The sequence below is a fragment of the Lissotriton helveticus genome, chromosome 6, assembly GCF_964261635.1.
Source record: "Lissotriton helveticus chromosome 6, aLisHel1.1, whole genome shotgun sequence".
NCBI lineage: Eukaryota > Metazoa > Chordata > Amphibia > Caudata > Salamandridae > Lissotriton > Lissotriton helveticus.
Genome location: NC_136067.1, coordinates 190,383,374 through 190,527,552, shown reverse-complemented (window position 1 = coordinate 190,527,552; position 144,179 = coordinate 190,383,374).

Here is a 144,179-nt window from a genome sequence, read left to right as displayed (position 1 = left end):
GATTTAGGCCCAGATCCTTGTACTGGGGTGAATGTATGACATTGTTCTACATTCTGTCCATCAACTGTGTTTTTTGCAATGGAGTGGAGTGTCATAGAGTGCTTTAGACCGGAGAGCTGAGTGTAGAGTGGAGTGTAGTGGCATAGAGTGGAGAGTAATGGCGTAGACTGACGTAGAGTGGAGTGGAGAGTCGTGGAGTAGAGTACAATGTCATTGACTGGAGTTTCATAGAGTGGAATGGCGTGTCATAGAGTTCAGTGTCATAGCGTTGAGTATTGTAGAGTTGAGTATCATAAAGTGGAATGCTGTAGAGTAGAACAGAGTGTCGTGAGTGGCATAGAGTGGAGTGGTGTAGAGTGGAATGTCGTAGAGCGGTGTGTCATAAAATTGTGTGGCACAGAGTGGAGTAAAGCAGCGTGGTGTGTTGTAGAGTGGAGTGGTGTAGAGTGGAGTAAAGTGGAGTGGTATAGAGTGAAGTGGCATACAGTGGCATAGAGCGGAGTGGCACAGAGTAGAGTAGGCATTGTGGAGTCGAGTAGGGTGGAGTAGAGTGTCATAAAGTGAATTGGCAAAATGTGTCGTAGGGCAGAGTGGTGTGGAGAGGAGTAGCGTAGAGTGAAGTGTCATAGAGTAGAGGGTCATAGAGTGGAGTAGGATGGCGTGATATGGAGTGGAATAGAGTGGAGTGGAGCAAAGTGGACTGGTGTAGAGCAAAGTGGAGGGGCTTAGGGTACAGTGGCGTAGAGTGGAGTAGATTGTCAAAGAGTGGAGTGGGATTGGGTATCGTAGTTTGGAGTGCCCCAGAGTGGAGTATAGTGGGGTGGCGTAGAGTGGAGTATGAATGGTGTGCTAGCGCTCTGCCATTAGAGACACCACATTTTTAATTGAAATTACCATTACATTTGCAGACGTACTGTTTTACTAATAAAACTATACAGTGCACAAACGATAATATGTAGAAATTGGCATCATATAGTGTATTGATGTGGTTTGAGCCCTTTAAAATATTTGTTTTCACTACACTTCAGAGTTACAAAAAATGTGCTTCATTTGTGCTTTACTAATTCTGATATATTCAGAAATATTTTTAAAGTTCATTTACTGGCATTTAAATTTTGTTGTGGGCTATACAAAAAATATAACATCCTAATGCTTTTCCTTACACAAACCCCACTACCCAGCAAGAATGCCACATAGATCCTCTCACAGAGAAAGAAAATAAACACCAAGCTCCCTGAGAGACAGAGCCTAACATTCGCCCTCTGTCTTTGCACAGCAAATGTGACAAGATAAAACAAAATCTATAGGCCTGTTTATTGCTCCTTCACTTCAGAACGTCAGCATGGTTATTTTGGGGGTGCTTCAACACTCCCCAATTCCCTACTTCCTGTGCCTATAGCATGGGCGTGAAATTGAGGAAGAGGATTCTTTAACTCTTGCTACTAGTAAAGCACACTGATCAAAATAAACAAGCTTATAGCTAGAACATTGGGCCATATGATCAAGAACGTCGTTAAAATTATCGCCGTTTTAGCGGCAGGAAACTGCAGCTAAAACGGCGATAATGGGCTTGCTAATATGCTTTATAGAATTCCAATAGAAGCCCAGGATAGATGTCCTGCACATCTAACATGGGCTTCTATTGGAATTCTATAACGCATATTAGCAAGCCCATTATCGCTGTTTTAGCGGCAGTTTCCTGCCGCTAAAACAGCGATAATTTTAACAAGGTTCTTGCTAATATTCCCCATTGTTCCTCACAGGCATGCAAGATTTATTTACTGGAAGAGATAAGTAGAATCAATCAAACAGAAAGATAGGAGTCAGGAAACCTTTATTTAAAAAACATACAGCACATTAACTACTATGAAATAACATACATGAGACAACTGAAAACATGTACTCTCCTGGAGTTCCTCATAAAAAAAGAAAAAAATAATTCCCAGTAAGCAAGCACTCATGAAAGAATACAGTGAGAGAGTCAGAGAGATGGTAACCAGGCTGTGCTCCACGGGAGGGGCACCAATATGGTGGACAGCCTAAAAAAATTAAGTCAGCAAATAGAAACCATGCAAAAGTGTGTTACAAAACACAAAGCCAATGATAACCAATGGGTGGAATGCATTCCTAGGGAAGCTTTCAAAAATTCCCCAATATGTCCGCTGTCTGGCAGACTTCGACCTAAAAAAGGAATTTGCAATGTGGCTGGCTAATAGATTAAATGTGAGAATACATTAGGATAGGAATCTTTGAAGACTAATCTTTAAAAACAACTAGGTCTTGCATGGGATTATCACCATTGCTGAGCATCAGATAAAACAAGGAACCACAACTTTGGTTGCTGCATTATGTTTCATCAAAGTTTGAGATAAGACCAGCACTATATGTACATAGGCCACACTATCTACTAAGATATGATGCTGTTTTTCTCTCCCCGCGGGGTCATATTATAGGCTGTCATGTACAATGCATACACCCTTGCACCATAGTGCAAGTGAATGGGTGTTCTGGCAAGCATAGGTTCTGTACTTGAAAGAGACCCATTTAGTGAAAAAACTATGCTTTAATACTTTCCCCAATTTGTATATGTGCTGTACAGTACACCATGAAGAAAAGTTTGAAAAATTTTAAACTTGTAAAAGATCCTCCTTTATTATGCCACCCCTAAAGAGGTGTCATTGTTTAGGTCAAATCCCTGTTTACCAATGTTAGAAGATAGAGATTTGAATCAAAAACAATGGTTGATTGCATAGGGATGTCAATGTACGACCCATGATACGACCTCTTGATGCAAAGTATTGCAAAGCAGTTCATAACACTGCTTTAAGCAACTTTCAATGCAAATCATGATTTGCATTGGAAAGCAAATCCCGCCACAACACTTTGCAAAGGGTTTGCATCATTTTTGCAATACGTTACTTAATCTGGGACCAGATGCTCAATGACAAACAAGCGGGATCAGAAATATGATGATGCTTAGTATACATCCAATCAACAATACTATGATAAACAGCCGCTAACAAGATTATAAAGGACAAGGACAAGGAGAGAAAGAAAAACAGTGGATTGACAGTGGTTGAGCCACAGTCATCTCTAGAATTGTTGTATCTAACTCAGACAGCATTACATTGCATTGTTGGTTGGCATTCTCTTGCATTTCTCTTCTGTCATCATGTCACATGAATAGTTAGATTAAAAAATGGTTCCAAGTTGTCTTTTAAAGGATGAGGGAGGCTCACCATGCTTTGTGAAATCTGGTTAAGTTAGGCTTTGACAAGCTACATTCAGGCTAACATAATCAGTAGCAGCTGGCAACTACGGGGGCGGGTGCACAGGCAAAACATTAAATAAATTAAAAAAATTAAAACTTACTGGGCGAACGAGACGTCCTTTGCTCTGGGCCTCCACAGGAACTGGAGGCTGGAGCCTGGAACTCCCTTGACCAATCAGGGCACTGCTCTCATGCATTGAGAGCAGCGCCCTGACTAGAGGCATCAGCCTTACTCTGCGCTCCACAGCACCCTGGAGGCCTGCACTGACTCTAACCCAGCTGTCTCAAGCCAGCTGGGTTAGAGATGTGTAAAGTGTACATGTGGCTGTTTCAAGTCTGCCGGGCAAAAAGACATGCGCACTTTACACATAAGTGCATAGACAGTCCAGCCTTCTCCTTGCTGCTATCACTCAGCAGCAACCCCATCTCCATCCTGACGCTTGGCTTTTCATTGGGTTTTGGGGGGATTTTAAGTGAGGCGATGCTCCTCCGCTCCAACGGAAGGGCCACCCCTGAACATAATAGAGTCAGCCTATGCATATAATTTTATGGCCTCCGGTATTTAGTTGTCCACCATCTTATCTTGGCAGGTTTACTATTCCTGTTCCTATACAACTGTTTGTATGTTTAGTTACATAGGAGTGGGGGGTGGAGGGCATTAAGATATTAAATACCAAGGAAATGCATGCAGAAACAGAAGTGAACCATCTAGATCACGGAATGTAACGACTCACTCTTATTTAGGAAGACTCTGGGTTGAGCCTATCCTTCTGCAATTCAAACTCGTCCAGTGTTCCCCATCCAATAAAGAGCCATGGAAAATATTAATGGGATGGAATAAAAGAAAAGTGATGGAGTGGCGAGAAGGGATCAAAAAGTTGAGGATGAGGAGCGGTAGTAACCTATTCTCTTCATTGATTCCTTTGACAGTATCGGAGAATTTGCCTGACGAGCCAAGGCACGCAACTAGTACTCACTGCTCACCCCTCTCTCACTCTGTCTCTCTATGTCTCTCTTTTCCCCCTCTCTCTCACACATAAAAATATAGATATCGCCATGCCCAACCAAACCACCTGGCACTCTACATGTGGTCTTTAAATGTATGGGCCCCTGTCCCTGTATGATGTCTCCCATTCCTGGAATCTTGCACTGGAGACTAGTAATAGCCATATGTGGAGAGAGAGAACAAGCCCTCACAGCCTCACTGCAATTGATTGCCACACTTCACTGTGGTCTTTACCCAAAAAGAGGTCTGCGCTGATGCAGACCTGCACAAAGGGTTTGGCACAAGCTACACGGTGTACGTAAATGCCTCTGTATTCTTACATGTCTAGCTTAACAATGTCTGGTTTCAAACTTAATCTCATAGTTATTTCTCATTCCGGACGAACATATTCAGAGCTTTGGAATTCATTGCTTATTGTTCAGATTTATATAGCTCACATTATTCTATTCTTTATTTATTTGAACGGTTTTAAATAGTGCGAACAAGACCAATCAGGGTATCAGAGTGCTGTACATCGAGGTTGAGAAGTTGTGCTGATAACAATGGAGGGTACATCCCATTCACCAATTGTTAGATTTGGGGGTCTCTAGTTGGCAGAGGTAGGTACCTTTGACCAAATAGGGACCCTTGCATCTAGGCAGTGTAAGGGGGTACACTCCTAAAATAACCCCTGCTCACCCCCTTGGTAGCTTGGCACGAGCAGGCAGGCTTATCTCAGAGGCAGTTTGTAAAGCATTTGTGAACCCATACAGTAACCCAGTGACAACACTACAGATGGACACCACATGAGTTGTATATTAAAAATAAGTATTCTTTATATAGATTTAATGCAAGATCACAAACGACAAAAATCCATAATACTGTACTTTAAAAAGGTAGATTTCACTTAGTTCTCTTTAGATGTTAAAATGCGACACTTTGAGTCAATGTACCTTAAGATGCATAACGCTATATAATGAAAGTGTTGCGGGGAAGGTGATGCGTCGGTTCCTTACACGCAAGAACAGTGATGTGTCAGGTCCCTACTGATGCATAGGCATCTGATGCGACGTCGATCCCCTTCTCTGGCAATGCGAGGCGCTTCAGCAACGATGCGACAGCTGCAGCAGCGACACCCTCCTTCAGTGATGCGAAGACAGCGGCTGTGGTGAAGACACGCTTCTCCCATGATGCAGTGGCGTCTGGTGCAATGTCGATCCTCTCCCCCGGCGATGGGAGGCGCTTTCGCATTGTGAAGCAACTGCAGTAGTTCGGCGGCACGCTTCTCCTTTGTGAGTCGTGCTTCCAGCTCATTGCGACACGCAGTCCCTCAGAAAGCCCAACACAACTGCAGGCACTTCCAAAGAACTCTTGGGGAGCTGGTGGTTGAAGTCAGTTGTCCCTGAGACTTCAGCAGGAGGCAAGCTCTTTCTCAAGCCCTTGGAGATCATTCACAATTTGATGAAAGTACACACAATGTTCCTCTCTCCTTTCTTTGGAAGTCAGGCAACCACTGCAGGCCAATCCCCTGAGCAGCACTTCAGCTTAGGGATAGTCTCTCCTCAGTCTCTCTGGTTCCTCTCCTCAGCAAAGGTTTCTTCTTGTTTCCCAAAAGTTCTGGGGTTTGGGTTCCCTCTTTTATACACAGTTTCTCTTTGTTCACTGAAGGTAGAGAGGCCTTTGCCTAGTCCAAACCAGTCTGGTCAGTCCTAGAGCACTTTGTTTACATGACTCCTTCTTTCCTTTCACGGTGCAGGGCAGAGACATCAGACACACCACAGGAGGTATAGCCAGCATTGTGGAGGGAAGGCAGAGCCCTATTCATGTCACAGGTGCAACTGCTCCCACCCATCTACATGCAGATCTCTCTATTCAGCCCTGTGCTGACTCACCCTGTCTCCTAGAATCCCCCAGCCCCTGTCACTCAAACTCCAGACAAGGAATACACAACCTAGCAGAGACAGACTTGGATAGTTAGGCAAGAAAATACCTACTTTCTAAAAGTGGTATTTTCAAACACAGAATGTTTAAACCAACTTCACTAAAAGGTGTTTTATCATTCTGAGTTCAGGTATACTAGACTCGTATTTCTACCTAGTTCCCTGAGTCAGTTAGGATTATAAGATGTAATAATCAAACTGCCCATTCTGGCCTATGGGGAACAGGTAGCCTTGCAATAGTGAAAAACGAAAATGGCTGTACTTTACTATTAGGACATGCCACACACACACACCAGGGCATGTCCTACCTTATACTTACAATGCACCCTACCCTTGGGCCTACCATAGGGATGTCTGATATGAAGAAAAGGAAGGGTTTAGGGACTGGCAAGTGGGTGCATTTGCGCAGTCAGCATGGCAGTAACAGACTGCACACAGGCTCTGCAATGGCAGACCTGAGACACACTTTTACAGGCTGCTTCTGTGAGTGGCACAACCAGTGCTGCAAGCCCACCAGCAGCATTTGGTTTACAAGTCCTGGGCACACTCAGTGCACTGTACTAGGGTCTGACAAGTAAATCAAATAACCCAATTATGGAGTCACTAATCAATACACCAATTTACAATTGGGAGAGCATATGCACTTTAGCACTGATCGGCAGTGGTAAAGTGCCCAGAGTCATAAAACCAACATAAACAGGCCAGAGAAAATACAGGAGAAAGGCAAAAAGTTCAGGGTTGACCCTGCAAAAAGGGCCAAGTCCAATACCAATGCATAAACAGCAGAGACAAACATAGTTACAACGGATGCACACTGCATGGTAGATAAGTAGGACAATGATGTGAAGCGAATACAGATGGCTTGCAAGGTTACACGTCTATTGTCACCGGAGGCTATTCAGGAGTAATGCTTTGACTGCACTTATAAAAGCAGCAGTCAAAGGGTTCATTTTGACATGGGGAGGGAGAGTGTTCCATTTTGACATGGAGAGCAAGACCGGAACATGTGCGGTTGTAGGTTCTCTTCTTTTTGAACTTTTGTGGTTTTAATAGTAGAATTTGAACTTCTTAGGGCTTGATTCCCACCAGAGTTGGATTAGATCTGGAGTGATGTGATCTCGTTTTCTAGATCCCATGATGAGCCTGGCCACCGAGTACAGAGTGGCCCTTAAAGGGGCCAGTTTAGCTTTGGGTAGACCAGCCATGGTCACAATTCCGCAGTCTAAACAGGAGATAACTAGGGATTGGACTGCTAGTTGCATGTCTGCAGGCGAAAGGAACAATTTCATTTTTTTTAAGGTGTACAGATGGTGATTAGCTACTCTTGCTGTTGCACTGATGTGGTCCTGCATATTAAGGAATTTGTCTAAAGTTATTCCTAATGATCTAGTTGAGTCAACAATGTGTGGGGTTAAATTGAGGGCCCTTAGTTGTTTGAGTCAGACTTGAATGGGGGCAGGATTATTGTGGGCGGCTAGCAGGAGGAATTCTGTCTTGAGGGTATTTAGCATAAGGTGGTTATGAGATAGCCACTAATGAGTTTTCAGGAGGGCAGAGTTGAGAGTATTGATATCATCTGGTGAATACATTATCAAATACAATTGAGTATCATCGGCGTACGTGATAGAGTATGTTTGTGAGTTTCAAAATTTCAGTGAGAGGTTCCATGTACCGGTTGAATAGTGTGGATGAGAGTGTGGAACCTTGCAGAACTCCAATTGAGACCAGCCTGTGGGAAGGTCATGGTTGCCTTTGATTTTGTGTGTTCTATTTTGAAGTAAAGAAGCAAACCAATGTAGGACTGGACCCGATAACCCCATCCTTTTCTCAAGAAGGTCAACCAAGTTGTCATGTTTGACCATGTCAAAGGCCAATAAAAGATCAAGTAGTATAAGTTGGCAAGGTTCGTTCTAGCCAAGTAATCTAAGGGCATCATCCACAATGTGTGTTTGTGCAGATTTGGTACTATGTCCAGATCTGAAGCCCGATCGGTATTGATCTAGTAGCTGAAGCAGCTCAATGTGGTTGCAGAGTTGTGTGTTTACACACTTTTCAAGTAGTTTGACTAAGGTCATAATATTGGAAATAGGACAGAAGTTGTTGGGGTAAGATAAATCTGCATTTGGCTTTTTTAGGATGAGGGTGACTTGTACGATCTTGAAGCTATCTGGGCTCAGGCCTTGCACGAGTGATTCATGTACAATCTTAGACCAGCGAGGAGCGATGCAAGAGGAGAGTTCTTTGAACCAACTGAAGTAAATTTAACAGACACCTGGATTGTACATTTGCTTGCCTGCACAGTGGATTTCAGAGGCATCTTAAATGTCAATGCAAAATTACCAAAAGCATCACATTTGATGATTTCCATGGATAGAGCAATCTGTTCATACAGTGTTTGATGTGACGTAGGTGCAATTTCTACACTGTGGGACTCATTAATCAAGGTATAGTTCAAAGGTTTTAGTGATATGCATGCCAGTATCACACACAGCAGTAATTAAAACACCCTTTACTATCCTCCCTAAAACTTGTCTTAGTCCAAAAAATCATAAACCGTTTCAACATTATTTTTAAGGTTATGGAGCAACTCAGAGCTGTCATGTAATAACTTTACATTATTTCATATTTTAATCACACGACTAAGAAACAATGTTGTTTGGCATCCAGTCTATAGTGTCCTCCTGTCATACAAAAACATGGCGAGTGTGCATGTTATACGTGGAAAAACTATATTTTTATTTTTAATTGATATTTTTATATTGAGGTTTGCTTTATGTTTTCGTGTGTTCTACTGAACTAATCACTAGCTCGCCACTTCTCCCATGGATTGCCCCAGCTCATTTTTTGCTGCCTCCCCAATGTGCATTGTTCAGCTCCAACAGGTCGGGAATGTAATTGCTTATGTCTTCAGTGGCAACAAAATTGCACTTATATCTTTAGCCAGAGGCAGTTGCTTTGGCTTCTAATGAAAGAAAATCTGAACAGATAGGTGCTGCTTGGAATTAAAGACCGATAGTGTGCGTTCCTGTCTAGAAAAGATTGGACCAGAACCAATGTTGCTTGTGCTCAATCACACAGAATGCTTCTAGTTTGTAAAAAGAGCCATTTCCGTGCTGTTATTGAATAGTTCATTTTTTTATTGCTAATATTGCCATGTCGGGATTATGGTACACATTTGCCATGTGTTTAAGTGAATACATTTTAATATTCTGCTATTAGCATTGGTCAATGTTGTTTTTCGTGTGCATTTTGCAGTCTAGTATGCTAAAGAGACTGATCTTGAAGAACACAACCTAAAGAGACATTCATTACCTTGATTTTCATTGTGTGTTACCTTGTTTTTCATTGTATGCACATCTACCATGTGGTATCCCGAAATCTCGCTTATTTAAAGAGATTGTTCTAAAAATGACAATCACTAAAATGTCCATTGTAAAACGACATACATGAATGTCTCCAATCTCAAACGCCATGCCCGCTTAGCCATAATTGATTCCTGATTCTAAGAAGTGAGTACCACCTCTTGCTTTGTGTTGTGGGAATGTTTATTTACCTGGGTGCTTGTATCACAAAGCTTCACCATTAATCCTTTCAAAGTGTCCCCATACAAGACTTTGGGCTGGCTCTGAGCCAATGCTTGCTATTTATTCATCTAGTGTGGATGCTCTTGATCACCCCTCAGCTACCGCATTAAGAATCTGGTTTATTGCACATGCTGTGGTGATTTGTCATCCGAGGTCTCAAGTTAATTTCTTGGGGCATCCACCCTGAAGCCTCAAAGCACAGGAGCATTTCCAATTCAGACACGCTCTAAAATTAAAATGTGGCCCGACCCAATACTGGCTCCTTACGTAGTCACTCACATGCCACTTAAAGCATCCAACGAGCTTCCCGCAGTGCACTGTTGCTGTGGAACAAATGCTCCCATGCATCCCACAGCTTTCATTTTGACTGCTGGGAGTGGTCTTACAGGGAGTGCACACAGCAGAAGGTACACCTTGGGAACTGTAAACAAACACTGTGGGAGATTGCAGGACAGGTCCCCCCATATTATAATAGGGGTCTGTAGGCACTTCCTACCTCACTGAGTCCAGACATACCTTGCTGTCCATCCATTCCCAAAGTTCTCCAGTGCTGAAGTCTGGATCATGTTATGAAAGTGCTGAATAGGGTTTGGTGGCTTAGTGGACTAATGCGTCCACTGCAGAGGCCTATGTTTGACCTCATAGTCACAGGTTCACTCAGCCTTTCACCCTTCAGAGGTTGATACAATGAATACAATTGAGTTGAATAAAAATAAACATCTGTTATTCAGCACCAAGATACCCTTGGGTAAACGTGCGCTTTAAAAATACACGTTATGTTATGAATAGCAAGGTAACCAAGTGGAGCCAGAATACCCGACCTTTCATTTCATCTATAAATTAAGGAGAGTGCTTGGGTTTATGATCTCTTTCTTTATCTGATTCAACAGTCTCACAGCGGTCTTCTCAATCTGGATCCTACCTTCTAACTTACTACAGTGGAATCTAGGTACGTCCAAGAGACGTGTCTTTTCACCACAGGTGCCTGGGTGCCAAAATAAGTAGATATGTCCTTCATTACTATGGGAACTTGCTCTGAAGACACCTCCCCCCATTGTGGCAAAAATATCATTGTAATAGAAATGAGCACTGTGGGCAGCAGCCACCATAGACCCTCCACCATGAAGTCCCCCTTTGTTCTTTACTATTTCTGCTTCTTGGTCCTGCATAACCTGTAGACTATAAAGGAGATGCATAAAGGACATTACTGTAGTCCACTTGGGGCAAATGATGATGATGGTTTGGGTCACCAAGGCATAATGGTCTTCACTCAAAAAGTTGCTGTAACCAATTAATTTATTATCTAATTCAACTGGCTTTCCCTTCCAAAACCTGAATCCAATAGGACTTATTAACTATCGTGTCTTTATGATTTATTTGATAAAACATTCAGGCCCGGATTTATTAATGCATTGGAATGCCCTTGCACCATGTAAAATCTAGAATGAGTTTAACAAAGCCACGCAAGGCACCTTGCATGGCCCTGTATGTATTGGCAAATCTGGAGTAACGCAAGGCAGCAAAAGTTGCTGCCTTGCGTTACTCTTCATGGTGATGCTATTACATGTGCGGATCATGGATGTTTCCACACATCTTTTTTTTTTTTTTGTTGCAGAGTTTTATATAGCGCGAACTTGACCCGAACTGAATCAGGTATCAGAGCGCTTTACATAGCACTAGTTACGTTACATGAGGACACACATTCATTTTTGTTAGGCACGGGGAGATTAAGGCCTAGAAGTATCGAGATTCTATTTTGCGATTCCTAAATACCGATTTGTAAGGAATCGCTATTTAGAATTCGCAAAATGGAATGTATGTAACAAATCGCTAATTTTTAGCGATTCCTTAATCTTCCTTATTTGCGAATTCGCATTTTGAAACTTCGCAAATAAGGAATAAGTTCCCATGCATTCCTATGGGCCAGGAGGCCCATAGGAATGATTGCGTAATAATTCTCAAATTGCGAATTCGCAATTTGCTAATCGCAAATTGAGAATTATTTCAAGGGTGCAGTGGTGTCTCAAAGACACCCTGCTGCACCCCTGAAATGTACATGCGTGTGCATATGGTGTAAAAATTGCGATTCCTTAAATGCTATGGCAAAATAAGGAATGGCAAATTTTTGCGATTCCTTATTTTGTGAAATTTTGATGCATGCCAAAACATGCAAAAAGACTGTTTGCAACTCGCAAAGGCCGAAATTCTGCGAATTTCGACCTTTGCGATTCGCAAAAGGCTTGATATATCTAGGCCCAAGTGATTTGCCCAGAATCACAGGATGTTTGGCGTCGTTACCAAGACTCGAACCCAGATCCCCTGGTCCGAGGTCGAACGCCTTAGCCGTGTATTCTGACTCATTCCCACACTTACTATCAGTGGTAGACATGGAGATGTCACAGAATCGTACGCCTTCCCACCAGAGGCACAATGAGGAGAAATATATTTATTTCTCCTCGTTCTTTCCTCTTTCTCAGTGTGTGGCAGAGGAGGAAAATGCCTCTGATTGTTTTTGTGTAGGAAGGTGTCCCTTCCTTCACAAAGGCAATCCTCTCTGCAATGCAATGCAGGCACCCTTGCTTCAGGAGTACAGTTTCAGGGTGGATATATGCCCTAAATATCTCACAAGGGGAAACATTTTCAGCTCGGGAAAAAAAACAAGCCATGTTTGATGACACAATTTTAAACTAAGAATTACAAATGCAGAAATCAGTTTCTCAAAACTCACCCACATTTGTCATCATCCCAGCCACTTACCCACAAACTTGTGCTTTTCACTACCCCCACCGAAGAAAGCAGATTGAGCTATGCTCTGGCCTGGGATTTTCTCATCCATTTCAGTTTCTTGTATTTGTATTCGTCCGGAGCTGGAGTAAAGCAGTAGTGTGTCTGGCTTAATGAGCTATTGACCATTTCCACTGTGTGAGAAGTGATTGGATATTCCTCATTTTCATTATTTCCTGGAAAAAGAGTTTTGTGGTTAGTCCAGCTACTGGGGTTATTCCCCATCGCTGCTGAGAGAGCACAAATCTGAAAAATTTATAAGTACACCATATTTACAAGCACGTAGTGTTAGTTTAAATTGTATTGCACAAGAGTGTCAACTTATATAGTGAAAATATATGAGTGTTTGTTTTAATTAGAATAGATGCATATATAAGTGTGGAAAACTAATGTAGAGGTTGTAGAAATGTTAAAATGATGTTGGAGTCACACGTTAGATGACTAAGTGAAAACGAAATGTAATTCTGCAAACCATGAAAATGTGTAGGCCACATGGCATTTCACAGGAAACGAAAGATGCTGCTACACTTTAGTGACGTGGATTCTAATGTCATTTGAGTGCAAATGTATTATTAGGCATAGTATTGAAATATATGTTTTACATAGATGTGTTATATTTTAGTATATGGGTGTTAGTTAAATATCGTTTAAACAAAGAAAGTAAATGTGCATATTGCAGAGGCCCGTTTCATGTAATTTTAGTAGGCCTGAATAGAGAAAGTTGCTTCTTTGATCTGCAAGAGCTCGTTAAGGAGAAGTCGCACAGAGCACGAACGATAGGTCTGTTCAAGATGTTTTATGACTCTTAGATATGGTAGAGACTGGAATTTGGGGCCTACCGAGAGAGTGTCTGTTTGCAGGTGCAAGGGGAACTTAAATCAGAAATAATGAATAGGCCCTTGTTCAGAAGTGCCAGGCACAGGCCTGTAGGGGTCTTCAGGAATTTTAGGGGGTACCGCTTGGACGGAGAGAAGCCTGGGAAGCAAGGTCAACTTTAATGAAGAGTCCAGAGGAGCACCAGGACGGAATTTGCCGCTCAAAACTGCACCACGTGAGAGGTGTCGACATGGGCGTTCCTATTGGAAATGTGATTTGGTATTAGGGATAGCACCCCGGGGTGGAGTTAGAGCAGATGATCTGAGGAGCCTAAGAGAGCGGATGGGTAGGCAGATAGAGAACTAACAGACTTCAATTTGGAGACAAAGACTAAGGGAAGTGTGTGATCTTCTTTGGAAGTCACCACTGCTGACACCTTTTTAGGTAAAGATCTTGTTAAGTAGGGATGTCACTTAGTCTAGTGTAGGGACAGATTTAACTTGTACTTTTCCTTTTTGTAAATGACTCTCAGGTTGCAACTCACAGCGATTCTTGCAACACTTATGCTTTTTGAGATAGTTTTGATAATTTCCTTTTGCCGATTGAGAATATTCAGAGAGTACCTTTTTGTATTAATACCTGTATACCTTTTAAATCTTATTCTGAGATGTTTGTATCTCCAGATACTTTTGACTTTGAATTAAAACTTTTTAACCTTTCCCAGTGGTAAGTGGTTCTTTAGAGTGGTTTAAGTTCCTAATTGACTAGCCTAGTAGTAGATTGTCTTTTACTCAATGACAGGTACCAAGGATTCAGTCGACATGATTAGGTAACTAGAGACCAGAGACCGCGCGTTAACAGTTGGTAGCAGTGTAGGATGGTTATCTAGACTAGGTTAGCTTACCCCAAGGCCCCTAGAGCTAGACATCGCGAGATGAGCAGCGGAAGAATCGCGTGCCGAAGAAGGTGCTGAGGGTGCGAGAAAAGCAGCAGTATCGGAGGAGAGTGAGTATAACAAGGGTCATGCGTGAACAGATTGCGGTGTTTTGTGTTGTATTTGTATTGTAATGTCTTGCGGAGTTGAATGCCTGTAGCGTGATTGTGAGAAGGTTGTGAGCGCGCGCAACCTGGTAAAATCTTAAGTTCAGGGTAGAGCTTAAGTGGTTCGGGTGTATCGAACATCCAGAGTAATTGTCGACCAGAGTAAGGAGGTCATGAGGTACCATTGACCGCCGCAGAACCGAGATAGGGGGAGTGCAAGAGTGAGTGTGTGAGTAACGGACGCTGGTCGAAAGTTACTGTGTGTAAGTAACCTATCAGAGAAGGCGATTGTCTGGACGTAAACGGAAAGACATTTCGCCAGTTAAGGTGACAATTACAGATTGACTGTGGGCGTACAGTCAAAGAAAAGTGATCGCTTGGACGGAAGTAATCATTTTTTCGAAGTATGAATGGGACGCATGCATAAACGCGGAGACGAGCTGAAAAAGGAGGGGAACTGCTGCGAAGGGGGACGAGTGAAGTCGGCAAGAGCCGCGCTGAGATAGGGTGGATAGTGAAGAGCCGCGACGCGATAGGACGGTTGGTGTGACGTCGGCAAGAGCCGCGACGGGATTGGGCGGCTGGTGCGACGTCAGTGAGAAGTCGCGTTCTGATAGGCCAGTTGGCGAGAACCGAGCTGAGATTGGTGGATTGTCATCAGGAAGTAAACAAACCGGAGAAAACAGAAACTAGTAGATTGAAAATGAAGTGTTTTAAATGCTTGAAGGATATTTTTAAAAGAAAAAGGAGAGAGTCTTTTTACGGGCAAGAGGCACCGCCAGAGGGTACACCAGCTCATTATATGGCAGCGATTGTTGGGCTACACACTATATTATGGATTGGGGATTGGAACAAGCTTACAGAAGGGAATGAGGAAATGTCGTTCCCAAAGTATGGGACGTTTAAGTTAGAGGTGTTACATCGGCTAAAAGCAACCATGTCTGCATTGAAACCTCCGCCTAGACCGACCCAGTTTGAAGCCCTTAACGCATGGATTAGGGCGGCGCACGATAGGAATCTGAATAGGCGTCAAGAAAGGCTGACGCGATCAGTAAGAGCAGTGAGAGATTCCAAATGGGATGAGGACGCCAAGAGGTGGAGGGTACAGGCTATTGAGGTGGATAAGTTGTACACAGTGAGAGAGGTGGCAGGTGAAAAGACACTCATGGAAGAAAATGAGGAGAGCGACTCGGAGGACAACTTGATAAATAGATTACTGATAGATAGACCGCCTCCGAGAGTTGGGGAGATAGAAAGTAGAGGACTCGCAAGGGAAGATGGGGCTGCCATAGAGGGGTATGTACCACTTCCTATATCGGAATGGACACCTATCAAAGGTGGGGAGACACCTCAACATAGTACAGCACAGAGTGTAGTCGGAAGGTTTGTGGTACAGAAAACGTCAACCGCAGAGAGGGCGGAACCTTGTAGATTGCCAGATGCTCTCCAAGTACCCGTTACCATAGGACCCATAGTATCGATTTACAACCCAGAGAATGGGAGAGAGGAAGAACAGATACGGTTAGACAGAGAAAGGGTTGAGATGGAAAGGAGGAATAACACGACAAATGCCTGGAAGCAATTGCCAGGACCGGTAACGTGGAACACCCCATTCGAACCAACAGTGAGCCCCGCAACAGAGCAGGGGGGTCAAAGAGGACCGATGGACCTAAGGGGACCACGTCCGAAATCCTTTAAAGAGTTAAGAGTCGACTTGAGAGAATGGGATGGGTCCGCAGAAACGCAGAGCAGTAGGTCAAGAGCAGAAGCTGAGTGGGGAAATCGAGCAATGGGACAGTATCTCACTGCGGGGCTAGCGAAAGCAGTCAGGGACGTGAGGGTCAAAGCCAGGAGAACAGAGGAGTAATACGTCCTAATGATGGGAGGGACCAGCAGGAGCGAGATGGTAGAAGCATGGAGTGTGAAGAGATGTCTCGGCTCTTTGAAAAGGGTGGAGACCAAATGGTACTGGCATACAGAGATAGGTTTAGGTGCACTCATCACGCGCCAGGGGAGAATGTGCAACACTGGAATAGGGGGAACAATGAAAGATCTTGCCATACATCGGGTGATCAGAGGTCACAGACCAATTGTGAAGAAAGGGGGAGTAATGGAATGTCTTACCATGAACCCAGAGAATCCAGGCATGAAGGGGAAGGTGGGACTATGAGGCACAATGGAGTGTTTCATCATCCACCCAGAGAGGACGGAACAGCATGGGACCTGGAGGGGTGGGAGCATGGGAGGACTCCACGTAACTCACCTGAGCCCAGACGTAGGACTCGGAGCTGGGATGGGAAAGATGTGAATGGACCCCCTAGAGCTAGCGTACTGAAAGCTACAATAAAGGCGAAAAGACTTGATGTCACCAGTTTAAAATCTGATTTGGATGAGATTATAGATGGTACGTTGGCCTTAGAAAGGATCGACTTGTATGAACAAGATGAGTTGCTGTTCATAGCCAAAGATGTTACTCGAAAGGCGAGAGCGACTCATGAGAAACTGTCTGAACTGGCAGACAGGTACATGGTAGATTTGTCCAGAACAAAGACCCTACAGAGTAACCATAGGTTACAATACTCAGATCAAGACTTAGATGAGAAAAGAACTACAGGGTTAAAGACACACATAAGGGAACTGATAGCAGGAATAAGAGCGTGGAGGGATCTGGACAAATGGGAAGAGAGGTGGTCCAAAAGGGGCACTGTCAGACGGAGCATGAGTGTGGTGTCTCCGGAAGGAAGGGTAATGCAGATGGAGGCATTCCCTTTGAGAGAAATATCAAATGGGAATTATGTACATGTGCCCTGGAGTAGAGGAGATTTAGCTGCATTTACCAACTCATTTCCGAAGTTAAGGGACAATCCAGTAGAGTGGTATAAGCAGGTAGAAAGGTTTGTAAAGATCTCGAAAGTATTGTGGATTGATTTGAACACTTTGTTTGACATTGTGGTCCCATCTGACTTGTGGACATCGTGCAAGACTAGTGTTGAATGGCCAACTACTGAACCAGTGAGGGATGCTCAGACAAATGGACCGTCTGAAATTGTCATGCAAAAGTATGAAAGGGTAATAGCTTGGCTGAAAGATAAGGTACCACCACAAGACATAGATTGGGTAAAAATAGACCGAACAAGACAAGAACCAAAGGAGACAGTTCATGAGTTCTATGAAAGGTTGTTGAAAACATTCAAACAATACAGTGGACTCGATGTAATGGATCCCAAAGATATAGGACAGTTTGTGTCAAAGTTTGTTTTGGGGTTGAGACCTGATATTTGTTTGATGAATCAGCAACATTTAATTTGTTGGCAAAACAAACCACTAGATGAAATATTAAGGTATGCCAGATACTGTAGCGATGAGATAGATTCCAAGACAAAGAAAATGAAGGAGAAGCTGATGGTGGTGCAGATGCAGTCAACCGGAAAGGGCGGACAGCAGAAACAGGGAACGGGGACAATGGGACGGAAGTCGAATGGTCAGAACAAGGATAGTGAAGAAAGTCAGAGACCTAGAATAGATTTTGCCACTTTAAAGAAAACGACAAAGTGCCACCAGTGTCACCAGGTGGGACATTGGAGACGCGAGTGTCCCTTTAACCCTGAAAGTGGAGAACTAGAATTAGAACAGGAAGTTCAGGAGGTTCCAGTTCAAAGGGCGACAGTCCCAGGAAGCAAGGTGGTCAAAGGGGGGACTTCGGCTCCACGAGCTCAGTTTCCACAGCCACCAAAGATTGCGACAGGGGGAAAAGTCTATAAACAAATGTCTCTTTTTATTGAAGAAGAAAAATGTTATTACATTGACCCAATGACCGGTCAACGTGTGAACAGAGAAGAGGACTGTACCCTCGGGGCAGTTCTAGAAGTAGATCAGAGAGGGCCATTTGTTGAGGCAGAGGTAGCAGGGTGCCCGATGACATTCTTGGTGGATACTGGAGCTACTCGATCAACTCTGAGATCAGCAGTGGTTCCTGACCTACCAATGTCGGGGGAAACAATTCAGGTGGTTGGAGTCGCAAATAGAAGAATGACTAGTCCTTTGACAGAACCAGTGTCAGTGAAAATAGGGAATTACACAAATGAACATCAGTTTGTGGTATGTGATTCTAGTCCTGTATGTCTATTAGGGAGGGATTTGTTGTGCAAATTGAATTGCACCATATACTGCACCCCTCAGGGTGTGGAGGTACAGACCGCAGATGATGATGCTACCTTTAAGATTGCCAATGAGAGAACATGTATAGAACTGTATCCTACTCTGACTGTGGAAGACCTTCCTTGTGACCTAAGAGATGCTGTCTCAGCTGAAGTATGGGATTTTACTGGGGAAGAGATAGGACTGATCAAAGGGGTGGAACCAGTGAAGATCATGATAAAACCAAACGCTGAATTTCCAAGAACGCCTCAGTATAAACTGTCCCAGGAAACGATTGCAGGAATAAAACCTGTGATTGACTCAATGATTCAACAGGGAATACTGAAAGAAATCGTGGGTAGTCCATGTAACTCCCCGATTATGGGTTTGCAGAAACCTAGTGGGAAGTTCAGAATAGTTCAGGACCTTCGAAAGATTAACAACATTGTGGTTTCATGTTGTCCAGTGGTACCGAATCCATCAGTGATACTGTTTCAAATACCATTCCAAGCTGAGTGGTTTACAGTGATAGACCTTTGTCAAGCCTTCTTTTCCATCCCATTAGATGAGGACAGTCAGTATCTTTTCGCATTTAAAATGGAAGATCGCGCCTTAACATGGTGTCGAATCCCACAAGGGTTCACAGATAGCCCTTCGATCTTCAGTCAGCTGTTGAAGAAGAACCTTGAAAGTCTGGTATTGCCACAGAACTCGGTTCTGGTCCAGTACATAGACGACCTACTTGTTGCGTCAGAAACAGAGGAAGCTTGTAAGGAAGACACCATTGCTTTACTGAATCATTTAGCTGAGAATGGACAAAAGGTATCTCCGAACAAATTACAGTAATGTCTGACAGAAGTACAGTATCTGGGTCACCGAATAGAGAAGGGGAAGCGCAAGGTGTCTCCAGACAGGATAGAGGCCATCATGAAAATGAATGCGCCAACGACACAGAGAGAAGTTAGGATGTTCTTAGGAATGGTTGGTTACTGCCGACAGTGGATAGCTAACTTTTCACTGAAAGCAAAACCTTTACAGAAACTGACGCACAAGGAGGTGAGTGATCCGGTACCATGGGACAACGAGTGCCTAATGGCGTTCCTACAGCTGAGGGAGGATTTGTGTCGTGCTCCGGCTTTGGGAATGCCAGATTATGAGAGGACTTTCTCATTATACTGCTGTGAAAGAGAAGGATGTGCGTTATCAGTGTTGGTGCAAGTACACGGAAATGCCCGTAGACCAGTTGCATATTTTTCGGCTACATTAGATCCGGTAGCCCCAGCGTTGCCCGGATGTCTCAAATCCGTTGCTGCAACAGGTGTCAGCATTCAGAGGTGTGAGAACATAGTAATGGGACATCAATTAGTGGTGTATGTACCGCATTCGGTAGAATTGTTAATGACAAGGACCAAGACGCAGCACTTGACCAATAGTAGGCTCACGCGCTATGAGCAAGTTATTCTTGCTGCAGAGAACGTGACCCTTAAGAGGTGCTCGGTCTTGAATCCTGCTACATTGATGCCACTAACTAATGATATAGAAGGCGAAGAATGTGAAGATCACGATTGCCTAGATGTGACTGAACTATGCACGAAGCCCAGACCAGATATTGTGGATGAGCCATTGATCGACCCTGATGAAATTTACTTTGTTGATGGCTCATGCTTAAGAGACGATACTGGTCGGTTGAGAGCAGCTTATGCTGTTTGCACCATTACTGGAGTTGTGGAAGCCGCTTGCCTGGAAGGAGTACACTCCGCTCAGGTAGCAGAAATCATTGCATTGACACGTGCCTGTATAGCAGGTAGCAAAAAGAGAGTCACCATCTATACCGATAGCCAATATGGTTTCGGTGTAGTTCATGATTTCGGGCAATTGTGGTCTCAGAGGGGTTACATGACCTCCTCTGGTTCGCCAATCAGAAATGGGGAATTTGTACGACTGCTGTTAGAAGCATTGCAAGGTCCAGCTGAAATTGCAGTGGTCAAGTGTACAGCTCACACTAAAAATACAGATTTTGTGTCACAAGGAAACAGATATGCAGATGAAGTTGCCCGCTATTGTGCGGAGCAAGGGTATACTTTCACGGAGGTGGAAGTAGGCGGGGCAAAGGAAAAAACAGAAGTCAATATGATATTAGAGACCGTAGATACATGGGAAGATCTGAAACAAATGCAAGAAAATGCACCTGAGTCAGAGAAAAGGTCCTGGGAAGCAGCAGGTTGTGTGAGAAGTGAAATGGATTTTTGGGTTTCAGCAGATGGAAGAGCAGTGTTACCAGAGGAATTAGTGAGTCCAATGGCACGACAAATACATGGTCCGACACACTTAGGAAGGGATGCCATGCTGAGAGTATTTAGGCAAACTTGGTATTGCCCAAAATTCAGGATTGCAGCAGAAGCAGTTTGTAGGAGGTGTGTCACATGTCAGCAACTGAATGTAGGGAAAAGAACACCAGTTACCATGAGTCACATTGGGAGGTCTGGGGGGCCTTTCAACAGAATGCAATTAGATTTCATTGAAATGCCTAGAGTCAACCGCCTTAGGTATGTGTTGGTGGTCGTATGCATATTTTCCAGGTGGGTCGAGGCATAACCTACACGTAGGTGCGATACACTCACCGTAGCAAAACTGTTACTTAGAGAATTGATCCCGCGCTACGGGGTGCCAGGCTCTCTGGAATCGGATCGAGGAACGCATTTTAACAGTGAAATTGTGAAGATGCTTTGTGCCGCATTGAACATTGATCAGAAGTTGCACTGTAGCTATCGACCAGAGGCTTCAGGAATTGTGGAGCAGATAAATGGGACACTAAAGTGTCGAATTGCCAAAGTGTGTTCTTCAACTTCCTTGAGTTGGCCAGATGCTTTGCCTTTAGTGTTGATGAGCATGCGTAGCACACCCGACCGGAGGACAGGTCTCTCTCCACACGAGGTGCTGATGGGGAGGGCAATGAGGCTTCCTTCTGTACCAACTGCGACACTATTAAACATTACAGATGACCTGATCCTGGATTACTGCAAAGGACTGTCTGACGCCATTCATTCTGTGTCCTTCCAGGTGCAGGCTGCTGAGGTCCCATCTTCAAGAGAGTTGTGTCATGACCTGTGCCCAGGAGAGTGGGTGCTAGTGAAGAAACACGTCCGGAAAAACTGCCTAGACGTGCGCTGGAGAGGACGTTTAGAGGTCATACTGACCACGAATACGGCTATCAAGTGTGGAGGCCTGCCGAATTGGATACACGCTTCCCACACCCGAAGAGTTCCAGCACCCCTGGAAGAAACAGCTCCTCTCACAGATGAGAATCCAGCTGAAGACGGTGAACCATTAGAGGGGATCAGTCAAGCTGTGGGGGTGTCTGAAGAAGTTGGGAGCGTTGCAGATCCAGAAGAAGAAGGGCAAGGCGGTAGCGAAACTGAATCTGCAACAGAAGGAGAGAGCAGTTGTGAATGTGATTTGGAAACAGATCAGGAACAGAGTGATCAGGAACCGAGCAGGAGGGAAAGCAATAGGAGAACAAGAAGTGGGGCAGCTACTTGGCCTGAAAGAAGAAGGAGGCCGAGCCTGAAGCTAGCTCGAGAAGAAACTCTTGCTCCTATATCCGAAGATTCGGATCTGGAAGAAGGTGTATCGGACCAAGAGCAGGAGGGTCTAAGGAGATCAAGGAAAGTACGAGTGCCTAGCAGAAGATACTCTACACCTGAGTGGACCTACCTCGCTGCAGATGTCCGAGGGACGCAGAGCTGGGAGGGTGAGGGAAGTGACCCTGACCAGAACTGACCCAATCATCACAGTGGAAATAAGATTCCTGTTGCCAGGATTGGAGGTCAAAAGACTGCTGACACTCAACATCGTCTATCCTCCTCTCCTGAGTGGAATAAGAAAATTGATATTTGAGACTGTTGAGTTTCCGTGTTGCTGTTCAAGGAGTCCAATACTGGAGGGAGTCCTTCTCCGTATGGAAATATTTGAGCTAGTGGTGGAACTTCTGGGAACACGCATAGTTTCAGATTGCTAAAAAGACTTTGATAAAGAACATTTGTTAATACAGATCAAAAGGATAACCTAGTGCCAAATGGAAGAAGACAGAAACTATGGACTTCCATTTTAGTGGATGGAGAAGGGCTAGAGTTGTCTATTGCTACAGAACTTAATGACTGTTCTTGCGGGAGAGAATTGTCAGCTTCCAAGTGTGGTTCAAAGAAAAACATTGTGGTTCAAATGAAGAGAGTCTTTGTGCAAAGCAAAAAGGACATTGAGAAGAAGTAAGGGACTTTGCTGAGAACGACAAACAGAGCTACACTGTTTGAGATCGTGGAGACTGGCAACCCGAACCGCAGGGCAAAATGCATAGTAGGCACACTTTTAGTGGTAGTGATTTCTCTTATAGTTTTAGTAGTTACTGTATCATATATAGTGGGACATGAGAACGAAACAAAGACAAGATCAGAAACAAAGAAAGCATCAACACAAAAGCCTACCACTGTTGCTGAGATAAAAGGAGAAAACACTGAGAAAGAAAAGGCTTTGCTAGATGCTGAGATCAAAAGATTACATGTTGACGAATCACAGGGGAACTTTAGGTCAAATGCTTATGCCAAGTTGCTCTACGAATACATTGATGTCATGGAGGCGAAGAATTGCTACGTTTCTATGCAATTACCAGCTTCTGTGGAGGAGGGTATCAGATACCATCATCTTCGATTGACGTATGGAATCACATGTAGTTTGTTGTTGAGCATATTCTATGGACGAGATGGGTTCGAGTATTATTTCTCGAATTTTGACTCGACATTGCCAGAGGTCCCAAATTATAAGCATCTGAATAAGTGGGACTACTACAAGTGCGAAGACAGGTTACAGAAATTTTTCATTCCATGGAAAACGTTAGATACTTCACATGCCCGAAGAAATAATCTGACTTGTCAAGTGTCAGAAATTGAGAAAAAGTTTATAGGGCAGATGGATACTAGATACAGGAGGCAAAAGATTCTAAAAGCTTCAGGACAATGGGAAACAGATTGGACCAAGGAAGAAAGGATACATCAAAGAAAGGGTAGCCTTGGTCCAATTGCTTTAGACAAGGAGAAACGGGGGAAACTGTGCATTCACAGGAGTTACTCCTATTATGAGAATATGTATGTAGGTCAAGTCAGTTGTGAACATGCTTTCCAATTGGAGTACTACTCCAAAGATTTTTTGAAGGAGATGCAAGCAATTCCAAATGTATATTTTGTATGTGAAAGAAATGCATATGTGAAGCTACCAGATAATTGGTACGGATCATGCTATTTAGCAATTGTCTTCCCCAAAATATACCATGTTGAGAATTTGGAAACGACAAAGAGAGGAATACCAACAAGAGGGAGAAGAGATCTAGGTGCTGAAGAGGTAGTTGGGGATGTATTCGGTGCTGCATTCCCTCTCTTGGGATTGATATTGAATGACATAAAAATTAGAAGATTGGCTACAGTCGTAGATAGGTTATCTGCCAATACTGCTAGATCCTTAATGCTGGTGGAGGGAGAGATGCAATCGATAAGAGCAATGGTTCTTCAGAACCAACTTGCTTTAGATGTTCTGTTAGCCAAAGAGGGCGGAGTCTGTAAGGCCTTGAAGGTCCAGGAATGTTGTACTTACATTCCAGACAATTCAAAACCTTTAGAGAAGTACATACGAAATATTACTGCGATTCATCATGAAATTGAGGATCTGACAAAGATAAATGTGTGGGAAAAAGTAGGCCAAGGAATGGGTAATGTTGGAGGTTGGTTTGCCAACCTAGGAAAGGGTATCATTTGGTACATATTGAAACCCATCATCATAATTGTGATTTGTGTAATCACTTTGTGGGGATTGGTGCGACTGTACCAATGGTATAGAGCAAACAGGTTGCAGAGATCCATGAGGGTACAGGAGAAAAGACTGACTGCGATGCAGGATACACAATATAAGAGTCTGAAGGCTCTAGAGACAATGAAACGTGGGGGTATTGCAACAACTTCAGTCTGAAAGATCCTACATTTTAGAGATGGTGTTTTGATGGTGATGACTCCTGAAAGTCATCAAAGGGGGGACTGAGAGAGCACAAATCTGAAAAATGTATAAGTACACCATATTTACAAGCACGTAGTGTTAGTTTAAATTGTATTGCACAAGAGTGTCAACTTATATAGTGAAAATATATGAGTGTTTGTTTTAATTAGAATAGATGCATATATAAGTGTGGAAAACTAATGTAGAGGTTGTAGAAATGTTAAAATGATGTTGGAGTCACACGTTAGATGACTAAGTGAAAACGAAATGTAATTCTGCAAACCATGAAAATGTGTAGGCCACATGGCATTTCACAGGAAACGAAAGATGCTGCTACACTTTAGTGACGTGGATTCTAATGTCATTTGAGTGCAAATGTATTATTAGGCATAGTATTGAAATATATGTTTTACATAGATGTGTTATATTTTAGTATATGGGTGTTAGTTAAATATCGTTTAAACAAAGAAATTAAATGTGCATATTGCAGAGGCCCGTTTCATGTAATTTTAGTAGGCCTGAATAGAGAAAGTTGCTTCTTTGATCTGCAAGAGCTCGTTAAGGAGAAGTCGCACAGAGCACGAACGATAGGTCTGTTCAAGATGTTTTATGACTCTTAGATATGGTAGAGACTGGAATTTGGGGCCTACCGAGAGAGTGTCTGTTTGCAGGTGCAAGGGGAACTTAAATCAGAAATAATGAATAGGCCCTTGTTCAGAAGTGCCAGGCACAGGCCTGTAGGAGTCTTCAGGAATTTTAGGGGGTACCGCTTGGACGGAGAGAAGCCTGGGAAGCAAGGTCAACTTTAATGAAGAGTCCAGAGGAGCACCAGGACGGAATTTGCCGCTGAAAACTGCACCACGTGAGAGGCGTCGACATGGGCGTTCCTATTGGAAATGTGATTTGGTATTAGGGATAGCACCCCGGGGTGGAGTTAGAGCAGATGATCTGAGGAGCCTAAGAGAGCGGATGGGTAGGCAGATAGAGAACTAACAGACTTCAATTTGGAGACAAAGACTAAGGGAAGTGTGTGATCTTCTGTCATGTATTCCTATCGGTCCTGAATCGATCCCCCTATTCCTGACCCTATTCTAGTTAAACAAACCAACAAGTTAACTAGCAGTCAGCCCATGAGGCAGAAATTCCCCATGATGCAGATACCGTTATCTGACGCAGTCACACTACGGCACAGGAACGTGTTATCTGATTAGGTCATAACGCTTGCGATCTAATTAGACAAGCGATATTCCTCCAGCCCCTGATAAGGCATACGGAGTTCTCATAACAAATCAAACCTATGACAACCTGGGCAAAACCCTGCGGCCATTGTTTTGATTTCACCGAGAACTTTAGTAAAAGAATGTGCTAACGAGCAAATCGTATGACATCTTTATTGACGTATCTATGTCCATCCTTACGTCAATCTCGGCACCTTAAAGGTATAAATATTACCGATCTTGCCATATGCAAAGACACGCGTGGTGACGAGACGGAGCAGCCATACTTGCCGAAGCCGAGAGCAGAGCAGACCCCGCTGGCAGCAGCCCCGCCTTCCTGACGCGCTGAGAGACGCGCTGCTTTCTCCTGCCGAGAATCCAGCACCGGCGTTTCTGGGCAGCCCTCGCAGGCAGCCTGGAATATCGAGACCAGAGAGAGAGATACCATTCCTCATTCATCCTAACTTCCAGGTACAGAACTGAATAACCCCTCACAGAGAATTCTTTAGTTATTCACTTGGCAAAAACAAACTTAACTTAAACTGTAACTTTCTTTTCCCGCCCACGTATTAGGCTTAGGTCAGGTACACGGGGTAGGCGTATTTAGAAACACCAGTTGAGTACGTTTAGTCAAATGTATATGTGTATGTAAATATATTTTATTCATTTTAAACATCATATGGCTTAGAAACCATATCAATGTTTTTACAGTATTACTTTATACTATTGCTTTTAATGTATGCACTTTACTTAACTATAAGTATTGCAATAATATCGATCCATTTCTCTTGTATGAGAAAAGAGACTGATCAATAAATAACACCTTTTTATTGAACACGCCCGTCTCTTCCTTTTCTCTACATTCTGATGAGACTAAGAATGCACGTACTGACTGAGTAAAATAATTTGCCTTTTGTTCACACGACTCTCGAGATTGACTCTTGATTAGGGGAGAGCAAAGTTGTCATGTTCTATGGTTGTCAGAAACTAAATCCCTTCTTGTCTAATCAGGGAAGTTAATTCCTCCTTGAACATTCGAGAAAGTTTCTAGCGAACTCTGAGCTACGCTGGCAAACCCAAAACTTAAGTCTAGTATCGACAGTAGTAGACCTAGTTAACGTCTGGCCTAGGCCTTTACTGCTGTAGGTATTATTCCAATGCGCAGAGCCTATTGGGAAGATAGGAACTACACTACATGGCGCCCAACGCGTTTGGAAAGGGCGATAAAACTAACGTAAGACATTTAGAGTAACTCAGTCGTGCTTTCTCACTCAGACCCCTTTTCCCATAATACTCCAAAGACGTCTGGAGTGGGTGAAAGGTAATATCCTCCAAAACCTCGCAGGAGGGAACTCCTATGTATGGTTCTTGGTATAGTCAACGTTGAAGGATAAACGGTTCCAAAATATTGTGCATCTAATCTCTGTTTCCATAAGAAACCTGATCTGCAAACAAACAAAATAAGCTTCCTGTCGGTAAAATGGCAGAGAGTGATGATGAAAGAGAGGCAGTTAGATTAGCAACTGAACTCGCAGATGCTGATGCTACCATGCAAGCAGCAGACGCGGATATAATACTCATTCCGGTCATCAAAAGGAGATCTATAACTCTAAAACTTATAGAAAATGGACTGACACCTAGAGGTGGCACAGTCATATTCGTAATTGAGGCACACGAATATCGGCAGACAGAGGTATATTATTCATGGATACATTTTCCAGCAGCTAATGCTGTAACAAAGTACTTCCACTATTACAAAATAGAGGAACCTCCTAATGAGTACACTCCTTTCGAGGAGGTGGAAGTACCACTCAAATTCCAAGAGCATTTGCTCTTATTTGATGGCGCCCTAAAACATAATAATCACATCACCAGGCTCGGTCCTTTAGGTAGACCAGGAGCAACGTGGCCGGTACTAGCCGGTACTAGCCGGATACACACCACATCCAGACTTCGAAAGAATGCCTGCAGCAGATCTTTTAGTACAACTAAAACAATTAATAAAAATTCATAGACAATTAGTTCAGTATGTGATGCGGACATCAACAATTCAGCCAGCGATTAAACTTCCACAGCTGACCCCTCACCAGGGGAACACAAATAAAATTACACCACAGAACATCCAGTCTTGCCTAGGTAAAGTACCGGCTAAACGGGAACAAATACCATTCTGGTTGGCACAGAAAATTACCCAAATAGAGGCGGTGTTTCCTGACACCACCCCATTAGAAAAACACAGGATTCTGACTATCTGTCTCCCAATGGGAATCGCACCACACATTGAGGACTGTGACACTTGGGGTACAGTCTTTGCTTCCATCTACACAAAAACGCACGGTGTTCCATCCATTTCGGTGATACCAGATGTGCTAAAACAAATTCAAGACGAATATGGTCCAGAACCTGCTTTAACTCTTGGTATGAAATTACTAAAAGACTTCAAGCAGGTCTCGCCTATACTATTAGCCAACATAAAAGGTGAAGCAGCAAACGTGGCGATCCGCCAGAGGTTAAAAGAGACAGATATAGCAGACCAACCAGCTGAAATTGCCAGAATCATAGAAAAATCCTATGAGGAACTAGGTAGAGATAGTTTAGGTGGAATACCAGTAAAACCACAACTGACTGAAAGTCCAGAAAAAATATTTTTTAATAATAATTCACCGAAAAAGAACTGGGATGGAAACAAACAATCCAATCCAAAAGAAAAGAAAGTCCAGTCCCGAGGAAGGTCTTCTAGGCGAAGGGAGAAATCTCCGAACCAGAGACACAGGTCACCCCAGAGTGACCCCTCTGGGAAAAGATATAACCTTAGAAATAGGGATAATATAAAAAAGCCTGATAGATATCAAGACATTGATACACGTCCCTCTCAATCTTTTCAGACTTCCTCGCAGAAATCGGAAAGAAGAGGACGATCAGAACAAAGAGAAGAGCACGCCAAGTCCAAAGACAAGGAACCTGCTCAGCTAAAAAAGAAATTACAATTTCCAAAAAAGAAGGTAGCCAGTATCAAGGTAGTTAACAATGCCGAGAATACTGAGGACACAACTGAAAAACGGAGAATGGGCTCAGACAATGCTAGACAGCGCAGCAGAAGTGAGCATAGCTCGCAAAGTCCTTATGAATCATCTGGAGACAGTGGACACGAATGAATATCTTCAAGTGGAAACTGCAGACACCAGGGTTAGCAAACCTCACAAGATATACGAGATAACATTACGTATAGAGGGAGATAAGACTAGGAAAATAAGGGGACTATTTTGGGATAATCTCTCCAAGGGCTATGATATCCTTCTAGCTGAAAAAGACTGGCCACCAGAGTTTGTCAGGGAGTGCCCTCATGGCGAAGAAGTAATTATGCCTGCCTTCTCGAATCATATACCAATTCATAAAAAATACACACTTGCTAGAAAGTGGGCAGTGGCTCTAGCACCTGCTTTATATAAAAATCATGTAGGATGGGATGAGGACTCTCCTCCTCACAAAATCCAGTTAAAATCACAACCTACTGCACAAAGGCAGTACCCAATTAAGCAAGAAGCTAAAAAACAGGTAAATGAAATACTAGATCAGCTAGAATACCAGGGGGTGATTGAAACTTGCACCTCACCAATGAACAATCCTTTGTTTCCGGTCTCCAAACCAGACAATTCATATCGTCTAGTTTTGGATTACCGACACCTTAACACATGTTGCAAAACTTTTGCAGTGCAAAACTCACACAGTGCTGCACTAATGAATAACATAGTGCGCAAAAAATACAAAACAACATTAGACATCTCTAATGGATTCTTTTGTCAAAACATAGCACCAGAGAGCAGATATTTAACTGCATTCTCAGTAAATGGCACTCAAAAACAATTCTGTCGGTTAGCCCAGGGGTACAAGAACAGCCCGGGAGTATTCTCAGCGAGAGTAACAGAATTACTACAACTATATGATGATGAAGCATTATCTTATGCCGATGACATTTACTTAACAGATGATGATTTGGAGACTCACTTGAAAAGAGTGAACACCATAATACTTGGGTTCGCAGCAGAGGGTTACAAATTCAACTTTAAAAAGTCCAGAATTGCCCATCTGACAGTCCTGTACGTAGGATATGAATTATCAAGTATAGCCTGGTTGACAATTTTTTAACAACTAGAAGAATTGAAAAATCTAGCATATGAAGAAACATATCCTCTGCCAATCGACATTCTGCCTTTACGACATTACGCCTGTGTAATCTATACAGACGGACATGCTCAACCGTCCGTTTGGGGAGAACAAGCATACAACCCCACATGTGAGATTACAAAAGAAGTGTGGCGCGGAGGTAAACTAAAACCTCTATTAACAAAGACACACTCAGTAGAAAGTAATTCAGAACAACAAACTGAAATATTAGCTTTAAAAATGGCGCTAGATAATGCGGATCGCGAATTCCCGACACTTATAGTGTCAGATTCATATTACTGCGTCAAATCATATAACAGCGATTTGCAGACATGGATTCAAAACGGTTACAAAGATGACACAGATGCACCAATAAAGCAGAAACTGCTCTGGGAACAAATAGCTCTTTTACAAAAAGAACTACCAAAGACTCACGTGACTCACTCACTGAGTCATCAGCGTGATGGCGTTCACGTTGCAGGGAATTCATTGGCTGAGACAGCCACAGCGGCAGCCACTAAATCGGCTCCCGTAGATCGAAAAAAGCGTACATTAAAATACATTGACGGTGAAACAGTGCTGGCAGTGAAAACGTCATCAAAAGGCGACTGCTCAGCGTTACCGATCAACTATCCACTCAATTACACATATATAATCGATGCAAACTCCGTCCCTTTTGCTCGAATCCCTGGAGTGGGGGATAGGGTGATTCCAAACATGGACAGGAGAAACTTGTTAATCGCAGACGCACACATGGGTGAGGGTCTCAGACACCTTAAATTAAAAGATTCTCTGGAAGAATTACAATCACGGTACTGGTGGCCAGGCATGAGCCTGCGTCATACCATGTTTGTAAAAAACTGCCCAAACTGTAACAGAGATCGCAGTGGGGAGAGAAACAGTTTAATACCTCGTCGTTCTACTCCAAGAAAAATCAGGAGTAATAAGGAAGGGTTGCGATTAACATATACAGGCTAGTTCCACTTATAATGTAGATCACCAGCACTCGGCTGACGTCCGGACTGTTATACAAAGATTTGCGAGTCTAAATGGCATATACGCTAAGAGCATGCTACGTTCGACCATTGTTTTCACTCAGGCCCAGCAGCCTGGGCGGAAACATGGCCGAATGAGCACAGTCCAGCGGGAATCTTCTCACTTCCTTCCTGAGGGTACGGGACGGTGTAAAGAAAAAACCAAGGCATAAAGCAATCTATAGCGGAAAGGATATTAGGTTCGGGAGCTGGGTGGGTCAAACATCTAATAAGTGTCCAACGTAGTCTCAATAACTTGCCAAGAAATTCTCTGAGGGGATTCAGTGCGTACGAATTATTATTTGGAACTAGGATGATGATCTCTGACATTGATAGTCAGACTTCAGTGGTGAAAGAAAAAAGCTTTGATATCAAAGACCGTTTGGCTATTTTGCAGGACTTAAACAAAACAAGAAAAGACCTGAGCAACATAAAGTTGAAACAACAGCCAACAACCACTGAAGAACCACCACCTGTCCCAGCAAGACCTGTCTGGATTCCAAAAGTCGGGGATCTAGTCAGGGAGAAGATCGCGGTAAAGAAGGAATTTGGGCCTTCTTACAGAAAAGCAGTTCCTGTCTTGTCTGTCAACGGGACAAGATCAGTTGTACTACCGCCACTTGCTGGTAAAAAGGAGAACCGAGTTGTATCCATCGACCTGGTAAAACCACAACATGTGGCCGATAACAAACAGTAGGCCAAGTGGACTCCCAATAAGTAGCAGAACACCAAGGTTTGCTACCAGTACAGAGGTCCTAACGAAGAGGCTCATCACATTCGAAACGCCTACAGAAGAACAACAAGGACTATGCAACAATGCAATAGAACTGAGACCTCTGAAAACCCAAATAAAAACATTTAGCAGAGACACACCAATCTATAATGAAGTACCATGTGACAATGCAAGAAACAAAAATCCTGAACCAATTGGAACAATTGACAGAACTGCATCCGGCTACTTCATAAACTTCGATGATTCCTCTGAAGGCTTCAGTGAATCAAAGACACAGCCATCATCAAAATCCTTTAAAGACAAAGCTAAGGAACTTTTGAAACAACTGAAAGAAACATATCTGATTTCTCCATGGATTGAATTTTGGGTGGGTTTTGGTGCATTTATCCTCATACTTTGGCTCATCATGGTACTTACTTTGGGACGCTTCATTGAGGGAAAATATGCTAAAATGGACACAGCAAGTCAGAACATCAACTTGATCCTCAAACCACACACATCTTCACACGTCGAGAAAAGAGAACTTTCTTCAGCCAACTTCACAGCCAATCCGATACCTGGTGGGGTAGCCTGGGACAACAATGACTATGAAATTTATGGTCCGGTCGAGATCCTGAAATATCCACACCAAATTAAGATCTCATTGAGTGACTTTGCAAAACCAAACTCATTTGCTGATGATTGGGACTTCGAAAGCATTAATAACATGATGTCTGACTTAGTAATGTCTGCTAAATTTACCAAACATGATTATTTGCAGGGTTCTACAAATTATGACAGTATGTATTGCTATAACCACTATGGCAACCACTTTTTACATAGATCTGCACAACCTAGAAATGTTTTAAATTATAATCAATGGGAACATTGTGCAACACCTCCAAAAGGGAGCTCAAGAACCGTTTACGACAAATATTCATATTTTTCAGGTTTTAACACAAGTAATGCTGAAGCATTTTATTTTAAATTATCAAACAAGACAGGAACCAAGACCATGATAACCAACACAAAATTGTTATATTCAGACTCATTCTTTGAAAAAATGAATACTTTTGGATTTGATTATTGGGACAAAAATGTTGAATTGAAAAGTGTTTGGGGTACAAAAGAATGGCAAGTACAGGGTATAGAAGCTTTGTTGAGAGCCTGCATGATCCCAGAACAAATGATATTTTTAAATGACACTGTTCAACAAACCACCTGTCTTGGCTTAGCCAAAATCAAAGATTTAATTAAACCGTCTATTCCAAAGCCAACAATGTTTAGCAATAACTCTGATACAGATGAAGAGATAGACGTAAACCATATATTAAACCAAAACAGAACACATCCAAATTGGAAACAGTGGTTGATCTGGCCCACAGATACTAATAACTGTCAAGACAGATTCCTGAACAAAACACAGGGTTTCAAAATGAACAGGCCAGACCCTAGATATCCTCAAAGACATCACCCAGGGATAATAACCACCTACAGTGTGGGCAAATTATGCCTTCAGTGGCTACAAACTTCCACACTGGCAGAAATTAAGCAACACCTAACTTTACTTACTGATGGTGCTGCCTTGCGTGACTTCACTTTGGGACCACGCAAACAGCGTCAAAAGCGTTTCATAGCAGCCTCTGTATATGCAGCATACAATGAGGCCTGGAAGGTTACTCAAAGTGAAACAGCAGAGAGAATACGGGAAATTGACCGTATTAATTTGGAAAAATCACTTTCTGTAGTGGACAATGGGTTAATGACTCTGTCCTCCAGAATTTTTTCTTTGGACAGCATTGTGTCGTCAGCAATCGATATATTATCGCAAGACTTACTGTTATTACAACATGGTCAGTCACAATTGCGTTCTATTGTACAGCTTGGCTGGACGTTACAAAATCTGCGTTCAGGCAATGTGCCTTGGCGTTTAATCAACACAACGTCACTATTCCAAATCTTTAACCTTACTGATAGACAAATCGGTATGGCGCAAAAGGGTGCTGATTATACAATCTTGAGCATTGAAAAACTTGAAAGATTACCAATGACAATGTCAGAACGACCTGTCAGTGAATGGATAATACACGGAATCATAAATATTCCAATCTCAACCTTCAGGTTTCAATACTGCCAAAAATATATACAGGCTGGCATGTACGAGAAATTAGGAAAGGGGTACCTTAAAACAACTTGGAACCTGCCCTATTCACATGTATTTGTGTCAGTAATAAAGGACAGAAAGTGTTTCTTAGTGGCAACAATTGTGCGATGTCACTAAGCGGCACGCTTCTGTGTAACGGAATTAGTTTGCATGGAGCCTGTGAAGGGAATTCATACAACCTTTCATGTCACCAGCAAGGCGCACCTGCAACAGAAATAGAACCATTCTTTCAAAGACTCTATAATGGGAGTTACATTCTTATTGTTGACCGCAGATGTTGTAGTCTTATGCCCGGGACTCCTTATCTAGTAACTACTACTGCGAAGGTCAAGTGCTGTGGACGCTCATTGTTCCCCAGCTCCTTCCCAGACAGGGAGGCAAGGGCATGGCCCGATTTGAAAATTACTTCTATTCGAATAGATACTTTAAGCAGAATGAAAACAGTCCTTCTTCAGACGCCTACCAGGCTCTCGTCATCAAAAGAAACGTATGATCTACAAGTCGCAAGGACGACTGCAGAGATACATACATTATTATCAACTAATTCCCCCGTACATTTCGCGGAAATCCTGAATGAAATCTTAAATATTTCTGATACCAATGGGGTCTCAAAGGTATTTAAGACAGTATTTTCGATGGCATTAACACCATTCAAAGCCATACTGGGTATTTTTCCAGATTTCGTCCATTCGATTTTTGGCGGACTTCCCCTGATCCTGGGACTTATTGCAGGAATCCTATTCTTAGTCCTTATTTTTCGTTATGGCAACCCATGTCACAGACAAAACTCTTGCGACAAGGGAAGAAACAATCCTAGCCATTGGATACCGGGACCGGATATCAAAAATCCTGGGACTCTCCCGGCTTAGAGACCTGAACATGACTTGGTTTCTATCATTTCGACCAATGTGGCAAAGATGTGTTTTACCTGTATTGAGGTGTCTGCTATGCGGAGAAGAATGCGTGTTAGACACCTGTCTGACGCTACAATCGGATGCGCCGATGGATGCAGAAACATTGTTGAGCCCGATCAAGGTTCATGCTTTGTGCTGCCCTCAAAGGCTACCAATCCTGATGACGGCATTCGTGGAAGCTTCACCACTACGATTGATGGGTAGTGAAGTTCAAGATGAAAGCAGCATCGAACAGGTACGACCTTCTGTCAGTAATGCAAATCAGAATGTCAATGGAGACAATCATGCGCAAGAATGCATGATTACACCTATTTCCGAGTTAGTGGAACTTTCCCAGGAAGCTGTTGACAGTTTTTTCGAAAGCCTAAATGATATGATGTTCTCACCCGAACAGAAATAGAGACTTTTTGAGCAAGCTCGCACACGGCGTTCCCTGAATTCGGCCTTCAACTTTAAAAATAAAGTCACATGAACATTTTCGCTCCAGTTCACCGACAGCAGTTTTTTCAGCAGCCCCAAATATTTTTGCATATTTTTCGGGACACTATCTTCTGCTTAAAGTAAGAACTATTCTTAGAGAACTAAGGTTTCTAAATTTTAGATAGCTTATAGACATTAGCTGCCCGCTGGCATGTTCATAAAGATATTTTATTCTGTGATGGAATGGTCTCAAAACTTTTTTCTGTCAGAAATCATTTCATGTGTAATTCTCATATACCAAATAAGCAATAATGTATACAAATGCAATTACTTTGGCATTTTTCTACAGCTTGAGTGCATACCATATATATATGTCTGCAATTTTTCCGTATATTTGAAAATTTCAAAATGCATTTATGTATTTTGGGGTGGTAAGGTATACACACTACTCTATAGTATGTTGTACTATGTTATACTATGCCTAGATTAGTAAATATGTCCATAGTTAGCGTGGAGTGGGTGTCATGTATTCCTATCGGTCCTGAATCGATCCCCCTATTCCTGACCCTATTCTAGTTAAACAAACCAACAAGTTAACTAGCAGTCAGCCCATGAGGCAGAAATTCCCCATGATGCAGATACCGTTATCTGACGCAGTCACACTACGGCACAGGAACGTGTTATCTGATTAGGTCATAACGCTTGCGATCTAATTAGACAAGCGATATTCCTCCAGCCCCTGATAAGGCATACGGAGTTCTCATAACAAATCAAACCTATGACAACCTGGGCAAAACCCTGCGGCCATTGTTTTGATTTCACCGAGAACTTTAGTAAAAGAATGTGCTAACGAGCAAATCGTATGACATCTTTATTGACGTATCTATGTCCATCCTTACGTCAATCTCGGCACCTTAAAGGTATAAATATTACCGATCTTGCCATATGCAAAGACACGCGTGGTGACGAGACGGAGCAGCCATACTTGCCGAAGCCGAGAGCAGAGCAGACCCCGCTGGCAGCAGCCCCGCCTTCCTGACGCGCTGAGAGACGCGCTGCTTTCTCCTGCCGAGAATCCAGCACCGGCGTTTCTGGGCAGCCCTCGCAGGCAGCCTGGAATATCGAGACCAGAGAGAGAGATACCATTCCTCATTCATCCTAACTTCCAGGTACAGAACTGAATAACCCCTCACAGAGAATTCTTTAGTTATTCACTTGGCAAAAACAAACTTAACTTAACCACATCGATGCTCAGCATATTCCCCTCCTGTGCTGAGATTTGTTGATTCCCATTGTTTCATGACGAGCTGGGCTCGTCATGAGCGTGCGAGGAGGCTACCTCATGACGAGCCCAGCTCGTCATGAGTGTGGAAGGGGTTAAACTGTAACTTTCTATTCCCGCCCACGTATTAGGCTTAGGTCAGGTACACGGGGTAGGCGTATTTAGAAACACCAGTTGAGTACGTTTAGTCAAATGTATATGTGTATGTAAATATATTTTATTCATTTTAAACATCATATGGCTTAGAAACCATATCAATGTTTTTACAGTATTACTTTATACTATTGCTTTTAATGTACGCACTTTACTTACCTATAAGTATTGCAATAATATCGATCCATTTCTCTTGTATGAGAAAAGAGACTGATCAATAAATAACACCTTTTTATTGAACACGCCCGTCTCTTCCTTTTCTCTACATTCTGATGAGACTAAGAATGCACGTACTGACTGAGTAAAATAATTTGCCTTTTGTTCACACGACTCTCGAGATTGACTCTTGATTAGGGGAGAGCAAAGTTGTCATGTTCTATGGTTGTCAGAAACTAAATCCCTTCTTGTCTAATCAGGGAAGTTAATTCCTCCTTGAACATTCGAGAAAGTTTCTAGCGAACTCTGAGCTACGCTGGCAAACCCAAAACTTAAGTCTAGTATCGACAGTAGTAGACCTAGTTAACGTCTGGCCTAGGCCTTTACTGCTGTAGGTATTATTCCAATGCGCAGAGCCTATTGGGAAGATAGGAACTACACTACACTTCTTTGGAAGTCACCACTGCTGACACCTTTTTAGGTAAAGATCTTGTTAAGTAGGGATGTCACTTAGTCTAGTGTAGGGACAGATTTAACTTGTACTTTTCCTTTTTGTAAATGACTCTCAGGTTGCAACTCACAGCGATTCTTGCAACACTTATGCTTTTTGAGATAGTTTTGACAATTTCCTTTTGCCGATTGAGAATATTCAGAGAGTCAGCAAATCAAAAGGGAGAGAGAGGACTAGGTAAGCCAGTCCGGGTCCCCTGGTTATATGTAGAGATATCAATATAGGACTAGCTATGTTGTGTTAGAGGAAACTCAGAAGGTATATCTGTAGGCAAACCCTTAGGTTTGGTCATGAAGCCCTCACACACCAACCTAGTTGGTGTCATGCTTCATCATCGGGCCCACCACAGTGACACCGAATGTGTCCCGGGTGTGCTGCGACTCCAGATTACTGAGGAGCTGGTATTCTTACTGAGTGTGCAGTGTTGGTGAGAATGAAGATGAAAGGTTTTAAAAGCTATACAGGTGGTCCCAGTTCCCGAGGGTAAGAGGTAAATTTAATACCTGGGCCCCTGTTAGCAAGATAAAAAGGCTGTGGACGATGTGGAGTATATTAGGGGCTCCTACGTCCTTGTGGTCTACATGTTTCAGCCAGGCCTTTTGATTAAAACTGGCTTTCCTCAGGACCAAATGAGTATGTGTGGGTGAAAATAAACTATATTAAGTGAAAGTGTGTGGTAAAAAAGTGTTGCACTCGCTAAGGTGCCGTACGTGTAAGAGGGGGATTCCCTCTGCTTTACTGTACATAAAACACAAAGACAGTACAGACATACAAAAAGAGTCATTGAGAATGGTATTAACCAAAACACAACAAATAGCCGGCTTCTGGTGTGCGTGAGCGACCTAGAGCGGCAAGTAACAAAGCCATGAGTGTGCCATGGCTAAGGTGAACTATGGCGGTTAAATATTAAACGCAGTGGCAGTGGTGGGCTACACAGCGAAACAGGCATAGCGTGAGGTACAGGTAAGTATGGTACATAATTCCTCACACTTGCTACTTGCTGTTAAAGCCTCATGGGTCACTTGGCAGGGAGGGAAAGAAGATCCTAAATGTTTGTAGAGGATTACAGTTAGGATAGTACCTGTGGAGAGAAATTGTTGCTTACCCAGAGCGTGTGCAGAGATCAAGCTTACTCACGGTATTTCCGATCAGCGGTTCCTGCGACCTATCGTCCTGCTCCAGTGTCCCGAATGAGCTTTGTGTGTGACCCATGAGGCTTTAACAGCAAGTAGCAAGTGTGAGGAATTATGTACCATACTTACCTGTACCTCACGCTATGCCTGTTTCGCTGTGTAGCCCACCACTGCCACTGCGTTTAATATTTAACCGCCATAGTTCACCTTAGCCATGGCACACTCATGGCTTTGTTACTTGCCGCTCTAGGTCGCTCACGCACACCAGAAGCCGGCTATTTGTTGTGTTTTGGTTAATACCATTCTCAATGACTCTTTTTGTATGTCTGTACTGTCTTTGTGTTTTATGTACAGTAAAGCAGAGGGAATCCCCCTCTTACACGTACGGCACCTTAGCGAGTGCAACACTTTTTTACCACACACTTTCACTTAATATAGTTTATTTTCACCCACACATACTCATTTGGTCCTGAGGAAAGCCAGTTTTAATCAAAAGGCCTGGCTGAAACATGTAGACCACAAGGACGTAGGAGCCCCTAATATACTCCACATCGTCCACAGCCTTTTTATCTTGCTAACAGGGGCCCAGGTATTAAATTTACCTCTTACCCTCGGGAACTGGGACCACCTGTATAGCTTTTAAAACCTTTCATCTTCATTCTCACCAACACTGCACACTCAGTAAGAATACCAGCTCCTCAGTAATCTGGAGTCGCAGCACACCCGGGACACATTCGGTGTCACTGTGGTGGGCCCGATGATGAAGCATGACACCAACTAGGTTGGTGTGTGAGGGCTTCATGACCAAACCTAAGGGTTTGCCTACAGATATACCTTCTGAGTTTCCTCTAACACAACATAGCTAATATTCAGAGAGTACCTTTTTGTATTAATACCTGTATACCTTTTGAATCTTATTCTGAGATGTTTGTATCTCCAGATACTTTTGACTTTGAATTAAAACTTTTTAACCTTTCCCAGTGGTAAGTGGTTCTTTAGAGTGGTTTAAGTTCCTAATTGACTAACCTAGTAGTAGATTGTCTTTTACTCAATGACAGGTACCAAAGATTCAGTCGACATGATTAGGGATCTGGTAAGGTAACTAGAGACCAGAGACCCCGCGTTAACACTGCCACAATCCGATATGCACCAACCATTTGCACGCTCTGCTGGATAGAAACACAAGTGCAAAACATGTGTGAGAAGGAAGAGCTCAGCTATGTGAATTCAGACCCTTCACCGGGCTGTTTTTCACAGGGAGGAGGCTGATTGGGGGCGTAAGCAGGAAGAGGCAAAGGGGGGCTTGGCATTTGCTAACCTAGACGCCCCGGGATTTGATGTCCTCACGAGGTAGGGGAAGAAGTCCTTGGGTCATGGGTTATTACAGATGTTGTTAGATTTTAGTGATAATTCTGTATTTTAACCGATTGTAATTTTGCAGAATGTTGGCATTTGCTAAAGAGATGTCAGCATCAAATGCATGCCGCTTACTGAGATGCTATTGGGATCAATAGCCCTGTAAAGGCAATCCACGTGCCATGATCAGGGCAAGGGTCATGGAGCCTGGCAATCACCCTAAAAGCTGATGGGATAGTTCGAGAGCATCGGAATGGCTGTGCAGAACATGCAGGGTAGTTCCAAAAGGTTTTCTAGGACTACTGGAAAGATGTGACTGTCTCATCTTCCCAGGAGTAATCTTGATATTCTTAGTGAATCCAAGAACATCTGAAATGTATAATAAAACGCAGTTATAAACAAGCCCTGATTGGAGTGGTGTTTCCAGGAGAGTACTCAAAGAAGTGACTTGCTAGCACAGAAAATGTAAAATTCTCCAACCCCAGATCTTTTCCGACACCCTGTCCTCGAATGGAATTTGTCTAAATATAATCTATACAACATCTCACACGTGTGTGTTCATGCAGTTTGGGTAAAAATGACAAAGAAGCTTCGGAGACAAGCTGAGCCGGCTTGCATGCAGCCAGGTCCTGCACACATGGGAGGGGGCGCGTGCTGCCCCCTCTGGTAAAAAGTAGGTCAGGATGACAGCTAGATGATAAAAGAGCTTCTGCTGGCTGGCCTGAGGGGTCCTCGCTTTGAAAGATCATTAAAGCTGCTGTCTTTTGATCAGATCCTCGTTGGCCGCAGTCTCCCCTGCAACATGTTTACTCGTTGCGGAAAAGCGCTTACAACCCTACACTGTTTTGCTTTTATTTTGTACTAAAAAATCCCCGAGCATGGCTCTCTGTCGTCTGCTGTTTACACACAGTAAGGGAAACTTCAGCGAATTTTTCGGCTGGACCTCTGCCAGTTATCTCCCGCCGCCATTTGTTAAAACTGGAAATACTAGCACCGGTAATTGGTGAAAATCTGGAATCAATTCCTGTGTCAAAGGCCCATGGATGCCAGATCTGGCATGCAGATTCACAACACCGGGCATGTTTTGCCAGTTTGTTTCACTTAAATGGGTTCCTGCTGGGATGCTCTACGCTCACACTTGTTTCCTGGCACGTCACCAGTTTTGGGGCAGCATCTTTAACATGGCGCATCTGTTGTCAGCCACATACATTTCTGGCTGGTTCAAGCTTTCAGTGATAAGTGGTGTGAGGGGTTGGCAAGGGCCCAGGATGCGGGCACCCTTGGGTACGAGGCTCAGCTTTTCTGCTATAAAGAGAGCAGCCTTGGTTACATTTCACCAGCCATGCCCAGATTAGCAAGTCTGCCTCGTTTCCCCTGCTCCCCGAGAGTAATCAATGTTTCCTTCTTTTTCTGCACCCACTATTTCAGCCACGAAGGCTAAGTAAGTCATATACAGTAGTTGGCACATCTGCAATATATTGCTTCTGCTGGGCATGTTGTTGGCAGTACTGATGCAAGCTCTCGAAAGGAATGGCTTACTGTACAAAACACGGACGTGCAATTGTCATGGGGAACTTGGAGATTGTGGGCAGGGGGAAATAGGGGTGAAAACTCTTTTTTTTATACACATCAGGATGATTGATTCATTTGGCAGTAACATCTCATGTTGGTCAGGGTAGACCAAGAACAGCCGAGGTGTGTGTTTGGAGGGAAAGCGAGGGCGTGTGATCTTGTAAACGTTTGAGCAGCGAAAAATGATATATATATATAATCTGTTGTGTGCCTTGAAAAGGTCACACTAAGGCACATTGCATGTCGACGTAGGGCAATTGCTGCAGAATATTTTCCATGAGGGAAAGGACCCTTTGATGTTATGAACTCTGGAGAAACATCACAGTTAACATTGCTTTAAGCTAGTGTTTCTTATGTCACAAATATATTCAAATTCCTCAATAACACGTTACTTTATTTTACTATGGCATTATAGGTTGGTAGGAATTCACTCAATATATTTCCAAAAATCACATTCTCAGTTATAGTCTCGATATATTTTAATAGGTCATGAGAGTCAGAGTGTCAAATTGTGCTACAACAAAATCTGCCTAATAATGAGTGAAAACCTAGGATAATATCAAAACACTCGATGGACCCAATTTACATACTTGTTTGTGTTGCCTAAATTTAAATGAGGAGCACTAAAGTATTGAGTTTTGAGTGCAAAGAGAAATACCTTAACCCCCACCGGTACTTTTAAATCTTTTTTGATGTATAGGTCCTATGACATAGATAGCGCATAGTCGCTGATTGGACCTTTTTGTTAAGGATGACAGTGCTTGAAGTTATCTCGGAACCAATTACCAGCATTTTCCGTGTATTCCTTGTATATTCATTTTATGCTCCTAAGGTAACATAGTTACCCTCTTCATCCTACGTCCCAATTTAATGTTGTGGAGAGTGTATTTAAACCTTTTTATATATACAGTAATGTGATTGTTTGTTCATATAATTTCATTTGAGCGAATCTCATTCTGCCAGCTGCAGACTTTGGTACTGATTGTGGGCATGTCTGAAGGCCCAGTACCCCTGTGACGTCATATTTGTACACACTGGGCGTGACGTGTGAAGCAGGAGCATTGTACACATTTAATAAAAAAATCCATCTATTAAGGGGGATGTGGACGATCTAGTTTGAAGGCAATGATCGTGAAAGAAATGTCTGACTATTTCCGGATGTGGAAATGTGCAGTTTTAAGCAAAATATATGCAAAACTCTGATACATCACTACACATTTTGTGAAATACTCTGTAAGACTTCATTCATTTAGAATATTATACAGTGGTTCTTTTTTGTTAAACTTTGGTAGGGAAACTGACTGCAAAATTAGAATTTGCTGGTGAAAAAAGTCCAAAACGAAGTTTGATTTTTTTTTATTCCGTCCGTAAAAAAGTTTTAAGAGTATTTTAACTTAAGTGATGCCAAAAACACGAATTTTCCTTTTTTTCTTGCAGTCTTCATTCACAGACATGAACATTTTTCTAGAAGCACAAGCGCATATTATGGAATTTCGGCCAACGCAGAGAGAGAATAACACTTTCTCGTTTCTGTAGTGTTTATTTTTATATGTATTTCTTCCTACCGACATGACAGCTTTCAATTACTATAGTATGATTCTATATGCATAAACATAGTATATAAAGAGAAGAGTGATTACATGTAAAGGAACCAATTATGTAATTCAGTTAATAAAAATTAGTACGTTCTGAAAAAAATGACACATCTGAAATGAATTTAGATGTAACATGCGTCGGCAACTTCAGAGTAAACAGAACGTAAAAGCTTACAAACACTACTCTCCTTTACTAGAAATTATGTTCCCAGTTTATCTGTTCTACAGTGGGAGAACTCGTCACCAAATTTCACTAGAAAACAAACTGGATATTGAAAAAATGGAGGGTTGATAATTGGAAGGAAAACAGATTCATGTCCTCCAAACTAGCCAAAATCTCTGTGGTTAATACTTTTATCATTTTCAGACTGGATTCGATAGTTTTGATGTGTTAGGTTCTACTTGCTGTTGGACAGTCACATTTTATTTTTTTCTGATGTATTATAGGTGGGCCGGTGGTGCTGGAATCCAATAATAAAGAACTGTTTGAAACATGTACAGTGCATTATTTAGTGGTTACATATTAGGTCGCATCTACAGATATCTTTAGCTGTCTGTAGGCAAACCTATTGTTCTAAATACATAACATTCTTTTGGCATGATCTGCCTCCCACACTCCAGAGATGCAGGGGTCAGATTTCTAACCCTTCGGTGCAAGAACTCAGTTTAATGCACCAGATCGAATTAAAGATTTAGTTGCACCCATAAACAATTCACTGATTAATACTGTGTAGCAAATGTTTTCTAGCAACGATCAGTCCCATTCAATGAGTTCAGGGACACTGTACAACTCCAAACCCTCTGTTGGACCTAGCCCTCTCTGCAGGGTCACCCCCAAATGTTGTGCCTTCCCCTCTCGTTTTTTCTGAACCCGTTTTTGTTGGCCCAAAGACTCTGCACACTTTACTACTGCTAACCAGTGCTAAAGTGCTTGCGCTCTCTCATTTAAACATGATACAATTGGCTTACACCCAATTGGCCCGTTTAATTTACTTGTAATTCTTTAGTAAAGTGGCACTACATGAACCCAGGGCCTGTAAATTAAATGTTACTAGTGGGCCTGCAGCACTTTGTGTATCACCCACTTTAGTAGGCTTTTTAAATATATCTCAGGCCTGCCATTGCAGCCTGTGTGTGCAGTTTTAAAATGGCATTTCGGCAAGGCAAAATAAACATTACAGTACAGTGACCTCCAACGACGACCAGCAACCCAAGATCTGCACTTCCCGCTATAGCGCTGACAGCCCGCTGCGACCGCCAACGTGAATCTCCAACAATGACCATCCGGTCGCCTGATATGATCTTCGTGCTACAGTGATGGCCATTTGCGACGTCAACCTGATCTTTGTGCTATAAAATGACCATCAGCGACGCCCTCACAGCTCTTCGCGGCCTACTGCAACGCTAAAGGAACTCTGTACGGTACACTGTAAAAGGTAAAGTTTTCAGGAGAACTAACCTGGTCCCTGTATCCAGGCCTTGCTCCATCATGGCTGGCCTGTACTTGTGACTTTCACCCGGTCTTGCACAACCAGATAACTGCATGTGGCGCTTTGTGCTTTATGCATCATTTTTGTACATGGAACCTCTTTTCGTCCCGGGTGGTATGAAAAAATTATAAAGAGTGATAATAAAATCCCTTGTGACAACAACGATTAGCCGCACTCAATATAATTGAATGAACCATATACAAACTACAGTGTACGGCCCATTCACAGTTGCAAACTTATATTACCCCATGCAGAAATTCAAAAGGCCAAATAAATGCAACACTATTCTTAGCCCCAATGCATTCTGTTTCCAAATGTTGTCCAATGCAGCTGGTAGCGTACAAAGCGCGAACCATATTGGTGCCGGTTTATATGCACTAGCTACGAAAACACTATAGTGATTTCGCAAGATGAGAGTAATGGAAATGGATATAGGACTCCAACTTCACGTATCTATGGTGTAATGTGCAGACGCCATATTTACTTCTCAATATATGTGAGATAACTATATAAATCAACTAGCCAGAGTACCGCACAAACGTCACATTTGAACACTGTTATGCACTATCAACTAAACATTTTTTTTATCCCCTAAGTATATAAATAATAATGGAACTCCCCCCCCCAATCTCATCGCAGTCATAGCTTATAATAGAAATCGAGACACAGCCCTAATCTTGAAGTATTTTTGATATATAATACAGATGTGATATTCATCTCACGTTATATGATGAGTGACTGTAAAAATGCACTTACATGCTGAAATGGAAACAAAGAGCAAACATTATACAAGGCTCAACCTCTTGTCTCATAAGAGCATGTTTTGAAATAAAATGGTAGACAAAAATATAAATAATCACTTTTGTGTCATATTATCACAAGAATCCATGTTTCCATAAGGAACACTACGACACAGAATAATCAATGCTCGACGTTCATCCTATTTGAGCTACCTCTCTAGGAATTAGCATGGACTCAATGTATGCACTATCATGATGGAGGTAACATGAGCATAAAGCCTTCACAAATATAACCAAACACAATCAATTTCATATTTAAAGCAACTTGGGCAACTCATGGAGACCTTGTGCAGAGAATCATCAGAACACACCATGTTCAATCATTATCTTGTCATTTTCAAATATCTGATGGCATTCCACAGCCCCATACCCCAGATACCTCATGATACTCAAATAAACGACTTCCTAAAATATTAGTCTAGATCATGTCTTCCACAACTGATCAAAAACTAATTACTGGAACACGCCTGGTACAGGATAAGAGGGAGCATCCTGGATGTGCCTGCCCCCTACCTACCAGCTTGGAGACAGAGCAGTGAGAGTCAATGTTGCTGAGCATTAGAGAGCAGCATGCTGTATTTTATCAGTAGTGCTAATATAAGCTATGGGTGGGAGGTGTAGCATCCTGCTACTAATAACCACAGACACACTTCAATATGATGTTGGAGCTTTATTCTCAACAACCTGCTTTCACCATGTCCCTACTCTAACTGTAACCTCCTTCGTCTGTCCCCTCCTCTTCCTGTCCACCCCCTGGCTCCACCCACAACCACTAGACTGCTAACATTACAACATCTCCCCCTTTTGTAATAAAACAAATAAACGCACTGACTTCTTAGTCCATTTCTTCGATAAGTCTTTTGGGTGGACGTGTGACACGATGGGGTCGTGGCGACTTGGCTCTCGGACTCGTATTGTTCCGTGTCTCATCGATTGAACCAGTGTTTTCGCAACCAACTGACCGTGGTTCTTCAGAACCAGGAGTGTCCATTTCACTCAATAGGGTTTCAGTGGTGTCTTGTGGCAATTTCTTGAAGTGCGAGATATTTCTCGTGATTCGCCGCTGCTCTGATTCTGCAGTCAACATAGTTCCTTTCCTTTTCGTAATCACTAACGGTTCATCCTTGAATGGGCAGTCGGTTTTTCTCTGCTGCTCTTGCCGGACGAGCACATGGTCTCCTTCCTGTAGCGAGAGTGACCTGGCTCTTCTCCGTCGATCTGCATATGACTTCATTTTGTCTTTCCGGCGCGTGTTGGTTTCCCTCATTTCTTGAAGGTCTCGAGTGGATGACAAGGATGGTCGCAAAGCTCCTTCCCACGTTGGAATACGGTTCCTCATGGGACGTCCCAGCATGAGTGTCACCGGGCATTGCCCTGTGGTCGCATGAGGAGTTGTCCTGTAAGCACGGAGGACTTCATTGAGTGCCACTTGTAAGTCCTTTCCCTCCGCGGTCGCATGTTGAAAGGTCTTCTTAAGCGTGGCCATGAATCTTTCAATTGTTCCATTGGCCTGTGGCCAGAGAGGTGTGATCTTGCGATGATGGAAGTCCAGATGTTTAGCAAATGCTGCAAAGTCTTGTCCATTAAATGGGGGTCCGTTGTCTGTCTTCACTGTTGAGGGAACACCCCAGGCCGCAAAAACTTCATCAAGTACTTTGAGAGTACTCGCGGCGTTTGTAGATGATACAAAGTACGCAATAGGGTATCGAGAATGCTCATCAATGATGGCCAGCACATATTTGCCCGATGACAGGGGTCCATAGAAATCAATAGCAATTTCTTGCCACACCCCCGGTGGTAGAGGGGTCATGTGTAGTGGTGCTGGATGATCACTTTTGCTTGTGAGTTGACAAAGGTGACAGTCCTTTAAAGTGGTTTCCACCATTTGGTCGAGATATGGAAACCACACTCGCTCTCTTAATGCACGTTTGGTTGACACAATGCCCCGATGCCCTTCATGGGCAAGGGCAACTACTCCTTGTCGTAGTTGAGTGGGAATTACAATTCGCTGGTCTCGTAGCAGTATGCCATCGGTGGTGGCTGACAATTCGCTGCACACGTGTTGGAAAGCTTGCATTTCTTGTTTGATGATAGGATCAGTCTCTTCATCCTTAGAATCATGTCTCCACTTATTGTGCCGAATCCTGCGCAGGACCTTCTGCAGGACAACATCTTTGGCAGTACTCTCTCGGATGGTGTCCATTGGGATAGCGGGAGGTAGAGCTTGGTCAGTCACAAAATGTATGTACTCTTCCGCAAAGGAGGAATTAGAGACTGACGATGCAAGTGGGTGCCTGGACATGTAGTCAGCCGGGTTTTCCGACTTCCCCGGCTTGTGGATGATAGTAAATGTGTATTCCTGTAGCCTTAGGCCCCACCTCTCGATTCTAGGGGGCATCTTGGATCGTGGGTTTCCATAAATGGTGACGAGAGCTTGGTGGTCTGTGATTAAAGTAAAGTGTTTACCATATATGAAAACATGAAAATGTTCACATGCCCACACTACGGCAAGACTTTCTTTCTCGGGCTGCGAGTATGCCCGCTCCGGGTCAGTCAAACTACGACTCGCATATGCAATGATTCGACGTGGATCTGAGTCGTTGTCATACTGCGCCAGGATGGCTCCAAGCCCGACGGGGCTAGCGTCCACAGTTATCTCAGTCTTTCTTTGTGGGTTAAAATATGACAGGTGATCCGCAGATGCCACTGCCTTCTTGATCTCCTTGAATGATTTCTCGCATTGGGGAGTCCATTCAAATGGTTGGCCTTGTTTGGTCAGAAGGCGGAGGGGATGGCTGATTGTTGCGTAGTCCCTGATATACCGAGCACAATAACTGGCCATCCCAAGAAATGACCTGAGCTCACTGACGTCCTGGGGACTCTTGGTGTTGTTCAGAGTCCCAATTTTGTCAGGATCAGGTTTCATGCCAGCGCCTGAGAAGATATGACCAAAGAATTTCAATGTGTCTTGGTGAAATTCACATTTCTCTCTGTTTAGAGTCAGGTTTGCCTCCAGTAGTGCGTGACAAACACGATTGAGTGCAATATCATGTTCTCGTAGATCAGAACCATATACAAGGATGTCATCACTATAGTTGAGCGTGTTGGGAATGTTCTGGATAACTTGTCGAATAGCTTCTTGAAATATTTCAGCTGCTGAGGAGACTCCAAAACTGAGTCTCTTATATCTGAACAACCCCAAATGGGTTGCAAACGTGGTGATGTATCTTGACTTGGCCTCTAGTTCCAGCTGGTGGTATCCTTTATTTAAGTCCAACTTGGAAAACACCTTCGCCCCGTTGAGAGCTGAGATCATATCGCTCAAATGTGGTCCCGGATGTCGTTCTCTTTCGATTGCAGTGTTGGGCAGGCGCATGTCCACACAAAGTCTGACTTTGTTGGCTGTGCCCTTTTTGGGGACGATAACTACTGGGGACACCCATGGTGTTGGGCCTAATCATGGGCGTAAAATCCGCTCCGCTCGCAGATTTTTCGGATTTTCGGCAAATTCGCAATCCGCGAACGCTCGCGAATTTGTCGAAAATCCGTGAATCCGCTCGCGGCGGATTTTTTGCTTGGTTGCGGCGCGCGGCGTGGTGCACGGCGTTCACTTTCCGTCATTTTAGCGTTTGCCGAGTTGTTTTTCTTTGCGAGTGACGCGCCATTTTAGATCTTGCTGCGTGTTCCCGCGGGAGTTTGTCGCCCGCGAATACGTACTCGCGGCTTGCCACCTTGCACAGCACACCTCGCGAGAGTTCGCAATTGCGAACACGTAGTTGCGGCGGAAAGGAACAATCTCGCACTTGCGAAATAGAGATTTTGCAATTTCGCACAAGAAAATCACCAGCAAACAGGATAAACCTTCAGAAAATTATGATTTTTATCAGAATCACTCCTCAGGTTGACATTTGCATGGCCTTTTTTTTTGCAAGGAGTCCATTTTGGGGGGGGGGGGGAGTAAGGAAGTGCCCCACAGTCTCCAACTTCCTGTTCCTGTCCAGCAGGCTCCTCCCAGTGCTTTGTCCATCTCCTGGTCACTTTCATTTGGATCTGGAGCTGGAAGGATTACTTTTTGTGGGTGCTGCTGGATATTTGGATTTGAGGCCTTTTTGACTGTCTTTGGATCACTTTTGGATTAGAAATCAACTTTCACAAGTAAGTTTGTTTGGGGCATTACAGTTGCTGCAAGTACAATTTTTGAACTTTTTCAGAAAATTAAATAAATTATATTGTGGGTAGCCACAGTATCCAGTAGGACCAGGGTTGGTTATGGGTGCATGATACAACTGTTTTGTTGAATTTAAACACCATTGAGGCCATGGATGGGCTGGGATTGTGCAGATTTTATTGTTTTTTGTCGTTTTTTTGGGCCTGCTGGTGTGGCCCTTTGCCCAGGGGTGGTGAGTGTTGCATGGGCCTAGTCTTTCTGTGGGGTGTCTTCTTGAATTTAAACATAATTGAGGCCATGGATGGGCTGGGATTGTGCTTATTTTATTGTTTTTTGTCGTTTTTGGGGGGCTGCTGGTGTGGCCTTTTGCTTGCCCAGGGGTGGTGGTGGTGCATGGACTGAGTGTGCCTGTGGTGTGGTCTCACTCTCTTTGATGTAAACATCATGGATGGCATTGGATTGTGGTGATTTCTGGCTGTTTTTCTGTTTTTTGGGGGTGTACTGTTGATGTGGACTGGCCATGTGGGTGGTGGTGGTGGCCATCTTGAGTGCTAGCTGGTACAGGCAACATGTGCTTGGGGTGTAAGGGGGCCATTTTGAGGAGAGGCAGTGTCTGAGGCCTGCACTTATTTTGCCTACTTTTCATCCCTTATGCCCAGGGGTAGTGAGTGTTGCATGGGCCTAGTGTTTCTGAGGGGTGTCTTCTTGAATTTAAACACCATTGAGGCCATGGATGGGCTGGGATTGTGCAGATTTTATTGTTTTTTGTCGTTTTTTTGGGCCTGCTGGTGTGGCCCTTTGCCCAGGGGTGGTGAGTGTTGCATGGGCCTAGTCTTTCTCTGGGGTGTCTTCTTGAATTTAAACATAATTGAGGCCATGGATGGGCTGGGATTGTGCTTATTTTATTGTTTTTTGTCGTTTTTGGGGGGCTGCTGGTGTGGCCTTTTGCTTGCCCAGGGGTGGTGGTGGTGCATGGACTGAGTGTGCCTGTGGTGTGGTCTCACTCTCTTTGATGTAAACATCATGGATGGCATTGGATTGTGGTGATTTCTGGCTGTTTTTCTGTTTTTTGGGGGTGTACTGTTGATGTGGACTGGCCATGTGGGTGGTGGTGGTGGCCATCTTGAGTGCTGGCTGGTACAGGCAACATGTGCTTGGGGTGTAAGGGGGCCATTTTGAGGAGAGGCAGTGTCTGAGGCCTGCACTTATTTTGCCTACTTTTCATCCCTTATGCCCAGGGGTAGTGAGTGTTGCATGGGCCTAGTGTTTCTGAGGGGTGTCTTCTTGAATTTAAACTCTATTGAGGCCATGGATGGGCTGGGATTGTGCAGATTTTATTGTTTTTTGTCGTTTTTTTGGGCCTGCTGGTGTGGCCCTTTGCCCAGGGGTGGTGAGTGTTGCATGGGCCTAGTCTTTCTGTGGGGTGTCTTCTTGAATTTAAACATAATTGAGGCCATGGATGGGCTGGGATTGTGCTTATTTTATTGTTTTTTGTCGTTTTTGGGGGGCTGCTGGTGTGGCCTTTTGCTTGCCCAGGGGTGGTGGTGGTGCATGGACTGAGTGTGCCTGTGGTGTGGTCTCACTCTCTTTGATGTAAACATCATGGATGGCATTGGATTGTGGTGATTTCTGGCTGTTTTTCTGTTTTTTGGGGGTGTACTGTTGATGTGGACTGGCCATGTGGGTGGTGGTGGTGGCCATCTTGAGTGCTGGCTGGTACAGGCAACATGTGCTTGGGGTGTAAGGGGGCCATTTTGAGGAGAGGCAGTGTCTGAGGCCTGCACTTATTTTGCCTATTTTTCATCCCTTATGCCCAGGGGTAGTGAGTGTTGCATGGGCCTAGTGTTTCTGAGGGGTGTCTTCTTGAATTTAAACTCTATTGAGGCCATGGATGGGCTGGGATTGTGCAGATTTTATTGTTTTTTGTCGTTTTTTTGGGCCTGCTGGTGTGGCCCTTTGCCCAGGGGTGGTGGTGAGTGTTGCATGGGCCTAGTCTTTCTGTGTGGTGTCTTCTTGAATTTAAACATAATTGAGGCCATGGATGGGCTGGGATTGTGCTTATTTTATTGTTTTTTGTCGTTTTTGGGGGGCTGCTGGTGTGGCCTTTTGCTTGCCCAGGGGTGGTGGTGGTGCATGGACTGAGTGTGCCTGTGGTGTGGTCTCACTCTCTTTGATGTAAACATCATGGATGGCATTGGATTGTGGTGATTTCTGGCTGTTTTTCTGTTTTTTGGGGGTGTACTGTTGATGTGGACTGGCCATGTGGGTGGTGGTGGTGGCCATCTTGAGTGCTGGCTGGTACAGGCAACATGTGCTTGGGGTGTAAGGGGGCCATTTTGAGGAGAGGCAGTGTCTGAGGCCTGCACTTATTTTGCCTACTTTTCATCCATTATGCCCAGGGGTAGTGAGTGTTGCATACTTGCATGTCCGTAGTCTTTCTGTGGGGTGTCTTCAATGTAAACATCAAGGATGGCATGGGATTGTGCTCATTTTTCTGTGTTTTGTCGATTTTTTGGGGTGTATAACTGAACTGATGTTCCTCTGTCTTCCATTGCTTTTAGGTGCACAAGAAGACTCAAGAGAACCACCAGTGCCAGGAAGAAGTCCTGCAGCGGTGTGTGCAGCATAACGTCACGCGACGTCACGTCTGGACACAGAACCCTCTGCAACTCGTGCAACTGCTGCCTGCTGACCTGCTCTGAAGAGGATGGCCCCAAAAAAAGTAACCCGTAGCTCCTCTAGCAAGAAAGGTGCCAGTAAGGAGCAGAAGAAGCAAGTTACCAAAGAGACTGGTGTGCCGCCCGCCCCTTTTTTTGGGAGTAAAAAAAAAAGTATGCCTGCAGCAGCAGCAGCGGGATCTGCTGGGGACCAAGCTGGCAGCAGCACCCCCGCTCCATTGGGCTCAGTGCCACCACCACCACCACGCCAACTTAAGTCCAAGCCCTTGAGTGCTGCAGAGGCAGCCAGTATAGTTCTTCAATCACCATCGACCAGTGATGTTGGCTCATCGCAAGAAAGCAGCAGCAATGTCCCTCAATCAACACAGGTTGTTGTAGCTCATCTGACGAGTGTTGAACAACCACAGCCGCAACGACAATCACATGTGCAAGTACAAGCCCAAGTACATGTGGAAGGAGAGGCAGCGCAAGGAGATGCGCAAGCAGAGGTGCATGGAGGGTCACAAGTGCCCACAATAGTTGTTCCTCCCGAAGTAGGGGCACATCAGGAAATCGACAATCAAGGCGAGGTATCATTTGAGGAAGCCACTCCTCCTGATGATCCTTCATTGTCTTCCACACCCCTAGCAAGGAAGAGATCAAGGGTGGTGTCTACATCCTCTTCAAGCACACCTCCTTCTGATGATACGGATCAAACTTGGGAACCAGCACCACAGCCGTCTGAGAGTGAGGCACACCATGATCCAACAAAGGTAGTTAAGCGTAAAAGGAAGCTCGTCCAAAGTCTCAGAGTTATGGAGTGTGATGAGGCTCAACAAGAAGTGGCGGATACTGCTGCTGATGAAGACTCTGCCAACGACGACCCAGTCATCATAAAGGTCACTGCAGCCCCAGCGGGCATGCAGCAAACAGACATTTTGACCCTAGCCCGAAGAGCTGCTGCGCGTGATGATGATGATGATGATGTTGTCGATGAGGAGGCAGTGGAAACACCACAATCATTGGAGTTAAGTAGTACACCAACTCGTCCCGCTTCCATATTTCTTTCTGGCAAGAAGAGACCTCCGTCAACCTCGACCTTAATTAGTGGCGGTGAAAGTGCAAAACGTACAAAAGTTGGGCAATCCAGATCCTCCACTTCATCTGGCATTAGCTTCATGACCACCACCACCAGTATCGCCGCCTCCTCCAGGTCCCACAGACACTTCAAGTCCCCAGTTTGGGACTTCTTTACTGTTTGTCCCAAAAATCCAAAGTTTGCCATTTGTACCCTTTGTAAGCTTGCAGTTAGTCGTGGTAAGTCAGGTACCAACTATGGTACCGGCGGCCAGAGTGGTCATCTTGAGAGAAAGCACGCTGTCAAATGGTTTGCGCACCTAGATGCGATCAAGAAAGGCCAAAATCAAGGAAACGTTGATGTTTCATCTGATGATGACGAGCAGGAAGAAGACGTGTCAAACACGTCCCTTACACCCAGTACCCCTGTCAGCAGCACACCCAATGTGAGGCACACTAAGAGTGTTGGAGCGAGTGAGACACCAACGCACAAAAGTTCACCAGCGAGCAAAATTGGGTCAACGAAGTCATTATCAGCCCGTAAATGCTTGGTCCAGGGCAACATTAGAACAATGCTTACTTCAGACGTGCCATATGAACGCAACCACCCACTGACGCGTCTGTATAACACTAAGCTGGCTAAAATGCTAGCTGTGGACCTTCTACCTTTTTCTTTTGTAGAAGCGGTAGGTTTTCTTGAATTAGTGGCAACGCTCTGCCCTAAATGGAAAGTTCCGAGCCGGTTCTATTTTGCCAGAGTTGCGGTTCCAGCACTACATGAAGATGTGCTGCAGGCGATTGGGGCAGCTTTGCAGAAGAGTGCTGTTCACACAATACATCTGACAACAGACATGTGGACCAGTGGCCCAGGCCATGATTACATGTGCATCACTGCACACTGGGTCTCTTTTTCAGGTGTTAAAGCAAAGCTAAACGCAGGTGTTGACCCGGACAAAGTTTTCAAAGCTGCTCGGAAACATGCAACACTAGCCATGTTTGGCTTGGAGAAAAGTCACACAGCAGAAAACCTTTTGCAAGAGTTTAACAAAAAGGTCTTGACAATGCTATCCCCCCTAAAACGCAAGATTGGTTATGTTTCCACGGATAATGGCTCCAATGTAGTTAAGGCCATGTCGGAGGGTGGCTATTTCAGAGTGCCATGTTTGGCGCACTGTATCAACCTGGTAGTTCAAAAATTCTTGAGTGATAGAGACAGTGCAGCGTTCGCGGTAATGGCCACCTGCCGCAAAATGTGCAACCATTTCAGCCATTCTTTTAAGGCCCGGAAGCATCTGCGGAGACTGCTACTTCAACGTAGAATGCCAGTGAAAGCACTCATCCAGGAGGTGGCAACACGTTGGAACTCAACCTTCTACATGCTTGAGCGTCTGTATGAGCAGTATACGGTACTCGATCACTATTTCTTCACAGAGGGTACATCTCAGAAGGAGGACCTGCGGATGAGTGCGGCGCAATGGGACATAGTTAAAAGCCTGACAGACATGCTTCGTCCTTTTGAGTTCTTCACGCGTGCAGTCAGCCAGGAGGACTGTAATTTGGGAAAAGCTATCCCATTGTTGTGCATGCTGGAGCACCAACTGATGGCGGTGTCTTCTGAGTTTGAAAAAGAAGATGAAGAAAAAAAAAACCATTTCATTTTGTCAGAGAAATTATTAGAGCGCCTACGTGGTGATGAACGTCTTCAAAAGATCAAGTCAGATCAGCATTACATTTGTGCTACTATTCTGGATCCACGCTACAAAAAGGCGCTGGCAGGCGAAGCATTCTTTCCTTTTGATGATGCAGATGTTCAAAAGTACAAACATTGGTTAGCCTTGTCAGCCAAGAGGTTTGAAAAAGAACGGCAGGTTATTGAAGGAGAAGCCAGTACATCAGCATCAGCATCAGCAGGCCATCCCCAGTCACAAGAATCCACTTCTGCACCTGTGGCTGGGGCACAAGTGACCTCTCAGCCGTTAAAGACACCGGCAACTGGATCATCTGCACCACACACAACAAAAACAGTGGCTGTTGTAGAGGATTGGCTAAGTTTGCTTGGGTATGGTTCTCGAAAAAATGTCACAGCCACAGCAAAAAGTAAGCAAAGTGGAGGAACCGTTGATGACCTTGAGTCGATGGTGCAGGACTATATGAATGACTCAACAGTGGTCTTTCTTAATGAGGAGCCATTGCAGTATTGGCATGGCAAAAAACAATTGTGGCCACAGCTCTACAACCTGGCTATAAACTATTTGTCTTGCCCACTCGCAAGTGTGTCTTCTGAACGTGTTTTCAGTGCTGCTGGTGGCATTGTAACTCCCAAACGGAGCCGCCTCTCGCCCAAAAATGTGGAGCGGCTGACAATGATCAAGATGAATCAGCACCTCATACCACCAGATTACAAAGTACGAGAAAGCACGCCGCATGAAGACGAGGAGGACGGCAACGTAGATGAGGGGATTTTTTCTCTGTTCGGTGGCACTGACCTCATCCAGCCTGAATTCGCAGAGTATGATGACGAAATCTTGTTCTTATTCCCTGACACCGAGCCCTGAAAATGAGACAATCAATCAAGAACTTTCTTTTTCGTCCTTATTCACTTTTATTCCTGTGTGCTTTGTGTCTCTCTTTCTTTGTTTTGCACAGTTAATTAAATTCAAACTTTAATCACCTAATCCCAAAAACAAGACCATCATCAGAACTGTCTTCACTTGTTTGCTTATTGCTTTGAAGGTGCCGCAGTCTACATTCCTCAGGTTCACAAGTTCCGAAGAACATGCTCCTCTATCCTCCTCCTCCAGACTGCGATTTCCCTCCAAGCAGAGTGCTGGATTACGCCCAATGAAGAAAGATTCAGCACTTGTGGGGGTGTTGTACTTCTTTGCGGGTGAGTTGACGGATTTGGGCCCATTGCTGTGAAGCTCTAATAATGGACAAAAGTGTTTTGGACCAAATATGAGGTGGAAATTTCTTGCCGTTTTTGCTGACTTGCTTGCCTTTGAGGTGCTCTTTGGCGGGGTTCCGGGGGTTTGTGGGTAATTTTTGGTGTCTGTCGAAGCACTGCTGCGACAGTCTAATCTTGATTGCATTTGCTTTTCAGGAAATCCGTGGTGGAAAACAGGAGTTATGATGATTGCTGATGATGACCTAGCTGAACAGCGCCGCATTTGGACCGAAGGCCGAGAGATATTGTAAGTATGAGATTTAGCTTTTTCGCTGTTTGGGGGTGTTGTCGGGTGGTTTTTTGCGGGTGGGTTGGCGCCGGCGGGTCTTGCCTGGGGCATTCCTGGGAAGGTCTAATACCGGATAGAAGTGTTTTGGACAAAATCCATAAGGAACAGCCTTTTTTTTGCTATTTCTTCTGACATCTTGCTCAATGTAGCGTTTTGGGGGGCTTCCTGCTGTTCGTGGGTGGGTTGCGGCCGGGGTCTCTGTCGAAGCACTGCTGCGACAGTCTAATCTTGATTGCATTTGCTTTTCAGGAAATCCGTGGTGGAAAACAGGAGTTATGATGATTGATGATGATGACCTAGCTGAACAGCGCCGCATTTGGACCGAAGGCCGAGAGATATTGTAAGTATGAGATTTAGCTTTTTCGCTGTTTGGGGGTGTTGTCGGGTGGTTTTTTGCGGGTGGGTTGGCGCCGGCGTGTCTTGCCTGGGGCATTCCTGGGAAGGTCTAATACCGGATAGAAGTGTTTTGGACAAAATCCATAAGGAACAGCCTTTTTTTTGCTATTTCTTCTGACATCTTGCTCAATGTAGCGTTTTGGGGGGCTTCCTGCTGTTCGTGGGTGGGTTGCGGCCGGGGTCTCTGTCGAAGCACTGCTGCGACAGTCTAATCTTGATTGCATTTGCTTTTCAGGAAATCCGTGGTGGAAAACAGGAGTTATGATGATTGATGATGATGACCTAGCTGAACAGCGCCGCATTTGGACCGAAGGCCGAGAGATATTGTAAGTATGAGATTTAGCTTTTTCGCTGTTTGGGGGTGTTGTCGGGTGGTTTTTTGCGGGTGGGTTGGCGGGTCTTGCCTGGGGCATTCCTGGGAAGGTCTAATACCGGATAGAAGTGTTTTGGACAAAATCCATAAGGAACAGCCTTTTTTTCAAGGTCAAATTTTGTTCTAAAACACAGTAGTACACCTACCTTGAGGGGAAAGATCCGCTATAATATTTTGGCCATACTTATTGATCCTTAAAAAGGTGACTCAGACAGAGCACGCAATTTCAAAAATATTGTACTGTCTATTAGGGAAATCAAAGTGTGACTTTTTGCACCACACAGCGTACATACCTTTTATTTATTTATCAGTGGTATTGTAATAGCACTTCCTGTTTTCCGTTCAATAATTACAGGCCGGGTTTCAGTCAACATCCGCCAGGCAGGCAGTGGACAGGGTGTCTTCTGTCAGTGGTCACCACATTGATGGACGAAGCGTCAGCTGGAATGGAGGAGTGCCGCCAATAAGAGGAATTGTTTGCTGCATGCTTATTACTTACCAAATTCAACAGGACAACTCCAACAACATACGCAATACAGATACAGTATCCATTGTTGTCTTTTATTCTATGAGTGTGACTGCATGTGCTTACCTTTAGTTTGTAACCAAAGATTGTCTGTATCTTCAATTATTGTTTGTCCATGCTCTGCTTTTTTTTTCTTCTCTCAACAAAACCTACCCAAAAAGAAACCCCCATTCCCATCCATTTTACAAACCCTAACCCTCTTCCCCCGGGCTGTGTTGTTTTGCTTGATGTCTGACTAAAATGACATCAATAATTCCACACACTTGCTGGGGAGGATAAGGTCATAGCAGCAACAGGCTGGCGAAGGAATACGAGGATATCTTCTAGACTTACTCAGCTTCAGTACTATATCTTCTAGTAGTAGTAGCCAATGTCAAATGAATTCAACGCAAGTACTAGTTATACTTGCAAGCAAATACTTTACCATTTGTTAGGCTACATTATGGCACTGTTCTAGTGTACTGTCACCTGCTATTTTCTCGATCGTACCGTAACCGTTGTAATGCTACAGTAAGGAGGACAAACAAGGTTTCGTTTTCTTTTTTTCCATAGGCATGCAACTGCCACTGTGTCACACCACTAGTACCACCGCAATGAGGAAATGTCACCCGCCCAGGATTGACAACGTTAATCCCCATTTCACCTGGAGCCAGCCCTGGGCCTAGCCCTAATTTCTAACACAAATTACAGGTAAGATAAGCGTTTGGTGGGAGGTAGTATAATGGAGTATTATTTCGGAGTAGACAAGAGATTGACGGTTGTACTACTAAAGTCCTACGACTGTTCAGGAAAACAAAGTTACTGTTACACCCCCGCCCCCCACCCACCAGACTGAAAAGCAGTAAAAAACAGGTATGGTCAGATAAAGTTGAAAAATATATTTATTTAGCCCTAACAAAATAATCTCCCTCACCCACCCTAACCCCAACGATTGTCTCTGAAACGTCCCAAAACGATCCCAACTCCCAAATCCCACCCCCCAAAAGTCTATAAAAAAAGGGCAAGGGACACTCCACTACTGGAAGGTGCTGGTGCTGGTGCATGATGCGGCATGGGCATCATACTCCTTGCGGAGGGTGGCAAGCTCGGAGCGGAGGCCCTTAACCAAGTTCTTATACCTCAGGACCTCCTGCTCCAGGTTGGACATGCGGACTCGTAGGCGGCGTTGGCGGTCCTTGCAGCTCCTGTGGGGGGCAGCTGGTATTTCGTTTGCTTGGCGGTGGCGGTCGTCTTTCTTAGCCCGGCTCGGTCCCGCTGGCTTAGTCACGGAGGAGGATGCAGTGGTCACAGTCGAGGATGTCGTTGTTGCCCCGCTCGACTGCGTTTCCTCCTCCTCCTCCAGGGCCACCAGCCGCCGATATTCGGCGACTGTGGCCTCCAGCCTCCGTTGCCGGGCCAATCTAGCCTGCTCCCTCCTTGTTGTTGATTTGGAAGGAGCAACTATATGAAGAAAGAAAGACATAGTCTGTAACCAATGCTCCTTATTAATAACACAAAGTGATTGAGCCGAAAGTTGGGTCACAGAGTACAAGTAGCAAATTGAAAGCACAGTACATAACTATTGAGGACAGTATCTATGTAACCTCCCACTTCTGCATCCTTGCTCTAACAGTAGTGGTAGTTTAATGAACTAATTCTACGACCACTATGGACTTCCATTACAGTCGACTATGACAGTACACCAGTCTTATTCTTCTTCTTCTCTCTTGTTTAGGGAAATGGGTACGTTATCTTATGCAAGCCGGCAGAATGACATGGACAGCACAGTGAACTTGCACCCGAGAAAAAAAGTTGCACACCATGATGAGTGAGACAGACTTGCGTTACTGTACCGGTCCAGTACATGCAGGTGGTGAAGCTATTACTTTTCTATTACGGGTGGCACTGAGAATACTCTGTTACAAGGGCTACTGCTTAATTAATTTACCTTTCACCCTACAGTGCAAATGAGTACTAGAAAAGGAAAATGAAGAAGCTAACTAATTTGATTATCTATCACTTCACATGGGACGTATTTAATGACAGATGAGATGACTTTAGGTGCTTTGCTTAATATTGAGTGAACAGTGATACACCCATACATGAATGACGTACTACAAGTAAACTAAAGTTATTAAGAGAGGTACGGAGTGTCCACCGTAATAACCAGATATATGCTGTGAATGCAAACGCAATACAAAGTACTGCTACTATTCATGGTAGTATTGGACACATTTACAATTTCTTTTCCTTGCCTTCCCTGCACTGGAACGGACGTGCGGGTGCGGTGGTACATGCTCTTCAAGGTAACACTTACTTCACCTGGCGACCATCTACTCTCTCTAGATACACATGTGCTATCTAAGAGTCAGAGAATACCATGCTCCAGGCATCCATTCAGTCAAAGTATACGCACACATACAGTTTCTGTTTCACCCACCCAGGCTGCTGTCCTTCCACCCATCCTTGCTTCATCATTGACCCAGCCATGCACCATACCATATTCTTTCCTTCCCAGCCACCTCGGGGGCCAAGCAAACACATATCGTTCTTCTTTGCCAGCCATCATACAAGTTCGCGTCCCACTTACTTACACCCTTCTTTCGCTTTTCGTTCATCCCATCCATCACGTTCGTCTAAGAACTTATTGGGATTCTTCTCACCAAAAACTTCACAGCTAAGTCGAAGTACATTTCGAGGAGGCTACTACCTGGTTGATTTGTAATTGTAATACACCCGTGCAGAAAGCACACTATGCAGTCTTCAATCTCAATAAGTAAGGAATATATAGCTTACCTGTTTCCGCCACCACCGTTTGATCCCCCACAGGAACGTCCGCCGGCTCTTGTACCGCCTCCTCCCCAGAGGCCTCCGAGTCCTGGTCCAACACAGCCACCTCCGCGCTGGCCCCGTCACCAGATGTTACACCTACAAAGTACATTTAAGAATGTTAGAATACACCACTCACTACTATATAATATTTGGTCTAGGAGAAATGTTAAAAAAACAGAATACAATGTAATAATTTGTGACTGTCTACTCCATAGTAAAAATGTCCCATTTTCCAGGGAAGGCTGTTGTCTTGCTGCACTTTTATGCGCAACTGATGAATGCTTGCTTTTGATTTTTAACACGCACCACTTTTTCTCCTAACAGACAGAAGCTTGACTCCTGAGTCCTAAGAACACGACCAGGATCAAGTTCAAACCAGGTGAGAGCTCGGCTCGACCACAAGAAATGTGTCCAATCAATCGTCAGCACTAACCACTTTTCCGTTTTCAGTTAAATAGTTTTATGACAAAGTAGATTTTAATAAATGTGTTTACTTTTAATAAAGCTTTTAAACTTAAATAGACTCTGTGGTTTTTGTTCCTCTAGACTAGAGTGGATGAGCTAAAGGTTTTGGAATTTTTGCAAGCATGAGTGCCTCTGACACTTCTTGACTGTGCTGTGACTCCGTACTACTCTCTTGTCCTGCGTACGATAATCTAGAGATCATTGGGGATCTATAATCGGTGACTTCGGGAGCTGAATGACTCTGCCACACTATCTAGTCAGTAAGGAGACAGTGCATAGAGGTATTGCTGAATATAATGGGAGTCCAATGGAATTGCCAAATGTCCAATCTTAGTTAGCTACACAGACAGACTAATAAGAATAGTCTAGTAATACCACAGGGAGTCATATTCGAGGCAGGATAAGAATTTATATCCAGTCTACAAGAAGATCAAAGACGATTTAGAAAAAATTGAATGAGGAACGCTAGGAAAAAATAGGTACTGTTTATTAAAATGTAAACTTACTGGGGCCAGCAAAGGAGCCCTCGCCTGCCCGATCCTGGCCTGCATCCTCAGCACCCTCCTCCTGTGTCCTCTTGCCCTTGGGGGGAGCTGATGTACAACATGAAAGAAAGAAAAACCAGAAAACATGGATGAGATTTTTCAACCAAATCAAACATTTCAAAAGAACAATAACAACATATTTTGGAAAAATAGCAAATAGATAGACAACTATTCCACGGGATCTATCTCATGTGGTATACTACGTTATTCGTATTGCCTGATTTGCGGAACGTTGACTTAGAAAGTTCCTATGTAACTCAATAAACAGACTACTAAAGAGGTTTGCCTAGGCCTGGCACTGCAGGCAGCAGTGCGCAACACGTGACAGACAAAGTCCATCCTGCTTGCAGATCAGTGAATACTCAAACTATCAATCCACCCGCCACCACCGCCACTATTTCTTCTTATAGCCATGTGTCTAAAGGAAGGACTGGACTTCAGTCTGTTGGGGCTGATAGAAGTCCCTTGCGGAAGTTGCGGCTCATTTTCCTCCATTGTTGCGTGCCTTTTCTGACGCAGCGGCAGAACAAAAGACTCGCCATGGTGTTGGTGCGGCGTATATATTAAAAAAAAACACATATGGGCATATGGGCGATGCATCACGTTGTAAAGCCCTGCGCCATCAGGGGGCGTTCCGGCGCAAGGGAGGGCGTACCTGCGCAGGAACGAATCCTAAAAGTGGCTGAGGGAAATCTACAAGATGTCAATCAGTCACTTTTAGGACAATGATGCATGACTCAAACCCTGCGCGCTTGAAGCCGACGTACGGCTTGATGCAGCATTGGGGAGATAGGGTACCCCAGAGCATTGCTGGAGCTGCGCCATCGTTGGCACGCAACTCCAGCAATGCGCTGCCTTTACGGCACAGATGCGTAAGGCTTCTGTGACGTTTTGGGCCAATGGGTGGTGGTGGCATGGCACACAATTACTGCCGCATCCCTGCTACTTTGCAGGGATGCGCCGGTAATTGAAAATATGACCCTTACTGTCTAGCATTACGCAGTTCTTTTCTTTACACTACACTCATACATAATTTCTCAGGCCAATGAAATGCTTCTGAACACAACATACAAAACAAAGAAGCATAGTAGCAAGCAAGGCTACTGAGAAGGAGAGCAGTGCACCTGAAATGCATAGAAGATTTTGAAATATAATTTACCTCAATGTAATCGGCAGCATTATTGCTCTTGGTAAAGAACAAAGATTTGCAAATAACAGAGCAGGATAAAACAGAGTAGTAAATATACTACTACTACTACTCACCAAGCCCGGGGACCTCTACGCCGAGCGCGTCCAGCAAGTCCCGCTCCCGGTCCATGACATCGGTCCAGCGGTGGGTGGCCTGGTTATATGTGCGCCGGACCCCAGAGATCTTGTACATGGCCCGGCACACCTTCTCCCACCGCTTGCGACGCTCCCGGATGCCATAGCCGGTCGCGATCTTGCCGCCTCCCAGGATCGTCTTGGGGAGGCGGCGCTGGACATGGAAGATCAGTGCCGCCACTTCCTCCGCGCTGAAGATCTCCCTCGGGACCACTTGCTCCCCCCTTAAATGCCCGCACGGGAGCCGGGCACGGGGTGCGGGACCCTTCCCCTTCTCAGGGTGCTTCCCGGCTCCCTTTACCATGGTCTGGGCAGAAATAGAGTTAAATGATAAACAAGAAATAGAATAGTGAAGAAGAAAAGAAAAGAGTTTAAAAAAGTAGTTTAAAAGTAACTAAAAGCTGCAGAAAACACAAAAATATAGAGCTAGAAAAATAGAGGGATAGATAATAAGTAAAATTAGATCAAAAAAACTTCAAACAAGCAAAGGATGGCAGAGATTGAGAGAGGATAGAGGAAGCATGCCCAGAACCATAGCAATGAATGAGAAACAAGATGGCCGCGCCCGTTCACGACCGCGTGGGTAAGTTCGCGCGAGATTTTCCTTGCGAGTACGCGCGAAATTGTACTAGCGAGCAGCACACTTTGCGAGATTACACATAGCGGGCGGAAACGGAATTACGTCACGCCAACAAGATGGCCGCGCCCGTGTACGACCGATAGGGTAACTTGGCAAACGTATAGCTAGAAGCGCCTCGCGAACACGCGCAAGATCACGCGAACATACACGTCGCAAAAAAAACAATTTTGTATTCGCACGTATTCGCGGCTTCCGAAATCGATCTCGCACGGATTCGCGCCCCAAAAAACGCGCGAAATTGCAGAAAAAAACGATTTTAGCTAAACTGAAAGCAATGAGCAGGTGCAAAAGTTCAAACTTAACATTAGTAACATTCAAGGTAGTGCTTCCTGATGGGCCCCTCCAAAGTTTGCAACTATTCTATGACCCTGCTATGACCCAAACAGCAGGCTCATAGAATAGCTACAAGTAGACCATAAAGGTCCTGTGAAAAAAAAATTTCACTGCAACAAAAAGCAAATTACAGATAAGGAAGGAAGCAGGTGCCAGCCAGACTGGAACTTTCAAAATTACTGACACATTAATGAAACACAAATTAATTGATGGCAGTTGAAGAAGGGCAGGTGTGCTTGCTTTTTTCAACCACCATAATCTACAGTGATAAATAAACCTAATGGGTGGCAGTGAGGATGTACCAGAGGGTGGCATGGGTGTCCCAGAGGGTGGCAGTGGTGAAACAGAGGGTGCTGTGAACCTGTGATGATAAACCAGACGTTGAAACAACATAGTCGCGGCCGTTGCGAGCCGAAAAGTAAGTTCGCAATTGCGAACTTGTCCCAAAATCGGCGCGAACGCGCGCCAACACAAAAACGGGAAAATCCGCAAATCCGCTAGAGTTCGCGGATCTTCGCGGATTGCGAATCCGTAAATCCGCAAGTTCGCGTACGCGAGATCCGCTAGATCCGCCCATGCTTACTTGGGCCCTCGGTGCGCTCGATGATGTCAGCGGCTAGCAAGTCCTGGATTTCTTCTTCCACGGCGGTCTGTAGATGGAACGGTACCCATCGAGGATGTTGAGCAACGGGTCTGACTTGTTCATTGATATGCAACCGCACCTGGCAGTCCTTTAACTTGCCTAGCCCTTGAAATAGTCTGGGGAACTGACGGGTCACATCTTGGTTTCCGCTGACCTTGAAGAGAATTTCCACTAGGTGAAGGCGTTCAGCTGTCGGTAGGCTCAGCAGACAGTCCGCTTCTGGGCCTTTGATAACGTGGATGACTGCCGAGATGGTCGTGTCCTCATGTTTAAGAGTCGTCGAGAACTTCCCAAGGCAGGGAAGTGGCTTCTTAGCCATCCATGTGAAAACTCTGACTGGTGCAAAGGACAGAGGGGGACGCGGACTCATTCTTTCATATTCTGTAACTGGAATATAGTTCAGGGATGCACCCGAGTCTAGTACAAACTTTGTATCATGATTTCCAACTTTAATGTCTAGCCGAGGATATGTCTTAAATTGGTCGGGATCTACGGCTAAGTTCAGATATTCAATGGTATATGTTGAGTCTCTGGATGAGGGTCTAGATTCCTTGGACAGTGACCTCCGCTCCCACCTGGACCGACGTGACTCCCGGCTGGAGTGTGACGACCCAGATGACTCCTCAATTTGTTCTTGGACCGCTCGTGCATGGTGTCTTCGGGTGTTGGATCGGGACACTCTCGAGGTACCTCTTCTTGTTTCGGGCTGAGCTGTCTTGGTGGCTCCACTTCGTCTCTCTTTTTGGTATTCCCCACACATTACTTCAAAATGGTTAGTTCTGCCGCACTTCCGACATCTCTGACCCATGGCAGGGCAACTGTCTACATGGGGGTAGTCATACGCAACGAAAGCATTTCCTCACGTTCTCGGGTCTTCTCTCTTTCTTCCATGGTTCCCGCCACTGGTATCTTGACTGCTCTTGACGAGATGACGGGCGTGACCTCCATTGTCTGTCTCTCGAACTCCTTTGATGGTCACTTTTAGCATGTACACGTCGCACTTGTTCGCGGCTTCCTTTATGCCCTGTTTCGATGTCGGCTGCATACTCTTCCGCTTGATCAAAGACTCGTGTCATTTCTTCTATATCATCTAGGCTATGTTCCTTCCTTAGTAACCGTCTCCTCAGTTGGTCAGAGTGACATCCATCAATTATTTGTGACTTTATTGCAGCATCTGTCGAGAAATTATCAAATGCACAGTGCTTGGCTAGTCTCCTCAGGCGCATCATGAAGGTGCTCATTGGTTCCTCCTTTCCTTGACGAGCCGAGTGAATGTATGTCGTTCATAGTCGACGTTCTTTTTGTGAAGAAATCTTTTATTTAGTGCGTCTCGCACTTTGTCATAGGTATCCGCTTCCGTGGCAGGAAGATCTTTGATTATTTTGACTATCTCCCGCCCCGCCAAGTTGCGCAGGGCAATCAACTTCTTTTTGTCTACGATCACTTCCGATCCTTCGATGTAATCCTCAAATTCTTCTAACCATTCTTGCCATTTAGGACCCATGGTTCCCCCAGTGGTCACTTGGAGAGGTTCGGGTGCTCGCAGGTGCGATCCACCTGGAGCCTTAGGCCTAACGTCGGCCACTGGCTGCTGATTGCCATCATCATTGGACATCTTTGCAGTGCTTGTTTGTGTCTTTGTCACAATCGCTTGGTTCTACTAGTACTTGTTTACTTTCTGGTGCCAAGGCTTGTTTATTTTCTGACGTCACTGCTTGTTTCGTTGCCAATGCTTGTTTATTTTCTGTTGCCAATGCTTGTTTCTTGGCCAATGTTTGTTTATTATCTGACGCCAATGCTTGTTTCTTTGCCAATGCTTGTTTATTGTTTGACGCCAATGCTTGTTTCTTTGCCAATGCTTGTTTATTGTCCGACGCCAATGCTTGTTTCCTTGCCAATGCTTGTTTCTTTCTGCTGCCAATGCTTGTTTCTTTCTTAATGGCTGACTTCAAAATGGCAGCCTTATGATGATCAAGGGGTCTGTCCTGACAACCGCCTGACTTCAAAATGACCGCCGTCCCTGCAATCACACACACGAGGCTCTGTCTTTCTGCTCGTTCAGTTTCCAGCAATTAATTTCAGGCCACAGCGCTGGCCAGGATGTCTTTTCTTGGCTACTGCTGGTACCAGGTGAGGTTGGGGTGGGCTCCCGCTTCTCTCTGCCGGTTCCCGCACTTTCTCGCCGATCACCTGCTATACCTCACGCATCGGGCGTGAGGTTTTCCTCCGTCGGGACTGTTCAAGCCCCGATCTCAGCGTTCTCAACGGCGCTTGGCAGCTGTCTCTCCCAGACGACGTTCGACGTCCTGGGGTGCTTCCTGCTCGCTTGTGGGCGCCACACAGGGTCGGAGTGGGCTCCCGATTACTGTAGCTTCGCCACTCACTCAGGGCGCACGCTTCCAGCGTGAGGTGCGCTTTAACGCGATCAGTTCCTTTTCTTTTCCTCGAGCGGTACAGCGCTCGGTCATGCAGCCCCTTCTTAGCTTCCTCCTGGTCTCTTGGAGGAGCAGGGTCACCGGCTGCTGGCCTCGTTTCTTAGGCGGCAGCTAGGCTTCGCTTGGTGGCGTTTTCTTCAGCGCTGCCCAGGGACATGTGCTTCACGACGTGCTGTGGGTTGTGGGTTGTCTCATCCCACCCTCGTCGCCAGTTGTAGCATCCAACTACTAATAACCACAGACACACTTCAATATGATGTTGGAGCTTTATTCTCAACAACCTGCTTTCACCATGTCCCTACTCTAACTGTAACCTCCTTCGTCTGTCCCCTACTCTTCCTGTCCACCCCCTGGCTCCACCCACAACCACTAGACTGCTAACATTACAACAGGAGGGTTAATCACCGCCTAGTCTAAATCCCACCCAAACCCCCCAGACACCCTCCATAGGTTTGGTAAGAAATTAGTGCGAGGCATTAGAGAGTTCTCGGTGCTCTTTCAGTGCTACAGTTCCCTGAATCTTCAAATCCTCTGTTTAGCCACTAAGGAGCCTCTCCACCCTTTAACTTTAATTCTCTTTGTTTCATTGATAACCATGTGCCTGAAGTATGGGCAATGGGGCTTCTTTACTTGCCCCAAGGTCTATGGGATGCAGTGTGGTATAGTGGTCCCCAGGAATAAAGGAGGCAGTTGCACAGTCTACCAAAATATGGTACCTAATGCAAAAATGGTTCCATTCCAGAAGTGAACTGGTTCAACGGCCTTTTGACTGTTCCCAAATGTTTTCAGAAGTAATGTACGTATCAATTGTTTCTCAATTACTACATTGTCATGTTTTATTTTCCTGTGCATGCATAGGTGTGCTGAATACAATAAAAACATGAAGCTAATTGATGAAGACATCAGTTCCTGCTCCAAACCACATTCACCCATTCTTGACACTCCCTTAGATTTTAAATTGACCCCACAGAGGAGTCTTCAAAATCAAGCCATTTCTCAAAGTCTTGCAAGCAGAGGTCTCAAAGGCAAAAACATATACTAGAAAAATGCATAAAAATGTGGCTACCTTCTTTTTGAGCTTCATAGATCCATTCAATATATTTTAAATCAATAATGGATGCAGTGATCAGAACCACTGGCAAGTTCTGTTGGAGCTGGAAGGTCTTCTAATAAATTATTGAAAAATGTATTACTCCAAATTGGATCCACAGAGTGCGAACTTCTGAAAAAAAAATGTTTCCTTACCAACAGGGAGTTATTCCTTTACCATTTCCTGCATATTAATGACTGGGGAGCAAAAGCAAAGCAGTACCTGCTACGGAGAGCTGAGGAGCAGGAGAGACCCACAGGAGGAGTTTAGCGGGCGCAACACTGCCAGAGACCGCCATTGTCACACTGCCATAGACCGCCATCACCAGGCACGCCACCGCCGCACCGGGACTCCAAATCCCAGCAGCCTTAGCGGCGGCGGCACGTTCCCTGACGCGAGTTCAAGGCGCCAGGAGGGGCGATAAATTGAGCACGCCCTCGGTGGAGCAGGGGGAGCAAAAGCAAAGCAGTACCTGCTACGGAGAGCTGAGGAGCAGGAGAGACCCACAGGAGGAGTTTAGCGGGTGCAACACTGCCAGAGACCGCCATTGTCACACTGCCATAGACCGCCATCACCAGGCACGCCACCGCCGCACTGGGACTCCAAATCCCGGCAGCCTTAGCGGCGGCGGCGCGTTCCCTGACGCGAGTTCAAGGCGCCAGGAGGGGCGATAAATTGAGCACGCCCTCGGTGGAGCCGGGGGAGCAAAAGCAAAGCAGTACCTGCTACGGAGAGCTGAGGAGCAGGAGAGACCCACAGGAGGAGTTTAGTGGGCGCAACACTGCCAGAGACCGCCATTGTCACACTGCCATAGACCGCCATCACCAGGCACGCCACCGCCGCACCGGGACTCCAAATCCCGGCAGCCTTAGCGGCGGCGGCGCGTTCCCTGATGCGAGTTCAAGGCGCCAGGAGGGGCGATAAATTGAGCACGCCCTCAGCTCCGCGGGACGCCCGGTGCGAAGCCCGGGCAAAGGGCGGGCCGTCTGAGGCCGTCCGAGGACGACGGAGGACGGGACGGGCCACCCTACATATCCCCACGTTATCCCAAAAAATCGCCTGTAAGATCTCTTAACACGATCCACTCATTTTTACCTAGCCCCAGCAGGTGTCCACCGTAGATATTTACAGCCATGTCCACAAGGGGCAGCCGGAGCAAGACTGCAGCTGGAGCAGGTAAAGTCACCGGCCCAATTGACAACTTCATTTTCAGGGCCAATGAAGCAATTGATCACGGAATATCACTCTTGGAGCGTAGAGTTTCCCTGGAATTGGCACAAGCCAAACGCTCTTCATTGGGACTACTCGCCTCAGCTAATACCCCAAACAGGGACAACCCCACCGACGGCACTCGTGTAGTTAGAGCTAGTGCAGAGATCCATACTATGCCCAACATAGTGGATTTATCAGCAACACAGCTATTATCAGATTCTCTACGGAGTCTGGAAAAATCCCCAAACCTAGACGTAACTGATAATTTCAACACACAATTAGATCTTGCTACCAACTCGATTCCAGCTGTGAGTACCGCTGAGAATTTGGTTACTTTCCCCACAATGGAGTCTCAGTTACCCCCTATCCCGACAATAGATACCATATGTGCTCCTACTACTGACTCGATTCTGATTATAGATTCCGATTTGATGGCCGCTAACTCGTCCCCCCCCCCAGAGTCGGTCATTACACATACATTGGAGGAGTCAACTCCAAATTCAAGAGCACTGCGAGGTTTAAGGGAGGGAGCCATACAGAAACAGCTTAAAGGCTTAAACACATTTATACACAAGGGGAACCCTCTACCTCAGAGAAAGCAGGGGAAAGGCCCATTTAACATCTCAAAAAAGGGCAATAAGAAAGCTAACACAGGGCTGGATCATAAAGGGGACTTGTCCATCACGGAGTCACTATGCAAAGACTGTTCCTCAAACAATTAACTGATAACGAAGGTTGGGGAACTTATAAGCGCCCACTTGGCAACCATAGACGTGAGACTAGGGAATATAGAAAAACAACTAAATGAATTAAGTACCCTAGTCAAAACTCCCCCCATAAAAGGAACACCCACTCTAGTGACAGCTAAACCACGTACGCAACAACCCCTGGGCCAACCCGCGAAAAAACCCGCTGCAGCTTCTAACATCACACCTAAATTAACTTCACCCTCTAAGGACGCTGTGAAAAAACCGACCCCTCCCACTACAATCACAAACCTGCAAGGGAAACAATCAAACCCGTCACAATTGAAGGGAGGAAGTACTACCAACTATAAGGATAGGAATAAAGGAAATCAAGAGAGATTTGCCGCCAACCTGCCCCCTGGATCAAGCCCTTACGTAGTGGTGATGACGGGAGTTCCCGAGATACCAGATAACATTGACGAACCTACTTGGTCCTTATTAAATAAAGTCAATCACTGGCTAAACAACAATAGACCCCTACCCCCACACAGCAGGAGTAAAATTCTAACAGTCAGGAGAGTACCGTGGGTGGGCCACGAGAGAAAGAAAACACACGGTGACTGTGTGATTATTAATTTCGAGGACCCACGCACGGTAGATTTCATCTGTTCCTGGAGAAGTGAGGGGTATAGTGAAGGCATAGAGACAAGGCATCTCTCCTTTTTCTATCCATCTAGGAATCATGATAGGTTTGATTACTATGACCAGACCTTTGATGGAGGTTGGTGTCGGGTGGGGCAGAGGGACACGGGGAATAACTGGGGTGAGTGGGGGCGAGATAACTATAGATACCCTCAGAGAAGTACAATAAGCAGGGATGCCCAGTGGGAAATTCCAGTTTTTAATAGATTTAGCGGCCTAGAGATGGTTGATTGACTTTCATCACCATCCTGGCCGCTAAACACTGAATCGGAGGGAGTTAAACAGGGCAGTCACATCGAGACTATAAATATTAAAGAGGCGTGTGCCAAGAAGGTCCCCAGTAAACACCCAGCTCAAATCAGTTTAAGGATGACACCGATAAGAGAAGAGCAAGTAGGTGGTAATATTAATGAGCTCGTAGCATCCGAATTCCAAGACCCATGCAGCCTCCAAAAAGTTCCTGATACACATATGACCCACGGGAAACAATACCCGAATAAGCGATCTAACAACGAACTAAAGATCATTAGTTGGAATGTTGCTGGACTGCAACAGAGGGTGTGGGACTTGGAATGGCTAAAATTTATATCCGATAAAGATATAATAATGTTACAAGAGACATGGGCTACCTCCGCAGTAGCCATAGAAGGCTTCGATTGTTACAGCATTAAAGCACAGAAACCAGTTTTTGGACGCCCCATGGGAGGTCTCTTGATTGGATTCAGGATAACATTGGGGGGGTCCATTAAATTAATACCTACTAAAAGCCCAAACATTCAAATAATTGAGTTCACACGCAGGTTCCCTCTGTATTTGATTAATTTCTATAACAATGATTTTCATTCGATTCCTAATAAGAACTATATAGAATTATTCGGGAACCTAGCAAAAATAGCTGAATCCCCCAACAACTGCGCGAACAATAGGATTATTTTAGCTGGGGACTTTAATGCTAAACTGGCCAAAACTAAAGAAGTGGTCACTCAATTAGATAGGGCCACTAAACGTGGAAAGGAACTAGAAAGTTTTATAAATGCGTACACACTAATGGACATTATGGACACAAGTAAAACTAATGAATCTACATACATACCAACCTTTAGAGGCAGAGACTTTTCTAGCACGGTGGACTATATCTTCATGTCTATAGAACTCATAGATAGAGTCATTCTGGCTAGAGTCCTAGAAACAGCCTTTGGCGATCATAATGCACTGGAAGTCACCATTAAACTAGGACTTTCCCAAGTCCCCGCTCGCACTCTTGGAGCTAGGGATATCACGCCTTCAACTAACAACTTAAGGCTGAAGTGGAAGGGGGTGGACAGTGGATGCATTATGAACACAATTACAAATAACCACCAACTAATAGTTGATTCGTGTTTACTCACTGATGGAAATCACCAAAGGATAGTTAAAGATTTTGTTAACCTTTGCAATGTCATAAAACTCTTCTAACTGTCCCCAACAAAAAACATAATTATGAGCCTAGGTGGTTCGATAGTCGCTGCTCAGCGGCAAATAAGGCTCTTTGTAGGGCCTTAAATTCCAAACCTAGAAGCCAAACAGAAGTACGGACCGCTAGACAAACCTACAAAACAACTATAGGGACAAGGAAGGCTGCCATAATGGAAGAACATTGGCAGGAACTAACTGTTTCTGCTGCTGTGGGAAATAGTGCTACCTTCTGGCCTGCAGTAAGGAAGATGCGGGATATGGGAAAGCAGTTATCATCAATAAGCTGCACCATCTCAAGCCAGCAATGGGAACAACACTTCTCTACAATATATGCCAACCCTGTCGCCTCTATAGAGGATTATAGCCCCGGAAAACTGGAATCATTAGGCATAACCCAGGGGGAGGTCATCGTGGCCATCAATCAAAGCCTTGGGAACAAGGCGCCTGGGCCGGATGGCTTCTCAATTGACCTAATTAAATATAAGCCGGAATTCTGGGGACCCATTCTGGTTAATGTCTTCAATTGTTTGCCGCTGGCCCCTATTCCTGACACCTGGTCAACCAGAATAATCGTTCCTATCTATAAAAAGGGCGAAAGATCTGACCCTGTAAATTATAGGCCCATTTCGCTCATGGACAATACTTTGAAAATCCTAGGCCGGGTGCTGTATAATAGAGTGAATGATTGGGCTGAGGAAGCAGGGGTGTTGGACAGATGCCAAATGGGCTTCAGAAGTAAGGTCGGGACAATTGAACAATGTCTGAACCTAAACCTTATAATTGGCAAATACAACATAGCTAGGGTCTCACCTATTTATTTGGCATTTATGGACTTATCGTCCGCATTTGACTTGGTAAACAGGTCAAAATTGTGGGCGACTCTCCTGTCCCACGGCCTAGACAAACCTTTGGTGCATTTCCTGGCTTATTTACATGCAGACACAAAAGCTCAGGTACGGATTGGTATGGAGGGCGAGATCTCAGGGGCAATCAAGGTTGAAAGAGGTGTGCGACAGGGGTGCGTTTTAGCACCCCTGCTGTTTATCATTTATATAAACGGACTGAGTGACTCTCTGAAAAAGGCGACCACTGATGCCCCGAGAATCCAAGGGAGATTGCTACCCGCACTTCTGTACGCCGATGATGCGGTGATTATGGGCTTGACACCAAACGCCCTACGTGCTTTGGTTAAGAACTTTGCACATTACATGGGGAACCTGGATCTTAAAGTGAATTTTAAAAAATCTTTTATTATGTCCTGCGGGCCAGGGGCCAAACAACTTAATTTTATTTCTATAGGACAAGATAAGTTGTACTCTACAAAAACATTTCCTTACCTGGGTATGGTCTTTGCTGCGAACAGCCTGTGGAGTGGGCATATTGCCCACGCCACAGGCAAGTTCTCAAAGGCCATAAACTCAATCCTCTCCCTCCCACGGCCAAAGAGGACTGAAGCAACAAATGCAATTTTGAAGATATATAGACTGCAGTGTGCCCCGGTAGCAACTTATGGCGCTGAGATTTGGGGGATAGTGAAAACACCCAGCCTGCAGACAGAAGAGAACCGGCTATGCAGGAAATTACTGGGAGCCCCAATTTCCTCATCCGGGTACATTTGCCATGCTGAACTCAACTTGCCCTATATAATTGACTTCATCCCTACAAGACCTGCCCTATTCTGGTTGGCTATTTGGGTCAATGACCGTGCCACCCTAACACAGGAAATCTTGAAGGAGTGTATAGACTGCGATAAAGGAATGTGTATTCCGTGGCTCCGGGCGACACAGGAAAGCCTGAACAGCATAGGCAAAATCCACCTTTTTAACGATCCCTCCCAGATTCAGAGCACGGATAAAAAGGATGTACAATCTGAACTTTATGCCCTCTTTAGGGAAAAGAGGTTGGAGGAAGAATTACAAAAACAAACTGTTACGTCATATGTGAATAACGTAAACAATGACCCATCTCCACAACAAATTCCTTTATATTTGAGACTTCCAATGACGAATTGGGAGAGATCGTTATTATTTCGCCTGAGAGCAGGGACTATAACATTTTCACTTTGTTTTCCTATGGGCCACAGTATGATGAATTCTGGAAATATGCTTTGCCCCTGCCCTTGCGATGGACTTAGTAGGCAAAATGACTTACATTTCTTTTTTAATTGTAAATTTTATATGAAATATATCAAATGGTTTTTAGTCCCATATTTTAAAAAACATAGACCAGTTTCCCTGATTCAATCCTATGCTATGCTTTTAAAACTTGAAAATGACGAACTGATTTTCCGTGTAAGTTCATTTCTGAAAGTTATCTCCCACACACGCAAAACGATGGAATCCCCCTGAACTGTTTCTGCGTTTTATAGCTCCCAATGCTTTTGCACTTTAGTAATTGGATTACACCGACTGCTTACATCTATGTCTGTATGCTCCTTTTGTAGTCTATGACTACTTGTGAAAATCCTGTAATTCTTCTTATGTATTTTTTAATGTGTTGCTTTTATGGATTTGTTGAAATCCGAATAAAGTATTTATGAATTGAATTGAATTGAATTGACTGATTCCTACTAAAGAGCATTCTTCTCCTGTATTCTGGAATGGCTGCAATAATTAATAGTTTACATCATTATGTGTTGCATCTACAGACTGACAGGACAAGCCTATCAACTCTAAGCAAGAAGAGATCATGACACATAAGAGAAATGTTCAATATCCCTTTCATATCATGACCAGTTTGCCTCAGTGCTGCTTTTAGCTAATGTTTCATAAGACTTCTGACAGAAGAGAACACTTTCAACTGTCTGCACACCCAAAATGTGGTGTCTGTCAACTGAACTATAAACATCATCCACAGTATAGTTCCTAAGCCCCAACATCTGCTAACTGTTCAACTTTCAGTGACACTATAATAATAGTGTTATTTGTATACCTCAAACAGAGGTGTCCCGACGCTTAGCCGCAGTCAAGTGAGTAGATTGGGGCTGCGTCTAACCTATCCAAAGAGCCACGTCTTCAGGTGCTTTCGGAACTCGGATTCAAAGTCCAGCATGCAAAGTTGCAGAGGCAGTGCATTCCATAGTATAGCTGTCCTGACCGAAAATGACCTTCCTCCCTTTCTGGCCTTAACAAACCTCGGAACGCACAGTAGGAGCTTAGAGTTGGATCTCAGAGTGCGGGATGATTGCTATAGGAGAAGTCTCTTTCTGAGGTATCTAGGTCCTATGTTGTGCATTGCCTGAAAAGCTGGGGTCAAGGACTTGAATTCAAAGCGTTTTGCAAACAGGAGCCAGTGGAGGAGCCTGATGTGAGGGGAAATATGATGGCGGACAGGCACTCTGCGAATAAGTCTCACAGCCGCTTTCTGATTAATCTGCAGTCTGTGAATCAAATACCTGGGAAGTCCCAAGTACAGACTGTTAGGATAGTCTAGATGAGATGTCACCGTCGCATGAACTACTGTCCTCCTGCTATCCTCTGGCAAGAGGTGCAGGAATTTTTTAAAGGTTTTCAGTTTGACAAAGCAGACCGACGAGACATGGCGTATGCGGGTTTCAAAGGATAGATCTGAGTCCCACTTGACACCCAGGTTTCTAGCTGCCTTTACCGGACAAGGCGGAGTGCCAAACTCAGCAAGCCACCAAAGTCATGCGGGAGGGCTGACCAAAGAACATGACCTCCATCTTGCCTGCATTTAATTTCAGTTTGTTGTTATTCATCCAGCTGGTGATATCTTTCAGGCAACCTGTTAATGTAGCAAATGTGTCCTTTGACTGATCCTTAAAGGAGAATATCAGCTGGGTGTCATATGCATACAAAACAGCTTTCATCTCCCAGGTGTCAATAAGATTGAAGAGTGGTACCAGGTAGGTGTTAAAAAGCAGGGGGCTTAATGCTGAGCACTGTTGTACCCCACACCTCAGAGGCTTAGGTGATGATTGTTGTGGCGGGAGAAATACACTTTGAGTGCGATTATGGAAGTAAGACTGGAACCAAGCAAGGAATGTGCCCTGAACACCAAGCTGTTCAAGTCTATTCAGCAGAATGGAATGAGCAACCGTGTTGAAGGCAGTGGATAGATCCAACAGGATCAACATAGCAGATGCTCCTGCATCTATTGGGATTATTATAGACTTTACCACCTCCACCAAGGTCGTTTCAGTGCTATATCCTGTCCGGAAGCCTGAATGAGTGTCGTGTAGGATGTCATGAGAGTCGACATACTTGGTGAGTAGGCATTGCGCTATTTTTTCTAACATTTTTGCCGGTGCCGGTAGCAAAGAAATAGGACGGAAATTCCCAAGCTACTTGGGATCGGCGTTAGATTTTTTCAAGAGAGGTTATATGGGAACCTGTTTCCAGACATCAGGAAAGATGCCAGTGGACAGTGACACATTCCAGATATAATTCAGTACCGGATTAATCCAGTGAGCAAGTGATCTGAAAATGTTGGGAGGACAGGGGTCAGCGGGAGAGCCCGACTTGCACCTTAAGATTTCAGCCAAGGATTCTTGCAAGGTTATATGGGCAAACTCCACAAAAGTGCCCTCAGTCTTGCAAGTTGTTGGTGCCTGAGGAGCCAATAGTGGTTCTTCCAAAGTAAAAGAGGAGTATACTTTCTTTTCTGAATCTTCTTCTCAAAGAAGTTGGATAGATTAGAGCATAAAGCTAAGGAGGGCAACATTTTCCCTTCAGCCGCAGAAGGTTTAGTGAAGGATCTGACAATCCTAAAAATCTCTTTGCTTGAGGTGCTCCGTACCCTCAATCTGTTTAACAAAGTACTCTTTTCTTGCCACTCCCATCATTTTACATAGTTTTTTACGTGTCGGACCTCGCCAATGTCATCAGAGGCCATGGGATGAGCCTTACATCCTACGCTGACGATACCCAGCTGGTCCTTGCCATCAGGAATGACGGCCAAAAAATAGCAGACAAATTCAATCTGGGCATGCATGCTATAGGGAACTGGATGGCCTCCAATTGCCTGAAATTGAATTCTGATAAGTCCGAAGTAGTTATCTTCGGAAATTTGACTCAGGAATGGTCCTCCCGCTGGTGGCCAGTGAGCAGGGTGAGGAATCTGGGAGTCATGTTTGATGACCGTCTCACTTTTCTCCCGCATGCTAATCAGATTACCTCCTCTGCTTTTCACAAGTTACGACTTATAAAAAAAAATCTCCCTTTCCTTCCGGCTACCGCAGGCAAAACCTTGATAACGTCCCTGGTACTGTCCACCTTGGATTACTGCAATGCACTTTTTCTGAACACACAAGAAAGAGTTCTCAATAAAATGCAAGCTATCCAAAATGCAGCTGCCAGGCTTTTGGGAGGTGTCCCCAAATTTCACTCAGTGTCAAGAACCATCAGAGAACTCCATTGGCTTTCCATCAGAAACAGAATAACATTTAAGAACCTCTGTATTGTTTATAAAGCCTTGCACAACCAGGGACCAGCCTTTCTTATTCAAAATCTTATTCCCTATCGCCCCCCCAGATCCTTACGATCCTCCAACTTACACAAGTTAGTGGTACCCCGTACCAAACTGGTGTCATGGGGTGACAGAAGATTCCTTGTGTCAGCACCTAAACTCTGGAATACCCTGCCACATGCCATCAAAATCAGCCCGTCTCTTTGGTCTTTCCGAAAACAACTCAAGACCTGGCTTTTTAATCAGTGATCCCCTCCTCCCCTCCTTGGCGGAATACGGCAGATATCCTAGCGCCGAGATGCCCAAGGGCCGTCGCTCGCGCTCTATAAGTGCTATAAATAAATAAATAAATAAATTTAAAGCTACCTTATACTCCTGCTTCGCAGCTGGACCGTAATCTTTCCTCCATTGCCTTTCCAATCTCATGCATCCACTTTTTGCCCTCCTAAGATCATCTGAGAACCAAGGGCCTGAGGGGGATTCTCTCTGAGATTTAGGAGTTTTTAGTGGTGCCACCTCATCGAGTGAAGCCCAGATCCTAGCATCAAACGAAGCTGCATCGGTGTTAGGATCCCCTGAATGCGGTTGGTCACCGTTAAGAATCAGTGGGCCCACAATGTCTGCACTCACTCTCTTCCAGTTCCTACCTACCATTGATTGTTTTTGGGCCAACAGCTGTGTTTTGCCTATGTTGAACAAGAAAGGAACCAGATAGTGGTCTGTCCACGTCATACATTGAGGGTTCTCAACTCTAATGGAATCGATGTTACAGAAAATAAGGTAGAGAGTATGACCTGCTCTATGTGTGAGCGCAAATACGTGTTGCGCGATGTTCACTCCCTTAAGGGATTGCACTAGCTGCGAGGCCTGGGTGCATGAGGGGTCATCCACATGGAGATTAAAATCACCTAAGGTCATGAAGTTGGGGTATTGTAATGATTTCTGAGCAATCAGATTGCTCAACTCCAAAAGATGAACATTTGGGCAATCTGGAGGTCTATTTATTAGTAGGCCTGACAGGGAAAGGATTGGGGTAATCTTAATGCAGAAATACATGCCCTCAATGGCACCAAAACCGCTCAATTCAGAAGAGGTAATGTCCCATGACTCCAGCCATGACTCCAATAGCCATCCCACCCCCTTGCTTCTCTCTTGTCCTGTCGACACAAATTATTCTGGGGCCAGGGGGGATTGCCAATGTTAGTGACAGAAGGGTGTCCTCTTTCAACCTAATTTCCGTAAGGAACACTATATCCCAACCTTTATCCATTAGTAAGAGCTAAATGTCATCAGTGTGTTTGGGTAGCGATCTGCAGTTAATCAGACCGGCTCTTAGCCCTCCACCCGGTGATCTCGGTATCTTGGGAGGCTTGAAGATCTTACAGTGGTAGATGGAATCAAAATTCTCCCAGCAATCACCAGTTGCTAAACTGTGAAAGGAGTGAATGGACTTATCTATTATGTGCTATATGTATATGGGCACTAGACCGAATATTGCGGAGGGATTGCGATTATCACTAGATCTCCCCTTGAATGCACTATGGAGCCTATCTCTATATGGGACAGTGAGGCAGGTCTGTTTACAATAAAGATTAATTCTAATCTCTCTGTTACAGGGATTTTGATATATGGGCCGCCAGGCTCCCCCACTAGTTTTCAACCTAGTTTGCTTGATAGTATTGCCCATTTAGCTATAAGACGTAGCAAACTTCTAGTTTTAGGGAATCTGAATGTACACTTTGAGAACCCTTTGCATAAGGAGGCAGCTGACCTGCGTCAGGACTTACAGTCGCTACATCTGGCCCTAAAATCTTGCTGTCCTACTCATCAGCAAGGACACCTACTCGATCCGGTGTTTCCCAGCTGGGAGGAAGTTGAGGTGCTGACTCCACTCCCTGTCCCCTGGTCGGACCACTTTTTGGTCCCTTTTGTAATATCGTTGCCCACAAGTGTATGTCAGGAGGGGACTATGAGCTGTAACCCGTGTAGAAAGTGGAAAAACTTTGCACAGAATAACTTTAACAGAGAACTGAGTGTGGGTGGCCCTCCAGGTGGTTCTGATATTAAGACTGCTTGTGAGAATCTGGAGAGGCGTATCAATCTTGCCCTCAACAAGTTGGCACCGCTGCTCCCGAACAGAGCCAGGGGCAGAGGGCGTAAAACCGCTCCCTGGTTTACTCCCGCCCTACAGGTGGCTAAAGCTGTATGTAAACACCTGGAGAGGCAGTGGGGGAAAGGTTTTCGGACCCAGGACAGACGGCTATATAGGGTGGAGCAGAGGAGCTATCAAAACCTGCTTAGACGGGCTAAAGCCACCCATTACAAAGATAGAATTGGAGTTGCTGAGAATTCCACTAAAGAACTTTTTAAAATTTTTAAAGAAATATCCTCCTTGGCTGCAGTGCCAAGCTGCGGGTCCGTTAAAGAGTGCAATCGGATAGCAGAGTACTTCTCGGAGAAGGTGGAAAAAATGTATTCATCCTTCTCAGGAAGTGCAGTCAGTGGGGCTGACTTTGAAGAACAGGTGCAGGATAGTAGTTCAGGGCTGAGACTGAGTAACTTCACGGTCCCCCCTCCTGAGTCCCTAAGGAGCATTTGCGTGAGTGTAAAATCTGGCTCTCCTAGAGACCCTGTTCCACCCAAAGTGATGGGGGCTAGCCTGGACACACTTGAACCTTTTATCAGAAATGTGCTGGATACTTTGTTTACTCAACACATGTTGCCTGATAGTTGGAAACGAGCGATTGTTCTTCCAATCAGGAAAAAACCGAATGTCAGCCAAGACATATTAGAAAATCTGCGACCTATTTCACTCCTGCCATATCTGGCAAAAGTAGCGGAGAAGGTGGTCAATCACCAACTTATGGCCCATTTGGAAGACTCTTGTCTCCTTCATCCCTCACAATCGGGATTTCGGGTGGGCCACTCTACAGAAACCGCTCTACTTCGCGCTACAGAAACCCTTAGACAAGGGGCTGATGCGGGACACACCATGGCACTGATTATGTTAGATCTCAGTGCTGCGTTCGACACTGTGGCACACTACACCTTGCTACAGTGTCTGAACAAAGGTGGTGTCTCGGGTGCGACCCTGAAGTGGCTAAAATCCTTTTTAATCGGGCGCAGTTTCCAGGTCAGGCAGGGTGCACACTACTCCGAAGATATTAAATTGGAACATGGAGTTGATGATGATGATGATTGGAGATTTATACCCCGCAACTTAGCCCAACGGCATCAAGGCGCCAAACAGTTTAAATTGTTCATATTCTCCAGGAGCACGACTACGAGTAGGCCTCTACAAAGAACCAGGTTTTCAGAGCCTTACGAAAAAGCACCAGAGAGGGTTGTACTACCAGTTCTGGAGGGAGAGAGTTCCAGAGCTTGGGTGCCAGAGTGGAAAACGCTCTACCTCCCCATCTTACCTTTGCAAACCTAGGGACTAGGAGAAGATTTTTGTTAGAAGAACAAAGGGTTCTACAGGGGGAGTACAGATGGAGGTGGGACCTAATACCGTCAGAGCCAGAGCCATACAAAGCCCCATGGGCGAGGCAGAGGATCCTAAAAAAAATCCTTGACTGGATAGGAAGCCAGTGTAAATTTTTCCTGGCCAGCGTAGCTGAGGAAAGCCTAGGAAGATTGAGAACCATATTAGCCGCTGCATTTTGAACCATCTGTAAGCGATGGATGAGGCTCTTGTTTAGCCCCACATACAGTGCATTGCAGTAATCGAGTCTCGAAGAGACAAGAGCCACGGTGACTGCTTCCGGGCGTCCAGGGAGAGATATGGTGCAATCTTTCTAAGGATCCTGATAATACCACAGCAGGTGGAGACAGTCCTACTGACTTGAAGGTCAAAAGAAAGAGTGGTATCTATCAGAACCCCAAGATTCCTAGCAGAGTAGGAGGGGGTAGGACAATCTCCAAGGGAGGAATGCCACCAGCCATTTGACCAGACGTCTTGATTGCCCCCAAAGATCAGGACCTCCGTCTTCTCTCCGTTGAGCTTCAAAAAATTTCTGATCATCCATTGGGATACTGCCTCCGTGCAATTTTTAAAATTCAGGGCAGATTCATTCACAGACTGCGTGAGGGAGGCCATAATTTGGGTGTCATCGGCATACGACAGTACCTCAAACACGAAAGATCTCACTAACCTGACAAGTGGGGCCACATAGATGTTAAAGAGTGTGGGACTTAAAGAAGATCCCTGGGGAATTGCACAGGTTTGGAGGGTGACAAAAAGTCACCCAGCTTCACTCTCTGCTCTCTTTGACTGAGAAAGGAGGCCAGGAGGCTCAGGGCCGGGCCTCCAACTCCTATCTCCCTAAGTCAAGACACCAAAACAGAGGGAGACAGGGTATCGAACGCAGCCGTAAGGTCGAGTAGGACCAGAAGAGTGGTATGGCCATTGTCGACCTTCGAGCGGATGTTATTTATGACCATAGTAAGGGCAGATTCAGTACTGTGGGCTTTTCAAAACCCATGTTGCACCGTATCCAGCAAACTGGAGCCATCCAAAAAGGAGCTAAGGTGACAGTTGAGATGGGCTTCAAGTATCTTAGCGGGTGTAGGCAACAAGGAGATAGGCCGAAAAATTTTCAACACCCCAGGGTCCAAGGAGGTCTTCTTCAGGAGGGGTTTAACAACTGCCATTTTCCATAGGAGAGGGAAAGTTCCCTACGTAATTGCCCAATTCATCACCTCCAGAAGGGGGGGAATCGCCACTTCCCTGCATGCCTTCAGGACCTTGAGCGGACAGTGATCCAATGGGGTATCAGATTTAATATTGTCGAGTATCCGATTGATCCCCTCCAAAGAAAGGAGAGGGAAATTAAGAAGACTGGCACCGGACTCAGCAACATGAGACCCAACAACGGAGAGGGGAAGGGGGGAGGGAAACCAACTCCAGGTTGAGGAGTTCCAGGGAATTATAGATGTCAACGATTTTAGAGTGGAAAAAAGTTGAAATATTATCACACAACTCCTGGGTTTCCACTATGGGATCCACAACCTGGGGGACTGAAAGGGCGTCTACAATCTTGAAAAGGTCTCTAGGGGAGGACAAAGAGGAGGTCAGATTAACATAATAGGCCCTTTTTTCCTCAATTATTGCTAACTTATATTCTTTTAAGAGGAGTTTATGGTGCTCTTTCTCAGTTGAATCAAGACGAGCCCGCCAAAGCCTCTCCTGTTTTCTACAGCCCTGTCTCAGCAGTCTGAGTCTGTCTGAGTACCAGGGTGCAGAAGGGCTCCTTCTTGCGGAGTAATGGTATTTGGCGGGAGCAAGGATATCCACTGCCCCAGAGATGGAATTGGAAAATTCCAGGGCCGCAGAGTTAATGTCCTTCTTTAGGAGGGGCCTGAATCTATTCATGAATGGGGCGAGGGTATCATTTTTGATCTCCTTAAAGTTCCTTCTGAGTTTCCATTTCTTAGAATCCAAGGGAGGGGGGGGTGAACAATTTTAAGCTCCAGGGGCACAGCCAGGTGGTCAGACCAGGTCAGGGAAATAGGGGTACCTGTCTTCAGTCTGGGGTCATTAGAGAAAACTCCATCAAGCGGGTGGCCCGCCAAATGAGTGGAGCTATCAACAAGTTGGATCAGGCCACATGAGTCCAGGGTTCCCACCAAAGAGAGAGTGTCTCTGGAACTCATAATTTCCAGGTGAAAATTAAAATCACCTAGAAGAGTGAGATTAGATCCATCAATGAAAGATTCCATTACCTTCATCAGATCTCGACTAAAGGTGGTTCTGGGGCCTGGGGGCCTATAGAATAAAATACCAGCAAATGAGACTGAAGGAGTAGAATTGATGGAAAAATACATGGCCTGGAAAGAATCTGAGGGGGTAGAGAGGTGCTCAGTTCGGCAAATGGAAGAGCTTTTATGCAGTATTCCTAGCCCTCCTCCTCTCCGCCCAGTTCTATCCATTCTGGTTAGGGCATAGCCCTTGGGAATAGCATCTACAAGATCCGGACCAGAGGATTCCGAAGCCCAGGTTTCGGTGATAAATACCCAGGATGGTTTCCTCAATAAGACAAAGTACCTAAAGGCAATATTATTTTTAATTAAGGATCTCGCATTAATGAGAAAGCCATCTTCCTTTGCCTGAAGGGGAGATTTAGGTATCCCAGTGTCCGGCTGCATTTTCCTGGCATTTGGTGTTCCCGGGCGACTGGAGTTACATCCGCAACTAAGTGTGCTAAGAAAGGCATCAGGGCAAAGGGTATGATGACAGGATTTCCTAGCGGGTTTAAGTGCCAGTAGGGTTTGGGTTGAATAAAGCATGCTTACTTGCAGAAGGGTGGAACAAGAGCCCACCTCCCTGGCCCCTGGCACGTACTCAGTGCGGACGGGCGCAGATGGGCTTGACTTAGGCGCGACTTTGGCGCGCGTCCGCTGAGCGTGGAGGAAACCATAGAGCCTAAATAGGGTAGCGCCTGAGTGTCCAGCCCCGCGTGACCCTCCGTGGCCAATGAGGGCAGAGACACCAAATGTATGCCGGCGCCCTCCACAACAAACGGGAAAACCCGTGGTGGACCGGGGCGCTGGCAAGAGTAACGTGAGGCGAAGACAGAAGCCTCTGGCAGGTAAGAGCGGGGAAATGTGCAAGGAAAACTTTCCAAGTTTAAAAATGTGCAAAGAAGCAATTCAAAGTGTTAAAATACACCACCATAAGAAACATGCAACATAGTAATCATGTAGCACCGTAGATATTTTAAAAGTCATCAGCGTTTAAAAACGAGGCATCATAGTTATGCACTCGGTGAAATGAGACAAACTGGCACTGTTAGCAACCATTGAGCCTAAATAGGGTAGCGCCTGAGTGTCCAGCCCCGCGTGACCCTCCGTGGCCAATGAGGTCAGAGACACCAAATGTATGCCGGTGCCCTCCACAACAAACGGGAAAACCCGTGGTGGACCGGGGCGCTGGCAAGAATAACGTGAGGCGAAGGCAGAAGCCTCTGGCAGTTAGGAGCGGGGAAATGTGCAAGGAAACAATTCTAAGTTTAAAAATGTGCAAAGAAGCAATTCAAAGTTTTAAAATACACCACCCTAAGAAACATGCAACATAGAAATCATGTAGCACCGTAGATATTTTAAAAGTCAGCAGCGTTTAAAAACGAGGCATCATAGTCATGCACTCGGTGAAATGATACAAAAAAAGTCCTCAGGGCTCTGCCCTTAGTCCTTCCCTGTTCAATTTATACATGTCTCCTTTGGCGGAGATTGTGCAGGGCTTAGGAGTAGATGTAGTTTCATATGCCGATGATACCCAGCTATTGATCTCCCTATCCCAGGCGCCCAAGGTTGCGTCTTCCAATTTCAGAGCCTGTATGCATGAGCTTGCCTCCTGGATGGATAAGAACTGCCTGAAATTGAACGGCAGCAAGACGGAGGTGCTGGTGGTGGGAGGCAACTACTCTAGCTGGACCTCGGAATGGTGGCCTCCGAGCCTGGGTCCTATCCCTACCCCATGTACCGAGGCGAAACATCTGGGCATTTGGGTTGCTCCTACTCTCTCCTATGATAGTCAAATCCGACGAGTAGAGGGGAAATGTTTTGGAGTATTAAAAAAACTACGGAAAACGCTGGATCTTCACCCATTAGGGGCCAGGAAGACGATGATACATGCACTGATTACATCTCGTCTTGACTATGGGAACATACTCTATCTGGGAGCCACTGCTAAGGGCCTCAGGAGACTACAGGTTCTACAGAATGCCGCCGCTCGGTTGGCACTTATGCAGCCTAGGAGAGCGCCATCAAAAAAGGCACTTGACTCATTGCATTGGCTCCCAGTCAAGAAAAGAGTGTTGTTCAAAACGCTTCTCTTTTGTCACCGTATTGCCCATAATGTGGGTCCGGCCTATCTAAGAGACCTAGTTACCAAGTAAGTTCCTAGCAGGTCTCTTAGATCCAGCGGGACGTGGCAGCTGGTAATTCCCAAGGTGAAGAAGGCCAAAATGGGAGGCCGTTCCTTCCGAGTTCTGGCTGCTCAGAATTGGAATAGACTGTCTATCCTACTGAGGCTTTAATGCTCTGAAACTAAATTCAGAAACTGCTGACAACCCACCTGTTTTCTGCTTAGCGCAAGGTAGTTCTTTGCTGCGGTAATCTGTCTCCTCCCTCTCACCTAGCGCGGGGACACGCCGAGATGGCGTAACCATGTGCTTTATAAATTTTATTATTATTATTATTATTATATAACGTGTGACTGCTATAGGTCTTTTCTCTAACAGGTACATCACCATTATAGTAATGAGGTACTTTACACGTACTTCTATGAGTAACTTCTAACCATGAACAGGGCACCAATGGTACTTAACATTTATTTATTTATATTTGCGGTGTTGTACGATAAATTTGAGAAGGTTGTGCGTCTCTACAAGATTCATCTTTAATATAATGATTGGGATGTATTTCACTTTTGCATCTTGCAAAATATGTAAATATCTCTGCAAACATGGCCGCCACCGGAGTTTGGTGAAAGCAACTTGACACGTTCTGTGCCTTGTAGTATAGTATGAATTTCGCTGCACTGAATGAGGGCATATAACCGGGCACGATACTAAGGAAAGTCTCACTGAGAAACAACATTAATAATATAGTTTGGTGCAAGCAATGTGGCGCCCAAAAATGTTTTTTGTGCACTTTACCATATTTAGTGCGAAAAGAGATAAACACAATGGGCCCGATTCACAGAATGAACTTAAGGGAGAGGTGTGGCGCCGCGGCCAGGGCGACTGACGCTGGAATCTGGGGATCAGGGTTCGATCCCCGGCTCCGGCGGCAGGTTAGCCCAGCACCATGTGACTCTGGGCAATAGCTTGCTTAATCTTCCCGACGGCCCCCAGCGCCTAGAGACCCTAACGGGTGATTGTGCGCTATACAAATATGGATTATTATATTATTATTATAAGACTAAATCCTAAACTTACTACTATTTGGTATTCACAGAATGCACTTACTACTTTCGGGATTCACAGAGTGAACTTACTACTTTCGGGATTCACAGAATAAACTTACTACTTTCGGTATTCACAGAATAGATTTAAGACTACTAACTCTAAGTCCGAAATCGGGGAGTAAATTCCGGCCCGGAGGTGGAGCTTCCGGCTTGGGGGCGGAGCTTGCAGTGCGGAGGCGGGGCTTCCGGCCCAGAGGCGGAGCTTCCGGCCCGGAGGCGGAGCTTCCAGCCCGGAGTCGGAGCTTGCGGCCCGGAGTCGGAGCTTGCGGCCCAGAGATGGAGATTTCAGCATGGCAAAAATCCCCACCTCCGAGCCGCAAGCTCCGCCTCCGGGCCGCAAGCTCCGCCCCCAAGCCGGAAGCCCCGCCTCCGGGCCGGAATTTACTCCCCGATTTCGGACTTAGAGTTAGTAGTCTTAAATCTATTCTGTGAATACCGAAAGTAGTACGTTTATTCTGTGAATCCCGAAAGTAGGAAGTTCACTCTGAATCCCGAAAGTAGTAAGTGCATTCTGTGAATACCAAATAGTAGTAAGTTTAGGATTTAGTCTTAAGTTCATTCTGTGAATCGGGCCCAATGAGCTGTGGGTAAACAACCCTGCACAACTGTTATGATGGTAAATATTCAAAGTCTTATTAAAAAAATGCCACTATTTGCCCGATAATTGCATATTACAAAATGTCTGACAATGTGTTTGCCGAGAGGGCAAGTCTATTACAAACAGTCCGTCATCGATTACCTTGTCAATGTTCGTGTGATCAAGACAAACTTCTTTGTCGAAATGCATAGCGAGCAAGCAGTAAAAGCTACCTACTTTGCAGAATATGACTTCGAGAGTGTGTTTATTTGTAAAGATTGATGAAATATATATATATATTTATATATATATATTTATATATATATATATATATTATATATATATATATATATATATATATATATATATATATATATATATATATATAATTGAATATATATATATATTTATTTATATAAATACATATATATATATATATATATGGATCCCTCGCAGTCCCATAAAAGACTGGGAAGCAATTTGGGAGGTATACAGCCTGGAAACGGAACACTTGCACGTTCCAGGAATGCCAGTGATGATTCAACCGACCCTCGAGCAGAGAGCGGACCATTGAACACTGCAGGAAACAGCTTGCCGAGTCAACCACGGATGAAGGGGACTGACAATGCTGCAACAAACCTCCACTGCAGTTCGTTAATGGCAATCTGCTGAACTGAGGAAAAAACACCCTCCTTTTGCATCAAAGTGAGTGAATAGACTGAAAATACTAACGGGACTCCAGGTACCATAATGCCCAGCACACCGCCACAATAGGCGTCCACCAGAGGCGTGGCATAAATGTGAATAAAATCACCTGGAACCCGTTTGCAAGCTCACAAGAACTGAGACAACACCTCTGAAGGAGTTTTAAGGAAAAACGAAACGCGTCAGGTGTCTCAACACTGCTGAATTAAAATGCTGTCTACAAACTGAATACCGTGTGCGTCTCCCTTTTTCCCTCCAAACTGGGAGAGAATGCCTGTTGATATATATATATATATATATATATATATATATATATATATATATATATATATATATATTCAATTTTATTTTTTATATATATACATAATATGCCACATCATGTTTTTGTCTTCGCTCTGTACCCCTGGAAGCACTCCTGCATTGCTGCATAATTCCAATAGCACATCAGCACCATAAAATGTAGCTTGCAGCCTTCTTTTTAGACAAGCCTCTTCCACCCTGGTATTCATTATACTTCACAAAGGCAGAAACAACAATCGTGTGCATGAGATTAAATCACCCATGCAGAACTTATGAAAACAGAGCGACAGGACAAAGCATGTGCATGGTACAGTCTGCCTACAAGTGTAAAGCCTGTGACATTGAAATGGCTCTCAATTGAAGGAAAGATTAGCTCCAGCAGCTTGCCTGGATTTACTCCAAGCTCATCTATGCTAAGTATGGCTAATGAAGACCGATGCATTGATCCCAAGCCAAGCCGACCTCATCGTGTTTGCTTCGCTGTTTGTGCTGAACAAAGTCCATTACACCAATCCCTTTATGGCTTCTTTAATTAATAACAGGGTGGAAGGTTAGTCACAGTGTTTGTGTCTCCTATGCCTGAAATAAGACTTACAATCCCGAAAGTCATCATGATAATTGTAAATTTACAAATAAAGATGTTGTTCTGTGAAGCCAACTGTGCTGACATTCACTCCCTTAGTCTAATCTTCGCACATTCTGCTTTAGAAGTGGCAATTATGCACACTGGAAATGAGTAAAGACATTTATGTGACACTCTGCCTTGCAATGCATTGGCTTTTACATTTATTTAATTCAAGTTGAATCATCAAATCCTTCTATTACCCTGATTACAAGGTGGGGGCACATTGAGATCCCTGAACAGAGCGTTCAGCATTCTGAGTAATCCAGTAATTACGGCGCTCTTTAATTTTCCTCTTGTAAATTACGGTTTGCCAAAAGGTGTGGTAAATTCTGAGGATACAGAATAGGGTCTGAAAAAATTGGATGTTGCATTTAATTCCTCGGTTGGCAGAGGAAAAGTTTAAACATGAGGTATTTGTAGCAGCAAGGCAAATGGAAGAACCTGTGGCCAAATGTACGACCATTCCATTTTGTGAGTCGCAAAATGGAATGTACAACAGTGTCTGAGACACGCCTCATTAATATTCTGAGACAGGTAGCAATCTGTGACCCATTGGGAAAGGCCTGCAAACACAGGGATGGTGACCTGCTTGGGACAGCAGACCCCCATATCTGTGTTTGATTTTCAAACAAAGTAACTTCTTTTTTTGCATGGACCCCTTTTTCCCTAAAGGAAAACGGGATGCGTTTTAGAAAAAAAATGAAAACTTTTCTTTTCATTTTTTAAGGGCAGTCAGTGGTCCAAGGGACCCTGACTGCTCCCAAAAATTATTTTTGCAGCCATTCACAAAGGGGAAGGGGTCTCCTGGGGACACCTCCTCGTTTGCGAGTGGCTTACCACCTAGTTGAAGTGGGCGGTAAGCTACAAGTGTTTTGCGACCACAAATGCTGTCGCAAAACAATGGTAGATACCATTCTGACCCGCTATTAGGAAGGGTCGCCATTGGTACGCCCCTTCCTAATAGAGACTCCCAAACACTATTTTTTGAGTCACCGACTCTCAAAATAGCATTTCTACATACCACCACCCTTTTTTGCGGTCGCAAATGGGCTGATTTCCCATTTGCTACCGCAAAAAAAGGGTTGTATATCTGGCCACTGACCCTTTAGCACTTCCCGCGTAATCAAGGCATATGTCTCTATGAAGGGTGACTAGCATTAACTGCGCCGTGGAATTCAAGACTAGGATACCGTATGGAAAAGACCAGACCAGGAATGATAATTCCCACCGCAATGTGCAGTTCTAAAGTATATTCCATCATAAGAGACTCAAATTCCCTCTCAACTGTGCGCTATACTGCTCCAGGAAAGGTGTGCTCCAGATTACACATCTTTGAAACCAGCTCGTCATTAGATCCATGGCAGAATGTGCATAGGGATAAGAGGTTGAACATAGGTAATATTAATGCACTGAGCATCTAGAAATCCCCGAATAAACGCCTTACATTTTTAAAATGTCCCTAAAAATTAGTTAGAAAATTTAGAGCGCACAAAACTGTGCTGCATTGCGCGGCTCGTCAAGGAAAGGCTATGGGCCACCTTAGTGCCTGTGCACTGGCCCACCGTGAAGCAGGACACTAGCCATATTTACACCATTTTGCAAAACAAAGGGGCAACACCCTGTAGCGGTAGGTACATCAGAGTGTGTATAACCTCCGGAGTTAAAGATTTGTAGAAAAAACTGTGGAATAATGTTCACTTTCCATCACATTTTATCCTCCTGCATGATTTAACGATGCAGTGATCCAATCACCGATGTTCTATGGATGTGTAAGTCATTTCTCTGAATGTGGGCTAACCAGAAGTCTGAATGTGGGCTAACCGGAATTCTGAATGTGGGCTAACTGGAAGATGTGCTGTAATTGAAACACCCCACATTCTCAGCAGAATCTATGAGCAGCATTATGGGTGTTGCACAATGCACATATTGGTTTACATGTTAGGCCTATTGCAGGTCCGTTGGCATCCAAGACAGGAAATTAAACACTCACTCCTGACATCTATTGTTATCTATGAAGACTCATGTTAAAATTCCTGGGACACCATCTTAGTCTTCCATCATTCTGAAATTGGTAAATTGAGTAAAATTACATTGATATAAATAACATGTTATATACAGTAGAAATGTGGTATTACGCAAAATGTAAAAAATATGTCTTCAATCTTTTCCAGCCAAACATACATTTTCAATCATCCATAGAAGACAAAGGGAATATTTGCAAAGTAAAAAAAAATGGTTTATTGAAAGATACTCTCTAGTTATTGTGCTCACACACAAAGAACACCTTTGCTCAATGTCTGACCTCTGTGCAGAACATATCAAGGAATATATAAAGTATTATATACACAAGTTCTGGAACTTTCTATAAAGACTTAAGACACATTAGTTTAGGTCTGGCTTGACCGCACCACTGTCTGCAATATCTACTGTTGCCAATTTTTGAAAACATTCATAGAATGAGCTTTGGATTTGTTGCTTGAATATGAAATACCTTGAAAAAACAAGAGTAATTTGGCGAAACAGGAATAGTTTGTTTAATTAAACAATGCAACGCTAGCAGAGGCATAGGGTCTGAGGAATGCCTCGATTTGCAATCGGTCTAACATAGACTTTTATACAGATCATTGAAGGCAATACAATGTTTCTGGTGATCTTTTTTTGGTAAGGAATGTGCACCTCTGTCTTTGGAGCCATAAATTAAGGTATTGGATGAGGAATCCAGGTGGGCCTCGACCTTACGTGGACACAATGTGGCCAGGGGGTAACGTGCCCAGATCTCCAGCATGGAGTGCGCGATCGCTGTGTATGCTGTGTGTGCTGTGTCTTGATGGGCTGCTCCTGACTTCATGTGGCATATGGCTTTATGGTGTTTTGGGAACGCGCGCACCCTTCCGGCCATGTGTGCATTATTGGGGTCAATCTCCCTGGAACATTGTAGTATTACTGCGCCTATCTGTGGATGAATCTGGGATTTCCTGTTCGCATATTTCTCAGCTGGCTATATGCCAACCCACCTGAGATCTGTCAATCAGTGACCTCTGGCCTGGGTCTCAGGGCCATCCTAATGATACATTTCTGAGTTGAGGTTGACATGGGGTTCACAATGGGCGAATTTGTCAATAAAGATGCGATTTTGTATATTCCTATCTCATCTGATGCTATTGGCTGTTTGTTGTATCATCCTATTATGCAAGAGGGACTATTTTACATCTCGAAAGTACACTGAATCTTGACACATTACATTATTTTTCTCATATGTGCATTGTGTGCAGAAACAATTGTTTGTAAATCATTACTTAGACAGATCTAAGTAATGATTTAGAGTTTGGTGGACAGATTACTCCAAAACAAATGTGAGAGATATTCTGCATGTCTTATTGCAAGTGAATTATATGCTGAAGCTCCTATAATTGGCAGACAAGGTATATGTCAGAGTACCTTTCCCTCAAACTCTAAATCTCGCCCCTAATGTTTCTAATACAGTATATGTACTTAGAGCCGGATTTGACTCAGCGCCTTGCTCATGGCTGGATAGCTTTAATAACTGCTCACTTGTCTGCACCTGATTCAGTAGCTTTCCTCCCAGGAGTATTTCAGTCTTGCAGTACTTTGATTGTATGATGTATCCTTCCACTGCTGATATCAGACCTTGTTTTAATGCCGTGCACGGGAGGTACTATTTCATTTTGCTTTGTCTCTCTAAGCTCTTCTCTCAGCCTTTGTTATCCCACATCCACTATCCTCTTGCCCCCGGCACCCCTTGTCAATTCATTACCCTTTTTCACTGTTTGTTGCGGTAATTTTGATATTTTGTAACTGTCGGCCATGCAATCAGTAGATGGCTGGATAAATGCCCAACTGTACACATGAGCCTTTGGCTTTGGTGGATGCATGCTTATCAACAGCAAGCATCTTTAAACAGGATTTATTCAAATAAAACAAAATGCCTTCAAAGATGCCCACCTCGGATTCACGCACATTCAGGATGGGGCGCTTCAAACAGTATTTTTTGAAATATTAAAAAATACATTGCAAAGATGGCCACCGTGGAAATAGGCACATTCATTGGGGCAATCTTTCAATGCATTTTCATGTTTTTTACAAACCTGCGCCAGGATGGCTTCAGCAGATGTGAGTGCAGTTTTGATGGCTATTTAAGACAAAAAATAAAAATTTGCAAAGCCAATAGTAAACTGTTTATTGTACAATTAATTAAAATCATTACAGTTAATTAAGATCATTACAATTGATGCATTAAGGAAGAGCTTCGGTAATATGAACATGTCCATAGCTAAAAGACATAAGATGGGTATGCCTATTAGAATCAAATCATAAGTGGACCTCATGTGTCCTTCCCTACTTCTATCAATGGAATGCTGGTGCGGGCTGTCTGAATTTTGCTACAAGCAATTGTCAATAATTTTAGAAATCTACGAGTCTGTTGTGGTCTGATCCTTTAAACATGTTGCTCTCCTTTTCTTTATATTTTGCTGCAAAAGTCTTAGGGGCCCATTAGGATGGCGGGCGGACTTTGTCCGCCCACCCGCCATCCCGACGTAAAACGGGACCGCCCACCATAAGGGCGGCGGTCCCGTGGGGGTCATTAGGATGCGCCCGCCACACTTGCGGTGCATCCCGCATTGTTTGCTCGCCGCAATGCTAAAAATGCAAGTCACGCACTTCAATGCACAATGTGGCAGTCATCGAGCGGTGTATGCCATGTTGGACATTGAAGTGCAGGGGTACCATAGGTACCCCCATGTGCACCGCCCCCACCTCCCAGAATCCCTGGGGGCACGCAACGGGCCCCCGGCCACGGAAAAGCATGTTCCCTCTGGCTTCCTAATATGGATGGCGGTGTCTAACAGACACCGTCACCATATAGAACCCTTTTCCACCCGGTCGACATGTTGACCGGGCGGAAAAGCGGCAGACGTTCTTTCCGTCCGCCGCGGTACCCCCCGCCATAATAATAAGGTGGTGGGAAATGGGTGGCGGGTGGGGAAGGATGTCGTGCGGATCGCCACCGCCTACATGGCAGTGGCAATCCGCCGGACATCCTAATGGGGCCCTTAGTCTCAATAAGAAAGGTCTTTCTGTTCCCTGAGATTCTCATATTCACATTATATGTAACAGTGACTCTGTAGGCCAGAAACATAGGTGGCCGTGTACTCAAGGCTTTCCTTTACTTTATCATATTAGAAATCATTGAAGGAAATTAAACAGAATCCAAATCTAGGTATTTGTATTTGTATTTGTATTTTTGATTTGTAGAGCGCCTTATCACCCAGGGGTCTCTAAGCGCTTAGCGGGGTGTAAATACAAGTGGACACTGTTTGTAAGGGAAGAGGCTAGATGGTACCCCATGCCTCCTGAAATAGCACGGTTTTTAGCTTTTTCCTAAAAGGCAGTAAACTTGTTTCTTTGCGCAGGTTCTCAGGCAGTTTATTCCAAGCATTGGGAATTGTGTGGGAGAATGTGCGACCTCCAATAGAGGATAGTTTGTACCGTGGGCAGATCAATAATGCGGCTTCTGATGATCGAAGGTTCCTGCTAGGGGCATACGGGACAAGACGTTCCTTGATGTATTTAGGAGCTTGCCCGTATAAGGCTTTATGCGTAATGCATAGGCCCTTAAACTTGGCCCGCTGATTTATTGGCAGCCAATGAAGTTTGCGAAGAAGGGAGTAGCATGAGTCCTTCTTGGTTTGTTAAAAATGAGTCTGGCCGCGTCATTCATTACGATCTGGAGTCTGTTCATTAGTTTTTTTGGAGTACCGACATACATGACATTGCCATAGTCCAGCCGTGCCAGTATTAATGCTGATACTGCTCTCCTGAGAGTGTCCACCGTCAGAATGGGCGACAGTTTGCGCAGTTGTCTCATTAAGCCCACACAGGTGCCCACTACAGCTGAGACCTGGGCTGACATAGTAAGGTTGGCATCTACAACTATGCCGAGACTTTTCACTGATTCTGCCGGTACTGGGGGATTTCCCAATTCAGAGGGCCATAGGAGGTCACTCCAAGGGCTAGATGATGTCGTAATTGCAATCACCTCCGTCTTATCAGGATTGATTTTTAAGGAGTTTGCTGTCATCCAATTGACGGTAAATTTTAGGATGTTTTGCAATTTATGATCTGCTGTTGGAGTGTTACCGATTTGAATGATGATCTGAGTATCATCAGTGTAATTGTATATATTGCAGTCCATCTGGTTCAGAGATTAAATGAGGGGCTGCAAATATGCATTGAACAACAAGGGTGACAAAGCCGAGCCCTGTGGGACTCCGCAAGTGATCCCTACTGCCTCTGATACCAGGTCATCTAGTTGTACTCTCTGAACTCGTTCACCAAGGAACGAAGTCAGCCAGGCATGGGCCGTGCCCTGGATGCCGAAGTCCCACATCCGCGACAATAGTAGGTCGTGATTGACCGTATCAAATGCTGCGGAGAGGTCAAGCAGCACCAGGGCACAGGGGTCTTTCCTGTCTGCTTTTAGTCACAGGTCGTCTAGCACGGAAAGCATGACCAATTCCGTGCTATTGTGGACCCTGAATCCGGCTTGGTTGGGTTCCAGCAAGGAGTTGAACTCAAGATGGTGGGAGAGGCTGGGTAGTACATGTTGCTCAAGTATTTTAGCTAGGAAAGGCAGTTGTGAAATGGGCCTGTAATTTTTTAAGATCTTGGTATCAGCTCTGCCTTTTTTAAGAGCGGTATCAATCGGGCTTCCTTGAGGTTCGAAGGAACCTGTCCGGAAGTGAGGGAGCTGTTTAGAAGCGATAATATGTCTTCCTCCAGTCCTGGCCATGCTTGTTTGAAGAGTCTTGGAGGGCAAGGGTCCGCCGGTGATCCAGATTTGACTTGATTCATCACTCTTTCCAAGGTTTCTTTAGTGAATAATGGTAGTGAAATTAGGGGCTGTGCGACAGTGGGGATAGGTATTGGATTAGATCTGAGCATTCCAGTCTAGGGGTGGACTCGATTTCTGTCAGGAGGGCAGATATCTTGGTGGTGAAAAATGACTGAAATTTATTGCAGTCTTCTTGCGTGAAGGAAGGGGGCTGTTCCTTCTTTTTCCTCAGTTCTGTGAGGACTTTAAAAGTTTCTTTTTGGGGATTAGGTGCTGTCGCAATTCTGTTTTCGTAAAATGCACCTTTCCTAGTCTTGATAGCTTGTTTATAGGTGGTAAGGTTTTTTGCGTACAAAGCTTGGGAATAGGGATCGTACCCCTTTCGCCATGCTCTCTCGCTCTGGTGCAAGGAGCGTTTGAGAAGTCTCAGGTCATCGTTAAACCAGGGGGGCCCTTTTCCTTTATCTTGGATGTTTACCTTACGTGCAGGTGCCACTGCATCAATGGCACTTTTCAATTTTAGTGAAAGTTTGAGGCTGGTCCTCTCTACGTCATCCTCTGGTGGTCTGTAAAGGTGGGAGGATTTCTCTAGTGCAGATAACAGAGTGTCGGTATTAACTAAGTTCCATCTTCTCACCACCCGCCATGCAGCGGTGGGGATTACTCCTTGCCCTGGGAAAGCTAATTGACCCTGTAGCAAGTGATGATCTGACCATATGCAAGGCGAGATAGTGACAGGGCTCAGCACCGGAACTGAGGTCCAAATCAGATCCAATGTGTGACCCTTCTTGTGTGTAGGGCCTGTCACTATCTGGGTAAGTTCTAACGCAGTCATGGCCTCATCTAGCTGTTTGGACATAGTGTCTTTGGTGGCCTCCTCCCAGTGGAGGTTGAAATCTCCCATTACCACTAGCCCCTCATATCTTGAACGAAGATCGTGAACCAGTCCCAAAAATGGCTCAAGGAAGGTAGGGGGAGTTCTGGGAGGGCGATAAACGATGAGTATCGCCAGGCAATTGGTGGCAGAACAAAGCTTGACCCCAAAGATGTCCGCACCCTCTATACTTTCTGCACAGATGGTTTCTGATTTAAAGGAGTTTTTATGGAAGATGGCAACTCCCCTCCCTTTCCTGCCGTCCTTCCTATTATGGATGGTGGCACTGAAGTTGGGTGGGAGTGCAGCCACTAAGTCGGGCATAGAAGAGTCTTCTAGCCACGTCTGTGTGACTCCTAGAATGTCTAGATTGCCTTCATGGAGCAAGGAGAACACCTCCAAATTGTGTTTTTGGAGAGAGCGTGTATTAAGCAGGGCCACACTCTGAGATGTTAATGTTCCTCTTTCCCTCCTGGTGTAAGTTGTAGTAGTAGATGGGTCTGCTATGGGTTTCAGCAGTTCATCCCGCCTTAGTGCCTCTATTGTTTGTGGGCTAATGAGACCGGTTTTATTGTTTAGTGCAAGTAGGTCTTCCCTTGAGTACCACGATGCTGGAGCAGGGGTCTTGGCCCCTGGTCCCGGCCAGGCGCGGACGGGCGCAGACGGGCTTGCCTTTGGCGCGCCTTCGGCGCCCCGCCGGCGCCCACGCTGTGCCTGTCCGCTGCGCTGCCTGTAAGAGGGTGCCATTTTATGTGCTCGAGGGCGGGAGTGCGGGCGTGGCTAAGCACTCGAGTCCTCGCCCACCAGCCTTCTCCTCACCCAAGATGGCCGCCCTGCGTAGTCCTACCTCTGCTACCCTCGAGGTGAGTGACTGGCAGCAAATAGCCTGAAAACCTTAAAATCGGCTTGGCTTTGTATTTCCTAGCGTTAAGGGCAGGTCCCGGCTTTCCGCCTCAGGACGCTGCAAAATAGAGGGTATTGGCAGTTTTTACAGCGCTTCAGGGATAGTGCAAAATAACAATTTTAAAAGTAGAGACACAATATTTTAAAACAAGTTACAAAGTTAAAAAGCACCTTCAGTGCTCAGCGTTGCATCCACACTCACTCGTATTAACCGCTTCTGTTTTAAAGTATAGCGAAGATCGAGGAATGGTTGCTTTGTATTAGAACATTGGAATATTGGGAGCTTCCTTGAAAACAACGGAGTGCTCGGGGCTTCTAATGGCTGGTAGAAGACTAGAGCTCCAACATTCTAATTTTTGTCGTTCACAGCTGTTGCTGGGAACAAAGCCCTCACGGAACCCAAGGGAATTTCATTCCCCTCGGGCTCAGTGACACCTCTATTTTATCTGTTAGAACATTCTGCCCTCTATTTGAAGAAATGTTCTAATAGCCTTATAGCCTTCTGGATCTGGGCTATATCGGCATTAAAGTCTTGCTCCTTCTTAAAGACCCTCTCCTTTGGCTTTGGCTTGGGCTTCGGAGCGGGCCTTTAATGGTCTGTATGGACCAATACGGCAAGCTTTAAGGCTATATTATATTTTTATGAACTCAGAGCCACCCATGCATATTTTCCTTTTCCACGATGTACCAAATACTTATGATATGGCATCGGCTTAGCTTGCTTTATTGTTAGATATTATGTTTGGAGTACTGTAATTCTTTTCCCCCAAAACCTCTTTAAACTGTAATGGATTGTAAGACTTCTTCCAGATATATATTTCATGGGTTCTTTCCCTTCAAGTATCCTTTCCACAACATTCCCTTCAGTGTTAATACAGGGGCTGTTCTCATTTTAACTCAAAACGCCACAACATCTGCCTGCAAAATGAAAAGTTGTGGGTCTCCAAAAATTTAATTATAGACATACCTGTGCCTGTGGTGTGCAGTCTGCAGCTGACACTGCTGTCTGTGTATCTGGCATTGTGCAAGGTTGAATCACCCTGCTAACTTTTCTGTCAAAAATGTAATGGATTATTTCTTACATTATTTTCCTCCCAGTAGCAGAATAAGAATTTTGAGCTTTTTATCTCAAAGCAGGTGATGTCAGTGAAAGGTAGCAAGCCCAAGATGTGTTGCCCTATCTTTGGAAGATAAGTCTCCATTGCGCCCAGCACATCGCTGAAATCAGCCATATGTTAATTAAAAATTAAAGGCGGAAGTATGCAGCTCTGATTGAGGCCTTTATAAGTGTGGATTTTTTCTCATACCACTATTCGAGGGGAAATCCACAAGATTACATGTTCTGATCTCTGGAAGGTTTAAAAAGATATTTTAGTCGGGACTCAAAATTCAATCCAGGCCTATTGGTTTGCATGACAATGTTTTTTTTTTTTTAGTTTTCAGACTGCAATCACTTTTGTTTAAATGTGCATGCATCATCTGTTCAGTACATGCACCTCTGTAGACCTCTGGCAAGGATGAGCCAGCATTAGGACAATTGGCCCATATTTTTGCAGAGCGATATCCACGTACTAATTCTCTAGTTTCTTTCCCGATGGTCTTTTAAAGATGACAATAACCGCTGTATTAAATAATGAGGCAAGGATTATCAGCATCAGAAGCAAAAATGCATTAATACATGGGCCATATTTGAAGGTCCCTGTTTTCTGCATCCTACTAGTGGTGCACAGTGCCTCATTGTCTTGGACCACATTTGCATTGTTATTTTGTTTTACTGTAGCAATGTTCGTAATCTGGCGCTGCACACCTGGCTGCATATTGTGATGGTTCACAGTGGTGTTTAGCACCACTCTCGTTGTGAACAAGGACTGTCTACCCAATTACACAAACAAATACGTTGACTCTAGTGTATGCACTATCTCTCCTAAGTGGCACATGAGCTGTAGAGAGCACAGCAAAAAATATAAGCAAAAATCCAAACCCTTCCTTTATTTTCTATGCAAGTGCACCCAGTCAAGACTTTGGAGGGAAGCCAGAGACCCTCCCACATGGTGGTACAAGCTGTTTCTACAACGCACGCATGGAGTCACTGGGGGACCCTTGACCCACTTCATGCCCTCTGCCAAAGTACGTCATATGTGGGCACATTAACTGTGTAAGACTTGCTAGGTGGTGCACAGCTAGTGAGCCCCCATAATGTGCAGGCATTAGGAAAATGTCTTTCTCTTACTTCCCTGGGGTGATACCCCATACAAATGTGAGAACACCTACTTCACATTGCATCGGCCCTGCATGTGTGCTCACACAATAACTATTACAAAAGGAGCACTATTATACCTAACAACTTTGGGTGGTAGTCCCCCCAACTTTTTGCCTTCACCCCTCCTGTTTTGCTGGATTTGCTTTTGTTGGCTGTAGGACTCTGTACACTTTATAACTGCTAAACAGTGCTAAAATGGTTGTGCTCTCTCCCTAAAACATGGCACAATTAGCCTAGACCTAATTGGAACATTTAATTTACTTGTAAATCCCTAGTAAATTGTATTACATGTAACCAGGGCCTGTAAATTAAATGCTACTAGTAGGCCTGCTGCACTCATTATGCCACCTACTAATGTAGCCTTTGAAAAGATGTCTCAGGCCTGTCGGTGCAGCCTGTAGTGCAATTTTAGACTGCTACATCGACCTCGCCACATAAACCTTTTTGGCAGGCTTAAACCTTCCTTTTTTATTAGAAATAAGTCACCCCTAAGGTAGGCCCTAAAGGCTCATAAGCCAATGTGCATTTTATTTAAAAAGTAGGACATGTGGGTTTAAGCTTTACATTTCCTGGTAGTCAAAAACTGCTAAAGTCATTTTTTTTTTGCAACGCCTACTTATCCCCTAGAATAACACTGGATTACCTTATTCCATTTAACTTTCGATTGGGAACAGTCAGTAATATCAAGTTTGGTCTCAAATTAATTGAAAATTAAAAAAGTCTTTAATGATTTTTAAGTACCAATTCTAAAAATTTCCCTTTTAGAAAATTGGTATTTTCTTGCCCTAACCATTTGGTTCCTGCAGCCTGTGTGCTAGGTCATATGATTAGGTGTAGTTGGCAGTTGGTCTTTGCGTATTCTTCCCAAATAGTGATACAAGGGGAACTAGGTGTTGCCACATTGGGCCATCTTGTCAAGATGGGAATCAAGTCACTGCACTGGCTTCCTATGCAGCAGCGGGTGGATTTTAAGGCTTTATGCCTGGAGCACAAAGCACTCTATTGGGGTAGGGTGGAGGATATTCAAAGAATGTTCCTACCTTACACCCCCTCACGTGCCCTTAGATCTGCTAATTTGAGCCTTATCAAGATTACCAAGATCAGACGGGCAAGATGGGGTGGCAGAACTATATCGAACTGTGCGGCAAAGCTATGGAACAAAATGCCCACAGCCATGAAATTTCAGTCTAATCGGCAGCTCTTAGGAAGGACTTGAAAAACATGGCTGTTCTCTTCCACATAGCCCTCCGGTAATTCAGACCGTACTTCCTTTTCACATACATTAGTGCCAAGACGCCACAGCAATCGAGTTGCTCTATAAACATATATCCTATCCAATCCTATGGGAGCAGCGGAACTGTCCCCTACCACACTTGCACTTCACAGGGGCTGCCTCAGCACACCCTAGAGGACTCCACATTCGTCTATTATCAGCCCAAATCACTCAGTTTCATGTCAGGGGAAGGAAGAAAATCCCAGAACCAGATGTGGGCGGTGGGGTGTCTAGAACTTTCTCTCACTTCTTAGCTGGCACCAGCTATTAATATTGGCCCATCAGATCACAACACTTCTGGGCCTGTGAAAGAATCAGACTGCCCTGTTGCAAAAAGGACTGTCCTGCAGCCTGGGGAGGAAGACTGGAACTGCTTATTGAACCTAGAACCACCAGAGCGACTCCAAGGGCTAGCTGACGGGTCTTCTGTTCTGAGCTACAGACATAACAAGCTTTAGAGACAGTCCTACATCTGCCCACCTGCCAGATTCAACGGGACCTGCCTGTGCCCTGATGCTGGCCAGTGCAACTCGACACAGGGTGATGCAAGACCTTGCCTCCTAGCACCTCGCAGCTCCTGATCGTCTGCCTCATCGGAAACGATGCAGTGTGATGCAACTCAATGCAACACCTCCCAGCTCCTAATCATGGCCTCTCCATAACTGACACAACTCAACGCCAAGTACAACCAGGTACATTGACCGGCAGACCGAACTCAGTCGTGTACTCGGCCCATGCTCCATCATGGTAGGCTTGTACTTGTGACTTTGTCACAGTCTGACAAGACCAGATAAACCCATTTAGCACTTTTGTTTTTTGGTGAAACTTTTACCTAAGCCTTTGAAACTTCATAGCTCCAGTTCTACTGATTACATTTTTGTCAGTCTTGTCTCCTTTCGTTTATTTAAATGTACTCAATATTTCATGATTGATATGAATTTTTCTTGTGTTGTGTTTTCACTTTATTACTGTTTGAGTTCTGCATAAATACTCTACACACTGCCTCTAAGTTAAGCCTGACTGCTTTTGCTAAAAAATAACCAAAGCGTTGAGCACAGGTTAATTTAGTAGGTTTTTGTGGTTCTCCCTTATAAGGATTGTGGTTGCTGTTTGATAAGGATTTCAACCCGCTTAACCAATAACTCAATTTCTAACACTGGTGCTCAGTGGAGGGATCAAGTACTTGTATTTATTGAGTGACACTCTGTGATTTTGTGTAACACCAAAATTCCCATATAATAATCTGACAGGAGATTCAAACTCTTTTTAAATTCTCCCTGATTGGCCTCTTTTGATTTTTCCCCAAAAACTTCTATTCCACCTGGCTGTGTGCATATGTGACTCTACCTGCAATCATGGAGTGTGAGCTCAACAACCTGGAGAGCTCGACTGTGACTGAGCTCAGAAGATTCTGGAGGGAGAGGGGGCTTCAAGCAGATAGGAGTTCCAAGAAGCAGGAGTTCCAGACGGCCCCCAGGGCCTGTGGAAGGCCTGCCAGCTACAGGCTACAGCACAGGAGGATGATGTTGAGGACACTGAGGAAGATCAGGAGGAAGAAATGGAAGGGGCAGATGACAACTCCCAGTTTTGGTCCAGAAAAGAGAGGAGGGTCAACAAGATCAGGATTCCCTACTAGATCAGGAGCAGGCAGCAGCATCTATGCGCCTGGAGGAGCTATCAGGCAGGATAACAGAGAGGGAGTTCAAGCTGCAGTTGGCAAAGCTAAAGATGGAACAGATGAAAGAAAGGCAGAAGCAGAGAGAGCCTTGGCAAAGGAGAAGGCTGAGGCAGATAGAGCCTTGATAAGCGAGAAAGCAGAAACTGACAGGGCACCAGAGGAAAAGAAACTGACCATAGAGGAAAGAAAACATGCCGCTGGCTCACATCCTGAGAAAACACGAGCTGGTCCTCAAGCAAGGCCATGCAAAGCACAGGATCCAGCAATAATGGTGGCAGCGGAACTACAGTGTCTCATGAAGAAAGAAGAATCCACACACCGAAAGACCTGGTACCTAGCTTTATAGCAGGGTGGCATAGATACGTTGTTTGAGGCCTACAATCTATCCTTAGGAATGCACAGGTTCCTGAGGACATTGGAGAGCCAGTCTGTAGAAGCACACGCCTACAGAGGAGGCAGATTATTGGTTGGCTCTAGGTAATGGTGGCAGGATGAAATAACCCCCCCCCACATGAAGGCTGCCTTTATCTGAAAGTATGGACTCACACCTGAAAAGTATAGGCTAAAGTTCAGAGATGGCCAGAAACTGCTCCACCATTCTAGGGTAGATTTTGCAGAGAATATGAGCAAGGCACTGGAAGGTTGGGTTAAGGGTAGTGAAATCAACATTAATGAAGAGCTGATTAATCAATCATCCAGACAACATATGTTCAGTCATTGTTTAACAGAGCTATACCAACAACTGACAGACAGCAATCTCACTAATCCTAAGGAGCTTGCCAAGGAAGCGGACCGCTGAATCAGCTCCAAGGTCCACAAGAAGGTACATGGTGGGAACTCACCCAAGGGTCCCCACCAGAAGAAAGATGGGGAGATGAAAGTAAAACAGCTCAGTTCCCCAAAGAGCCCCAAAAGAGTTTCCTGGGGAAGGATTATCAGCCCAATCCTGACCAGAAGATGGGAGAGTTACATGGGGAAAAAACCCCAGGTCCCTTCACCCCTAAATGATTTGCGTGGTACATGTCTGGGTACACAAAAGGAGACCCCAACTGCCTGGAAAGGCAGGAGCCCCCACTGGAGGGCAGACTAGGGAATGGCTTATGTAGCCCTCAGGAGGAGGTTGTCCCAGTTAGCAAGGGGAATCGTGGAGTGGTCACCTAGGTGTGTGTGGAAGACAGTGCGATGGTGCCCAAGGCTCACATGTCTGCTAATACTAAGAAGGCAAGAGAAAAGAGTGTGTCTAGAAGGACTAGTTTGCACACTTTAAAGAGAAATACTAATACTAAGAATGCGGCAGGTCACCATCAATGGGCAACAGGTGGAGTCTCTGAGAGACACAGGAGCCAGTATTACTACTGTCATGTGTCATTTGGTGTCCTCAGGGCACATACTTCCCAATCTAGTACAACTGGTGGTTACTGCTGACAACCTTGAGAGTCACTACCCAGTGGGTCTGTTTCCTTTGAATTGGGGGGGGGTCCCAGGTTCCTTAGCCGTGAGTCCAGCCATGCCAGTGCATTGCCTACTGGGTAATGATACGAAGCACACCATCTGGAAGGAGGTGGAGCTCCGGTCTAACTTAGAGATGCAAGGGTTGCCTGAGTGGGTGTGCCTGACCACACGGTCCATGGTCTCTGTGAGGCTGGATCAATGGCTTGGACACCTGCCAAGAAGAGGAGGGGCGGAGTGAATGGGACGCCTGCCCCGGAGATTCCCACAATCCTGGAGGGAGCATAAGCTGGGAAGAATTCTATGAAACTTACAGGGGAAGGCTGCACAGGGAGACCTACCTAAACTGGCTGGGTGGCGAGCTGAAGGAGTCTCCTCCCAGGCAGACACCCAGCCAGAATTCTGCTAAGGGCAGAAGGAGTGCCCCACATTTTCGGGTATTCGGTGTCAGATGGAAACCAAGCTCTGGTGACCAACTGTGAGAATGGTCTCCCCTATAGCAATCCTAAAGATCCTGAGCCAGGGACAACCCATGTGTTGGTGGTCCCCTAGAGCTACAGGGCCTCACAATTGTGGCTGGCTCATGATGTACCCCTGGCATGATATCTTGGGCAGACCAAAACAGTTACAAAGCTTTTATTGGCCCCTGATAAGAATAGCCTCAGATGTCTTCTGTAGGTCCTTTACTACCTGCCAGGCCATTGGGTAGACTTGGGAAAGCCAAAGGCTCCCCTGGTTCCCCTTCCTTTTGTTGTCACCTGTTAGAACTGGGGGTCTCTAGTTGGCAGAGGTAGATACCACTGTCAAATAGGGACCCTTGCTTCTAGTCAGGGTAAGGAGGAAACACTCTTTAGATAACCTCTGCTCACCCCCTTGGTAGCTTGGCACAAGCAGTCAGGCTTATCAAAGGCAATATGTAAAGTATTTGTACCAACACTCACAGTAACACAGTGAAAACACCACAAACGGACTCCACAACAGTTTAGAAAAAATAAAGGTATTTAATCTAAACTACACAAGACCAAAATGACAAAAATACAACCTACACATTTCAAGAATATGGTTGCAAAGTATTCTTAAGGTTAGCGATAAAATGATCCACAGTTGCGTCACGTTTTAGCCACAGTACCTTTGTTTGCGATAAAAAGTTCCAAGCACAGAAGCTGTAGCGGTAGAAAACAAGGGATGCGTTACTCCTGAGACCCTGGGGAGGTGTTACCGACAGCCCAGCTGCAGCAGCGGATGTGTTGCGACGAATCCGGTCTGTTTGGGGAGGAAGGCGATGACTTGTATGATTCCGTAGGAAACTTCCTCTCACAAAGGCATGATGCGACGATCTCCGGGGCTTAGCGGCGATCTCCTCTCGTGGCTCCTTGAAACGATGGCTTTGCGACGATGTGCACAGCGACATGAAACAGCTCGTAAAGCGGAGGTGCGACTATCTCACCCAGTGATGACAGGCTCTGCGACGATACTCGCAGCGATGATATTTTTCCCACTAGCGAAGGGTGCGAAGTCTCTGGCAGCCGCAACAGGCACTGCGATGATCTCGTCCTTCACGATGGCAGGAATTTCCTCGCACTGATGGTGATGCGCTCCGCAATCGAGCGATGCGACAAATTTTCTGTAGCAAAGTCTCTCAAATCTTGGATTCCAGCTTCCCAACACAGGTACCACTTCCAGAGGCACCACAACTGGCCCAAGTACTCTAGGAATGACAGAGCTCACTCAGCAGAGCTCAGGGAAGCTGGGGGTGAAGTCCTTTTGTTCCTGGGACTTCAAAACAGGGAGCCAGCTCACAACAGGCCCTTGGAGATTCCTTCAAGTCAGGGGACAAAGCAACAACAAAGTCCTTCCCCTCTCCTAGGCAGCAAAGCAACTGCAGGTCAGTCCAGCATCACCCAGCAGGGCAGTCCTTCTTCTTCAGTCTTCCAGCTTTCTCCTTGGCAGAGGTTCCTTCTTGTTTCCAGGACGGTAGTTAGGGGTCCTGTACTTATACCCCTAAAAGTCTTTGATCCCTTTGTGCAGGAGGGCTGTGAGCCCGGTCTGAACCAGTTCTGAGTGTTCCCTGAGCACTTTGTTTTCCTGGTCTCTCCTTTCCTTTCAGAGAGAGGGGCAGGGTCGTCAGCCGCCCAGCAGGAGGTAGAGCCAGCATTGTGGAAGGCAGGCAAAGCCCTATTCAGGCCCAGGTGCCACCCCCTCCCACCACTCTAGATGCAGATGGAGCTATTCAGCCCAGGGATGACCCACCCAGACTGTGGGAGCCACCCAGCCCCTGTCACTCACAAACCAGACAGTCAATTCACAAACAGGCCAAGGCACAAAGAAAGGTCAGACAGGAGAACAGCAACTTTCTACGTTTAGGGATACCACACTTTTATGTCTATCTTGCTCCTATGGGAAGATATGCTGGTAGCCACTGTAGCCAGCATTCCCCATGATAGCCTATGGGGCAAGATAGCCTTACAATAGTAAAAAACGAAAATGGCTGTAGAGCATGTCACCTGCACAAGTACATGCTCTACCTTTCACATACACTGCACCCTGCCCAAGGGGGTACCTTGGGCCTTTCATAGGGGTCACCAATGTGTACAGAACGGGAAGGGTTAGGCCTGGCCAGTGGGGACATTGACCAGGAGGACATGGCAGTTCACAGACTGCACACAAGCACTGCGGTGGCAGGCCTGAGACACCATTTTAGGGCTACTCATGTGGGTGGCACAATCAGTGCTGCAGGCCCACTAGTAACATTTGTTATCACCAGCCCTGGCACACTCAGTGCATTTTACTAGGGACTTCTTGGTGACACAAATATGTCTATCATAGATAACCAATCATAATAACAATTTACGCAGGGAGCACTTGCACTTTGACACTGAACAGTAGTGGCAAAGTGCCCAAAGCATCTAAACCAGCAAAAACTAAATCCAGCACAGCATCAAAAATACAGGAGGTAGAGGCAAAAAGGTAGGGGGAAACCACGCCGCCATAGATGCCAGGTCTAACAGCACCCCTTTTGAAAGGGTGGACATTGATATTGTGGGGCCTCTGAGCCTCACGGAAATCCTGGTCTTGGTGGACCATTCCACCCAGTACCCGGAAGGCATCACTGTGAGCACAATGACTGCACCCGCTGTGGCCAGGGTACTGATGGAGATCTTTACCCAGGTGGGTTTCCCCAAGGAGGTGGTGTCTGACTGAGGCACCAACTTTATGTCTATGTACATTAAGTCAGTGTGTGACAAGTGTGGAGCAACCTGCAAGTTTCCACACCCTATCATTCCCAAACAGATTGACTACTGAGAGGTTCAACAAGACCATGAAATACATGATAATGGGCCTATCAGAGCCCATGAGTTGGAAGTTGGGAACCTCCTCACCTTGTCTGTTGTTGGCTTACAGGGAGGTTCCTCAGAAGGAAGTTGTTTTCAGCCCATTCAAGCTGCTGTATGTTTCTCCTGTCAGAGAGTCTCTCAGCCTGATAAAGGAGGGGTGAGAGCAAGCTCCCAAAACCCCTTCCCAGGATGTAGTCATCCTGAGATGTTTGGCCCTAAGATTCAAGATGAAGCAGTTCTGGAAGTCTGCCACTGAGAAGTTAGCAGCCAGCTAGGAAGTAATGAAGCTGTGGTATGACCTGGAGGCCACTCTGGTTGAGTTTCAACCCGGTCAGAAGGTGTGGGTGAATGAGCTAGTGGAGCCCCTGGCCTTGCAGGACTGGTGGAGAGGCCCATATGAGGTAATGGAGTGCAGGGGGTGGTCACTTGCCTGGTAGACCTTCATGCCCAGAGGAACCCTTTAAGGGTCCTGCATGTTAACCGTCTTAAACCACACTTTGAGAGGTCTGAGGTCATTATGCTCTTAATGACAGATGATGGTTAGGAGGAAGAGAGTGAACCTCTCCTGGATCGCCTCCTCTTTAAAGTGCACAATGGATGAGTAAAGGGAGTGAACTTCTCCCAATCTCTGACCCCTCAACAGGATAGAGACTGCTGCCATCTGATGGAGCAGGTCTCCTTCCTGTTCTTACTTAGCCATGTGCTCACCCATTGATGTACCCACAATATTGTGACAGGGAACAGTATGCCTGAGAAGAATAGGGTCTACAGACTATCTTACAAAGAGTGGGTCGCATCAGCAATGAGATGTTCAGGATGCTGGAGCTAGGGGCGATTGAGTACTACAAGAGCCCTTGGTACAGCCCAGTGATACTAACCCAGGGCCATCCCAACCTAGGGCCCCCCCACTGGGCGCCACCCCAGAACTCCAGTTCTGTGAGGATTATGAGGTCACAAATCAGTCACCAAGACTTACGCACACCCTGTGCCCCAAACATTTCAGCTCATTGATCAGTTGGAAGCTTCCAAGTTCCTGAGTACCTTTGATTTGACATCAGGGAACTTGCAGATTGTTTTAGTTAATGGGGTCAAAGAGAGTCTCCATTCACTACCCCAGAGAGCCACTACCAGTCCAGGGTTATGAGTTTTAGATTAAAGAGGCTAATCAACCGAGTCCTGGATGGGTTACAGGGCTTCAGTGTTGCCTACTTGGATGATGTTGTGGTCTAGCTCTAGCTGGGAGGACCACCTGAACCACCTCTGTGCTGTGCTGCAGGCCCTGAAGAATGCAGGCCTGACTATCAAGGCCAGTAAGTGCCAGCCCAACTTCTTTGAGGAATTCATCCAGACAGACACCACAGAGCATGACATAGAGGCCATTCTCTCACAGCTAAATGAAGAGGGCATAGACCAATCTGTAGCCTTCATCAGCAGGATGCTACTACTCAAAGAAAAGAGGTGGAGTGCCATTGAAGGGGAAGCCTTTGCAGTGGCCTGGGCACTGCAGAAGTTGGGACCGTATTTATTTGGGACTCACTTCCGGGTTCAGACAGACCACAGACCCCTAAGGGGGCTCATGCAAATGAAGGGTGAGAATTCCAAACTGTTGAGGTGGTCCATCTCCCTATGAAGAATAGACTTTATGGTGGACTACCGCTCTGGACCGTACCACTCCAATGCAGGTCTTTCCAGGTTCTTCTACCTTAGTGATGAGAACTCCCACAAAGGTGGGTAATTCTCTTTATTTTCATCTTGCACGGAGCACATGCTAGACCTGACACCCGTGGGTGGAAGTTCCCTAAAACATTTGCCTTCACCACTCCTGTTTTGAAGAATTCATTTTTGTTCGCTTTAGGACTCTGCACATTACCATTGCTAACCAGTTCTAAAGTGCTTGTGCTCACTCCTCTAAACATGGTCAAATTGTTTTACACCAAACTGGCACATTTCATTTACTTGTAAGTTCCTATCAAATTGATACTACATAAATCCAGGGGCTGTAAATTAAATGCTCCTAGGGGGCCTCTAGCACTCACTGTACCACTCACTTAAGTAGCCTCTTTAAATATGTCTCAAGCTTGCCATTGCGGTCTGTAGTGCAGTCTTAAACTGCCACATCGACCTGGTAAAATAAACCAAGCCTAAATCTTCCTTTGTAATACCTATAAGTCACCTCTAAGGAAAGCTTAAAGGCTGATAGGGCAATGTGCATTCTTTTAAAAAGTAGGACATGTGGGTTTAAGCTTTACATATTCTGGTAGCCAAAAACTCCTAAGTAATTTTTAATTTCTGCAAGGTCTACTTTTTCCCTAGAATAACAGTAGGTTGCCTTATTACACGTAATAAGCGATAACTTAAGTTAGGGAGCACATGGGAAAATTATGTTTGAACAAAAATGAATTGTAAATTAAATTAATCTTTAATGATGAAGTCGGATTTTAAGTCCTACTTCTGAAAATGCCCTTTTTAAAAAGTTGTAATTTTCTTGTCCTAACCATCTGGTACCTGCTGCCTGTGTCCTGGGAACATGACTGTGAATTTAGATTTTTAGATATGTATGACTCTGTATTGATAGGAAAATGAATTGCTGTATCTTGTGTAGTGTAAAAGTTTTATGAAATTGACTATTTTTAGGGATTTTATTCATTTCTTATGGAACCTGTGCTGTGATGTACTTTTTTGAATCTCTGAGATTGTAATAAAGTTTAAAGCAAATTACACATAATAAGCGCTAACTTAAGTTAGGGAGCACTTGGAAAAATTATGTTTACATAAAAAGGACTTGTAAATTAAATTACTCTTTAATGGTGAAGTTTGATTTTAAGTCCTACTTCTGAAAATGCCCCTTTTAAAAAGTTGTCATTTTCTTGTCCTAACCATCTGGTGCCTGCTGCCTGTGTCCTGGGGAACATGACTGTGAATAGTTTGGCAGTTGGCCTTTGTGTATTTCTCCCAAGCGGTGAGAAAAAGAGTGACTAGGTGATGGCAGGATGGTTAGAGCAGAGCTGTTACCTACTCCACTTACATTTCCAAGGACTGCCTCCATCACCCACACAAAGGTACCAGTCTTTTACAACCCCAGACTATTTGGAGCCTTGGCTGTAGAGGGAAAGAACTTTCCAGGACCAGTTGCTGGGGTAGTATTGGGAATCCCCCTCAACTTCAAAGGCTGGCACCAGGTATAGACATTGGACCTTCTGAGCCACTCATCAAATCACCCCTAGACCTGTGGAAGACTCACAAGAAGGACTGCCCTTCTTCCCTTCTGCTGGAAGGGCGGCCATGCTACCCTGCTTCCCGAGTACTGATTCCTGGACCTGCTCTGCGAATCGAGGACCAATGGAGTGACTCCAAAGGCTGGCTAACGGGCCTCCTGTGTGAGCTACAGGGACATAACAAGCTTCAGAGACCTGTTCTGCATGTGCTAAGCTGACTAGACCTGCAACTGGAATGGCCTGAGCCCTGTTGGATTCTGCTAGAGTGAGTCCCTGACCCCAACAGGTGCTTCCCCGGGCCTGAACCATTGGCTGGCATAAGAGTACACTCGTTTGTAAAGAAGGGTGAAATGCTGAAGTTTTGGGATCTTCGCAACCGTGAACGGGCACCTTTATGCAGAGATTCTGCCGCCTGCTATGACTGCCAACGCGAAGTTTAGGTGAACCTGAATCTTCATGCTATAGCAACTGCCAGCGACGAAAAGCAATGCAAGATCTTCACTTCGCTCTACAGCTTTAGCCCACAGCAACCGGCAACAAGAAGTGCCAGCAATGAACGTCTGCGACGCTCAACAGGATTTTCACGTTACAGTGACAATCATCTGCAATGCCAGGTCTGCTCTTTGCCCTTCAACTCTTCCTGCTCTTCAGGGCCTCCTCCACCGCGAACTGGACTCTTCGCACCTGACTTTGAGAAGGTAACTTTTTCAGTAGTACTAACCTAGTCTATGCATCCAAACCGCACTCCAACGAAGTTGGCCTGAACTTCTGTCTTCCCTCCGCTCTAGCACGGCCAGATAACCGTGAGTGGCCCTTTGTGTCTTGTGACGCTATACTTAACTAAAACATTTTAATTCAACATCTCTGGTTCTACTGATTGAATTTTTGTCATTCTGGTATATTTTAATTATTAATATTTACTCTATTTTCTAAATTGGTGTAGTATTTACTTGTGTTCTGGTTTCACTTTATTACTGTTTATGTGCTGCATAAATACTTAACACGGTGCCTCTAAGTTAAGCCTGACTGCTTTTGCGCCAAGCTACCAGAGGGTTATTTATTTATTTATTTATTTAAAACTTGTAATGCGCAACAGCTACCCGCAGTGGGTTTCCCGGCGCAAGGGATAGATTAAAGAAGAAAAAAAAACAACAACACTGCTGAGTATTAGCAACAGGAACTGCAAGGGATAATTAAAAAAGTAAAGTTTTCAGTTTTTTGCGGAAGCAGCGCAAGTTAGTCTCAGTCTTCAGGGCAACAGGGAGAGCATTCCAATATTTGGGGCCTAGATGAGAGAAAGATCTTCCCCCCATACAGGTTAATTTAGTAACTTTTGTGGTTCACCCTGGCAAGGATTGTAGTTTTTAATTGAGATGGGATTTCACCCCACCCAATCAAAAAAAACAATTTCTTACATATGCCTATTTGTCTGTAGCTACTTCTGCATTACAGAAAATCTACAGGAGCACAAAAAGCAGGTGCAGATGCCAACAGCGCTCTCAAGATCTGATGCAATGCCACCCATCATGTCCAACACCCAATCACAGGGAATAGAAATTTCAGCCTAAAGAGTAATGGGTTCAAGGCACAATCTCGATACTAGTTGCCATAGTCTGCTCATATTTGTAAATGTTACTGTAAACAGCATTTATATAGCGCTTACTATCTCTAACAAGGCTTTGAAGCGCTTTGTGGCAAGTAGCAAGCTACTCCCGAACCCAAGATTAGCAGTTAATAGTTTGTTGATTAATAAATTATTGTTTTTCCTTTTTTTCCATTAGTTATGTGCGGTTTGTGCTCTTGATTGCTTGGGTGTAGTTGAGTTAAAAGCAGGGAGAGGTAGGTGGGACTGGATTTGAAAGGGGAGTAGGAACTTAGGGGCATATTATCAAGGACGACATTAAAAATTATCTCCGGTTTAGCAGCAGAACACTGCAGCTAAAGCAGCAAAAATGGGCTTGATAATATGCCCTTGAGAATTCCAATAGAAGTCCATGTTCTGGTGTGAACATGAGCTTCTATTAGAATTCTCCGGGGCATATTATCAAGCCCATTATCGCCGCTTTAACGGCAGTTTTCTGCCGCTAAACCGGCGATCATTTTAATGCCGTCCTTGATAATATGCCCCATGTTTTTGTAAGTAGTGGCTGTGTGTGCCTGTTAGTTGGGTAAACATAGGAGTTGAAAGTTTGAAAAGAATGTTTGGGGGTCCATAGTAGTCATAATGGTTTGGCATGAGTAATAAAAAGGAGGGATGGGACAAAGGATCAAAGGAAGAATCTTTCGTTTTTACCAAAAAGGTTAAATTATCTTATACACATATATATGCTCATAGCACTTGGGAAGTGTAAGGATACAGACTTTTTGTAGGTTAATCCCCACTTGTTGCCCCATTGTTGACTGCTAGGTATTGGTGTAATGGCTCTGAAATGCCCTGAGTACTGCTAATCAAGAATCACTACATGTGCTCTGACCTTTAAAGTATGTATATTTAATTAGCTTGCCCCCAATTTGCATCACTTCACTTACCTTTAAGTCCCTAATATATGGTACGACGATAACCATGGGCCTGTATGTTAAAGTGTCTCTCATGTACTGCATAATCAGTTGTGCCACCACAAGAATGACAAAGTAAAAACATGACGCCCTGCTTGCCATAGCTGCCTGGCAGAGCAGTTTCCAAAGTCAAAGCCCGAGCCTTCCTTTTTATTATTTGTAAGCTACCCCTAAAGCAAGCACATTGAGCCTTAAAGGTAGGATGCATTAAGTTACCTGTACTTAAATGGTTAGACCTGTAGTTTCATGTTTTTAAGGTCCTAACAGAAAAATCCCCATTGTCGTCTTTACTCTTAAAGTGTCTGCGTTGCATGCAGGATTGTTTTGGTGCTGGACCAATGATGCGTCATATTTACAGTGTGACGCATCATGTTGCAAGGAGTTACAGATACGTCAGTATTTTTGACGTATCTGTAAGCGCAAAAATGACGCATTGCTGTAGTGTGTCACACAAGTGATGCAACTCCAGCAATGGGTCATTACACATGGGCAAGTCCCATGTTCAATGTGCCCCTTTTCAGTATTACACCTGCCATGAGGTAGGCATAAGATATTGATGCATTTGCGTCCTAGAAGTGGTGCAGTGAAATCTCATAAATTTCCCTGCATCACTTTTATGACCCTTTCTTACGTCAGAACACCCCCCTGCATACATTATACCTGGCGCAGGTATAATATAGTGCAGTGGTTTACAAAGTGACACATCTATCTAGATGCATCACTTTGTAATTATGGCGCAATATGGTGCATTTTTTACACTGCTGCTGCATCACAAAAAGTGACGTACTGGCGGCGCAAAAGTGGTGCAAGGACTCATAACTAAGCCCCTCACTATTATTACTGATGATTTATACATTGCCTCAATGATATCTGCTCAATCTAAATGAGCACCATCATTTTTATCATTGCAATGAGAAGCAGGTTTCTTATCCTTCTATTGCAGATTCTCCTTCTTTGTTCTATTAGGTTACAAAAATCTATTGGGTTATTTTATGTGAAGGTTATACTTTCATGCATAGTTTTTATGAATATTGGTTCTAAGAGGCAATATGTGACTTTTATGTGTGTTAGCTTAATAGCCTGTTAGTCTAGTTGTAGTCAGAGATCTGGAATAGCATCCCTGCTGACAAATTTTATTTTACTATGTTCATAGTCAAAACCCCCTTCAGAGTGCCATAGTACACGCAGTGGCTACTGGGACCAACCATGGTGGTTGATCCCTTTTACTCCTCATGTCCTGGGGCCTGCACTACTATGGATCCTGAGTACCAAGCCAAGTATTCTTTCTGCACTTGAATCTCAGTAGTCCCAGTGGATGAGAAGTCAAAGGCTCCCTGGGGGGTGTGAGGACTCCAGACTCATAAATCAAAGTGCAAACAGTATGAACAATAAATTAAGGCCCAGTCAAATTCATGCTTTAAAAGAACAAAAAGTATCTTATTTCTAACTCTACACATGCACAGGAATAATGATATGCACAAGCAATAACACAGTAGTTGTCAGGCAAATACCTGTCTCACCCTCTTCCTTGTAACATGCTTGGGGTTTTCCCCATTCACTGGTGGCCGCATCAAGGGAATACTCACTAATAGGATGCACAAGAGTTACCCATTGACTCTTTAGGAATTATTCAAAAGTGTCTATGATGCCATAGCACCTGTAGCAGCAAGTCTCCAGAGCCCAGCAGGCCAAGTTCACATCTTACCCACTATTACAGCACATTAACTGTGTCCTCATTGCAGGCACCTGTGAGTTCTGATCCAGCTCAGAGAAGTTAGGCTGCTTGCGGCCCACGAGCAGCACCCGGCAGCGCAGGCTATCCCTCTCGAGCAGCAGTGTCAGCTTTTGCACTTATTGGAGAAGCTCACAGCTTACAAAAACATGGTAAGTCAGCCTTCCCCAGTGGGAGTGAAAGGAGAATCCTTTCTTCACCTTCCAACTCTAGCCCAGCGAGGGTGCGGCATCATCCGCTGCATCCTGTGCAGTCCTCTGGAGTCAGTCAGGGGCAGTTCCCTAGCTGTTCAGGCTCGACCTGCGAAATGCAGCCTCAGTCTTTTCCTTGAGCAATAGCCCGAACTTCATGGGCATGGCATGTGGGGTTGCCGAGGTACTTACGTAAATCGGACGTGGACTCCTCCGGTGTAAATGCCTCCACCATGGCGGTTATGAGTCTCAGTACTTCTTTGGTAGCAAATTTACTGGTGGCTCCTCCTCCGGGCATACAGGGTCAGCGCAGCATGGTGACACAGGCTTAGTAAGAACAGCACAATGCTCAACACATGGCTCACTCTACGCCGGCCCTCTCCTGGCATACACCTAACTGACACTGCACATGGGCAGCTACCTGATCTGCGCACAGCCGTTCTCTCACACCTCAGTCAGGGAGTCCTCTTGGCAGGGCTCCCCACTAGACCTCACTCCGTACAATGTCTTCTAATTCCTCACAGAGCACACTGGTCTTGGCAAGCAGGCAGGAACTTTTGCCCCAGGTTCCAAGGCAAGTTGTCTTGGTTTTCCTGGGTGATGTCCCTCACACAGCAGGGAGACTAGCAAGCCTGGTCACAGGCAGAGGTCTTGCAGAGCTTCCCCTTCTCACACAGCCTGTCTGACTGCATGGAAGATTACACATTTTTGGGTCTCAACCTCCCTTTTTTAATAGTCCTTTTCCAGACACTATAAGTGATTTACTGTCTCAGTCTGGGGTTCGCATTCTTTTGAAGTACACATTTCTCCTTTTTTTCTATCCTCCTGAAAGGATATCTGTCACAGCAGGCAAGGAGGAAGGCGATTGACCACAACAAAATTCATGGGAGTGACCAGAGTTCACACCTCGTGATTTGTGCATCAAATGGTTAATCCCATGTTCCCATTCCTACTCTTTTTGATTCCTTTATCAGCCCCATCTTCTTCCTGAGATGTGTCTAGGCCCTTTCTCTGTGATCTATCACTGAATCAAAGAGAAACCTTTTGAAGAAAAAATGGAGAGTCTCCTCCTACCATCCCCCAGTGTGTGTCCCACCCAGCTCACAGGAATGCAGCAATACACAAACCTGTCTGTGGGGATTTCTCTCCTCTTCATGTCTTCAACAGGTAGGCCAGTGCTTCCCAGATTGGAACCCAGGGTCCTCCATATAATGTACCAATGCAAGCACACTCACTCAGTGTACATATAGAGCACATTCACTGTCCAGCATTGTTACCTCCTTGCTTGTAAAATTACCAGTATTCATTTAGACAATGCACACATTCCATCAGCGCAAACTATTCAACACTGAAATGTTTCTATACTGTACGAGGGTGTGCTATTTGCAAACACACATTGGCAGCACACACTCAGAATGTGCAAGCTGCACAACACTTCACCCGTCATGTATTGTTCTTCACTCAATCACCTATACACCCAGCACATGCTTTCATTATGCACTTACTGCACATTACTACATCTCTCATGAAATGTATTCCTTGCAGGCATACATACACCCGGTACATGCACTAATCACACATATACTGTACAGCACTGCTCTATCCCTGTACTGTACCCTTCCCAGGCACATATACATCGATTGCAGAGTTATTACTCCTTCACTGTACAACACTCCACATCTACCTGATGTAGGCCAAGGGAAAATTATGCACACAGCAGCTGCACTTTTAAAAAGGTGAGTTGACATGTAGGCATCCCTCCAGTGACACAGGGTAAAAAGATCCTGTTCACTTCTACTGATCACTACACAGTAGTTTGACACCACCACGTTTGTGCTACGTACTTAACTCCTGGTGAAGGTGGTAGCTTTCAACCACTATGAGGGTAGTGCTTTGGGCGCCCCTCAAGTTCCAACAAGACTAAAATCCATGAGAAAGGCCTATGTCATGGCGCACACACATGATATATGAACTCATTGGGTGGTGGCAGCTCCTGAGGTTCGCGGGGAGTTTTATTGACAGCGTGTGCAGCTACACTCTTGGGGCTTGCTAAAAACTTTTAAATACTTGTTCAGATCACGCTGTGAGCACTGGCATGATTTAGATGCCGGTGCCGATTTTTTACTTTTAAAAACTATCACTCACCAATTTCGAGCACTGTTTTAATTACCTTGCATAACTAGAGGATCTTGGTTTTCCTTGTGGCCTCCCTCGCCCCGTTCCACCGCGGCTGACTGTGCCGATTGTGTGGAGGGCGAGGCGCCATCTTGTGTTTCCCAGAGCTAGGTTGGGCCAGAGTTAGCGGTCTAGCTTACCTGGGGAGGCAGGACATAAATTGCGCATGTGTCCCCGGTTACGCAGCGCACGAGCGCAGCGGGCGCGCCGATGGCGCGCCGAAGGTGCGCCTAAGGTAAGCCCGTCTGCGCCCGTCCGCACCCCGGCGGTGCACAGGGCCAGGAATGCTGTTGCTGGGGTGGTAGAGTCTGGAGGTGAAATAATAGGCTACAGTCGTGAGGCTCTGTTCGCACTTAATAAAGACCCATGCAACATCTCCAAACAGTGGGAAGTATTACACTCCATGACACGTAACTGTCCCGCCTGCCGGTTTCAGTTCACGAACCACTCATCCATCTCTCCGTGTAGGATTGATCATTATACCAACATTCGAGCAGCACTTATTAATGCTTGCTCGATGGTCAAACACACGGAGGAGGTTCATGAGCTGATAGTGGACGAGTGCCTCGACATCCTGTTCATTACGGAGACTTGGTTACATGATTTCTGCATGCCAGTAATCGAGCTAGCCACTCCGCGTTCGTACAGGATAGTCAGGCTCGATCGTAATACTGGCAGAGGCGGAGGCATTGCCATGATTTTCAGGGACAATTGGATTCTAACAAAGGAATGTACAGGGGACATTCTAGAAGGGGAAGCGATGGAATTTTCTTTAGCCCTCTCCCCTCACTTCACCGTAGGTGGGATATTGATATATCGCCCACCGGTCCCCCAGGCACCTTCCTCAAATCCTCAAATCTCTGGAGGAGGTTGTCACACAAAGAGCATTGAGGTTCTCCAAATTCCTGCTGCTGGGAGACTTTAATATTCATATGGACAATCCTGCAGCCCGGGGTCAAGGGATCTATTGGATCTGTGTGACGCAACCCTCCTTTCACAACAGGTTCTTGATTCTACCCATTCAGGAGGTCACTGTCTTGACCTAGTCTGCTCCAATTTCGCCCTGGTATCTGTGACTCCCCGCCCTGTCACATGGTCAGACCACTATCTGATCTGTTTTTCTTGGGATTTAGGCAGCCCGCGTAAACCGAGGATTGGGAACCACGGCCCCCCCGGTAAAAATTAACATTCCAGCCCTATCCACCGCTCTAGCCCAGTCCCGCCCTGCAGGCGCCTGTAACTTAGAGGGGGCAGTGGAAAACTTCTCGGAATGGATGAGCACTGCTATAAAACACTCCCCCTCCCTTCAGGGAACAACCGACCACGAGTCTCTCCTTCGTATCCATGGTACACTGACCGCTTAAAAACCCTGAAGTTAGGTTGTAGAGAGCTAGAGCGGTCCTGGCGACGGGAGTATTGCTCCATAGCCAAGGCGAAACTACGCAAGGCACAATGCGAGTACTATGCTGCCATCAAGCTGGCAAAAGGTGATTTCTTCGCCGAGAGAATCTCTAGAGCTAAGAACAATAGCAGAGAAATCTTTGCTATTGTGCGGAGCTTTACTTCTCCAGTGGCAGAGGTCTCTTCTGCACCTACATCCCCCAGCTGGTGTGAGAAGTTGTCCACCTTTTTTATTGACAAAATTCAAAAGATACAAGCCAGCCTTAAGCTTCCCGCTCCTGCCCACCTATCTCCTACTTGGACACTTCAGGATAATATCGAGCCAACCCATCTCCTCTCTTGCTTTGATAGAGTAGAAGTGAAGGATGTGACGGCTATTCTTAAATCCCTTAAGTCAGGGTCCCCGGCAGATCCCTGTCCAGCTAGGGTTCTTAGTGGGGTTGCTGATGTAATCGCCCCTATAGTAGCGACCTTGAGTAATGAATCACTGCAGTCAGGCGCGATGCCCTCTCAGTGGAAACACGCTAAACTCCTTCCCCTTATCAAAAAGCCTACGGCTGATCCATTGCCTCAGGGGCCCTGCATCCTGCTCAATCTGGCTTTAGAGCATCTTTTAGCACCGAGACGGCGCTGGTAGAGGTCTCGGAGGCCATCAAAGAATGCCTAGATGGGGGCGGCAGAGCGGCTTTGATTTTATTGGACCTCTCTGCCGCGTTCAATACGGTCCCCCATCTCCAGCTCCTCTCCAGGCTGTCGGACATCGGCATCGCAGACTCGGGACTAAGATGGGTGGAATCATTTCTTAAAGACCGCTTCCAACAAGTATGGTTGCCTCCATTCCACTCGTCTGATAACAAAGTGGAAACTGGGGTCCCTCAGGGCTCAACACTTTGCCCCCTACTCTCCAATGTCTATATGACCCCCCTGATCTACCTGGCAGAGAGTTTGGGTGCCAAAATTATGGCCTACGCCGATGACACCCAACTCCTCTTCACCTGGAAAGGTAATGATTTACAGACTGGGAAAGCTCAGCACTGTCTGTTGTCAGTATTTGCCTGGCTGACCCAGGCCAGCCTGAAATGTAATGAGGAGAAATCCGAAATACTGCTTTACGGACAATTCCCGATAGCTTTTAAAGAATCACTGTGGCCCACAGGATCACCTTGTCCAAAGGGTGACTGTGGGATAGCCAAAAACTTAGGGATTTGGTTTGGGGCTGATATGTGCTTCCGAGAACAGATCAAAAGATTAGCGGGAACATGTTTTGGCACCCTTACAACCCTAAGGAAATTCTTTCCCCTCCTCCCTAGAGCATCTAAGGAGGCTGTGGCCAGGGCTCTCATACTCTCGCACCTGGATTATGCCAATGCCTTGTATATTGGCTCTCCTGCGTTTCTGCTAGGGAAACTGCAGGTGGTATAAAACGCACCGGTTAGGCTCCTTTTTGACATCCCTAGGAGACTAAGTGTCCGCAAACAACTATGTGAACTTCATTGGCTTCCGGTGACCCAAAGAGTATGCTACAAGGCCTTGGTCTTGGCTCATAAAGCCCTCCATGGTCCCTGTCCAGCCTACTTGAGGGCTAGGTTTAAGTTCTACCAGCTGACGCGACAATTACGCTCGGCAGCACTTAGAAGCCTGGTTGTCCCTAGGTTTCGGAAAGCTCGCCTAGGGGGCAAATCCTTGGCGGTTAGAGCGGCTAATATGTGGAACACCCTGCCAAACCAACTACGGCATACGATCGATCTGGCCATTTTAAAAAAACTATTAAAAACACATCTGTTTAAACAAGCCCTCTAGATTCCCAATGTATGCTGTCTTTGTTTCCTCTACGCGCCAGGACAGTCTCGACTAACAGTGCGCGATACAAATCAGCCTATAACATAACATAACATAACATATATGTTTACCTATGACAGAAAAAATCAACATTAGGGATCCAGTCAACAGAACAGTTGGGCACTCAGGACAGGGGTACACGTCTTTGGCCATGCAGAGGACTTCTCCATCCCAACATTCATGAATATTCTTTTCCCTGCTTGTCATTTTATGTTACTATGCTCATGAATGCTTTTGATTTCTCAAGTGACCCTGGTCAGAAGTTCAAATACCAAAGGAACAATTGAAGGATTTGCTGCAAGACAACTTTTTGCATGACGTTCATGGCATGCTCTGCCCATTCTAGGCATCAAGACTTGACAAGCTGAGCCTTTTCCATATTAGGCTCGAAAAGCTTAGAATTATGCTCCTCAAGAAATTCTCAACATAATGATTCATCATTTTTACTCTCAAAATCCAACCATGCACAGGTTCGCCTACAATTTCAACTCTTGAGGGTAATAACAGGCTCTAATTTGTGCGGTCAAGCCATAATCTCTAGCTGTTGACCCTCCCCAGCTGCTGCATAATGACAGTGACAGGTCTTACTGTTCCTCTATTTGTGCTGTTAGCAGACCTCTGGGTCACATTGAAAACGTTTAGGCAACCAGCTCCAAAATGGAAGCCTCTGGTAACAAATCTTTCAACAGCAGAGGCAATGTGTATTTTGATGGGATTAGGATTTCAGCAATTTAAAATTGAATACTGACTTTCAGTAGTAAGGTGCTTCTGGTTAAGTCTGCTATTTTACAGACTGCCCGCTATTCTCCTTTTAGGGCTTCTAAATGTAAATTAACCAGTAGAATCTTAGTCCAGATTGAACTGCCAGGCAAGGCAGTTATTGCTGGACTGTTCCCATTAGAGCAGGGCCAAGACTGATTTGCATATGACAGGGTCCAAACTAAAGTGGCATGGTGGTCAAAATAATGATCTACCGGGATGCGGCCCTGAGGATCACCAGTGACTCAGATTAATTTAGACATTCCATCCATAACTTTTTTCATATTTCAAGTTGAGCACATGACCAAAAACTTCATGCAATCTACGACCAACCACCTGTCTGGGCTGTCTGGGCATGCCTGCAGCCATGTGCAATGTGGGTTGGCTGCCAAATCTGGTCTTTGGCCTGGCACTATGCCCAGCCCTCGGCAGGCCCCCACCACACCTAATGGGGCCACTCTCCGTGACCGAAATAATTTCTAATTCTTAAAGTTTTATTTAAGTCCTGGGGGTTAGGGCATGCCCGTCCTGCCCCATATGGGGCTTTACATTTTTTTTTTCAGTGCTCCGGGGACCGAGTCCTTGAGTCCTGTAATGGCTGTCGCAATATATTCTACAGGGTGTGGCCAGCCATTCAGGGTATGCCTATTTACTTTGATTGAGCCAATCAGAGCATATCTGGTCACCAGCTCCAGATACCTTTTTACCTATTTTAACCCTGTTATGCCCACTCTGAGCACCTTTTTAAATGCGTATTTCTTGAAAACAGATTAACAGATTTACATCAAATAACAATCAGCATGGTTATTTAGTAAAATGCTAACGTTTTGACAAATTTGGTGTAATTCAGTTCAGTCATTTATTCTATATCAGAGACCAAAGTTTCCTAAGGGAATTAACATTAAAAATCACACTTTTGGGACCCCCTTTTTCTTGGCCCACGCTTCATGGGTCAGCGCAAAACTTTTAATAGAAGAGCCAAAGTGTATTCACTATTTTGATAAGTTTCATGCTAGCTTGTGAAATGGCACCTAAGTTATTAAAGAAAAAAAGAAACAAAAAAATGTCTTTCCTATTGAAACTCTGCTTTTACTAGAACTACACAGTGACCGCCACCACTGTGTAATATAAACAGATCTCTCTCTCTCCATGTATATATATATATTCACAGAAAAAACCATAGGTTATAGACCATATATAGTTAGGAATTAGCATTTACAAAACCTTATTTTACTCACACAAAACCATTGAAATTCCATATATAGTTAGTTGCACTAACTATATATCGCGCACCCGCAATCCACTGCTGATCATGTCACATATTACATCATTCATGACATGGTCAGTGACATCACTGATGACATCACTGATGACATCTCAAATGACATCACTGATGACATCACTGATGACAACATCCAGTGACTGTATTTTTCTGTAAAGTTAAAATATGTCTTGAGTGGATGTATAAGTGTCTGGATGAAGGATTTAGTAGGTGCATGACTGACTGTATGAGTGAGTGATTAAATGTGTCTCACTGAATGCATGGGTTAGTGACTAAACTGTCTTAATTTGTGCATCATTATGTCTGTTGTTCTGTAAACTGCTGCATGTGTTGATCATTAGCTATACGAGAGGCTATATGTGTTATTAATTGGTTGCCCAAGTATTTCTATGGGAGATTGAGTTTGTGTGGGGGTGGCTGGAAGGTGTGAGACTCTATGCATAGATGTGTGAGCAGTTTATTCACTAGGTGTATGAGTTCAAGAGTGCATGTGGAAACAGCTACATGGGCAGTTGACTGTGTGCATGAGTGTATTGATGAGTGAATGGATATCTCAATGCTACATGTCATAGTAAGTACATATGTAAAACACAGTACATGTGAGAGTTGGCATATATAAATAACTGTGCATGAGAGCCACTGAATGAGTGAGTGGTTGTATCGATCATTGTGAACTTGTATCAGGGATTGTATAAGAGAGTAAATATGTGTTAGTATATGTTTCAATAAGTAAGGTGTGTTTAACTGTATAGTTGAAGAAATGGAGGTGAGATTGTTTCTTTGCATGACTGACTGGGTGTGTGAGTAACTCCATGGATGAGTGGCAGTGTGTGAGTGTCTGTATACACTGAGTGTATCTAAAGTTATATTAGAGTGTGAAGAGGTTTATCGTATTAGCACAAGAATGATGTCAAATGAGATGTCATCAGTGATGTCATCAGTGATGTCATTTGAGATGTCATCAGTGATGTCATCAGTGATGTCACTGACCATGTCATGAATGATGTAATATGTGACATGATCAGCAGTGGATTGCGGGTGCGCGATATATAGTTAGTGCAACTAACTATATATGGAATTTCAATGGTTTTGTGTGAGTAAAATAAGGTTTTTTAAATGCTAATTCCTAACTATATCTGGTCTATAACCTATGGTTTTTTCAGTGAATTTTCAAGGTTTTGTAAATGCTAATTCCTAACTATATATGGTCTATAACCTATGGTTTTTTCTGTGAATTTCATTGGTTTTTTAACAGCTAATATCTGTAGCTGTAAAATGTATTCTTCTTTAAATCCCAAAAAATATTTTATATGTTTATGAATAATTTTTTTTTTAAATATTTTTTTTTCTTCGTTCCCGCTTCGCAAATAGGGAAGCTTCCCGTTAGCTGACCTTGATGCCGCGAAATAGACCGCGAGCCGGTAAACGTTTCTTTACCGCAAGTGCCGCGTTACAAAACAACATCGTGACGCCTCCCGTCCGCATGACGTTTCACGTTGTCGCGTGATACGTCATATGACGTACTACGTTAGCGAACTGGTACGCGAAGCGAGTCGCAAAGCGCAGGTTTCTGGAAGCAAACCGGGAGGCCCTGCAAAGCGCTTAACGTAAACACAGCAAGTCATGTGACTTGGTAATAACACTTTTCATTGGTTCATTTCACTTTTGGTTTCCTAATGATGTAAGACTAGGTCATATAATCTAAAATGAACACTTTTGATTGGTTGAGAACTCTTGTTTTTCCCAAATGATGAAAATCCCTCCTTCTTTCCTCACTCTGACTTTCATCATTGTGAGAGAAAGACCCTTTGTGATCACTGTGCAATGGCTTCTTTAGTAGCTTCAGCTGGTGCTTCCCCACCACCTCCACCACATCCAAGGAAGAGTGGACCATCTGCTCAAGTTATAATTCAACAAGAAGAAGAAGAAGAGGAACAGGAGGACGAGCACGAAGAGAGGCAGTTTTTGCCTGAGCAGCCCAGGACGTCTCACCGGAAAGAAAACTTCATTTGGCAATTTTTTAAAATTCCCAAAGGTCAGAAAAAAGTAAATGCAAGATACGTAACTTGCCTTATATGTCAAGATAGACTGTCCAGAGGGACCGACAAAAAATACAGTTTCGGAAACTACACAATGCATCGCCATATGACTAGGTGGCATCCTAACAACTACAGTGCTGCACAGTTTCGGAACGACCTAGATAATCTCCCTATTATGGCCAGAAGATCTGTTGTACCCGAAGTAACGGGACCAGAGGGCAGGGAGATGGTGCCAAATATACAAATGAGATTTGGTGAAGTAAAACACACCTGCGTATTTTGCGATGGATTCATTTCCTACGGAGAAAGAAGCATCACTCTGATCAACAGAGCTATTGACTATCATATGCAAGTTTGTCCGAAACGCCCAAAATAATAAATACTTCTTTTTTTTGTTTTGTTGCTCCTGTTGAGCCCTTTACAATGAATCGTTTTCATTGCCCCCTCCAAGAAAACCCCAAAAAAATATAAAACTGTTCCGAAAAATTCAAAAACAGTAAAAAAATGTTCAGAAAAAAAAAAAAAAAGTTCTTTTCAGAACTACCTCCCCGTTATTAAAAAATTGGTATAATATTTGGAACTGTGCCAACCTCTATTTCTCTTAGTTCGCTTCCTAGTTCGCTCGCCGGTACGCGAACTGGAAGCGAACCAAAAACAGTAAGTATAAGGGAGGGAAACACACACTTATGTTAAAATAAAGACAGCTATAGGGGAGTAAACTAGAGATACTATTACCCGTAATCCACTGCTGATGATGTCACATATTACATCATTCATGACATGCTCAGTGACATCATCAGCAGAGGATTGCGGGTTTTTTGACAACATGCCTTATCCACGGTTTAATAACGCTGCCTTTTGCTTTATATAAGTTTTCAAATTGTATGAAATATATACCAATAGGTCGTTATGAACCTTTAGGTAGTGCTTTTCTTCATGAGGTCTGGTCGCTTCCATACACATACAGATGTTTCAAAGATGATCAAGAAGTTTATCTGAATGGAGAGGAATGCACTGAGACGCCAGATCATTCACTAATGTGTAGGCACATACAGTTACACGGTTCATGCAACAAACACCGACCAAATATGGCTTGCGTGTTGCAAGGCACGCCAGTTCCTGCTATCATCCCCACGTTCAAGTTGTTGGAAAATGGTAGTTATTTGATGCTCAATAATGAAGATTGTTCTGAGTTAATTAAAAGTATTCCTTTTATCGTAACAGTAAGTGAACGGGTTATTTGCTGCAGAAATGTTCTATTTCCTCCCACACATGAACATAGGGAGTTTTCAATCTGGCCACAAATACCAACCTTGGGACACGTTTCAACGGCATGGCAAGAATAAGAGCTCTTTTGTCTCAGAGAGAGGTGGCCTTGAGTTCGGCCCGTGAAACTTTCGTACTTCACATAGCGAACACCCGTACAGAGGTGCACACCCTTTTCAATTAAGATTTGCCTTTCAATTTCAGCAACATGTTTCCGACTATCTTTAACGCATCCTCCACAAAGTCCCTGACACACTTTTTTAAAGTTGTTACCAGTGGTCTCGTGACTTCATTTGAGAAAATCTTTGGAGTCATCCCTGCTTCCTTTCATTGTATTTTCTGCACTCTGGTTCGTGGATTGGCATTTTTACTTGCATTACCAGCGGACGCTCTTGTGCTTTTTTACATTTTTAAATATGGATGTCCCTCCTATGCAACCTCCGACCCTGCAGCTGCTGACACTGTTCCGCAATCGCATGCTAGAATATTATGGCACAATGCCGTTGGCGATATTAAGCACGGCATATGGATTATCTTTTCGGTTCTCCTACTTCACCTGTGTCCAGCCTGTATTTCACTGCCTGACCTGTGATTTCGATTGGGCCATTGATTTGTGTCTCTGCGGACCGGTTTCTCCTGACGTCGACTTTAATCAGCTGATGACTCCTATCATTACTCACGAGTTGGTTTGTCCTGGCGAAAGGATTATGGCTGTGGCATTGATGCATGGACTACTTGGTCCCTGGAATTTACTGGCGGCAGCACAGTCTTTCTTGGAAGAGAGCTTTCTTGAAAACCCACCGAGCTGTCCTCTGATGGTGATAGAGGATCCGGTGCTGGGAGAGCACGTATGTTCTTTTCCGCTTTTAAATTGGATGGCTGAACTGTTTTCGGATGAAGACGGTGACTTCCTATTGGAGGCTGTTGCAGCTTATTTTGCATACACAGTTATGTCATAGACCTTTTTCATGTTTGATATGCTGAGTACTAGCATTTCATTGACAATTCATTGACTTATTTGTCACGTTTTTATTATTTACCTTGCCTATTGGCTTAAGACTCGATAAAGTACTTGGCTGTTTTATTTTTCTTTAGCATTAAATTTTCCTAGTTTTTAATGCTTTACCTTGCGGACCGTCCACATATAAACTTGCAATCTACTCTCATGAGATGGCACTTCTATTATCTTATTCAGTTCGTTTCCGGATCATGAGGAGGTGTCATCTAGGTCCTGGATATCTTTACACCGTGTTAAGTTAGCATGGGCTCATTACCGGTTTAAACGCCATTTTTCCTTTTTTGCAACTTCTGCACACGACACTTAGTTGTTGCTTTAGCTTTCCACCTAGTAGTTCATCGTGGTTTACATGAGAATAATATGTTATTGGTCTACTATCTGCTTTACTTGTTAAACTATATCTGTACAGCGAGTGCTAAAGTTTCAAGAACAACACGATACAGAATTGTTATGAGGTCTGATCTCCACGACTTCATACTCATAACATAAGTGCAACTTCTGCCAATTCTGGGCATGAGGCGGGTTTTATATTGCTTTGCCGAACACACATACACAACAGTTGATGCAGTTCACATGAAGAGAGAGCTGGTGTATGGTGATGTGATTCCTTCAAATCTAAGACACTAAAGTATGGGCACGCCCTAAACCAACACAAAGAGACCTTCTTAGCAAATAATATAATATGTGTATTAGGGAGGGTGAGATATAAGCAGCCGCGGGCCGTGGAGGGAGTTACGATGGGGCAGGGAGGCGGGGAGGGGGAGAAGCAGGGTGGAGCCCTCTCTACCTTGCCCCTCCCCCTCCCCGCCTCCCTGCCCCACCGTAACTCCCTCCACGGCCCGCGGCTGCTTATAAGTGTTGCTAACTCTTATTCATTTACAGCATGTTAACATACTGTCACCATTCGCTTTTTATGTACTAGTAACTATGCTGGTAATTTTGCTACTGATAATATGTGTACTTGTATTCTCCACCCTGCTTCTCCCCCTCCCCGCCTCCCTGCCTCACCGTAACTATGCTGGTAATTTTGCTACTGATAATATGTGTACTTTTATTATCTAAGGTACTACGCCTGAGAAGACGGCATTAGTAAATAAACATTTCAAATACACATCTGTTCTTCTTAACTCCATGTTCTGGTTTCTAAGAAATCTATAACGACCGACTGTTCATGAGTTCCACGTATCCTGAGGTACTATAAGTTCATATTCTGGATTGTCTAAACATTGAGAGTTTGTTATATCCAATGTGACACTGTACCTAGCTTGCTAAGGAGTTTTTGATTACTAACGTGAGTTTTGGGACACCCTAATTCGCCGAGGTTCCAATCCTCTGTCCACAGTTCTGTGTGACAACAGAAACCCTGCGACAGGGGCACCCCCGACCCTTGCTGGAGCTTCATCACACTTGCGATACAACTCCAGCAATGCATTCGCCGAGGTTCCAATCCTCTGTCCACAGTTCTGTGTGAGAACAGAAACCCTGCGACAGGGGCACCCCCGACCCTTGCTGGAGCTTCATCACACTTGCGATACAACTCCAGCAATGCGCCACCTTTACGGCACAGATACATCACGCATCTGTGCTGTTTTTGCCCCATGATGCGCCGCATTGTAAATGCAGCACACCATAGGTGACGGAACAGCGGCACAGAATGACTAACACATCCCTGGTGATGCGCCAGTCATCATAAATGTATCCCTATGCTTCTTATCTTGTTAGAGATGAACCGCCATATATATCATCAAAGTTTTTTGCATTTCCTAAATAGCGAACTTTAAGGAATAAATAGCGATTCTTTACCATTCCTAGTTTGCGATGAGCTATTTGCTAATTAGCCGAATGTAGCCCAATGAAGCCCAATGTAGCCCAATGTAGCCCAAAGATGGCCGCCAGACACACAAAAAAACAAATGTAGCCCAAATATCAGCCAGATGTAGCCCAACTATAGCCCAGTGACAGAATGACCAATCAGCTTCGCAAACCTCCGTTACGCGAAGCGGAGCGCTGTTACAGATATATATCTTTTTTTGAACGTTAATTTCTCAAAATCCACTGGAGCACATATATTGAGACCTAGCAAAGGCACATCGGGCTACCAGTCCCTAATATTTTGCCAAGTTTCGTGCAAATCCATTCAGCCGTTCAATTATTATTATTATTTTTTTTTTGCCCCGCGGGGCCCTTTTAAAACCTCCACATCAAACCTAGGGGGTCAGCGAGGATCTACTATGCCCCCTTATAGTTATTTCCCCCTTTGTTTTGACCTCCTCTTGTCTCTTGATCCTACCGAGAGACAAGATGGCGGCCGCTACGGACTGTTTGGAATGTTGACAGACGCCGGAGACCCAATCAGCTTCGCTTCACAAAGCTCCGTTGCGCGAAAAGTCCGCGAACCAGAGCGCTGCCCGGTCCGCTGTTACAGATATATATCTTTTTTTAAACGTTAATTTCTCAAAATCCACTGGAGCACATATATTGAGACCTACAAAAGGCACATTGGGCTACCAGTCCCTACAATTTTGCCAAGTTTCGTGCAAATCCATTCAGCCGTTCGGGCTAAAAGTGAGGCCAACCGCCCTATGGAAAACTCAATGTTAAAAACACGTTTTGGGACCCCCCTTTTTTCTCGGCCCCCACTGGACGAACCCCCCCCAAATTTTCAAGGGCTGCTCAGAAACAAAATGTGCCATTTTCCTGAAAATTTCAGCCAATTCCGTCCACAAACGCCAAAGTTATTAGACATAGAATTTTCAAAAAACCCATAGAGAAAAAATCCTAACTATATATACCTACTGGCGACCGCCAGTAGGTAATATATATATATATATATATATATATATATATATATATATATATATTCACTGAAAAAACCATAGGTTTCACACCAGTTATAGTTTGCTGGAAATTTTACTCGCATAAAACCATTGAAATTCCCACGTTATAGTTAGTTGGACTCACTATAACTTGCGCGTGCAATGCACTGCTGATGACGTCACATATTACATCACTCATGACATGGTCAGTGACATCACTCATGACATCACTGATGACACCATCCATTGAATGTGTGTCTTTCCGAAAAACTAAATATGTGTTATATATGTATATGTAAAAGTTGATGGAAGAATAAATGTTTAAATAAGTGTTTACATGGATGTTTTAAAAAAAAAATGATTGGTTAACTCGTTTAGTGTATCTTAGTGAAAATTATCGTCGCTTTAGCGTTAGGAAAGTGTCGTAAAATTTGTTGTGGTTTCCTGGAAGCGTAAGCGGAGTGGGCTGGACTGACGTATGCCAGTGCGGCGCGAGGCTGTGAACCATGATTCCGGAGCTATGGGCGTGGTTCCGTTGTGAGTAATCATCCTACGGGTGTGGTTTATATACGTTTTGGTTATTGAAGTCACTATGCAACCAATTTAGTGCTCCTCCCATTTTGTTGTCACTTTTTTCAGTTGACATGTGCTCACATTTCCACTGTTTAACTTGCGCACATGTTTTTGTAAAAGTGAAACTTATTAAACAGTTGTACTTTTGTTTTATATCCTCATACATATTCGCTCCGTCATTTTCTTTTAATTCTTTCTCTCTTTTATTATACGAGTATTAAAATAAATACCTTTGTATTTATTTTTTTAAAACAAGTATATTTATTGGTCACTGTGTACAGTTTCTGTCCTCAATTTTAATACACTTCCCCATCCAAAACCCCTATTATCCTTATTTTAAAAAAAGGTGCTATTAGTTTTTTTTAAATGTATTCGAGTATTAAAATAAATACATTATTGTTGATGTGCGAGTTCCTTCCCATATACACAGTTGATTGCCAAATCTCTGAACATCTGGAGGTACCTGGTGGGCTAGGTGGCCCCCAGGTACCCACAGGATTGAGGAGGAATGAATTCTCTAACTTAAAACGTGCCACAGGGCATGTTTGCAGACATGTCACCTCAGGCCACATCCCCTTCCTTCACCACTGTGCCCCGTTGCGGTTTTTAAATTGGGGAATTAATTCTCTTTCAATACTGAGGGTCCCTGAGGGCCAAATAGCCCAACAGGTATCTCCAGTATTCAGAGGCCACGCCCCTTTTTACACCTCTCTGCAACACAGCTCTGTGGCGCTTATTGGAGGTACCTAGTGGGCTAGTTTGACCCTCTAAAATCAGCCGAACTACGAATTCCAATTTACTCACCTGTTATCAGGAGATACGTCAGTGGTGCATTTTGAGCCCAGTACTGATCCTGAAAAGTAATTCTAACCATACTTACCAGTAACTTGAATTTCCTTCCATAGGCTAACATTGACTTGTTTCACTTGGAAATTTGTGAGGAGTTTTCGAACTTTAAAATATTCACCTAAAATCATTCGAACGACGTATTCCGATTTACTCACCTGTTATCAGGAGAGAACCCAGTGCTGCATCTTTTAGCCCAGCACTGACCCTGAAAAGTAATTCTAAGCGTACTTACCAGTAACTTGTATTTCTTTCCAAGGGAAATCCATTGTCTGGTTTTCACAAGAAAAATTTCTAAGCGTCGATTTTCACAAACTACAAATATTCCTTAAAAATCGCCTGTATAACTTAAAAGCATTCTTTAACTGTTTATAGAAGATGCACCAGTGCTAGATCCAGGATCCACCACTGAGTGAGAAAAAGTAATGATAACACTACTAAGTGAATTTCATCCCATAGGATAACATTGGTCCTGTGGTTAGAAAAGTAATCCATAAAGTAACTAATTGCATTTAACTAGAAATTCCCTTTGAGCTCAATGTTGCATTGTGTTTGAAATTGTGTTGCCCATTGCAACAACTGTAACTACTGTACTTAAAAGTCTAATGCCTACTTGCGAAGTATTTAAACTAAAGTAATTCATTCTGAGAAAGTATATTTTGTAATGTAATGTACAATGTAATTATAATGTAATTTAAAAATTAAATATCTAAAAATAAATTGTTTAAAAAAGTGTAGTAAATCAGTATAAAAAAAATAAATATACATTTTAAAAATTGTCATTTACAAAACTTTTGAAATTCACTGAAAAAAACATAGGTTTCAGACATGTTATAGTTATGAATTAGCATTTAAAAAACCTCAGAAATTCACTGAAAAAAACCATAGGTTTTAGGGGTGTTATAGTTAGCTGGACATTTTACTTATACAAAACCATTGAAATTCCTCCGTTATAGTTAGTTCTGCTAACTATACCTCGCCCGCACGCAATCCACTTCTGATGATGTCACATATTACATGATTCATGACATGGTCAGTGACATCACTGATGACATAATTGATGACATCTCAAATGACATCACTGATGACATCACTTTGACATCATCCTCGTGACAATCAGATACACCTCATCATACACTAGTATGACCTTTCATCACGCACTGTAAAACAAAGAGTACCATATTTGAATCCATTGACACAGCAATACAAGTATCTAAAACCCACTCAGTGATTCCTAGATCTACACACACATCTAATCAATTACCTATACATTTACTCATACATGCTAACAAAGATCAATAGAACACTATCAAATATGCTTATACACCTATATCGACAGAACACACCAGCACACATTCTATTCACTTATGCAGTCATCATACTCACTTTTGCAAACAATGTATCATATTTACATTTTCTCTGCTACACACTTATACAAATAGCACTTCATTTATTCATATAGATAGTAACTCATACTCATACTCATACTTAGTGTGTTATGAAATCACTATTACAAGTATACAGTTATCTACACAGTCACTCGTGCAATCAATGAGTCTTATGTATACTTATTTATATATAACAACTGACACATACACTGCCTTTTATTTTTCTAGTTTGTTGGACATGTGCCATTGAGAGATATATTTGCTCATCACCACACGCGTAAGATATTCACTCCCACAAACAACTGTTTCCACATGCAGTCTTAACCGCATATACCTACTGAATCAACTATTCACACATCTTTGGGCAGTCACACACACCCCACCGAACCACAAACACATTCACTCTTCCATACAAATACTCAGTTAACTAATCAATAACTAATATAGACGTTCAAATAGCTCGTAACCAACTGGTGCAGTAGTTTACACAACAACTCACAAAGTGATACAGATATTCAAAAAGTTTAGTCACTATCCAATATATTTAGTGAGACACTATAAATTAGTCCAGCAAACAGTCAATCACACTTCTACTAAATCCTCCATCCAGATATTAACATTTATATATCCACCCATTCTTCAATGCAGATTGCTATATAGATAACACATATTTAAATAACTAACCCAACCACTTTCACTGGATGATGTCACCAATGATGTCATCAGTGATGTCATTAGAGATGTCATCAGTGATGTCACGGACCATGTCATGAATGATGTAATATGTGACATCATCAGCAGTGGATTGCGGGCGCGTGAATTATAGTAAGCAGAACTAACTATAACGGAGGAATTTCAATGGTTTTGTACAAGTGAAATGTTCAGCTAACTATAACACCCATAAAAAACTATGTTTTTTTCAGTGAATTTCTAAGGTTTTTTAAATGCTAATTCCTAACTATAACATGTCTGAAACCTATGTTTTTTTCAGTGAATATATATAAATGTGCATGTGTATGTATGCATCTGTGGAGTCAGGTAAAGTAAACCTATACTTACCAAGATATACATACCTCCAATAGTTTGGTCCTCAATATTTTGTCCAGAATATTCTGGTAGCCAATAATCTGAGGTCAACATGTAGATGGAATACCTAACAGCCTATGGGATAGGTTGAATGTACATAGTGAAAAGACTCCGTGGGAATGCCAAACCTCGCTGGATTTCACCAGGGATATTGAAAGATATTTAGATAAATGTCAACGATTGCCACATTTAATCCACATTTTATGCTTATATTGTGTTTCCTGACTTGAAATTTTGTAATTAAACTTTAAAGGTTATTCAGGTAATAGGATGTTTTCAAAAACATTTAAATTTTGAGTTATTGTGTTGTTCCATTCTCAGCTTGTTCAATTGGTAACGGGAAGATAGCTGTAACACACATAAAGAATTTGGCAGCCACATTTGAAGATCACAAATTTATTTTACTAGGAAGAGCATGAATGAAAGGTAGCTGGGGCCTGAGACTTTTTTATTTGTTTCTGTAGTATTTTACCTGCAGCCTTTATAGTGCTGGAATTTGAAATCCTGGAAACAATCTAACCACAAAAATGATTAAGCGCACTTATCTCAAATGCTATTTGTAACAAAAGATTTCTTTGTCAGTGAACCAATAGCACAGGAAAGGAACGCGTATCTCCAATCATTTTTCCATGCACCTCTGTTGATTTCTGTAATGTCAAGCATAGCATCTTAGCCAAGGTCAGAATACATGAGGCAAAAAGGGATGTCTAAAAAATATGTAATACAATGAGTTCACAAGTGTTGGTGAAAGTCCTATAAAAAAACCATTTCTGCAGTCCGGCCTACTAAATAGTACCAATGTGCTGCGTCTTGTGACTGCATATGTGTGTTTACATTATGTGCAATCAACATTGGTTAGTTAATACATCAACTACAGAAGAATGATAGGCTGACTTAATCTGGCCAAGATTGCCACTTGTGACGTGAATATCACAACAGTACCCAGCTCATTATGCTCTCTTGCCAGCTTCAAATGAAGACTTGTTTAAAGAGTTCACGTTTTTCTTTATTGCGCAGGAAATCAGTTTAATTGAGCTCTTAAAAATAGGTTGAACCTTAGATGTGGTTGTATAGAGAAACCCTGCATGCGTTTACCCCACATGCCTTTACAATGCAGTCAATACCCCGACTGGGACATTACCCTATGCTACTTTACCACGCAAGTCATTACAATGACTTGCTTTAGGGGGCGCTGGACTTTGGAAAATTATAAATTACTATTCCAAACCTAGTCTACGCAACAGTAGGGAAGGTGCTGGACTTAAAAAGTCAACACTAGTCCAGCAACATGCCCCCTAGAGCAAGTTGTTGTAACAAATTGCAGGTTAAAGTAATGAGTGGTAACGTCGCAGTCGGGGTAGTAACTGTGTTTTATAGGCTGGTTGTTGTTGAGACTGCACGGTAAAGGATGTTCCCCTTAAATGCAGATCCTCTGGTCCCGTACCCACAAGGATCTAATCTACCTTCATGTTAGGTATGGAAACAGACGGCTGTAAACGTTGACGCACCTATTGTTAATAATTCTTTCACTACACATGCAGAGGGTTTTGGAGAACTACATCACACATTACATTCTTTATGTTGTATGTGCATGCAATACCCAAATCAAGCTTACCTTTTAATTATTAGGACTTCATTATTATTCTTTAATGTTTTTCACTGCATCTTGTGCCCACATACTAATATTAATGTGTCTTTTTATATTACACTGTACACATAATGACTGTAAGTGTTGTAAAAGGCAAATGTTGAGATTGTGATGCAGACCCTCAGGTCCTGTACTCACAAGCCTCTGATCTGCCTTCATCTAGGTATGGCAATGAACACTTTTAGGTGTCTAACAAATCTACCGTATTTTGTTAACTATACATACATTGGGTTAAGCCCTGTCTGCTGCAGTATTGTTCTCTGACCAAATGCTATTGGCTGCCTGGTGTATCATTTGAGCTCCTATCAAGTGTTTCTGTTGCTAGGCATAAGGGACTTTTTTACAGCTTAAAAGTGCAGTCATCAGATATTACACATTAATTTCTTTATGTCATGCCTGCATGCAAAACTCATATCAAGTGTATTGTCTCTTATTTTGACTACAGCTCGTAGTCGCGGACTTTCAAGGACTGAGCAGTCTGTGTGGACGCCTGGGGAACCTGCCATCATACCCTGCATACCGGGACACCTGGAAACCGTAGCCGACCCTGGGGCTGACTGATTGCTGCGAGGTGGTTGTTGAAGCGGGACTGCGAGTCCCAGCAGTCTCTGCGGCGCTCCATCGGCCGCACCTGGTGACTCCTTCCGCCCCGCCTCTTTCTACTTAACCAAGCCCATACCTGCGACACGCGGGCAGCGCCGGGCAAGTTTTAAGCCCGTTTAGAGACCGTGTGAGGCTGGGCTGGGCCCCCCATCTAACACCCCAGCTCGAGTACTTTTCACGTATGTGCCTTGTTAATTTTATTGGAATCTACACCCTGTATTAGTGATAGTAGACTTTTTTGTTCACATTATGAGTACAAGTAAGTAGAAGTAAAATGGCTGCGGGGGCGGGGGCCTCTTTAACGGGCACACTCGATAATTTTATAATAAGGGCAAACACTTTTATAGATCAAGGGATCATCCTAATGGAGCGAAGAGTATCCCAAGATCTAGTTCTGGCAAAAAGATCGTCCTTGGGCCATCTTGTCTCAGCTAAAACCCCTGAACTGTCTAGGGATGTGGGTCAAATAAACACTCATGTTGAACGTTACAGCCTGCCCAACACGGTGGATTTGTCTGCGTCTCACATATTATCTGATTCCCAAATTAGTTCGGAACTAGAAAAAAACCCGAACTTAGTTGTTAATACCACTCAAGACGACATAAGCCCCAGCCAGTCGAGGCGAAGGAGGGAGGGGGGCATCCCTAAAATCCCTAAATTCCCTAAGTTAAAAAAACCTAGGGGCAGAAGTGAACCACTTAAAAAAAATAGGGGGGATTCTGTTCAAATCTTACAGGCAAAAAATGACCAATTAAGTACTGTTGCCCCAAAGGAAGGTATTAGTTCTGTAAATGTAGAGGCTCAAATCAGTCTGGCTGAGAGAAGTGTTAACGCTGACAAGGCTGATAGTATACTCCTATTAAAATAGGGGAGCTCTTTAAATCTTACTTCTCCCCGATTGAGACTAGACTATCTCACATCGAAAAACAGTTAACTGACTTGTGTGCTCTGTCTAAAAATACAAAATCCCAGGCGGGACCAAAAGTAGGGGGTAATAAACCAAGTATCACTAAACCTGTAGGCCCAGTAGCTAAAAACTTGTCAGCCCCAGTGATTAGCACTAAACCAAAGATTACACCTGCCCCAGTGAAAACAGTTGTAGATAAACCCAAAGTTTGTGCCACCCCCTTGCTAGAGGGGATTACTTCACCTAGGGCGCATACTTTGCAACCCAAAGAAATTAGGAACAAGGGTGCATTAGATAGGAGACGAGTTGTGAATCTGCCCCCTGAGGCAAACCCCTATGTGGTGGTTGTGACCGGGGTTCCGGAATTGGCTGACGCCGTAGAGGAAGCTAACTGGTCTCTAACAAATAAGGTCCAACAATGGCTCAATTCAAACCGGCCCTTACCTCCCCACCGCTCAAGTAAGATCCTGATGATGCGTAGGGTGTCATGGGTGGGCCACGAGAGGAAAACAGTTCAGGGCGATTGTGTCCTGATCAATTCCGAGTATCCTCATGTGGCCGACCATATATGTTCATGGAACACACAAGATAGGCTTGAGGGAATTCAAACTAAAAGACTCTCTTCTTTCTACCCCTCGAGGAGCCGCCCTACCCGAGAGGGAAACTATGATGGGAATTGGTATAGAGTAGGGCAGCGTGAGTGGGGGGGAGATCAGGGGGTGCGGGGGGCAGCCCATCAGGGACTTAGTCTATGGAGACAATTGGGGTGGTTTTCCGATTACCAACAGGTTTAGTTGCCTGGATATGGTTGACTGACGGTTACCAACTATTAGTCTGTCAAAAAGAAAAAGAGTATGTACTATTAAGCCCAACAGAAGAGCTAGTGGGTCTACTGACGCCTGTCTAAATGTTCCAATTGCCCAAATGGATAAAGACAAATCCATAGTCTTTACCACTGACCCAATAGCAACAGAGCCAGACACTTCTGTTGATCTAGCGACCAACTTCACTGCAGACGGGAATATTTTGACCAGTCCTAATTACCCAGATGCTCTAGTGGGGAGCGTTGGAGCAACAACAGGAGATGTCATAGAAACCATTGCCCTGACAGACGCACATTCATCAGTGGTAGTAGATCTCTCACTAGCTGAGCATAGGGGTAGACTGGCCTTAACATCTTGGAATATAGCGGGCCTGTCTAGCAAAGTAAAGGACCCAAACTTCCTAGCATTCATAGATAATTTTGACGTAATTTGCATTCAGGAATGCTGGGAAGAGTTTGAGATTCATCTAAATGGGTATCGTACCTTCTTTTCACCAGCACAGAAGTCTAGTAGGGGTAGGTGTTCAGGTGGGCTATGCACCTTTATATCTAATACCGCCAACCTGTCAGCCAAATGGTTTCCTAGTAAGGGAAATAATCAGTATTCTCAGGCACTTACACTTAAGGTGGGAGGTAACCAGCCTATCAGATTGATTAATTTCTACAATAACATTCCCGGGGATGATCGTAAAAGGGTTCTAGATGAACTAAAAGAAGATCTATGTGGGGAAATCGGTTCAGAGCATGAGAGTAGGTGTACTGTAGTGACAGGAGATTTTAATTGTCATCTTTGTCTCCATGGTAACCTAGACATAAGGGAGATCCATGCTCTCATTTTGAGCATTCTACGCTGGGGAATTTACTAAACAACTTATTATTCGAGCAAGACTTAGGCTTTGTTAACGAGCTTTGCATCCCCCAGGCCAAGTTTCAACCAACTTTTAATGGCAGGGGAATAAAGTCGGTGATTGACTATATCCTGGTCACTACAAGTTACCATTGCAATGTCCTAACGTTTAAAACAGAGGACATTGCTCTTAGTGATCATTTTCCTATTAGCTCAACTTTCACCTGGGGGGCGAGCTATGGCCAACCACCCAATGTAGCAGAAAACCTGTATAGGCACAGGATTTTTTTTAATAGAACTAATGGCTATTCAATAAAGTGGAGTAAGGTGGATCCTATAGGGTTTCTTCAAAGCCTGGTAGCAGATCATCTTCCTTACTTTATGATCTGTCTTGGGGAAAACATAAATCCACATGAGTTTACCACAGCATTCCAAAAAATCACCCTTCAGATCAGCAGTAAATTAACAGGGACTACACGGGGAGGGGATAACCTTAAGGTCGAGGGATGGTTTAACTCTGATTGCAGCAAGGCACACTCTCACTTAAAGAAAACTCTGAAGATTGTGCCCAGAAACCCCCTAGATATCAAGCCTGCAAGAGCAACCTATAAACTTGCCCTGCGGAAACGAAAAAATGAATTGAAAGAGGCCGGTTGGGGAGCCTTGCTTAAGGCGTGCTCTCTAAGGGATACAACCGCTTTCTGGCGCGCAGTAAATGCCCCCTTTTTTGTTGAAAGGAAATGTGATGTGATGGAGATTGCCATCGAGGAGACTGTCTGGGTTAATTATTTCACTGAACTTACAAAAGATAGATGACTCGGTCAATCTGGGTAGTACTTGTACTGATCAGCCTGTAACCTTAGAGTCTGTCTCCCAAGCTTCTTTCCCTCTGGATATAGTCTTTTCTTTATCAGAGGTGGAATTGGCCGTCCAAGAAAGTTCTAATTGTAAAGCCACAGGTCCAGACGGCATTTCTATTGATATTTATAAGGCCAACATCGCTCTTTGGGCACCGCTCCTGACAAACGTCTTAAACTGTTATAATAAAAGTGGATTCCCCTCCACTTGGCAGGATGCGATTGTAGTGCCAATATTTAAAAAGGGCGATCAAAATGATCCAAAATGTTATCGCCCCATTTCCTTGTTTGACTCCCTAATGAAAATTGCAGGTCGAGTCATTTTAAATAGACTACAGTATGGGCTAAGGATGAAGGTGTTTTATCTAAATTTCAATATGGGTTCAAGTCTGGTCTGGGTACTATCGAACAAGGACTTAATTTGGCAATGCTGATAGGAAAATATAAGACGGCCAAAAAGGGAAACTTATTTATAACATTCGTTGATCTCAGTTCAGCGTTTGACTGTCTGAGTCACGATGTCCTGTGGGATACCCTGGCAAGGGTGGGCGTTGATGTAAACATTCGAAACTTTCTTAAGGAATTATACAGAGGGGCAGGGGCAAAGGTGCGTCACGGCAAGAAAGGTGAATGCACCGAAAAAATCTTAATAATGAAGGGTGTACGCCAGGGATGCATCCTTGCACCCTTTCTTTTTAATCTTTATATTAATAGTGTAGCTGACCATTTAACAAAATTGGCGGTGGATTACCCTCAAATTGATGGTGCCGCAGTCCTAGGCCTCCAGAAGGCGTTAGTTAGTTTTTCAGAATATATGGGATCTAGGGGCCTGAAAATCAATATTGGGAAAACCTTTATATGTGCTGCACTTCAAAAAATAAGGTCGCTTGTAACACTTTTTTAAAACAGTCAAAGATAGAAAAAACTAGTACCTTTTCCTATTTGGGGGTTGTTTTTAATAATAAAGGGACATGGAATACCGCAAAAACCACTAGGTGTTTAGCTTTCTCACGTGCTATTGGGGCACTTATACAGTTCGCCAACAAGCTGGGAGGTAGGCCGGCACACATTCTGCTTGATATTTATAAAGCTAAATGCGTGTCGACTGCTACCTATGGAGCTGGCATTTGGGGTATCTCAGATTGTCAGGAAATCCAGATGAAGGAAAACAGTTTCCTTAGATACTTGCTAGCTGTTCCCAGATCAACCTCAACTTATGCCTGCCAAAGGGAACTTGCCATGGCTTACATTTCTGATATAATCAGGATAAGCCCTGTGTTGCTTTGGCATAAATCTGGTCTTCTACTGAAACTGATCTTAATAGGGCGATTATTACAGACTGTATGCGACATGAGGGGTCCAAAAATATACAGTGGCTCTCTTATGTCAAGGAATTCCTAACAAACATAGGGTATCAGGAATTTTATTACACGCCCACATCTCTATCCTCCATATCCAGAAAAATGCTAAAAGAACAATGCTCTGTTGTTTTGGCTGACCAACGTTGGTCTATTGAGGGGAAGAAGACCTCTGTTCTGCATCACCACTCGTTAATGCAGGATTCTGGCTGGCAGCTTTATCTGACCCCTGAGCTGGCCAGCTATGATAGAAAACTTCTGGCATGGTTGAGAATGGGTATTTTTTTCAGGTTGGTCACCTTTCCAGCCATAAATGACTGGTCCAAAAACCTAATTAACTGCCCATGCGATAACCATTCTGCGCAGTCTACAATCCATTGTATTCTTTTTTGTAAATTTTTTGGGTGGGAAAGAAAAAGGTATCTAATTCCCCTGTTAAAGCTCTGGGGCTTGAGACAGTGTAGACCGGCATTCTTTAAGATCCTTTTGCTTCAGGATGAAATGACCATAAGTGCTGTATCTAAGTTCTTAAAATGTATTATTAGATGTAGATCTTCTATGGGCTGAATGAATTCTACACTGTTAATACCACTTTGTGTGTAATTGAACCGTAATGTACTGAGGTAAATGAATTAGGACAGAGAAAGCCCTAGTTTTGTACCGTTTCCTGTTTGCACATTCTCATAATATTTGCTTGTATTTTTTATATATAATACATGTTGTATTTAATCATAACTGCACTTTTAAACTTGTATGTTTTTATATTGTGCTTATATGATCGTTTTAACGGAATCGAATAAAGCTATCTTTGACTTTGACTTTGACTACAACATCAATATGAAATGCGTTTTGTTAGTTTTCAAGTTATTGTCTGACTTTAACATGTCCCTCTACATTCTTTTAAATGGTAGTTTCACTTCAAGGCAGTTGTGTCCCGATGTCTTTCTGAAGATCTGACACTACTTTTTCCATGCCCCTGCTTTCTCATCTTCCCTGCCATTTCATTGTACCGCCCCCACCTCCTCTCTCCTTACCAGGAGCTCCACTTGCCACTCCCTGCTCAATACCATGCTCAGAGCATTGCCATTGTTAACATGACAAATAGAAACCCACCCCCTGCTGATTCTCTTCAACGGCTCCTCGGGCATCCTCTCTACCGCACACCGTACACAGTTTTTTGCCATTGCAGAATCCAGGTAGTTGCATGAATGCCACTGACACCAACTGAGTGGGAGATCAACAGCACTGTTAACATGAGCTATCATCAGTTTTAAGTTACTTTTGTAATCCTTATTCTTCTCCTCATCTCAAGCTTCCGCTGACCTAGTTCCTTGCTCCCCTTCCTCACCTCACAGGTGCACCTTTCGCCTTCCCATTTTCTATTGCCTGATCCAGTTCTTTTCTTCTCTCTCACTAAGTCTTTCAAAACTCTGCATCTTGTGACTCCATTCTCTTCCTCCTCTACTTCCCCACTCATCTAACCTGTTGCCTCTCTCTGCTCCAAGTCCTGGGTAAATGTGTTTTTACATGAAAATAAAATGACACTGCGCTGGATGCAGGTTTTGGTTGTTTGCTTCATTAGAACAGCAGCCACCACCTCAGAGCTCCCGAACTAACATTCAATGCATGATTTGACACTATTGCCGTCCCCTCATTATTCTATCATTTTCTTTGGTGTTCTGTCTGTGTGGTCTGGATGATGTGTTCTCATACATCATTTTTACAATAAGATAATTTTACTGCCATACTCTCTCTACTAAACATGTGCTGCCCCCCTCTATCCCAGAGACTTACATTGCTTCTTCTTCACCCGAATGGAGTTCTTTTGCAATGAACTATGGGCTCACTACCACTTGCTAAAAGAAAAACAGTACTTCCCCTTATAGAACACCCTGACTCATTGGCTTTGCAAATGCTTGTTTTTCCAGTTACATGTTTGTTAATAGTTTGTTAAGTGAACTAAAGAAGGGTTCCAATCAGTAAACATGACTGGCCATATCACGCATGGCTTAGAGGATTTTAAATTTGATCCTCAAGGACACTGCGTGCTATTAAAGTATTTTAGTGTCTCTGATTAACACTCATTCTGGCCGCTCAGTGAGATTTTTGAAAGGCTTTTGTAAATCACATTATGGTCATATAGCTGTGCCAACATGAGGGACTGTGTGATCTTCTTGATGTAGCAGTAGGATCTTGAAGGGTGTAGTCTTGGTTGGTGCCTATTGTCAATATTAGGAGCCATCCAAATTGGGATATATGACAGTTATGGCTGGATCCACATATTGTATGTCTGGATATGTTAGGAAAATTAATATTATTTAATAATGGACAAATGCACATCTCGGTACTCCATTGCGACTGCGATGGAACACCAGTGATGGACTACCCCATCACAAACTGAAGGTCTGCCTGTCTCATTTGTGTGGACCTTAAGTATGCCAGTAAAAGAAATCACTGTTTCAGTGACTGACATACTCCTCTGACAGCCTGACAGAGTAAGGGTCATCGGACGGTTGGCCATTTGACTGCCCACTGTAACAGTGGGCAGTCAGTTTTTATTCTCCCATACTCATGTGGTAAACCTGGTGGCAAGGGACAGTAAAAACATTTAAAGTACCCCTACACCCTAGGAGAAAGCTCCCATGGTGTGGGAGTCATTAGTTTTTGGTTATTCAAAAACTAGATCAGGCTTTGGGATTTTGTTTTTGAAAAAACAAAATCAAGCGATAAATTTGATGGGTACCAACTTTCAAACTTTTAACTCATTGACATTACTGAGGTTCCTGTCAATAACTAGATATGTCTGCTGGGTTGGCAGACATATTTATGAAAAGTGTTTTATTCAATTGCAATGACTGATAACTATCTGTACTCCAAACTATTAATCACACCCTATGTTTGTTGTTTCTTTTCAAGTCCAGTGACTGATAATATTCCCCTGTCTTTTTGCTTTGTGACCTCCAGGTTTTGACTTCGTTTTTGCTGGTTTAGTGTCTCTGCGCACTTTCTCACTGCTGTTCAGTGGTAAAGTGCAAGTGCTCCTATTGAAAATTGGATTATGGATTGGTGTTTCCATGATTGGCATATTTGATTTGCTGGTAAGTCCCTAGCAAAGTGCACTGAAAGTGCCAGGGCCTGTAAATCAAATGCTGCTGGTGGACCTGTAGCACTAATTGTGCCACCCACATGAGCAGCCATTTAAAGGGTACTCAGACCTGCCACTGCAGTGTTTGTGCGCAGTTTTTACTGACATGTCGACTTGGCAAGTGCACCCACTTGCCTAGTTCGAACTGTCCCTATTATTAAATGTGAGTCATCCCTAAGGAAGGCCCAAGGTACCCCTATGGGCATGGTGCAGTGTATGTGAAAGGTAGGACATGTCCTGGTATGGAGAATACTTTGTAAACATTTTAGGAGTATATCTTCCCCTTGGGACAAGATAAAGAAATAGAGTATGACTGAACTTAGAATGTCAAAATGCATATTTTAGTAAAGATGATTTTTATGTTTTGTGTTTAAAAATATCACTTTCAGAAAGTAGGTATTTTTCTGTTTAGCCATCCTGTGTGCCTCTGCTGGGTTGTGGATTGACTGTCTGGCCTTGGAGTGACTGGGGCTGGGGATGTGCATTCGCTTCAGACAGCCACTGGGGGGTCGAGGTTTGTCCTGCCTTTCTTGAATGAGTCA